At 52.0% G+C, this 122,195-nt stretch overlaps 4 protein-coding genes and 3 long non-coding RNA genes across 16 annotated transcripts; 2 read left to right on the top strand and 5 right to left on the bottom strand.

Annotated features, from left to right (window-relative positions):
- Positions 1 to 13,513: 13,513 nt before the first annotated feature.
- Positions 13,514 to 38,615, bottom strand: SLC45A3 (solute carrier family 45 member 3). 4 transcript variants are annotated; one of them, XM_064399125.1, is made up of 7 exons: positions 38,532 to 38,579; positions 38,073 to 38,138; positions 26,051 to 26,347; positions 21,812 to 22,195; positions 20,567 to 21,370; positions 16,163 to 16,428; positions 13,514 to 14,442 (listed from the first exon to the last, which is right to left on the bottom strand). In XM_064399125.1, exons 4-7 carry the CDS (start codon positions 21,957 to 21,959, stop codon positions 13,972 to 13,974), a joined length of 1,689 nt encoding a protein of 562 aa, XP_064255195.1. In that variant the 5' UTR covers positions 21,960 to 22,195; positions 26,051 to 26,347; positions 38,073 to 38,138; positions 38,532 to 38,579; the 3' UTR covers positions 13,514 to 13,971. The 4 variants fall into 4 exon arrangements, with proteins under 4 accessions (XP_064255195.1, XP_064255194.1, XP_064255197.1 ...); XM_064399124.1 differs by lacking the exon at positions 38,073 to 38,138 and having other exon boundaries at positions 38,532 to 38,615; XM_064399127.1 differs by lacking the exons at positions 38,073 to 38,138; positions 38,532 to 38,579 and adding an exon at positions 30,355 to 30,634.
- Positions 38,616 to 53,175: 14,560 nt separating this feature from the next.
- LOC135286137 (uncharacterized) lies at positions 53,176 to 57,647 on the bottom strand. Of its 2 annotated transcripts, none has more exons than XR_010350617.1 (2): positions 54,486 to 57,647; positions 53,176 to 54,450 (listed from the first exon to the last, which is right to left on the bottom strand). It is a non-coding gene; the product is annotated as an uncharacterized LOC135286137 (long non-coding RNA). The 2 variants fall into 2 exon arrangements; XR_010350616.1 differs by having other exon boundaries at positions 54,560 to 57,647.
- Positions 57,530 to 58,495, top strand: LOC135286139 (uncharacterized). Of its 2 annotated transcripts, none has more exons than XR_010350619.1 (2): positions 57,530 to 57,607; positions 58,270 to 58,495. It is a non-coding gene; the product is annotated as an uncharacterized LOC135286139 (long non-coding RNA). The 2 variants fall into 2 exon arrangements; XR_010350620.1 differs by having other exon boundaries at positions 57,586 to 57,640.
- LOC135286138 (uncharacterized) lies at positions 57,841 to 58,141 on the top strand. The gene is made up of 2 exons (XR_010350618.1): positions 57,841 to 57,943; positions 58,061 to 58,141. It is a non-coding gene; the product is annotated as an uncharacterized LOC135286138 (long non-coding RNA).
- A 409-nt stretch (positions 58,496 to 58,904) lies between the features above and the next one.
- NUCKS1 (nuclear casein kinase and cyclin dependent kinase substrate 1) lies at positions 58,905 to 73,721 on the bottom strand. 2 transcript variants are annotated; one of them, XM_064399132.1, is made up of 8 exons: positions 73,432 to 73,721; positions 65,297 to 65,346; positions 63,912 to 64,017; positions 62,031 to 62,086; positions 61,589 to 61,741; positions 61,207 to 61,359; positions 60,220 to 60,369; positions 58,905 to 59,580 (listed from the first exon to the last, which is right to left on the bottom strand). In XM_064399132.1, the coding sequence occupies exons 1-8, from the start codon at positions 73,446 to 73,448 to the stop codon at positions 59,381 to 59,383; spliced, it is 885 nt and encodes a 294-aa protein (XP_064255202.1). In that variant the 5' UTR covers positions 73,449 to 73,721; the 3' UTR covers positions 58,905 to 59,380. The 2 variants fall into 2 exon arrangements, with proteins under 2 accessions (XP_064255202.1, XP_064255203.1); XM_064399133.1 differs by having other exon boundaries at positions 60,220 to 60,366; positions 73,432 to 73,720.
- Positions 73,722 to 77,589: 3,868 nt separating this feature from the next.
- Positions 77,590 to 95,857, bottom strand: RAB29 (RAB29, member RAS oncogene family). Of its 2 annotated transcripts, XR_010350615.1 has the most exons (6): positions 95,698 to 95,857; positions 92,975 to 93,046; positions 90,601 to 90,782; positions 88,004 to 88,125; positions 84,772 to 84,995; positions 77,590 to 79,675 (listed from the first exon to the last, which is right to left on the bottom strand). XR_010350615.1 is itself a non-coding variant. In XM_064399134.1 (5 exons), the coding sequence occupies exons 1-5, from the start codon at positions 95,816 to 95,818 to the stop codon at positions 84,878 to 84,880; spliced, it is 615 nt and encodes a 204-aa protein (XP_064255204.1). In that variant the 5' UTR covers positions 95,819 to 95,857; the 3' UTR covers positions 77,590 to 84,877. The 2 variants fall into 2 exon arrangements, 1 of the variants encoding a protein (XP_064255204.1); XM_064399134.1 differs by having other exon boundaries at positions 77,590 to 84,995.
- A 2,816-nt stretch (positions 95,858 to 98,673) lies between these two features.
- Positions 98,674 to 119,081, bottom strand: SLC41A1 (solute carrier family 41 member 1). 3 transcript variants are annotated; one of them, XM_064398844.1, is made up of 11 exons: positions 118,982 to 119,081; positions 117,480 to 118,637; positions 113,132 to 113,239; positions 109,385 to 109,456; positions 108,459 to 108,603; positions 108,220 to 108,366; positions 107,408 to 107,555; positions 107,254 to 107,333; positions 105,281 to 105,415; positions 102,296 to 102,444; positions 98,674 to 101,049 (listed from the first exon to the last, which is right to left on the bottom strand). In XM_064398844.1, exons 2-11 carry the CDS (start codon positions 117,846 to 117,848, stop codon positions 100,864 to 100,866), a joined length of 1,539 nt encoding a protein of 512 aa, XP_064254914.1. In that variant the 5' UTR covers positions 117,849 to 118,637; positions 118,982 to 119,081; the 3' UTR covers positions 98,674 to 100,863. The 3 variants fall into 3 exon arrangements, with proteins under 3 accessions (XP_064254914.1, XP_064254913.1, XP_064254915.1); XM_064398843.1 differs by having other exon boundaries at positions 117,480 to 119,066; XM_064398845.1 differs by lacking the exons at positions 117,480 to 118,637; positions 118,982 to 119,081 and adding an exon at positions 115,271 to 116,038.
- Positions 119,082 to 122,195: the final 3,114 nt, after the last annotated feature.

The following is a 122,195-nucleotide window of genomic DNA, read 5'->3' as shown; positions in this document are numbered from 1 at the left end:
CTGCCATCCCAACTCCTGCCATCCCAACTCCTGCCATCCCTTCCTGCCATCCCTCCTGCCATCCCAACTCCTGCCATCCCTCCTGCCATCCCTTCCTGCCATCCCAACTCCTGCCATCCCTCCTGCCATCCCAACTCCTGCCATTCCCTCCTGCCATTCCCTCCTGCCATCCCTTCCTGCCATTCCCTCCTGCCATCCCTTCCTGCCATCCCTTTCTGCCATCCCTTCCTGCCATCCCTCCTGCCATCCCTCCTGCCATCCCAACTCCTGCCATCCCTTCCTGCCATCCCAACTCCTGCCATCCCAACTCCTGCCATCCCTTCCTGCCATCCCAACTCCTGCCATCCCAACTCCTGCCATTCCCTCCTGCCATCCCTCCTGCCATCCCAACTCCTGCCATTCCCTCCTGCCATTCCCTCCTGCCATCCCTTCCTCCCATCCCCACTCCTTCCCACTCCTCCCAATCCCACTCCCTCCCATTCCCCCTCCAGCCATTCCCCCTCCTCCAGCAGGGAATCCATGGCCAGCACAGGGCCCTGCTCCCTCTCAGCCCCCCTCAAAGGCCAGCTGATCCCCCAGTGACACTCCTGTCCCCTCTCGTGCCCCCCAGTGACACTCCTGTCCCCTCCCGAGCCCCCCAGTGACACTCCTGTCCCCTCCCGTGCCCCCCAGTGACACTGGTGTCCCCTCTCGTGCCCCCCAGTGACACTCCTGTCCCTCCCGTGCCCCCGGAGCTGCGGGCAGGGCGGGAGCAGCCCCGTCCCCGCTGCTGCCGCAGTCCCAGCTTCCAGCAGGAATATTTCTGTGCAGCTCCACCTCACTGGGGCAAGGCAGAGGGAATTCCCGACCCCCGGCAAGGCTTTGGAGCCACCCAGAGCCCCCAGAGGGAAGCAGGCGAGCCCCCAGCGGGCATTGCGCAGGAGATACGGAGCCAGGGTGGTTTATTTTATAAAAATATCTCCTCTGCCTTTGTGGCTGGCTGAAAGGGACGGCAAAGCAAACCAGGGCAGCTCCAAGTGCCAGCTCCCAGCGCTCCCACCCTGTCCTCCACAGCAGAGCCGCCCCAGGAGCAGCCTGGCCCCTCTGGAGAGCAGAGAAGGGCTTTGGATTGAGGATGGAACCCTGTGTTTGTATTTGCTGGGAATGCCTGGACAAAGGCACGAATGGTGAATCTGACTCCATGTTCTCAGAAAGCTAATGTGTTATTTTATGATCTATATTATATTAAAGAATACTATACTATTCTATACTGAAAAATAGAGAAAGGATGCTTACAGAAGGCTAAAAAGACAATAATGAAAACTCGTGACTCTTTCCAGAGTCTGACACAGCTTGGCCCCAATTGGCCAAAGAGTGAAAACAACTCATAGCAGACTCCAATGAAACAATCACCTGTGGGTAAACAATCCCCAAACACATCCCACATGAGCACACAGGAGAAGCAAATGAGACAAGAATTGTTTTCTTTTTCTCTGAGGCTTCTCAGCTTCCCAGGAGTAAAATCCTGGGCGAAGGGATTATTTCAGAGAATGTGAATGCCGCAGAACCCAAACCTTCTCACTCCAAACCCTGGAAGCTCTGCCAGCTCTGCCCTGCCTGCGGCGGGGAGCGAGGGGAGGCAGGACGGGGCAGGTCCGGGAGGAGCAGGAGGGCTGGGAGAGCGTCTGGAGCCAGGCAGAGCAAAGGGGGCAGATAAAAGCACGAGACGGGCGTGAGCCAGGCTGGCACGGGGCCTGGGCACGGGGGGAACTGAGCCAGGCTGGCACGGGGACTGGGCACGGAGAGAACTGAGCCAGGCTGGCACGGGGAGAACTGAGCCAGGCTGGCACGGGGACTGGGCACGGGGGGAACTGAGCCAGGCTGGCACGGGGACTGGGCACGGAGAGAAATGAGCCAGGCTGGCACAGGGACTGGGCACAGAGTGGCAAAGGGGGCACAGAGTGACCTGAGCCAGGCTGGCACAGGGACTGGGCACGGAGAGAAATGAGCCAGGCTGGCACGGGGGACCGGGCACAGAGTGGCAAAGGGGGCAATGAGCAACCTGAGCCAGGCTGGCACAGGGACCGGGCACAGAGCCCCACAGCAAAAGGGGCACGGAGTGAGCTCTGAGCCAGGCAAAGCCTTTGGAACAAAAGGCAGCCCAAAACAGGCTTGGGCAGAGCTGGCTGCTGGTCCTGCAGCATCACCCCAGCAGGGCTGTGCTGCTCCTGGCACCTGGCACAGCTGGCACATCTGTCATACTTCTCCAACTTCTGCTCTCCCACCCTTTCCAACCTCTGCTGTCCCAACCTGCCCTCCACAGGGCATTGAGAAGAGCTCAGCTGGTTTCCCTGCCGTGTTTTGGGCCCTCAGCTCCCCTCCCCAGAGCAGCTCAAGGGCAGCACGTGGCGCTGTGCCCTGCCAGGGCATCGGGGCATCAGCGGGAGGGCACGAGCCCAGCCCGGCTCAGAGCCTGCAGGCACGAAAAACCAGCCTGAGAGAGGCTGGCACAGCCACGTGGCAAGGGCAGCCGGCCCTGCCGCAGCTCCTGACGCGGAGCTGTGTTTGTACAAGCGCCTCCTTCCCTCCCAGATGTTTGCAAAAGCTCGGGGAGTTGGCACGGCAGCGAGGAGCTGGACTTTAATTAACCCCGAGGCAAACAGGAGGAGGACGTCAGCAGCCTGGAGCTGCTCTGCTGCCCTGGCAGGAGCTCCCAGCTCCTCCAGGCTCCTCACACGGCCGTGTGTCCCCTTGGAAATGTCCTTCTGGGGTGGAAAGGGCTTGGCTGGTGCTGCTTGCTGTTCTCCTGGTGGCTTTGAGGCTCCACAAAATCCATCTGCTGTCCCACTCGTGTTGTCAAACACCCAGAGGACACCACAGTGGCCAGGGCCAGCCAGGTGGGAAACCACCAGCACAAAAAACCCCGCAGATTTAGGGACAAAACAACCAAGCTGGAAAGTGTCCATATCTGCTGCAGCCCCTGCAGCTGCTGCACAGCACAGACCCCATCCATCCATCATCCATCCATGGATCCATCATCCATCCATCCATCCATCCATCATCCATCCATCCATCATCCATCCATCCATCCATCCATCCATCCATCCATCCATCCATCCATCTATCCATCATCCATCCATCATCCATCCATCCATCATCCATCCATGGATCCATCCATCCATCATCATCCATCCATCATCCATCCATCATCCATCCATCCATCATCCATCCACCCATCCATCATCCATCCATCCATCCATCCATCCATCCATCCATCCATCCATCTATCCATCATCCATCCATCATCCATCCATCCATCCATCATCCATCCACCCATCCATCATCCATCCATCCATCCATCCATCCATCCATCCATCCATCCATCATCCATCCATCCATCCATCCATCCATCCATCATCCATCCATCCATCATCCATCCATCCATCCATCCATCCATCCATCCATCCATCCATCCCCCATCCATCCATCCATCCATCCATCCATCCATCCATCCATCCATCCATCATCCATCCATCATCCATCCATCATCCATCCATCCATCATCCATCCATCCATCATCCATCCATCCATCCATCCATCATCCATCCATCCATCCATCATCCATCCATCCATCATCCATCCATCCATCATCCATCCATCCATCCATCCCCCATCCATCCATCCATCCATCATCCATCCATCATCCATCCATCATCCATCCATCATCCATCCATCCATCCATCATCCATCCATCCATGGATCCATCCATCCATCCATGGATCCATCATCCATCCATCATCCATCCATCCATCCATCCATCATCCATCCATCCATCATCCATCCATCATCCATCCATCCATCATCCATCCATCCATCATCCATCCATCCATCATCCATCCATCCATCCATCCATCCATCCATCCATCCATCCATCCATCCTTCCATCCCTGTTCCATCAGGGATGGAGGGACAGCACACAGGAATGGTTCCCACTGCCAGAGCACGGATAGATGGATTTGGGAAGGGATTCCTGGCTGTGAGGAAGATGAGGGGCTGGGATGGAATCCCCAGAGAATCCCTGGCTGCCCCTGAATCCCTGGAAGTGTCCAAGGAGCACCCTGGGATAGCGAGAGGTGTCCCTGCCCATGGGATGAGCTGTAAAGTCCCTCCCAACCCAAACCATTCTGGGATTCTGGGATTTTAAAACACCCAATTCCTGTTTTACAGCGTGACCCCAACGTTCCTACACACACCCCAAATCCACGCCATTCCATCACGTGTATTTCAGAGAGCAGGGCCAGAAACAACTTGGGAACATCATCACCCTGGAAAAGAGGCACAGCAAAGTCCCCTGTGTGCTCAGGAGTCGTTTCCCTGTCCTCAGCAGTGGGTTCTGCTCTGTTTGCCCGCCCTGGGCTGGCAGGGAGGAGCAGCAGGAATTAACTCCTGCTGTGCCTTGGTTTGCACAGCCAGGTTCTGCTCAGGAAGGCAGGAGCTCTTGGAACAAAGCTTCCCGCAGCCCGGCTGGGAGCAGCGGGGCAGGGGGGCCCCGCACGGCCCCGGGGCCGCCGGCAGAGGGGAAATTCGGACGTGGTTTGGGTCCAGCATGGTGCCGGGGGGCTGGAGCTGAGGGAGGACGGGCAGGTTCGGGCTCTGCAGGCTGATCAGCAGCTGGGCCAGCCGGACACCCCCGGGCTGTGCCGGGGTGGTGACGCTGTCCGTGGGGAGAGGCTGGAGCTGCAGGACAATGGGGATGCTGCCAGCAGCCAGCACACGGTCACCAACAGCCACCACACGGTCACCAACAGCCAGCACACGGTCACCAACAGCCACCACACGGTCACCAGCAGCCACCACACGGTCACCAGCAGCCAGCACCTGGTCACCAGCAGCCATGCCCTGGTCACTAACAGCCAGCACCTGGTCACCAGCAGCCATGCCCTGGTCACAAGGAGCCACCACTTGATCACCAGCAGCCAGCCCCTGGTCACCAGCAGCTGTCCCCGCAGCCTCTGGGACGTGTCCTGCTCCTGCCTCGTGTGCTCCGGGCTGTGTCCCAGGGCCGAGCTCAGCTCTGCTCTCCACCTTCCACTCCGCGGGGTGAGGATCTCCTGCCTCATCCCTGTGGGGCTCTGCCTCTCCCTGAGGAGCTCCTCGATCTCCTCCAGCGTGGGGGTGAGGTCCTGCGGGAGGCAGAAGTTGGGCAGCCTGAGCTGAGCCTGGCTGAGCTGGGCTTTGGCGGGCTCCTCCTTGGCCCTGGGCAGTGGGACAGGCTCGGTGTGGCTGGTGCCACCCCCCAGGACGTGCCCAGGGCCCTCGGGGTGGCCACACGTCCTGTCACCGCCGTGTCCTGGCAGAAGGGACGGTGCCATCCTGCACTGCAGGGCGCTGGCCAGGCTCTGGAGCAGGGGAGGGCCGGGCAGGGAGGGCAGCAGGTCCTGGCAGCTCACAGACACCATTTGGTGCCTCCCCACGCGCAGCTCTTGGCTCAGGGAGAGCTCAGCTGGGGAAGTCTTCGTTCATCTGCAAGGGAACCCAGCGAGGTTATTTCCAAAGGAGAAAACAAACACACAAACCTCAACCTTTTAACAAAACTGGGCCGTGCAGCGAAAAGAAAACAGCAGAACCTGGCAGCTGCCTGTGTTTTTAAAGAGTCTGCTGCTGAGAAAACACGGGCTGACCGTTTTCCTCCGCTGGCTGCCAGCAAAGAGGCAGAGTCCCCCCAGGAGCAAACTCCTCTGGGGAGTTTATGGAGGTGAAAATGCAGAAGCAGCCCTCCATCCCTCCCGTGCCACCCACACCAAGGGCAGCTCTGCGCAGGGGACGGCTCCTGATGAGCCCGGAGTTCAGTGATCCTGCAGAGGCTGCTGTGGGCAGGAGCACGCCCTGGCACACACAGGGCTGGTTGGGGCTGCCCACCTGCACAGGTAACACCGAGGCAGCCCCGGGCGCTGGGGATGCTCAGCCGTGCCAGGGGCACTGCAGTGCCCGGGCACGCCGAGCTCTGCCCGGGCAGGTCAGCCCACCTGGGCACAGCAGAGAGCGGCTCAGCCCGGCTGGAGCAAGGCAGGGCCTAAACAAAGGCAATTCTTTGAGTCTTGCTCCAAACAGAGTCAGAATTGCAATTAAAGCCACACTGGAGGTGTCCCCAGACTCCTCCTGATGGTGCCCTTGGCCTGTCTGCTGCACTCAAAATTTTTTTCCTTTCCTTTCCTTTCCTTTCCTTTCCTTTCCTTTCCTTTCCTTTCCTTTCCTTTCCTTTCCTTTCCTTTCCTCTCCTCTCCTCTCCTCTCCTCTCCTCTCCTCTCCTCTCCTCTCCTCTCCTCTCCTCTCCTCTCCTCTCCTCTCCTCTCCTCTCCTCTCCTCTCCTCTCCTCTCCTCTCCCTGTTTGTTGTAGTTTTTCCCCACTTCTTGAGCAATGTTTCAGCAAATGGGGCACTGGCAGAAGATTTCCTGGGGGAAGAAGCAGCAGGGCAGCCAAGGTTTGGCTTTTTCCTTTCCTTTTTCCTTTCCCTTTTTCTTTCCTTTCCTCCCCAGGTCACCTCCGGGTCCCCCGAGGACACAAACCCCGCGTTTGCAAACAGCTCAGACAGAGCTCAGCGTGTCCAGGGGGGAGCTGTGTGCTCAGGAGGTCTCTGTGACTGTCACAGACCCCAGGCCCTGCTGGGCTCGGGCTGGGAGGGAGGTGCCCAAGAACCCCCAGAGCAGCCACTGTCCCTGTCCCTGTGCTGCCCTGGAGCACCAAACCACCCCGGGCACAGGGGTCTGTTTGTGTCTAATGCAGAATTGGAGTTTCCAGGGAAAAAAAACCCAAAAAAACAAACAACCAAAACCAAAAACCAAAAAATAAAAAAAAAAAAAACCAAAAAAAAAACCCCAAAAAAACCAAAAACCAAAAAAAAAAAAAACCACCAAAAAAATACAAAAAAAAAAACTTCGTCCAAATCCCTCAGGAACTTTTCCCATGAGATTTCTGTGGAGCTGCAAACCAGTCAGGCCAGTCCTTGTTTATCAGCGCTCCTCAGGGTCCTGAGAGGGAATTTTGGAGCACTCTGGATGCCGTATAAATGCTCTTCTCCTTAGGAAAGGACCCCCGTGTGGTGCCAAAGCTGCCAGGAACAAGAAGCAGGGCACTCCCAGTGCCCAGCACAGCTCTGAGCAGCAAGTCGCAGTGAGCAGGGACTGTCACTGCTCACGCCAGGGCTGAGGAGGTGTTCAGGCCAATCTCAGCCTCCAGGCTTCACATCTTCCACCACGTGGAGTCCAAACCTGTGCTCTGCACAGCCTCTTCCAGGCAGCTCCACTCAGTTTTAGGATCTTTTGTCTTTTCTTCTCCATCTCCTCTTTTGCAGGGAAAGCCTCCCCCCTCTGGCTACCAAAGGCTCCTGTTCACCTCTCCCAGAGTGTCCCAAAACCTGATTTTCCAAGCAGCTCCTGCAGAGCACTTCAGGAATGTCCATCCTTCCAGCACGGCCCCAGGAGAGCTGAATTCAGCCAACGGGCACCTGTCACAGGTGTCACCCTGTCAACCCGCTTTGCAAAATGCCACCAGCGCTGTCACCCACCCCAAGGCCACCGCAGGGAAAGGAGCCCTGGCTCCGTCCCTCGCCGCAAGGGCAGCGCCGTTCCCGAGCCTCCCTTTGCATTTTGTGTTCCTGCAGTTTTCCCAAGCTGCGGGAACGCGCAGCCCGGGCACACGGAGAGCAGCGCTTGCCCAAGGTCAGCCAGCGAGCAGCGGGAGCTGGGGACGCCCCGAGGCTCACGGCTCCCCTCCGGGACCGAGCGACGACAACAAGCACCTGTAACCTCCGGAACCACCGGGCCGAGCAGAGCCGAGCCCTTGGGGACAAACCCCGGTCCCACGCGTGGCCGATGCCTCGGTGTGAAGCGGCACCAGGGACAAGCGAGGCTCCGGCTCCAGCGCCGGGGCGGGCTGGGCGCACCGAGCCCGGTGCTGCCGGTACCCCCTGCCCTGCCCTGCCCTGCCCTGCCCCGGTGTCCCGGGAGCGCTGCCGGGGGCACCCGCGCCCCTTACCCCGCTCCGCCGGGGGCTCCGAGCCCATTGGCACGGGACAGGCAGCCGGGAGGGACACCGGGGTGTCCATTGGCACGGGACAGGCAGCCGGGAGGGACACCGGGGTGTCCATTGGCACGGGACAGCCAGCCGGGAGGGACACCGGGGTGTCCATTGGCACGGGTCAGCCAGTCGGGAGCAGCACTGGGGTGTCCTGGTCCCGGACAGCCAGCCGGGAGGGGCACTGGGATGGCCCGGCAAGGAAAGCCAGCAGGGAGGGACACCGGGATATCCCGGCACGGGACAGCCAGCCGGGAGGGCAGCGGGGTGCCCTGGTCCGGGACAGGCAGCCGGGAGGGACACCGGGGTGTCCATTGGCACGGGACAGCCAGCCGGGAGGGGCACTGGGGTGCCCTGGCACGGGACAGCCAGCCGGGAGGGACACCGGGGTGTCCTGGCACGGGACAGCCCGCCGGGAGGGACACCGGGCTGTCCCAGCACCGGGAGGGCCCGGCCCGGTCCCCGCTGGAGCGGCTCCCGGAGGAGATCCCGCCGCTGGCTCCAGGCGCTGCTGGTTTGCACCGGGAGCGCTCCGGGAAAAGAGGGGAGTCCTGCAGGGCGGGGGGGGCCGCGGCAATCCGGGGGGATCCGGGTGAGCGGGGGGTTTGGATCCAGGGGTATCCAGGTGTGCGGCACGATTTAAATCCAGGGGGATCCAGGTGTGCGGGGGGGTTTGAACCCAAGCGGATCCAGGTGTGTGCAGGGGTTTTGGATCCAGGGTGGGGATTTTAAATGCAGGTGGATGCAGGTGTGAGGGGTGTTTTGAGTCCAGGGGGATCCAGGTGTGTGTGGGGCTTTGAATCCAGGGGGATCCAGATGTGCAGGGGGTTTTGAACCCACATGGATCTCAAGTGGGGATTCTAAGTCTAGGTGGATCCAGGTGTGAGGGGGATTTTGAGTCCAGGGGGATCCAGGTGTGTGGCAGGATTTAAATCCAGGTGGATGCAGGGCAGGGATTTTTTAAATCCATGTGGATCCAGGTGTGGGGGTTTTGAACCCAGCTGGATCCAGGTGTGGGGGGTTTGGGGCAGGGCTGCAGCGCTCGGATGCTGCTGGTGGGACAAGGAGTGAGGCGGGTCCTCGCCGTGGCTTTGGGGTCCCTGAGGGTGGCTTTGGGCTGAGCCGCACTGAGTTCCTCTGCTCAGGGAGAAACGTGAGATTTTGGGTCTGAACCTGGGCCTGGGGAAGGCTTTAAATTTATAAAAACCGAAACAAAATGAAAAAAAACCCTGAAGGTGCACAGAAAGGGTGACCCAGTCTGTCCCCGGGTGCTGCTGTGTCACTGCATGTCACTGACCCTGCGTCACAGCCACACATGTCACAGCCACACATGAGATAAGTATTGATAATAATTAATAAACTCATTTATGGCCGTGCCGGGGTTGGGAAGGTCTCGGCTCCTCAGAACCCTCAGGTACTCCCGGCTGCCGTGGTTCAGGCACGGAGGCTTTGTTGACACCGTGTCACCAAATCCTGGGGACAGTTTGTCCCGCACCTGGCGTAGCGAGCGGGATCGGAGCTTTTTGGGGGAAAAGGAGCGGCTGTGCGGCTCCACAGTGACACCGCGGGGACAGCGCTGCCACTCGGAGCCGGGACACCACCGGAGCCCTCCTGGCCACGCCCACCATGCCGATTCCCCGCCCACAAAACACTAACCCCGCCCACGTCCCCACCCCCATTCCGCCCCTTTGTCCCTGGCCACACCCTAACCCCCGCCCATTGACCACGCCCCATTTAAGCTCCACCCACACCCCACCCATTCACTGACCCCGCCCTCTGACCCTGCTCCGCCTGTCCCCATCCCAAAAGTGACACCCAGGCCACGCCCAGGCTCTCAGCCCCTCCCCTCATGCATTGGCCACACCCCAGCCATGTCCATCATTCACTGGCCACACCCCTAATCCCACCCCTCAATAATTGGCCACGCCCATACCATGTCCGTCATACTGTGGCCACACCCCCACACATCAGTCATTCATTGGCCACGCCCATGTACTGTGAGGTATCTTGGCCACGCCCACACGCTGTCAGTCATTCCTTGGCCACGCCCCCTCCCACACGGTGGTGGCGCCCCCCCGCGGCCAGCTCAGGCATTTTCCCCTTTTTCCACCTTTTATTTTTTCCCCCCTTTTTTTTTTCCATAAAAATTTATAATAAAAGCCTTCCTCTGGCGCCGTATACAAAATATTCACTCTAGCGAATAAATAAACCACGAACGTCTCGCGGGCAGGACGTGAGCTCAAAAAGGAAAACCAGCATCCATCCATCCATCCTTCCACCCATCCTTCCCTCCCCTTGGGAATTCACACAACAGTTTATCCCTCCTCCACGCTCCAAACTCGACAAAGGAAAGCTGAGGCACGATTCACCTGTGAGGGAGAGAAAAGCTCCTGCTCGCCAGCTCTGAGGAGCTCCTCCCCAAACCTGTGGCCAGACAGGAGCAAATCCCAGAGAAATTCTGTGGTGTATCAGGAACAGCAGGGAAGGGATGCTCCTGCCCAGACCAGAACATCCATTGCTGGTCCTGACACAGAAATTTTCTTAGTAGAAGCCAAAAAAAGCCTTTTCTTGGGAAGATTTCCCCGTCCTCCTGCTTCTTTGCCCTGATCTCCTGCTATAAGCCCCAGCTCTGCCCCTCTCTGAGTCTCTGTTTTTTCACCTGGGGGTTTGAAATGCAGAATTTGAGCCCTTTTCCCCCAAACCCCTTCACCTGAAATGCAGAATTTGAGCCCTTTTCCCCAAATTCCTTCACCTGAAATGAAGGATTTGAGCCCTTTTCCCCAAACCCCTTCACCTGAAATGCAGAATTTGAGCCCTTTTCCCACAAACCCCTCCACCTGAAATGCAGAATTTGAGCCCTTTTCCCCAAACCCCTTCACTTGAAATGCAGAATTTGAGCCCTTTCCCCCAAACTCCTCCACCTGAAGCTCGGTGTGGAAGCACTTTAGGCACTTAAATTATCAAAAGCATTTGAGCATCAGAGCAGCCTCTGTGCAGGGAAAGTTCCTCACATTTACATGAGAAATATTCAAAATTAAAGGGCTTTCCAGTCTTGGCTCAGGGGGGAATTTATTCCAGGACACCCCAGCTCTGGCAAGAGGATTTTGTCCCAAATCCTCCCTGCTGCAGCCTGCGGTGGACAGAGCTCAGGGTAGGAAGTGCAGAGCCCAAAACTGTTTCTGGAAGTGGTTAAGGCAGTGCCAAATGTGTCCCCAGAGCAGCTGCAAGTCAGCTCTGTGGGAAAGGGAGGCTGGCAGCCTTTAATTTGAGAAGAACTCAAACAAAAACAGTGACCCCTGACGGGAAAGGGACGATCCCAAACCTTTGAGGGCCCGGCTCAGACAGCAGGGGAGTCACCCAGCCAAGGGACAGGCTGACAAAACTCTGCCAAAATAGCAACGTTTCACCCCACAGCCCAACCTCCAAGCGCCTCTGGCTGCCCACACACCTCCACAAAAGAAATAAAGAGTCCCAAAGAGCTCGTTTGGGGCAGGCAGAGCTGGGCACTGCTGGGTTTGGGTGCTCCCAGCAAATCCAGCCTCTCCTCCTGGCCTGGGGTCGTTCCTGACTTGGGCCAGCTCCTCAGATTTGTCCCACTGGGAGTGGCACTGGGCAGGGGGACTCGGGCTCTGCTGCCAGGGGAAGGGACTGGGAGGTGGGAGACAGAGCAAGCTGGGCAGCCCCGGGGGAATGGGACAGGAAAAAAATAACTGGAGAAGGGTCAGGAGAACAGCCTGGACATCCCTGGGGAGATGGGAAAGGAGAACAGCCTGGAGATGGGTCAGGAAAACAACCTAGAGAGCCCTGGAGGGATGGATCAGGAAATCAACCTGGGCATTCCTGGAGAGATGGGACAGGAAAAGAAACTGGAGATGGGTCAGAAAACAGCCTAGGCAGCCCTGGAGGGATGGGACAGGGAAAAAAAATGGAGATAGGTCAGGAGAACAACCTGGACATCCCTGGAGGGATGGGAAAGGAGAACAGCCTCAAGAGAACAGCCTGGACAGCCCTGGAGGGATTGGACAGGAAAAAAACCTGGAGATGGGTCAGGAGAACAGCCTGGGCAGCCCTGGGGAGATGGGACAGAAACACAACCTGGGCATTCCTGGAGAGATGGGTCAGGAAAATAGCCTGGGCATCCCTGGGGAGATGGGAAAGGAGAACAGCCTCAAGAGAACAGCCTGGACAGCCCTGGAGGAATGGGACAGGAAAAGAGCTTGGAGGTGGGTCAGGAAAACAGCCTGGGCATCCCTGGGGAGGTGGGACAGAAACACAACCTGGAGATGGGTCAGGAGAAGAACCTGGACAGCCCTGGAGGGATGGGACAGGAGAACAAGCTGGACATTCCTGGAGGGATGGGAATGGAGAACAAGCTGGACATTCCTGGAGGGATGGGAATGGAGAACAAGCTGGACATTCCTGGAGGGATGGGTCAGGAGGTCCCTGGAGGGACCTTTGGGCCCTGGCCCAGGGCAGCAAGAGGTGCTTTGCCTCACTCTGACAGGGCTTTGCTCTGCCTCTGTGAGATTAAGGATTCCTGACTGGAAACAAAAGACATTTTCAGGGTGCCCAAGCAGCCACGGGCAGTGAGCAGCTCCAGGTGTGAGTTCAACTCCTCAGCAGCTCCCCCAGGCCTTCCAGGGGAGCTCCTCCTGCTCTGCCTCACTGGCACGGGCTGGGAACCCCTCTGGGGACTGGTTTCCCTGTGTGTGGCACCTTTTAGGGCCACGCCTGGAAGAGGCACAGCAGCCTGGATCCGTCAGGGGAGAGAAACAATGCAGGCACTGAGTGAGGAGAGACTGTGAAGAAAAATAAAAATAAAAAATAAAAGAAGTTCTCTCTATCTGATGCAAGCTGGTACAGAGGTAAAGGTTAGGTCACCTTTTGGAACTGGTCCTGATGGGATGTTCCTTGTTTTTCCCAAAACAAGGCACAGTAACTTTTCTCCTGGATGGTTTCGGATGGAGGTGGGGAAGGCCAGGAGGGCACTGGGGGTACACGTGGGCACCCCCTGGCACCACAGCCAAACCTTGGCTGCCCTGCTGCTTCTTCCCCCAGGAAATCTCTGCCAGTGCCCCATGTGCTGAAACATTGCTCAGGAAGTGGGGAAAAACTACAACAAACAGGGAGAGGAGAGGGAAAAGAGAAGGAAGGGAAAAAGGAAAGGAAAAAGGAAAAAGGAAAAAGGAAAAAGGAAAGAGGAGAGGAGAGGAGAGGAGAGGAGAGGAGAGGAGAGGAGAGGAGAGGAGAGGAGAGGAGAGGAGAGGAGAGGAGAGGAGAGGAGAGGAGAGGAGAGGAGAGGAGAGGAGAGGAGAGGAGAGGAGAGGAGAGGAGAGGAGAGGAGAGGAGAGGAGAGGAGAGGAGAGGAGAGGAGAGGAGAGGAGAGGAGAGGAGAGGAGAGGAGAGGAGAGGAGAGGAGAGGAAGAAGAAAAGGAAAAGGAAAAGGAAAAGGAAAAGGAAAAGGAAAAGGAAAAGGAAAAGGAAAAGGAAAAGGAAAAGGAAAAGGAAAAGGAAAAGGAAAAGGAAAAGGAAAAGGAAAAGGAAAAGGAAAAGGAAAAGGAAAAGGAGTGCTTGATCCCCTCCCTGTGCTGCTCCTGCTCAGAACATGACCCGTTACCACAGGGAAACCCAAAAAATTCCCTTTTCCCCCCCTGCAGGACCCCTTTGGTGCTGCTGTGCGTGCTTCCTTCTGCTGAAGGCACCTTTGGAGAGCACTTCAGGCCCTGAGGACAACGCCCCACAGCCTCTTATTTACACCTGAGATTAACCCCGTGCTGCCCCCAGCCCCACGCCCGGGGTGGCAGCACCAGCTTGGGGACAGCCAGTGCCACACGAGGCACCCCCGAGTGGCCCCGTGGGCACACACACACACACACACACACAGAGCTGGCTCTGGCACCCTCGCGGCTGCCCCGCTGTCACACGGAGCACTTGGCCACATCACCCTTGTCAAAGACAACTTTGGTTGCGAAGTAGATGGCGACCAGGCCGAGGCCAGCAGCTGACACCATGTAGGCCGTGACAGACTGGGTGAACTGCACGATGGAGCCCATGAAGAGCGAGGGCACCACCTGGGACAGGAGGAAGGCGCTGTCCAGGATGGCCAGGTCCAGGCAGATCCCCCGGGCAGGAGCCCCCAGCTCCGGCTCCCCCACCACGATCCGCAGGGAGACATCACAGGGGGAGCTGACACACAGGGCAGAGCTGGACACGGCTGCAGGGGAGGAGGAAGGTGAGGAAGAGGAGGAGGAGGAGGAGAAGAGGCTCCCAGCGTGGCCATTCTGATAAGACAGCTTCTGGCTGGAGAGCAGCCCCTTGGAGAAGGCTGGCTTCTTGTCCAGCAGAGCGGCGTCTTCCTCCTCTTTCCTCTTGAATTTATGGAGAAATACCTGTGGGAAATACCAGGGAGGTGGGTGAATTTATGAGAAATACCTGTGGGAAATACCAGGGAGGTGGGTGAATTTATGAGAAATACCTGTGGGAAATACCAGGGAGGTGGGTGAGGAAGGAGCTGGGACTCTGAAAGGTCAGTGAGGAAGGAGCTGGGAGTCTGGAGGTGAGTTAAGAAGGAGCTGGGAGTCTGAAAGTGACTGAGGAAGGAGCTGGGACTCTAAAAGGTCAGTGAGGAAGGAGTTTGGACTCTGAAAGGTTGGTGAGGAAGGAGCTGGCACTCTGGAGGTGACTGAGGAAGGAGCTGGGACTCTGAAGGTGACTGACGAAGGAGCTGGGACTCCGAGGGGGCCTTGTTTTTGTGCAGGAGAGCAAACCCAGAGCTCTGTGTGTGTTCAAGGGAGTGCCAGCCTGAGCCTGGCCCACGTGAGATGGGCTCTGGAGCCAGGCTGGCTCTTCCCCACTGGCACGGGATGCCAGGCAGCCCTGACTCACAGGGGAGCCCAGCCAAGGCTGGGCTGTGCTCAGCAGCCCAAAGCCAGCCTGGGGACAATTCCTGCTTTGTCCCCTCCTCACGGGGTGCCAAGGGACCTGCCCTGAGCCCACCCTGCAATCACCTGGGGCAGGGCAGGAGTGAAGGGCCAGGCTGCTGGCAGATCAGACACCCAGGGCAGGGCAAACAGCAACGTTGGGGTTTGTGGGGTGGGAGACTGGGAACCCACACCCAGAGCCCAGCGTGAGCAGCCCCTTCTCATCTGGGATGTTGAAAGTGCCACCAGCTGGGACACAGCAGTCCTGGGAACTCGGGGAAGGGCTCTTTTCTCAGCTCTGCACCAAACCTCAACCAAGCTGCTTCATCTGCCTGCCCAGACCCTCCTCACTCCAGCCAGGAAAAAAGAGGCAGAGGGAACCAAAATCTTTTCCTCCTCACCCTTTTTTTGCTCGCTCTGCTCACGCTGTGAGGTCTCTGGAGTGTTCCCACAGAGCATTTTCACAGCAGCAGAGCAGGGGCAGGAGAGACCAAAGGCAGCTGTGCCCTCCCTGCCTTTCCCTGCCAAGCCTTTGGCAAAGCCTGGGGAATGTGGCCTTCCCCTCCCCAGCCTGCGGAGTTTGGGTTTCACTCCATTGATAAAACATCCATGGGAGATCCCAGGCAAGCTGCAGCTCCTGCCAAGCTGAACATTCCCTCACCCCCTCCATTCTGACAGGACTCCTGGTGCCAATTGGGATGGGCTGCTCCGAAGGGTTCCTTCAATGGGAACATCTGGATGCCTGTGGGAACAACTCCCACTGGCTCCACGGCACAGCCAACCACTGCCCTTGGGATGAAAGAGCTGCTCTCAAACCACAAATTAATTCTGCATTTGCAGCACAAGAGGAACTCCCATTAATCCAGCCTGCAACTCGGGAACCTCCTAGGACTTCTCCACAAGGATAACATCTGTGGGACAGGGTTAGGAGCTTTTGTGCTGGTGTCACAAGTTTCACAAGGTTTCTTTATCTCGGAGCTAAGGGAATAGGAAGAGCTTGGGTTTTCATTTTACTGATCCTGGTGCTGTGGATGAAAACTGGAAAGCAGGTCCTGTGAGGGCTGAAAATCCTTGGGTTTTGTAGCTGGCAGAATTCACATGGGGATAACTAAACCAGACTGATTTCCCCTAAAACACAGGAAAACCAGAAAAATCTGCAGGGCCAGGCTGGCCTGGAGCAGACCCCCACCTGTTTGTCGTGGTGGTAGAGGGATGCCAGTGTGTAGGGCAGGATCTGCAGGGCAGAGAAGGTGAATCCAGTCAGGGCGGCGGAGATGGTGACCACGGTGACACTGTGGGACAGGCACATGACAAAGGCTGCCCCAGGGAAGAACACCACGCTGGCCAGGTACACTGCCCGCGTGCCAAAGTGCTTCACCAGCCGGTCCATGATTGTCGAGAAGAAGATGGAGGTGATGCACTGCAGGAAGAGGCCCAGGCTGCCCATGCGCACACCTGGGGGGAGAGGGGATGGCCACTGCCCTGGCTGCCCCGATTCACACAGCCAGGCACCCTTCTCCTGGCCCCAAAGCCCAAAAACATCATTCCCTGTGTCCCAAACCCCAAAAACATCCATATCTCAGTCCCAAATCCCAAAAACATCCTTCTCCTGGCCCCAAACCCCAAAAACATCCTTCTCTCAGTCCCAAACCCCAAAAACATCCTTCCCTCTGTCCCAAACCCCAAAAACATCCATATCTCAGTCCCAAATCCCAAAAACATCCTTCTCCTGGCCCCAAACCCCAAAAACATCCTTCTCTCAGTCCCAAACCCCAAAAACATCCTTATCTCAGTCCCAAACCCCAAAAACATCCATATCTCAGTCCCAAATCCCAAAAACATCCTTCTCCTGGCCCCAAACCCCAAAAACATCCTTCCCTCTGTCCCAAACCCCAAAAACATCCTTCCCTATCAGTCCCAAACCCCAAAAACATCCTCTCTTGGTCCCAAATCCCAAAATATTCTTCCTTCTCTGTCAGTCCTTCACCCCAAAAACATCCTTCCCTCTCAGTCCCAAACCCCAAAAACATCTTTCCCTCTCCATCAGTCCCAAACCCCAAAAACATCCTTCCCTTGGTCCCAAACCTCAAAACCTCTCCATCAGTGCTTAACCCCAAACCATCCCTCCCTCTCCATCAGTCCCAAACCCCAAAACATCCCTCCCTGTCAGTCCCAAACCCCAAAACATCTCTCCCTGTCAGTCCCAAACTCCAAAACACCCCTCTTTGTCAGTCCCAAGCCCCAAACCATCCCTCTCTGTCAGTCCCAGACCCCAAACCATCCCTCTCCATCAGTCCCAGACCCCAAACCGTCCCTCTCCATCAGTCCCAGACCCCAAACCGTCCCTCTCCATCAGTCCCAGACCCCAAACCATCCCTCTCCATCAGTCCCAGACCCCAAACCATCCCTCTCTGTCAGTCCCAAACCCCAAACCATCCCTCTCCATCAGTCCCAAACCCCAAACCATCCCTCTCCATCAGTCCCAGACCCCAAATCATCCCTCTCCATCAGTCCCAGACCCCAAACCATCCCTCTCTGTCAGTCCCAAACCCCAAACCATCCCTCTCCATCAGTCCCAAACCCCAAACCATCCCTCTCTGTCAGTCCCAAACCCCAAACCATCCCTCTCCATCAGTCCCAGACCCCAAACCGTCGCCCCCTCTGCCTCAGCCCCAAACTGCCAAGCAGAGAGCGAGGCCAGGGAGCCCAGGCAGGCTGGGCTGGCCCGGGGGGCAGAGCAGCAGCACCCCCAGACCCCAGGATGGCAGCAGGCACCCCCAGAGCCCCTCCCTGCCTCGTGGGCACCCCAGCCCGCCGTGGGAGCCCAGATGCCACGCAGCCTTTGGCAGGATGTCCCTGTTTGTCCCTTCCTCCTGCTCTTGCCCCAGGCCCTGTCACCTGCTGCTGACCCAGGATCCGTTGTTATCTGATGCCCAAGGCAGCAGCAGAACAAAGGCAAGGAGGAATTGTGCTGGAGCCAAGGTAAAGTACAGAACCTGCTCCCAGCTGCCGCATCCGGTGGCAATCCGGACCTTACCCTCTCACAAAGATCGCTCAGATTTCAGGGAATTAAAGCCATTAACTCTTTGGAGCAGGGATCATTACTCAACACATGTTTCTATGACAGGCAGCACAATGGAGGGCTGACCTGCTGGGAGCTAAACAGTGCAAGTGCTCAATAATAATTAAGCTGCCTCTAAGTTAAACAGACACCCAGCACAAAGGGGCAGTGTGCTGCAGGGCCCTCCGAGTGCAAAACCGCAGGAAGGTGCCTCCAGAATAAAATATTTGGATTAGGGAGACCAACAGAGTGGTTAGGGAGGGAGTCAAGGCTGTGGCACGACCAGCAGGCAGAATGGGCCAGCAGGCAACACCTGTGGGCAGGTGAAGGGCTGCTGGAGCAGTGTCCCAGCCTGGGGATGTGGCAGCTACAGGCTTGTGGGCAGCTCTGAGGCACTGGAGAGGGGCTGAGAGCTGGGAGAGCTGCTGGAGGGCTCCAGGAGCAGCTGGGAGGTGGGAATGTCCCAGCAGCACGGAGAGGAGCAGCAGCAAATCCCACCTCACTCCGATGGAGCACAACACCCTGCTCCCCAAGGATGGGAGCACCCTCAGCCCCCCCTGGGAAAGGAGGGCAGAGCACTGCCAGGAGGGGGCTGAGAGCTGGGAGAGCTGCTGGAGAACTCCAGGAGCAGCTGGGAGGTGGGATTCTCCCAGCAGCACAGAGGGGAGAAGCAGCAAATCCCACCTCATTCCTATGAACACAACACCCTGCTCCCCAAGGATGGGAGCACCTTCAGCCCTCGCTGGGAAAGGAGGGCAGAGCAGGGCCAGGAGCTCTCCAGCAGAGCCTGCAGACAGAGCCAGCCCCATCCTGCTCCCTGTGCAAACTTCCAGAGCCTTCTGGCACTCAGCAGCCCAGCCCCAGGCCAGGGCTGCCCTGCCAGATCCGTGCTGGAAGAACCAGGAGGTGTTTCCCAACTGTGTGCCCTGTGCCACGCTCTGGGAGCCATGGGAAAATGTTCTGTCCTCACCTAGCTGCAGAAAGCCAAGTTTGCTGTAGCTTTTTTTTGGTGTTATCAGCAGAGCTGTGCCCATCCCCAGCTCCCAGGAAACATTTCTACCCCAGGGAATGTGGCAGCAGCTCTCTGGCCACAGAGAGAGGCACAGCTTTCCCAAAAATTGTCCTGGGGAAGGCGGTGAGGAGATCAGAGAAAAGAGTGAGAAACAATTCTTATCTCCACTTGCTGCACCTGTTGTTGTGAACATGTAAAATGTGCTATGTGCTTTGTTTATCAAAGGGTGGTTTCTTAATTAGCCAATGGTGATGATGTTTGGATTGGAGGACCAATTATGTCCAGCTGTGTCTATAAAAGCAATGGGTTTCTTAATAATAGAATAATATGATAAGAGTAATAAAGTAATTGATCAGCCCTCTGTGAATCATAGAGTCAATGCTAATTATTAATTATTAATCACATATATATCCTCTGAACAGAGAGAGAGACACAGTTCTCCAAGGAAAATCCTGGGAAGCTGTGACAAGCTGTGGGAAAGTTAGAGGAAAGAATTAAAACAATTATTATCTCTCATTCTGTAACCATTGTTTATAGGTTCTCCAGAGTGTGCTATTCACAGCTCTCCAATGGGGTGAGAGGTTTTCACTTTGAGACCACTCAGGCCTCAACTTAGCAAGTCAGGCTATGAAAGTGACACCTTTTCCTGATAAACTCTTGTCCTGGATTGCCAAGCAGATTGGATTCTCTTTGCCATCTGGATGGCAGTTGTCTCCTGCTCAGGGGGCAGTTTTCCTTATCTCTTCCACACCCACTCCTCCCTTGGGGGCACATCTGCTGATAACAGGCTGTGGAATGTCCCTGCAGGGCTGATAAGAACTGCAGCATCCATGGGAGATGTGAGCCCAGAGGGAGGAGCCAAGCATTCCTACCTGGATAGAATCTGAGATTCTGGAGCACCAGCACACTGGATTCCCAGAGGAGCAGCAGCTGCCTCTTCCCCTGGATCTTCAGAGTAAGACTGCACCCTGCTACAGGATCCCTGCTCCAGCAGAACCACCCCTGACACTGCAGGAGGGCTGAGCCACAATTCCAATGGGACTGCTGCCAGCACCCTGACCCACAGGGTGTCAGGCTGTGCTCTGACTCTGTCAGTGATGTTTTGGTTTACTGCACTGTTTATTTTATATTTTTATTTTCTTCCCTGATAAAAAACTGTTATTCCTGCTCCCATATTTTTTTGCCTGAGAGCCCCTCAATTTCAAATGATAAATTATATCATATTATAATTATATAAAATATATTTATAAATTTATAAAATATATAATCTATTTATAACTGTTGAAAATATATAATCTATTTATAAATTTATAAAATATATAATCTATTTCTAAATTGTATAGAATTATAAATTATAGCAATTTGGAGGGAGGGGGTTTACATTTCCCATTTTAGGGGAGACTCCTGACTTCCTCAGCACACACCCGACTTTCCAAACCAAGACACCTGTTCTGTTTCACCTCCTGACTCCCCACTCTGAGGGCTGGAGCCTCTCCCTCCCTCCCTGACCCACTCCTCACCTTCATCGTAGTGCCGCCTGGCCTCGGTGCCCGGCTTGGCCCTGGGCACGCCGTGGTACAGCCCCTCCCCGACGAAATCCGTGTAGAACAGCATGAAGGTCATGAGCGCCATCCAGCTGCACAGCTCGGCCACGAAGAGGCGGCGGATGGCGCTGGGGACGCGGCAGCAGAGCCCGTGCAGCCGCGGGTTCAGCAGCAGGCACAGCTTCCCGGCGGCCTGCAGCGCCCGCCGGCCCTGCGCCACGCACGGCCCGCGCCGCCAGCAGCACACCGACACCGCCGGCGACGCCTCCTTGGGCACCGGGACATCGCCCTGCGCCGCCTCCTCCGTCACGAACAGCGTGGCCAGCACGCAGCCGAGGAAGATGAGGGCCAGCAGGGTGAAGAGGCAGCTCTGCTGGCCTCCCAGGTAGGGCGCCAGGAAGGCCCAGTCGATGGCGGGCAGCAGGTAGCCGATGCAGCCCCCCAGGCTGACCATGAAGGCGTACATGGAGAAGGCCTGGCGGCAGCTGTCGGGCTCCTGGAAGAGGTCGGAGAGCAGGGCCTCCAGCGGGGTGAAGCACACCTGGCCGCAGAAATCCAGCAGCCCGATGCCCACGATGAGGAAGGCGATCTCCAGAGGCCGGGGGTTGAGGGCACACAGGCTGGCCAGGCTGCTGGCGTGCGGGATGACGAAAAGGCTGAGCAGCACGCCCAGGCACAGCAGCCAGATGAAAGGTCTCCTGCGGCCGTAGCTGCTGTGCCAGTGGTCGCTGGCCGAGCCGATCAGGGGCACAAAAACCAGCCCCAGGACAGGGCCTATCCCTGGGAAAGAGACAGGGGCTGTCACAGGGACGCAGCTGGTGCCTGGGCACTCCTAAAAGGGATGTCTGGTCAGTTTGGGAGGGTTCAGTGGGTCACAGCCCCAGCAGGGATAACTCTCCCTGCTCTCACTCACCCCCCACCCTCCGGACTGCAAGGTTTAAAACAAAAAAAAAACACCTCAGAGAGGTGACAAAGCTGCCTACCCAAAACCACAGCTCACCAATGGGGTGAGAGGTTTTCACTTTGAGACCACTCAGGCCTCAACTTAGCTATGAAAGTGACACCTTTTCCTAATAAACTCTTGTCCTGGATTGCCACTGAATTGTGTTCTCAGGGTTTCTGAGTGAGAGTTTCTCCCCGCTCTCACTCACCCCCCACCCTCCAGACTGCAAGGTTTAGAACAAAAAAAAACCACCTCAGAGAGGTGACAAAGCTGCCTACCCAAAACCATGGTCATGAACTTCTCCTCCACGCCCACCTCCAGCAGCAGCGGCGGCACGTAGGTGATGCCAGCAGCCAGGCACACCTCCAGCCCGAAGGTCAGCGAGTTGACCAGCAGCAGCTGGGCCCTGCGGCTCTGGAAGGACATGCTGTCCTTGGCCCCCAGCCCTCAGTGGCACAGGGCTGTGTCCTGCCAGCTGCACAGCTCCCGGGGACGCCCCCCAGGCAAGGACTGGAGCTTCCCGTCCCGGGCTGCTGGGGAGATGCTGCTTCCCATTTCATCAACGGCAAGGAACCGTCTTTTCCTCTTCCTCTTCTTGTGGGATGTGCAGAGCCCAGCAGGGATCCCACCACAGGCTTCCCCTGCTGCTCACAGGCTGGGGTCTGTGGGGAGTTAAACACAGCGGGGAACTGGGTAAAACCAGGGGCACAGGGATGTGTCACTGCTGAAAGGGACAGTCCCCAACCCACCAGGCCAGGAGAGGTGGAAATATCAAAGTTCCATCCCTGACAGGTTTGTCCCCAAGGGATTGTGGGGTAAAACCAGGGGTACAGGGATGTGTCACCTCAGAAAGGGACAGTCCCCATCCCACCAGGCCAGGAGAGGTGGAAGGATGAAAGTTCCATCCCTGACAGGTTTGTTTCCAAGGGATTGTGGGGTAAAACCAGGGGTACACGGATGTGTCACCTCTGAAAGGGACAGTCCCCATCCTAATAGGCTGGGGAGGGGCCAGGAGAGGGGCAGGTAGAAGGATGAAAGTTCCATCCTGGCCAGGTTTGTCCCTAAGGGATTGTGGGGTAAAACCAGGGGTACACAGATGTGTCACCGCAGAAAGGGACAGTCCCCATCCCACCAGGATGGGGAGGGGCTGGGAGAGGTGGAGGGATGAAAGCTCCATCCCTGAAAAATTTATCTCCAAGGGATTGTGGGGTAAAACCAGGGGACACATGGATGTGTCACCGCAGAAAGGGACAGGCTGGGGAGGGTCTGGGAGAGGGGCAGGTGGAAGGATGAAAGCTCCATCCCTGCCAGGTTTGTCCCCAAGGTTTGTTTGTGACAGGTGAGACAGGGTTTGGGAAAACCCAATCCTGTTTTTTTTTGAGACAGGGTTTGGGAAAACCCAATCCTGCTCTCGAGGACTGATGACCTCTCTGTCCTTCTGGCCACCTCGTGGAGATGGCAGCCAGACAGAGGATTTGGGGTCTCCTCTTGCAGGGAAATCACTCACCCTAACCCTCCAAGGATCAGGGGTGTGCCTGCAGCCACACGGGCTCATCCCCAGAGGCCACCAGGGCCTGCCTGTGACCAGGACACCCCGTGCTGCTCCCAGGCTCCGGGGGAAGCCATTTCACCCAGATGCCACCTCCAGCCCGGGACGGGGCACGGAGAACAGTCGGTGCCTCCGTGGAGTTTCACAAACAAACCTGACCCACTTTAGCCTCATCTAACAGCAAATGGCAATTACCTTACTCATTAGACTGAGTCATTTATTTGCCCTGTAACTGCTCCCTTCTCCCCAGAGGCGAGAGGCCAGGGGATGGGGCCAGGGGCTGAGCAGCAGGGCACCAGGGAGCAGACGCCTCTCAGTCCCAAATGACAGAAACCCTCCAAGCTCCCCAGCACCCAGCCCAGCAGAATTTGCTAAAAACACCTGGGGGAGGTGGCCTGGTGAGACCAGTGCCCCCCGAGCCCTCCCTGCCCTCCATCACAGCACAGGTGTGTGCAGACAGGTACGGACCACAGAGTTTTGTCACTTTTCTCTCTCTCTGTGTCACCATCAGCTGATAACCCACGAGGGGAAGGCTGGCAGGGTGGGGGTGAGGCTCAGCCATCACTCCATCACTTCCTCACTGCAGGAAAGTGCCACTCCTGAGCTCACGAGCTGCCAGTGCCACTCAATAAATACGGATTATTCCCCTTTGGGGACCCTGCACTTCCCCTCAACTGTCACACAAGATCCCTCCTTTCAACAACCGCCTCGCCCAAGGTCGAACAGCAAACAAAGGGGGAACGGTTTTGCTTTAATCACCAGAGGCAGCTTCAAAGGAAGCCCGGGCTGGGCTGAGCATCCCTTCAGCCCAGGAAGCGCCGGGGGCAGCGCCCACCTTGCTCAGATGTGGGTTCCACACAGGATGTGTCAGCCCAGCTCGGTCAGGGGGCCCAGCTGGAGCCCAGCCCCGCGATGAGGAATTTCAGCTCCAGCAGCTCCCAGAGTCACAAGGAAAATTAACCAAGAGACTCAGACCTCAGGGGGGGATGGAATGTCCACTGCCTGCTGTGATCGGGGTCTGGAGAACTCAGGGAGGGGGAGCTACCCCAAAAGAAACCCCAAACACCCAGTGACAGATGCCTCAAAGATTAAAAGTTGCTTTCTTCCCTTTCACTGCTGTGGCAGAGCACTGGGGAGGCAGCAGGGGTCTGTGCATTGCCTGAGAATTCCAGTTGGGAGGCAGAGCTGGATTTCTTATCTGCAGGTAGGAACAGACCTCTCCTCCCCCTCCACACCCTCCCAGGGCTTCAAGGAGAAAATAAATCCCTGAAGCAATCAATAATCATGAACAGCCAGAGATGAGAAGTCTCAACTGCAATAAAGCCGTAGATAAAATTGCAGCAGATGAACTTTCCTGTTTGAGCTGAACTTCCTCCCAGTACCCATTCATTACTCTGTTCATTTCCCCCACAGAGCAGAGACAGGGAATTGTGCTGGGCAGGGGAATGTCCTGCACGGCTGATTTGTGAGGCAGGGGCTGGGGAAGGGAGGTTGGGAGGCTCGGGGAGCCAGGACTCACCTGCAGGTGCTCCCTGAGCCCAGCCCAGGCGCTCAGCAGAGGCTGCTGCAGGGTTTGCAGGGCAGCAGAGGTGGAACCCAGCACAGGTTTGGTTTCAGGGCCCTCCCTTTCTGCTGATAACAGTTATTGTCACCGTGCCACTCCTGTGCCCGGGCCCCTCGCTGAGCCTGAGCAAACACTGCTGGCACCCCCTGACAGGTGCTGCCCTGAGGAAACCCCAGCTCTGGGCTCACACCTGAATTTTGCCAAAAAAACCCCCTGATATTCACATTTATCACCCTCCTTTGCTGATCTGCTGGTGCTCCAGCAGGGATTTAGCACGTGGGGTTGGTATTTTGTTTTTAAAGGCAGCAAGATGTCCCTGCAGCTTTGCTGGCCCCGAGTGACAGCCCCAGCAGCAGCAGGACCAAACACCCTCTCCTCAAACCCCTGATCCAGTCCTTCCCAGGGGGGTTTATCCCCTGGATTGTGCTGCTCTGGTGTGGAAGGAGTCAGGAAAATCCATTCCCAGCTTGGAGATGCTGGTGGAACAGCAGGATTTCACTCACCCAGGGGAGCTGGCAGCACCCTGCCCATCCCAGAGGGGCTTGGGGACCTTCCCCAGCCCCACGGGGGCAGCTGGTGCAGGTGACACTGGCACTTCTCACCCTCCAGCCTCATTTCCCCAAATTCCCACAACAGGAACAGGGTTGGAGCACCTTGACAAGGACAACAGCAGTGCCCAAAAAGGGATTTTTTGAGGTTTCCAGCCCTCAGGAGCAGAAGGGAGCCACATGTGGGGCTGTCCCACAGCTGCTCCCAGAGCTGGCGTGCCATGGGACATCAGCTGCTGCTCTTCCTCCTCCCTCCCCAGGAGAGCCAAAGCATCTCAAATCCCTTTTTCTTTTAAAAACCCAAACCATCTCAAACCCACGGCTCTTTTAAAAAAACCCAAACCATCTCCAACCCACAGCTTTCTTGTAAAAAACCCAAACCATCTCCAAAGCCACGGCTCTCTTTTAAAAAACCCAAACCATCTCAAACCCACGGCTCTCTGCTTTGCTTTTAAAAAAAACAAACCACCTCCAAAGCCATGGTTTGCTTTTAAACCTTTCTGGTTTGCTTTTAAAGCTTGCAAACCCAATTTTTCCTGCCCTTTCCCTGCAGAGAAACAGCAGATCAACTCCCAGAGCTGCCTCACCTGGCAGCCAGGTAGGAGGGCGGGTCCAGGGCAGGAGCAAAGCTTTGCTGGACAAAGGCAGAGAGGGAGAAGCCAGGGAAGCTTTTAGGAAAAATCACCTGGAAAAGGTGGATGTGCAGGCAGAGATGGACACACACAAAGAAGCCTCTCCTCCTCCCAATCTCCTAAATCTTCCCAACACAGGGTCTTAGAGGGAATCACATCTCAGCAGTGCTTAGAGTGAAGAGGGAGGGCTGGTTGTTTTAAAAATAAAATGTAGGTGTACTTACCTGGCAGAGAAAAACTCATTTATTCCTGGAAGAATCCATGTCCTGCTACTCCATAATCTCTGCTGCTGGTGCAGAGGGACCAAGAGATGATGTTGGATGTGGCTGCAGGCTTTGATTTGTAGTGGTTGTGCACCTCCTCCACAGCTCAACAGACAGCAGTGACCAGACAGCAGGGAATTTGGTTCAGGGTGAGGATGCTGAGGCACTGGAATAGGTTTCCCAGAGAAAATGTGGCTGCTCCATCCCTGGAAGTGTCCAAGCCCAGGCTGCAGCAGCCAGGGATGGTGGAAGGTTTCCCTGCATGTGGCAAGGGGTGGAACAAAATGAGATTTAAGATCCCTTCCAACCCCCAAACCATTTGATTATTTGATTATTAATTATTCCTGACCTGCCAGGGCTGCCTCATTCCCTTAGGAAAGGAAATCCCTTGGCTGAGGTGGGGCTGCTCCAGCCCAGCAGTGCCCAGGTGATTCAGATCCTCACCCTCCCCGCCCATGAATGGCACCAGAGAGAGGGGCAGGCAAACAGCTCCCATTCACAGCCCCAGCGTGACATTCCCAACCTTCCGAGGGGCTCTTTATGAATTCCCTGAAGCCCTATGGAAGAAAGGGTGGCACAGAGCTCAAGGGGAGAGAGCTCAGAGCAGCCAGAGTCTTTCACAGCTATCAGTGTCCATTCAGCGCCGCTGAATGGGAAATGCACCATGGAGAATAGCTCTGGCAGGCTCCTGGAATGGAATGGAACACTCACCTGACCTCTCCTGACCCCCTCCCGGCCCTCCTCCCCTCCCAAATCTCCTTGACCCCATTCACAGCCCGGGGAGGGGAGAAGGGCGATTGATTTGGGCTCTCTGAATTAACCCCGCGTTTCCTTGGAGCCCCGGGGCTCCATGCTCAGGGAAAGAGCAGCAGCCTGGAAATCCCCTCAGGAGTTTGGGGTTCCCTCCCTCGACCCCAGGGCAGAGCCAGGGTCTGAGTCCATGGAGTCACAGAAGGGCTGTTCCTGTGACATCCCCAGCTTCCCCAGGGACACCCTTGGATTTGGGGGACAGTTCTCTCCTGCCTCGCTGGAACCTCTGCACCCCCCTACGAGGGATCCTGCTGCTCCCAGGGCCAAAATCCTGAGTCCTTCAGGGCACAGAGGGGTCCCTGGCACAGACACACAGCCGAGGGCACCTCCCACAGCCCAGAGGGAATGCTGGCAGCGTGGAGGAAGCTCTGTCCTGCCTGCCCTTCACCCTCAGAGCTCACCCTGCAGGGATGCTCTGACCCCATCCCAGAGCTCTGTCCCACAGCCTGCACCTCCTGGGGCACAGGAACTGCCCCTGCCAGGAGCCTTCCTCCCAGCAAAGAGCAGCCAGCTCCAGCCAGGCCTCCTCCTCCTCCTCCTCCCGTCCCAAACTGGAGCCCCCTGTGACTTGACGGGGTCAGCAGAGGCCAGGCTGACACTGGGGCAGCTCTCTGGGGGACAGGCGTGAGCCCAGGGCCATGGCAGGGCCAGCACGGGCAGCTTTGCCCCCGGGCATCCATGCCAGGAACACAGCCAGGAGCTGGGCACTGCTGGAGCTGGGAACAACGGGAGCTGGGCACTGCTGGAGCTGGGAACAACGGGAGCTGGGCACTGCTGGAACTGGGAACAACAGGAAACGGGAGCTGGGCACTGCTGGAGCTGGGAACAACGGGAGCTGGGAACAACTGGAGTTGGGCACTGCTGGAGCTGGGAACAATGGGAAATGGGAGCTGGGCACTGCTGGAGCTGGGCACTGCTGGAGCTGGGCACCCCCAGTCCTGCAGCCAGCAGGAGCCAGGGCTGCTGGGATGAGCCTCCCCTCACCAGGAGCACCCCAAAGGTGAGTTCAGGTCAGGGTGATGGGGTGAAAAGCCCAGCTCAGCTGCACAGGGATCTCCAGCCTGGGCTGGGATTTGTGCTGGTGCACAGCGGGGTCTGGCAGCGCTTTGCCCACTCAGGACTGGCATCTCCTCACCGAAGTTCATCAAGCAAAACCTCCTCAACACAGCCAAAAGCAGCAGCACTGCAGTCCCCGAGCCTCAGCCCTCGTGGTCACGCTCCCCTGAGCAGTGTCAGGTCTGCTGCAGCAGCTCCAGACCTCCAGACAAGCTTGGCTGGCTCCACAGCAGAGCCACAGCTTTGTTTTGCTGCTGCACGACCCGGGCTCTTGCTTTTATTCATGAGAGGAGCCCCCGTTCCGGAGCAGGAGGGGAAATGAGATGATCTGCTTCTGCTTTTCACTCATTTCTGCTGTTTAAAGACTGTGCCCATCACCCCTGGCACTTGATCCAAATCAACCTCTCCCCCGGGCCTTTCTTCTCTGCTTATTATTATTTTTTTTTTTTAAAGCAGAAGAATCAAAATGTAAATTCAACTGGAAAGGGGGAAAAAATAAGCCCCCTCCAGGTGCCCCCTTCTCCTCGGCGTGGGGACGGGCACAGATTATATCCAGCACCACATGACCAGGGCCTGTATTTATGTGTCAGAGTGTAAAACCCACCCTGCTGAGCTGCCTTTTCTCTGCCTGGGGCTGGGGGCTTCTGCTCTGCGTCTCCTCCAACAGCCCCACAAAGGGGATTAAGGAGAGCCCCTCAGCCCTGCAGAGTAATCCATCAAATTATCCCTTGTTGGCGTTGCTGTCCTCTTCAGGGGAAAAAGAAAAAAAAAAAAAAAAAAAAAAAAGAAAAAAGCCCTCCAAAAGCTTTTAAAGGCACTGAAATTACACTTGAGCCTGAAACACTCCACCCAGCTGCTGGAGCCCACAGCACAATGGGCTGGTTGTGAAGGGGACCCGGGAAGTGAGGAGCAAGGAAAAAGAGACAGACACTTAAAAAGGGCAGCGGCCTCCCCAGGGCTGCAACGCCAACAGGTGCTGCAGAGCCTGCAGCACATCCAGGGCCTGCAGCACACCCAGGGCCTGCAGCACACCCAGGGCCTGCAGCACACCCAGGGCTGCAGCACACCCAGGGCTGCAGCACACCCAGGGCCTGCAGCACACCCAGGGCCTGCAGCACACCCAGGGCCTGCAGCACACGCAGAGCCTGCAGCACACGCAGAGCCTGCAGCACACGCAGGGCCTGCAGCACACCCAGAGCCTGCAGCACATCCCCAGGGCTGCAGCACATCCCCAGGGCTGCAGCACATCCCCAGGGCTGCAGCACATCCCCAGGGCTGCAGCACATCCCCAGGGCCTGCAGCACATCCAGAGCCTGCAGCACATCCCCAGGGCTGCAGCACATCCCCAGGGCTGCAGCACATCCCCAGGGCCTGCAGCACATCCAGAGCCTGCAGCACACCCAGGGCCTGCAGCACACCCAGAGCCTGCAGCACATCCAGGGCCTGCAGCACATCCCCAGGGCTGCAGCACACCCAGGGCCTGCAGCACACCCAGAGCCTGCAGCACATCCAGAGCCTGCAGCACATCCAGAGCCTGCAGCACACCCAGGGCCTGCAGCACACCCAGGGCCTGCAGCACACCCAGGGCCTGCAGCACATCCAGAGCCTGCAGCACATCCAGAGCCTGCAGCACACCCAGGGCCTGCAGCACATCCAGAGCCTGCAGCACACCCAGAGCCTGCAGCACACCCAGAGCCTGCAGCACATCCCCAGAGCCTGCAGCACATCCCCAGAGCCTGCAGCACATCCCCAGGGCCTGCAGCACACCCAGAGCCTGCAGCACACCCAGGGCCTGCAGCACACCCAGAGCCTGCAGCACATCCCCAGAGCCTGCAGCACATCCCCAGGGCCTGCAGCACACCCAGAGCCTGCAGCACACCCAGAGCCTGCAGCACACCCAGAGCCTGCAGCACACCCAGCCCTGCAAGGCTGCCCGGGCACCCCAGCCGCCCACCGAGAGGGAATTTGGGGTGCTGGGATGGGTTTGCTGTGCCCTGATGGCCCCGTGGACACATCCTCAGCAGAGGTGAGGCTTGCAAAGGGCTGCATTTGTAAAGGAGAACCCAAATTGTTCCTGTCACCCCCTGTCCTCACTGTCCCCAGAGCCCTGGGACTGCACAGCCCCTCAAACCCCAGCAGGACTGTCCAGGACTCGGGGTACCTCCACCAGTGACCCCAAACCAAACCATACTCACCAAAACCCCGGGAACACCCAAAATCTGCTTTTTCTCCTCTGCAGCCCCCTGAAGTGCACAGGAGCTGCTGTGCTGCTCCTCAGCACCCCGCTTTGAGGGCTGAACCCTCCCTCTCCACCAGCCCTGCCCGAGCAAGCACGTGGGATTCCCTGGCTCTGCACGGCTGAAATCTTCTGGGGAAAATTCCCAGCAAAAAGTGCTTACCCCAACAAACTGGAGCTGGGAAAAGAGAAGAGCAAAGCAGTGCTGGTGGCACCCAGAGCACCCACAGGGCCAGCTCAGCACCGAGCACCCCGACACAAAACCCGAGTTAAAAAACCCCCAGTGCTGAGTGACAGCATTTCCCCATGTGTCACAGGGAGGGGACAGCAGCCCTCACTGCTCTGCTCTTGTGAGCCCTCCTCTCTGCTCACAGGGCTGGGAAAATGGGAAGTGAAACTGCAACTTCTCCTTTGCAGCTGGAGCAGAAGTGCTGAGGGGACATTGAGCCCTGGGCAGGCCGGCTCCGGCTCCTCGGGGCTTCCAGGAGCTCTGCCCCATCACTCTTTCCTGGCTTCATCTGGAGAACGACAGTCACGGGGCCGGAGGAGCCTCAGGAGTGGCTCTGGGGTGGAAAGGACAGCTCTGGTGGCTGAGCAAACCCAGGGGCCACAGCAAGGCCCCTGGACACGAGGCTGCAAATCCTGGGATGTGGAGCAGCTCCTGGTGGAGTTTTAGGGGGGATGAGGGGTGTCCCTGACCCCAAACTGTGCCCACACAGGGGTCAGATGCATTTCACCCCAGCAGGAGCCACCAGCACCCAAACTGAACCCCAAAACTGAACTCCAGCTTTTGCCAGGAGCCTGTCCCTCAGAAGAAAATGGGAACAACCCAAACTCCACACATCCTCCAGGCACACCATTCCAGAGCCCCTCTGGCTGCAAATTTTGGGAGCCTGACCTCGTGCTCTTCCTCACAGGAGGCACCTGGAGGCCTTCAGCAACCACAGGGTGCTTAGGCCACCCCTCCATGGCCATTTTCTGCCCCACAATCCTGGTTATTCGTGTCCCTGCCCGAGAAGCTGGATGCTAACAGACCCCTCTGACCTCCCCCGGCAGGTTGGGGGGTTTCTCCCTCTCTGTTTTCTGTCTGTAAAATGAGGTCATGGCTTTGAAGGAGACAAAAGAGCCTTTGCAGGGTGAGGAACAGCCCCGGGCCAGCTGGGAGAGCTGAGCCCCATCACTCACAGCCCAGGGACAGCCAGGCTGTGCCCAGAGCTCCAAACACCCCCCTGTTGTCCCTGGCATGGCAAGGGGCAGGGGGAACGTGCAGAAAGGAGGGAATGAAGCAAAACTCCCTAAATATTTTAAACTGGGAGCTGCTCTGAGCTCTCCTTGTCCCCACACTGAGTTTCACCCTCCCAGTCTGGCCATGGAGGGGAGTTTATGCCAATGGTCCAAGGGATTTTCTGTCACATCCTCTGCCAGAGGGGAAGGTGTGCAGGGAATAATGGGAATTTTCTGGGCTGTTTTAAGGGTAAAACCAACAGCTCAGAGCTGCAAAAAAAGCAGTTTCACGTGCCTGGGGTAGCAAAAGCTGCCCAGGCTCTGCCTGCACATCAACCCTGGGGGTTAATGAGGGCCTCAGATCGCTGCTGGAGCACAGGGAGGCTTCTCCTTATCGTGACACACCAGCCACGAGGCCTGGGCCTGAAAACTGCAGATTCCACAATTTTATTTTTGCCCGATAATTGCAAAGATAAGGAGCAATCAGATTTTTTTATTTTCTGAGGCAGATAAGTTTCACTGGAAGGTCTTGATGGAGAACTTGAGAAGCTTTTTCCTTTCCCCCCTTCTCACTATCACTTTAATGTGCCATGGACTCACAACATGCAGGGGTTTAACATTCACCAAAACAAACAGAGCAGTGAGGAATATGTGGAAGGGAAATTTTCCACTTTTTTTTTTTTTTTTTTTTAAAAAAAAACAAGGCTCAAAGCTGCCATTTCTACAGGAGGTGGATGGAGTGAGGCATTTTTACCACCCCCTCACTCCCCACCCAAACAGGAACCTCACTTCTATTTTAACTCCTGGAAAGAGCATCAGCCCTAAATAAATTAATAGCTTTTTACTAATTAGGCATGGGGTTCAAGTTCAAAGCTGCCTGGGTTTTGCAGAGCCCTGTGAGCAGGGCTGCTGAGGGGTTTTGGGCACAGGGCACAAGGGGAGCCCAAAAGAAAGAGCTCTGAGAGCTGAAATTTCTCTGTGTTTGCTGTTGAAAACAGGAATGGAAGTTTGTGCAGCAAACATTGAGCAGGATTTTCTCTTCATGCCAGGCTGCCTCTTGCCATTATTTGCTGGGGTAAAGTTCAGAGAGCCACAATTGAGGCCCAGAGATCTCTGATATTCCTGCAGCGTGCCCTGGGCACACGGCCAGGGCACCTGGGGCTGGCACCCAGCACCTGCCTGGGCCGGGCTGGCAGTGCCACCGGGCATCCAGAGGGACAGCCACACTCCCTGCCTTGCCCAAAGGGCTCATCTGTGGGATGTGGATTTGTAGAGAGCTCTCGGGACCTGACAGAAGGCCCACACAGTATGGATTTGTATGTAAACTTTATGGAATAGCATCTACAGCATGGTGTGGCAAAAAGCTGACAGGCCAAGAAATGCTTAGAGGGTTTTTTAATTAGGAAATTTTAACTTGTGATGGTGTGAATTAGAACACCTGTATTATCTCACCCTTCTCATAAGACTGAAAACTGAATAAAAGTTTTTAAAACACCATCTCTGGGTCAGGAAGGGCTGAATCCAACACCCATCCTCTGGGTCAGCCCTGGGATGGCTGGGAGGGTCTGGGCAGCACAGGCACGGCCTGCTTGGAGACCCCCAGATGAAAGAGCCCCTGTGGAATCACCTCCCCAACAGCACATCCTCCAGCCAGCATGGAGGCACCTCAAGCACTGGGGCTGCAGGAATCTCCCCTGAGACAACATCCATGGGCTAGAAAGATTTAATAGCTGGGAAGTGTCCGTCCTTCCTTCCCTCCAGCTACCCCCGTGCCATTCCTGCGCTCTCCTCTGGATTTGCACGCTCAGAGCCTCTCCAGCCCCTCTCTGCACCTTCCAGGCCCATGAACTGCTCACTGGGCCTTGGCCAGGCACAGCAGCCTTTTGTCCCTGTGCTGTTCCAGCTGCTCCTGCCACCCCAAGAGTTTGTCACCAGCGTTCCCAACGGGAATTGTCACCAGCACTCCCAATGGGAACTGTCACCAGCACTCCCAACGGGAATCATTTGTCACCAGCATTCCCAACAGGAATTGTTTGTCGCCAGCATTCCCAAATGCACAGGAATTGTCTGTCACCAGTGTCCCCAACAGGAACCGTTTGTCACCCACATTCCCAAGAGGAATGGTTTGTCACCTACATTCCCAAACACAGAGGAACCGTTTGTCACCAATGCTCCCAAACATACAGGAATCATTTGTCACATTCCCAACAGGAATCGTTTGAGACCAATGTTCCCAAAGGCACAGGAATGGTTTGTCACCCACATTCCCAACAGGAATTGTTTGTCACCCACATTCCCAAAGGCACAGGAATGGTTTGTCACCAATGTTCCCAAATGCACAGGAGCTGTTTATCACCCACATTCCCATCAGGAATCATTTGTCACCAACACTCCCAAATGCACAGGAATCATTTGTCACCTACATTCCCAACAGGAACCGTTTGTCACCAACATTACCAACAGGAATTGTTTGTCATCCACATTCCCAACAGGAATCGTTTGAGACCAATGTTCCCAAAGGCACAGGAACTGTCTGTCACCCACATTCCCAAAGGCACAGGAACTGTCTGTCACCCACATTCCCAAAGGCACAAGAATTGTTTGTCACCCACATTCCCAAAGGCACCTCTGCAGCCTGGCAGAGCAGTGGCCACACAAAGCCCTGCCCTGTCCCGAGCCGGTACCTGGCACCACAGCCCGCTGCCACTGTCCCCTCCTTGTCCCTTTGTGCTCCACTCGGGGTTTATGAGCCATGCCGACCGCCAGGGAAGCGCTCCCCCGTGACCACAACAATCCTTTATTCTCTGTGCACAGCTCCCAGGGCAGTTTGGGAATTTGTGCCAGAGCCCAGAGCGAGGTAGGCAGTGCTCCCAGGGAGAGCTGACGGGACACACCAGCTCTGGAGGTGACCAAAAACCACTCTGGGTATCAACTGCAGTGACCCCACAGCCCTGGGAGAGAGGGAGGACAGGAAAACACCCTGGAGCAGTGGCAGATCCAGCCCAGCGTTCCCAGACCCATGGAAAAGGCACAAAATCACCATCAGGGTAAAATCACTCACAAGGTCCAGCTAAAGTGGAAGGGTTTGGTCACACCCACCTCAAATCCCACCCAAGAGCCAGCTCTGCTCATTAATCCTAAATTAAGAACAGGGAATTGGGATGCAAATCAGCACCAGAGCTGAGGTCTGAGCCTCACCTCAGCCTCTTCATGCAGCAAGTCAGATCCCAGCAGGATTCACTCCTAATGTTTGGCAAGGAAAGTGTGATCCAGGGATTTTCTTGCATGCCCCATTTCACCCAAAGTCTCAAGCCATAAATCTAAAGCAGGATTTCGGTGCTGCCCACAACTCTGTGCACATTATCCCTGGAGCTGGCTCCAGCCTGCTCCGTGAGAACATTAATGTCTTCTGAGTGCTGACAACCTGCACGGATTTGAGTCACTGCACTCATTATATTTCTGTTTTTCCTGAAGTCCCAGCTCCTGCAGACAAACCACCACAGAGAACTCCAGCTCCCAACAAAACAAAGGGTTTTTTGGGGAAAAAAACCCCCAAAACAACTCCTTTGATTGAAGGGAAAAAGCTTTCACACCTCACAAACCAACCCCAGCGCCAGGCATTGTTTTATTTCCAAATAAACCTCATCACTTTGCCAGAGGCCATCCTTAAACCTCCCGAGTATTCCAGCCCTGGCCAGGATGAGAATTCATCTGCAAGCCACCAAAAGCTGGCTCTGAAATCCCCAGATCAACAACCCACAAGGCTTCCCTGGGTGAAGGACAGGGCCAGTCCTTGGGATGTGGACTAAGAGCATTTTCTTTTAGCTGAGAGGAGGAAAAAGGGTTCAGAGCAGCAAATCAGGCACCTGCTCCTTGCTGTGTGTGTTCCAGCCCCCAGACAAAGGAGCCTTTGGGACCACATTCCTCCTTATTTTGCCAGACAATATTCACGGGGGTCTGTTTCTCCTCTTCTGCAAGGCTGGCAAAATGTTAAGCAAATATTTGGGAACGGCGAGAGGAACTGACATTTTAGGATATGAAAACAAGGAGGAAGGGCACAAACTGGGGGGACCTCCAAGGAACAGCACACGGACAAACAGGGATGAAATGGTGGCCTCAGAGCCCCACTCTCAGCTTTGTTTTCTCAACAAGCAACCCCACAGCTCAGTGGGTTGGGCACATCAGCAACTTGTGCAGCTCCAGGACACAGGATCAGCCTCTTCCAGCAGCGAGGAGCAACAGCAGCCCAAGGAACAGCACAGGTTTCACACCATCAGTGAGAGATAACCAAACACTGGGGCACAGAACTGCTAAATTATCCTGTATTTTTCCTATATCCCTGTTCTTTTCTTTATGGTGAGTTGTGCAGATCCACACTTGACTGCCTTGCAGGGATGGTTTTAAAACTTCCCTGTGCTTCTGAAAAGCCAGGATTCCTCCCTGAGGGTCTCCATCCTCTTCCTCAGCTGAGCTGGGGGTCCTGCTCTCACATGGACAGGCTGGATGTCTGATCTTCAGCAATCAGAAACCAAGAAATCAGCACTGAGGAGAGCTGACAGCTGCTCACCAGCTTCTCATGACTCCCCTGCTCCACACTCAGCTTTAATCACGGGTTGAACCCGGCTGAGGGGTCACAAGACTTGCCAGGGTGGCTGTTTGGGCTGGGCTTTAGCTACCAGGAGCTGTCCTAGGCTGGCTGCCCACCATCAGCTGATGGAATTCTTTCCAAACAGAGGAAATCCAGCCCATTTTGGGTTCTGTATCCATCCCTGCTGCTCCTGACAAGGCTGCACACCTTCACTCCCTGCTGACCCCAAGCACCACCTCCCATCCCTCACTCCTTTCCCTCCTGGCTCCCTCGGAGCCTCAAATCCATCAAAAACCTCCCCAGATTTCACCCAGCCGAGCCAAGCTTTGCTTTGATGTTGCCTCATCCATGCTGAGGAGACACAACTCATTAAAGAGCACCCAAAGCAGCCCCCAGCAGCCACTCCTGGGGGACAAACACAAACTCAGAGCTCTGATTTTAAGGATTCCCACACTCTGGAAGGCTCAGCCATCCCCTCTGTGACAAAAGCACTGCAAACCTCCGAAGGGAGTAAATCACAGGAGGAAAACAGACCCTGAGCACAGCACCAAGGTGATTTTGTATTTTTATTTTTAAGAGCCTGCACTCCCAATGCCACCAAGAGGCACAAGAGCCCAGCCATCTCCCTGAGCTCCGTGCTGAGGCTTTGGCTGAAGAGAAAAGAGACGAAACTCAGGGAGAAAAAACCAAAACACCCCTCCTCCCCCTCCCCAGCACTGCCACTTGAGTGCTCCAGCGAAATAAACAGTTTGGGGAAAAGGTTACCAAGAGTTTATGCTAAACATCATTTCCTAGGGACTCTGGGGAAGATGAAGTAGACCCGGGGCTGAATTTTTTAACTCAGGGATCAGGCCGGTGATTCCAGCCTCTCCCAGCACAGACATGGCCAAAAATCTGCTGAAAAAAAAAACGGATTTTGCTCCTTTTTGCTGCTGGAGCACGTGGAGGCACCACAAGTGCTCCCAGGGGATGGTGCTGGTTCTGCTCAGCCACCACCCTCCAACCTGGGGGTTCACTGGGACCTCGAGGACACAGCACCCACAGAAGTCACCACAAAGTCCCTATTTGTACGGGAATATCCCCAAAGCAGCCACAGCAAGGAGAATTTCCTCCCTAAATCCAGGGATTTATATCCCCTGTAAAGCTCTTATTTAATTTGCTGTTAATTCTGGAGATTCTTTTTATCCATATCAAATTTCTAATCCTTTTTTTTTTTCACTCCCAAATCCCATCAGCCAAGCACTCTGGGCTTCCACGATGTTCTGTGGCAATAAAATCCAGAGTTTGAGGCACAGCCTGGAATCCCAGGGCTGGCAATCTGGCTCCAGTGCCACTCCCCACCACGGGAAGCAGCTCTGGACGATGCCAGAAAGTTCAGGCAGCATCAAATATTAAAAAAAAAAAAAAAGAAAAAAAAAGAAAAAAAAAAGAAAAAAAAAAGAAAATTGCAGGTGGGGTGAATAATAGAAAAGGTTTCAAGGCTGGTACATGTTTTTCAGGAGTGTCTGCATGACTTCAGTGCCCAGGTCATTTGGGTACTTTTGAAGTTCTTACTCATGTTCTATTTCTATAAATTCGGAGATATTCTCATGTTACACACATAAAGGCTGCTCTCCTGAATCACATCTACAACCAGAACAGGGCAAAAATGGGATTTTGAGCCTGGCCACTTTCTCTGGAGTCGAACAGGTCCAGGTGAGCAGCAGGAAAGCTGCTTCCCTTCCAATTCTATGTTTGTTTGTAACATAAAAATGGAAATGGAGCATCTTGCCAGGTCTGGCCATCACCAGCATAAAATTAATAAATTCATTTTAGTGCTTCTCCCTTCCTCCTAAAGCTGTCATCCGTGGGAAGACAGACGAGTCGGGTAGTTTATGTTTATCATAAACAACTCCAGCGCTTTACCACCACAACCTCGAGCGCTGCCGAAGCCAGGAATCCCTGGAATTATCCCCAGCACGGCATTTAGCGACGGCTCGAGGCAGCAGAGCCGGAGGGGAGGCACCGAACCCAAACAGCACCGGCGGCAATGAAAACTCCCCCAGCTCGGATTCCCGGGATTCACCGACCTGCCCCGCGATCCTCAGCGCTCCTGCGGGTCCATCCCGGGAATCCTGGAAGCGGCGCGGGGGAACCTGCCGGGATGCGGAGCTGGGGGAGCGCTCGGGAGGGCAGCGCAGCCTCCAGCCCCACCTGCGGCCGCTCCCGCTCCGCTTTATTTTTGTTTTCCCGCAGCAGCATCACCCCCGGAGCGCTTCCTCCTCCTCCTCCTCCCCCGGGCAGCGCCGCTGTCCCGGCCGGGCAGCGCTCGGTGCTGGCAGCGGCTGCAGGCGCGGACAGAGCCCCGAGAGCCGCGCGGTGCGCCCGGAACCCGCCGGGGACGGCAGCGGGAGCGCATCCCGGCACGACCAGCGGCATCCCGGGGCAGCCGCACCGCATCCCCGCCCGCGCATCCCCCCGGCCCGGCCCGGCCCGGCTCGGTTCGGTTCGGTCCAGCCCCGTGCCCCGTGCCCCGTGCCCGGCCGTACCTGCACACAGCCGCACTCGCCGCCGCCCGCGCCGCCGCCGCCGTTTAAACGCGCAGGTTGGGCCGCAGGGCGCATGCGCTGCCGCGGGCGGAGCCCCGGGCCGCCCCCCTCCCTGACCGCGGCCAGCTCCGAGCGACAGCGGGCCCGGTGCGCTGCGGGAACAACAGCCCCGGTTCCCGCAGCCCCGCGGAGACAACGGCCCCGATCCCGTAGTCCCGTCCCCGCACCCTGCGCCGGGATAACAGCCCCGTTCCCACAGTCCAAATCCCACATCTCTGAGGGCAAACCCCTCCGGTAGAGCAGCCCCGTTCCCCGCAGCCCTCTCTGTGAGAACAGCCCCATTCCCGCATCCTCAGCCCCGCAGACCCCACGGGAGAACAGCCCGGTTCCCTCAGTCCCGTTCCCTCAGCCCGGTTCCCTCAGCCCCGTTCCCTCAGTCCCGTTCCCTCAGCCCGGTTCCCTCAGCCCCGTTCCCTCAGCCCCGTTCCCTCAGCCCCGTTCCCTCAGCCCGGTTCCCTCAGCCCCATTCCCTCAGTCCCATTCCCTCAGCCCGGTTCCCTCAGCCCCGTTCCCTCAGCCCCGTTCCCTCAGCCCGGTTCCCTCAGCCCCGTTCCCTCAGCCCCATTCCCTCAGCCCCGTTCCCTCAGCCCCGTTCCCTCAGCCCGGTTCCCTCAGCCCCATTCCCTCAGTCCCATTCCCTCAGCCCCGTTCCCTCAGCCCCGTTCCCTCAGCCCGGTTCCCTCAGCCCCGTTCCCTCAGCCCCGTTCCCTCAGCCCGGTTCCCTCAGCCCCGTTCCCTCAGCCCCATTCCCTCAGTCCCGTTCCCTCAGCCCCGTTCCCTCAGCCCGGTTCCCTCAGCCCCGTTCCCTCAGCCCCGTTCCCTCAGCCCCGTTCCCTCAGCCCGGTTCCCTCAGCCCCATTCCCTCAGTCCCATTCCCTCAGCCCGGTTCCCTCAGCCCCATTCCCTCAGTCCCATTCCCTCAGCCCCGTTCCCTCAGCCCCGTTCCCTCAGTCTGGTTCCCTCAGTCCCGTTCCCCATTCCCCCACCGCTGCCATCAGCCCCACCAGCCCCACCCCACAGGACCCCCCACCCAAACACTTCACCTTTCTTTACAAAAATTCCCCTTTTCCCCCCTTCCTGCCGGAGCGCTGCCCGCAGCAGGAGCAGTTTCTGGGTTTGTTTGGGTTTTCTGAGCTGCTGGTTCCCTGCAAAGGCCTGCAGTGGATGCAAATAGGGCCCCTGCTACGGGAAGTTTGTGACCTGGCCCCGGACATTATTCATGGTGGATGAGTGCTTAAACCCACATGGCGTGTGAGGGAGAGGGACACAAAATATATACATTTATAACATTTATACAGAGAGAGATCTAGACATTGTATCAGCACCCAGCTTGAAAAACGGGCTAAACTGAGCCCTAAAGTGAGGAAAAATCAACATTCTGTTCATCCACACAGCCTTGGAGATGAGAGCCCTCCGCCAGAGCAGCCTCCCCTGAACATCTGCAGCAACAAGAATCTTATTTTGTGTGTGTGCGTGAACAGAACGAGAGGAAAAATGAGACAAGAATGCAGCTGAGGAAAGCAGCTGTTCCTAAATGAATGTTTGCGAGTGCTGGGACGAGTTCTTCAGCTGAAAACTTCAAAAAGTCATCAAAACCTCGTGCTATTTAAAGCTTTGGCCCTCTGCTTTGGGATGAATTCACGCAGCTCTGTGAGCTGCAGAAGCATTACAAAGATTCGTTATTTTTAATCTTCACAGGGTCCCTCCTTTGGAGCAACTTTGGAGCTCTCAAGGTCAAAAATCCCATTTCCACGTCACTTTTCAGCTTGGGTCAGCAGGATGGTGGTTTTTTCCCTGGAAACAGCTGTTCCCTCCCCGAGTTTGCTGGGAGGACTCGCCCTGCACAGAAAAAAGCAGAGGAGCACCTGCATTTGTCACTTGAGCTGATGAGAACTCTGCTCGCTGGGGTGGCTGATGAGGAGAAACGACACTGCTGTTTCCTGGGGGGAAAAAAGGCATTTTTGGCAGTCCAGACGCTGATAGGAACTCGGTAATAAAAACCCCAAACCCAACAAAAAAACACTGGAGAGCTGGGCTATGACTTCAGCTGGGAAAGGGCCAGAATCCAAATCTGGGTGGGGAGAGCTGCCCCTGTTTTTTAGTCAGAGAAGTTCACAAGCAATTAAACAGCTATTAGCGCTGGGGTTTTTATGTTTTGTTTTATTTTTTTTTTTTCTATTTTCCTCCCTCTTTAGCACTGGAGCAAATGAGTGTCCCAAGCTGGACTCCCAGACGTTGTGCCCACACAGAGCTGGGCGCTGCAGGGCTCAGTGGTCAGAGCAGCAGCCTGAATTTCAGCTTCCAGTCTTCTATTCCGGGCTCTGAGTCACTGGGGGATGTTGGTTGAGGCAGTTTGGAAGCAGAAATTACAGCCTGGACGCTCCTGGGTGTCCCTGAGAGGGTGGCACTGGCCAAGGGGGGGTGACAGCTCCGGGGTCATCTGCACCAGCACCAGGACGTGGGGAGGGAGGCCACAGAAAGCCTCATTTCCCCCAAAAATCACGAGATAAATGAGCATTTATTAGTTCATACCAGTAGAGAAGACTGAAATCTCTTACGCAGGATTTGCTGTGGATCACAGAATTATTTAGCTGGGAAAATTAGAATTATTTAGCTGGGAAAATTAGAATTATTTAGGTGGGAAAATTCCTCCAGGGTCACCAGATGCAAGCTGTGCCTAATCCCCAGCCCAGAGCACTCAGTGCCACATCCAGGAATTGCTGGGACACCCAGGGATGGGCACTCCAAACCTCCCTGGGCTGTTCCAAGGCCTGAGCACCCTTTCCATGAGGAAATTCCTGCTATGTCCAACCTCTGGGGCAGTTTCCCCTTGTCCTGTCCCTTTTTCCTGGGAGCAGAGCCTCCCCACCCCAGATTTCATCAAACTCTGGGGGTGACTTGTTGGTAAAGGAATCTTTATGGCAAAAATCCCTTGAAATTCCAGTGTTCCCCCGTGGAAAGCAGCCGTGGGCTGGAGCTGCAGCTCTGCTCTCCCTCTCCAGAGAGGAATTTTCACTCATTGTCACTCTCAGACCTTTATCTCCTCAGCTCCTGCTGTGCAGGACTGGCTCCACCAGGAACTCGGAGTGCAAGGAGCCCAAACAAGAGCCTGGCCTTGTTTACACCAATGGTGTAACTAGGTCCAGTCCTGGGCTTAAAAAGGGATGATTTTCTGAAGCAGGGCCAGAATTAGGCAGGACTGAGCCACCACGGGAATCTGCAAAGTGGAATTATTTATCAGGCAGAGGAAACACAGAGCCAACGGCCACCTCAGCTGCTGGTGCCTGATTAGATCCCAGCAGAGACCAGAGACCAGAGATCAGAGATGATCAAAAATCAGAGATCCCTGCTCTGATCTGGACCCAAGATCAGCCAAGCTGGGCTCGTGGCATGACCAGAATGTTGTCAGGGCTCAGGCAGCATCACACACGTGGCTGCCAGGTACCCACTGTCAATTCCCCGACTTCTGGGATCAGGCTGGGCCCTCCCTGGGGCTGCCCTGTCAGGGAGACCCTCCTGGGGTGGGTTTGTGTCAGGAAAGAGAGATGCACTGGATTTTTTTGGTCTTCAGGCTCTTGTTTATCATTATCTTATCTAGAGTGTTGCACGCTGTCCACACCAGGCTCAGTGCACTGGAAAAGCACCACAAAAACGGCCAACAGTCTCTGGTTACAAGTCTTTTACAGCTAAACTGTCCAATTAAGAACTGACACCTTGGTTATTTGCCCTTTTAACCCAATAACTGATCCCACAAAGCTCGCAATGCAGACTGTTCTGCCCAATTACAAAATGCCACCCAAACCCAAGAAGAAGAAGGAAGAAGCAGCATGAAGAAGAAACCCAGGACAGCACCCTGTGCCCTCCATCCTGCTTCCATCCACAACATACTGAAAATCCCAAAACCTCAATTTCTCACAAGTGACACACCTACACCACTCTCTAGAATCTATTTCACACTTTTGTGGGTTCCAGTCTATCTGAAGTCTGGGAAACTTTCTCCAGGAATGAGGGTCACAGTCAGTGCTGCCCTGGGGGTCAGGGCACCCCAGAGCAGACAGAGAAATATTCCCTGTGCCCTGGGTTTCCACACGTGGCAGAGAAAATGAGGATCCAGGGAGCAGGAGGAGCCCCAGCTTCACCCAGGATCAGCTGTGACAGCTCAGATTCTCCTGCAGCTCCACGGGGAGAATCCCCTCCACGTTTTTGTGGATTTTGTGGGTGCTCTGATTTGCTCTGGAAGCCCCAGCTCGGCCTGGGCTGTCTTTAAACCCATTTTGTGCCACGTCACAGAAAATGCAAGCCCTGACCTTGACTGCTGACTCAGAGCCCAAACCTCTCTGGAGGCAGAGCACAAACCCGAGCTCAGCACCCACCCAGGGAGCCTGGAGTGAGTATTTACCAAACTTTCAGATCCCAAGGTGGAAAAGTGATAGAGAAATGCCAAAACAACCCCACTTTGGGGGTGTGCAGTGCTGCTGCCTCGGGTACAAAGATGGGGATTCACATTTAGAAGGATCTCCCTGATGAGCTGATGGTTTAAAAACTTCTGTGCCAGTCAGGAGTGATGCTGGCCTTTGTTTAATTGTGCCTAAAGCACCTTTAAAAAGAGGAAAAAGCCACTGGAAGGAGCTGCAGCTGCTGCCAGCAGTTTGTAGCCGAGGTAGCCCGAGCCCTTCAGGGCTGCTCTTCTCTCTCTAAACAGGAAATGTATTTTTGTCTCAGCAGTGCGGGAGAAGCCACCAGGCTCCTCTGCTCAGAGCGTGGGGTGCCAAAAAGCAGCAGCTCAGCAGCCTGGGCAGGGCAGGGGGTGCCCAGAGCACCAGGGGAGCCAGGATCAGCTCCAGGGATCCAGGATCGGCTCCAGGGATCCTCCAGCCCATCCCAGGGACAGCCAGGGCAGGGCAGGGGATCCAGGATCGGCTCCAGGGATCCAGGATCAGCTCCAGGGATCCAGGATCAGCTCCAGGGATCCCCAGCCCATCCCAGGGACAGCCAGGGCAGGGCAGCAGCAGCTCCTGAGCAGCAAGAGCTGCCACAGCCGGAGAAGCTGGGCCAGGGGAGCTGCAGGAATTGCATTTTCCACGGCAGGAAGAGCTCAGGGAGGAATTTTGGGGCAGATTTTGGGTCCCTCCCCACCCAGCCCACCCTGGGTTCTGCGTTCCCCATGGGAGGTTCTGCTCCTGAAGGCTCCAAGGGTGGTTCTGCTGCCTCTCCAAGAGCAAAGCAAAGCTGCAACATCCCACAGCTCCCTCATCTTCCTCATCGTCACCCCCAGGTGCTTGGTGCTCCCTGGATGAGGCTGCAGGAGGACACTGGGTCAGCACTGTGCTCCTTCTATGCTGCATAACTTTTAACTCCCCAAAGTTATGGGGAGTTAAAATAATATTATAATTCATTAAATTCATTAAAATAATATTATAATATTTGGGTTGCAAGCATTTGGAGTTGTGGGTTCAATGAGGGTTTTCTCATTTAAAAAAAAAATATTTTTCTTTTTAAAAATACCCATGTTTTGGTTGTGGAGGAAAGCCTTGGAACCACAACTGGCCACAAACTGCCAAACCCAGGGAGCAATTTATTCATTTCTTTACTATCAGCTGGGAGCCTCAAGACATCACCAGCTCCAGGATTCTGAGGTTTACAAAGCTTCTCTGGAGCAGGGTCTGGTTCTGAGACATTTTCTCCTTTGGAGGGGTCACTCACTGGCCAAGCAAACAAAGCTGCAAAATCCTGCTCAGAGGGGAAGCTCCTGGTGCTGAATCCAGGCCTGAAATCTGCATTTCTGCTCTATTTACAGCGAGCAGGACAAACATTGCAGCGTCCCCCTGCTGCACCCGGGCTGCACTGCTGACCCTGCCTGTCCCTGTCCCCAGAGCCAGCTCCCTGCCTGTCCCCAGGGCCAGCTCCCTGCCTGTCCCTGTCCCCAGGGCCAGCTCCCTGCCTGTCCCCAGGGCCAGCTCCCTGCCTGTCCCCAAGGCCAGCCCCCTGCCTGTCCCTGTCCCCAGGGCCAGCTCCCTGTCTGTCCCCAGTGCCAGCTCCCTGCCTGTCCCTGTCCCCAATGCCAGCCCCCTGCCTGTCCCTGTCCCCAGAGCCAGCTCCCTGCCTGTCCCTGTCCCCAGGGCCAGCTCCCTGCCTGTCCCTGTCCCCAATGCCAGCCCCCTGCCTGTCCCTGTCCCCAGGGCCAGCTCCCTGTCTGTCCCCAGTGCCAGCTCCCTGCCTGTCCCTGTCCCCAATGCCAGCCCCCTGCCTGTCCCTGTCCCCAGAGCCAGCTCCCTGCCTGTCCCTGTCCCCAGTGCCAGCTCCCTGCCTGTCCCTGTCCCCAGGGCCAGCTCCCTGCCTGTCCCTGTCCCCAATGCCAGCTCCCTGCCTGTCCCTGTCCCCAGAGCCAGCTCCCTGCCTGTCCCCAGTGCCAGCTCCCTGCCTGTCCCTGTCCCCAGGGCCAGCTCCCTGCCTGTCCCTGTCCCCAATGCCAGCTCCCTGCCTGTCCCTGTCCCCAGGGCCAGCTCCCTGCCTGTCCCTGTCCCCAATGCCAGCTCCCTGCCTGTCCCTGTCCCCAGAGCCAGCTCCCTGCCTGTCCCTGTCCCCAGGGCCAGCTCCCTGCCTGTCCCTGTCCCCAGAGCCAGCACCCTGCCTGTCCCTGTCCCCAGAGCCAGCTCCCTGCCTGTCCCCAGAGCCAGCTCCCTGCCTGTCCCCTGTCCCCAAGGCCAGCACCCTGCCTGTCCCTGTCCCCAGAGCCAGCTCCCTGCCTGTCCCCAGAGCCAGCTCCTCACCTGGGGAGTTGTCCCCAAAGCTGTGACTGACCCAGAGCTCTGAAAGGTGTCCCCAGTGTCCCCAAAGCTGTGGCTCTCACTTGTCCCAGCACAGCCTCACGTGCTCTGCTCCCCATCAGGGGGACCCGGAGTTTTGAGGTGTCCCCAAAGTGGTGGCTGTCCCAGAGTTCTGAGAGGTGTCCCCAGAGCTGTGACCAACCCAGGGTCCTGAGAGGTGTCCCCAAAACTCTAGCTGTCACTTGTCCCAGCACAGCCTCACAAGGGGGACCCAGAGCTCTGAGAGGTGTCCCCAGAGCTGTGATTAACCCAGGGTTTGGGGAGGTGTCCCCAAAGCCGTGGCTGTCCCAAGGTCCTGAGAGGTGTCCCCAGAGCTCTGAGATGTCCCCAGAGCTCTGAGATGTCCCCAGAACTCTGAGGTGTCCCCAAAGCTGTGGCTGTCCCAAGGTCCTGAGAGGTGTCCCCAGAACTCTGAGGTGTCCCCAGAACTCTGAGAGGTGTCCCCAAAGCCATGACTGACCCAGAGCTCTGAGGTGTCCCCAGAGCTCTGAGGTGTCCCCAGAGCTCTGAGGTGTCCCCAGAGCTCTCAGGTGTCCCCAGAGCTCTGAGGTGTCCCCAGAGCCGTGGCTGTCCCGGCAGGGAGGGGTGGCATTGCCGTGTCTGTGCAAGCAGGAACCGGCAACCACAAGGCAGCAGGAACCCAAAGAGCCCCAGCCAGGGGAGGCTGGGGAGGGGCAGAATTCAGCCCCTCCCCTCCTTTCTCTGTTTGTGTCGCTGTCACCTCCGCTGTGACCCCGAGCTGCCCGTGGGTGCAAAGGAAGCCCAGTCCCAGTCCCAGTCCCAGTCCCAGTCCCAGTCCCAGTCCCAGCAGGGCAGGAGATCTCTGAACCCCCATCCCCAGCCAGCCTGGGGAGCTCCTGAACCCCCTGCACCCCAAGGACAGCCTGGGGACACGCAGGGGACACCTGGCACCACCCACAGAATCACAGAAACACAGAACACCAGGATGGGAGAAACCTTCAAGATCATCGAGTCCAGCCCAGCCCCAACACCTCAACTGCACCCTGGCCCCCAGTGCCACATCCAGGCTTTGTTAAACACCCCAGGGATGGTGACTGCACCACCTCCCCTGCAGCCATTCCAGAACTTCATCACCTTTCTGTAAAAAACTTTTCCCTGATATCCAGCCTGTATTTCCCTTGGTGCAGCTGCAGGCTGTGTGCTCTGGCTGTGTCAGTGCCTGCAGACAGAGCCCAGCCCCAGCTGAGCACAGGCACCTTGCAGGAGCTGTGCAGGGTGAGGAGGGCACCCCTGAGTCTGCTTTTCTCCAGGGGAGCACCCTCAGCTCCCTCAGGGTTTGTGTCCCAGCCCTTCTCCAGCCTCGCTGTCCCCTCTGGACACTCTCCAGGTTCTCAGTGTCCCTCCCAAGCTGAGGGGCCAGAATTGGACACAGCACTTGGACTGTGACCCCAGCAGGGCAGGGACAGGGCACAGTGACCTCCCTGCCCTGCTGGCACCATTCCTCACCCAGGCAGGAGCCACTGGCCTTCTTGGCCACCAGGGCACACTGCTGCCTCCTGTCCAGCTGCTGTCCCTCAGTGCCTTCAGGTCCCTTTCTGCCGGGCACCGTGCAGCCACTCTGTCCCCAGCCCAGAGCACTGCAGGGGCTGTTGTGCCCACGGGGTTATTTTGGCCCACGGGGTTATTTTGGCCCATGGGGTCATTGTGGCCAGGTGCCAGCTCCCTTCAGCCTCCTGCCCACTCACCAGTGATGCTCCCCAGGAGCCATCGGGCCATTAAATATAGAAATATATATTATGTTTTATATATTTATGTATAAATATCTATCTTCCCTTCCCTTCCCTTCCCTTCCCTTCCCTTCCCTTCCCTTCCCTTCCCTTCCCTTCCCTTCCCTTCCCTTCCCTTCCCTTCCCTTCCCTTCCCTTCCCTTCCCTTCCCTTCCCTTCCCTTCCCTTCCCTTCCCCTTTTCCCCTTTTCCCCTTTTCCCCTTTTCCCCTTTTCCCCTTTTCCCCTTTTCCCCTTTTCCCCTTTTCCCCTTTTCCCCTTTTCCCCTTTTCCCCCTTCTTTTCCCCTTTTTTCCCCTTTTTTTCCCCTTTTCCCCTTCCCTCCCGCACCCCCTCCAGTGGACATCCTGAGCTCCCTCACCCCCTCACTTTCCCAGCTCTGTGCAGATTTTGGGGCCAGTTTGAGCAAACAGCCCCAATTCCCCACTCCGTGCAAACCCCAACGAGAAAAGAACAATAAAATATTTACAGAAACCAGCCCAGTGCTATCTGCAGGAAAAGGCATTTCTGGTCAAACCAGTCGATCAGGAAGGATTCTGTGCAACTGCCGAGGATTAAAATGTTGCCTTTTCTTGGCTCTTTTATTCCGGGGCTGGTGTTTGCTGCAGGTAAACAGCACAGCCCTGTTCATGGGCCACACTGCAAAGATTTCCCAGGCCGTTTGTTCTGCAGGCAGGAGGTGACGGCAGAGCAGGGACACCCCAGCCCTGCTCCTTTCCAGAGGCTTGGGAAATAAAATCAAATTATCGTGGAATAAAATTATTATTATGGAATGAAATCCATCAGTTGTATACAATCCATTGGTTGGATAAAATCCATTGATTGGATAAAATCCATTGATTGGATAATATCCACCAATCGGATAATATCCACCAATTGGATAAAATCCATCATCAGTTGGATAAAATCCATCAATTGGATAAAATCCATCATCAGTTGGATAAAATCCATCATCAGTTGGATAATATCCACCAATTGGATAAAATCCATCATCAGTTGGATAATATCCACCAATTGGATAAAATCCATCATCAGTTGGATGAAATCCATATTTTTTGGATAAAATCCATATTTTTTGGATAAAATCCATATTTTTTGGAGGAGCTGAGGTGCTGGAGGTGGAGGATGAGGCCATCCACATGTCTGCCCTGAGAGGGATCCCTTACATCCTTAATTCTAGTTCATTAATTAAAATAAAGGGTCAGCAAAAGAATAATAAGAGTTTCCCATTAAATCTCACAGTGACAGAGCAGGGCAAAAATGATTTTAGGGTTTTTTCTCATTTGCTCATCACCATCCCAGGTTTCTGTGTTCCCTTCTCTCCCTTTCATCTCCCTCAAAGTTCTTTTCCTTCCTGTCACATCCTTGGTGTGTGGGGAAAAGGAGATTCAGGAGTGAGAACGAGGATTTGCACCCAAGGAGATTTTCTTTTCCCGCTGGCACCTTGCTGTCCAAAAGGAGGAAATGGGGGAAATGTTTTAAAGCCACTTAAGTGGTTTTGTTTGAGGTGGAAAACCAGTTTAATGGGAGTGAAAGAACTGAGTCACTTCCAAATGCGAGGCCTGCTCTGCCTCGGAGAAATGTGTTACTTATTAATTCAAAATTAATTCAAAATTAACGGGCTGAGCTGCTCCTGGGAACAGAAGCTGCTTCAAACCCGGTGTCACAACCAGCAGTGAAGCGAAATTAAGGGAAAGAAATAATAAAATAGGGCCAGGTTTAGGGGAAAAGAAATGACAGCTTAGTGTGGTAAATTGGATTATAGACAAATCGTTCCTTCACTCATTTCTCAGGAAGCGAAGCAGAAACACCACAAGCTCTCACACTCAGAAAACCATCCAGCTTTAAAAAAAACACCGGAATTCTTGAAAAAGAAAAAAAATAAAATATCAGTACTGGCTTGATGTTGAGAGGAGGCAAAGAGAAGTTCTCAGGCTTAAAGCGCTGCCATTAATCACAATTATCTGAGCAGGGCTTAACGAGCAGAGCCCTGTGGTCGGGGGGGCTCTTGGTAATGAAACCCCAAAATCTTCTGCCAGGGCCCAGAGCTGAGCTGGGAACCTGCGGAGAAAAGAGAGGGGGCACAGGAAACGTGGGGTGCAGGAGCTGTTCTCTGCCCCGACAGAAACCTGGGGGGGAAGAGATAATTCCATACAATCCCAGGTAATTCCAATGAAATCCCAGGTAATTCCAATGAAATTACAGGTAATTCCAATACAATCCCAGGTAATTCCAATACAATCCCAGGTAATTCCAATGAAATTCCAGGTAATTCCAATGAAATTCCAGGTAATTCCAATACAATCCCAGGTAATTCCAGTACAATCCCAGGTAATTCCAATACAATCCCAGGTAATTCCAATGCAATCCCAGGTAATTCCATACAATCCCAGGTAATTCCAATGAAATTCCAGACAATTCCAATAAAACCCAGACAATTCAAATAAAATCCCAGACAATTCAAATAAAATAACAAATAATTCGCATAAAATCCCAGACAATTCCAACAAAATCCCAGATAATTCCAATAAAATCCCTGATAATTCCAATAAAATCCCAGACAATTCCAATAAAATTCCAGATAATTCCAATGAAATCCCAGGTAATTCCAATAAAATCCCAGATAATTCCAATAAAATCCCAGATAATTCCAATAAAATCCTAGATAATTCAAATGAAATCCCAGGTAATTCAAATAAAATCCCAGAAAATTCCAGTAAAATCCCAGACAATTCCAGTAAAATCACAGACAATTCCAACAAAATCCCAGACAATTCCAATAAAATTACAGATAATATAAATAAAATCCCAGACAATTACAATAAAATTCCAGATAATTCCAATAAAATCCTAGATAATTCAAATAAAATCCCAGACAATTCAACAAAATCCCAGGTAATTCCAATAAAATCCCAGATGATTCCAATAAAATCCTAGATAATTCCAATAAAATCCCAGATAATTTAAATAAAATAATAGATGATTCCAATAAAATCCCAGCAATTCCAAAAAAATCCCAGGTAATTCCAATAAAATCCCAGCTCCTCGTGGGGATCCAGGAGCCCCCAGCGCAAGCGAAGGCAATTCTCGTGTCTGGAAAGCAGAATTCCACTTTTGGAGGGCCAGGGAAATATTCTGGAGCAGGAGAGGCCCTGGGCAGCTGCACACGGGGGGGAACTGCAGAGAACGTTCTGGAACCGGGGGGTGACCGAGCTGAACCCGAGCTGAACCCGAGCTGAACCCGAGCTGAACCCGAGCTGAACCCGAGCTGAACCCGAGCTAAACCCGAGCTGAACCCGAGCTGAACCCGAGCTAAACCCGAGCTGAACCCGAGCTAAACCCGAGCTGAACCCGAGCTCAACCCAAGCTAAACCCGAGCTGAACCCGAGCTCAACCCAAGCTGAACCCGAGCTAAACCCGAGCTGAACCCGAGCTGAACCCGAGCTGAACCCGAGCTGAACCCGAGCTGAACCCGAGCTGAACCCGAGCTCAACCCAAGCTAAACCCGAGCTAAACCCGAGCTGAACCCGAGCTGAACCCGAGCTGAACCCGAGCTGAACCCGAGCTAAACCCGAGCTGAACCCGAGCTGAACCCGAGCTGAACCCGAGCTGAACCCGAGCTAAACCCGAGCTGAACCCGAGCTAAACCCGAGCTGAACCCGAGCTAAACCCGAGCTGAACCCGAGCTGAACCCGAGCTAAAACTGAGCTAAACCCGAGCTGAACCCGAGCTGAACCCGAGCTAAAACTGAGCTAAACCCGAGCTGAACCCGAGCTGAACCCGAGCTAAACCCGAGCTGAACCCGAGCTGAACCCGAGCTAAACCCGAGCTGAACCCGAGCTGAACCCGAGCTGAACCCGAGCAAACCGCTCACTGCAGAGTGCCAGCGGCGCTCCCACGCCAGAGCCGGGGCACGTCCCGGGCACCCCGGGGCACCGGCAGTGCCAGGGGCCAGCCCGGAGCTCCAGATGGCACCAAACCGGCAGCAAACAGGAATGAGCCCGGGATGGGCCCGGGCACTGCCGGCTGTGCCAGAGGAGGTGCCAGCTGTGCCACAGGCAGTGCCAGCTGTGCCCCAGGGGGTGCCAGCTGTGCCACAGGAGGTGCCAGCTGTGCCACAGGAGGTGCCAGCTGTGCCAGAGGCAGTGCCAGCTGTGCCACAGGGGGTGCCAGCTGTGCCACAGGAGGTGCCAGCTGTGCCACAGGCAGTGCCAGCTGTGCCACAGGGGGTGCCAGCTGTGCCACAGGAGGTGCCAGCTGTGCCAGAGGCAGTGCCAGCTGTGCCACAGGGGGTGCCAGCTGTGCCACAGGAGGTGCCAGCTGTGCCAGAGGCAGTGCCAGCTGTGCCACAGGCAGTGCCAGCTGTGCCAGAGGCAGTGCCAGCTGTGCCAGAGGCAGTGCCAGCTGTGCCACAGGCAGTGCCAGCTGTGCCAGAGGCAGTGCCAGCTGTGTCCCAGGAGGTGCCCGGCGCTGCTTTGGGGTGGAATTCCAGTGGTTTTCACCCCATTCCAGATGTTTTCACCCCATTCCAGAGGTCTTCATCCCATTCCAGGTTTTTCCCCTTTCCAGAGGATTTTATCCCATCCCAGAGGAATTTTATCCCGAGGATTTTATCCCGTTCTTGAGGGTTTTTTATCCCATTCCAGAGATTTTCTATCCCATCCCAGAGGGTTTTATCCCATTCCTGAGGGGTTTTATCCCATGCCGGGGGTTTACATCTCATTCCAGAGGTTTTTAAGCCCATTCCAGAGGTGGTTTTTTATCCCATTCCAGAGGTTTTCCCCCCATTGCAGAGGTTTTTATCCCATTCCAGGTTTTTTATCCCATTCCAGAGGTTTTTTTATCCAATTCCAGGTTTTTCATCCCATTCCAGAGGTGGTTTTAGCCTATTCCAGAGGTTTTTATCCCATCCCAGAGGTTTTCACCCCATTCCTGATATTTTTTTATCCCATTCCTGAGACTTTTTTATCCCATCCCAGAGGTTTTCACCCTATTCCAGAGTGGTTTTATCCCACTCCAGAGGTTTTCATCCCATTCCAAGGTGTTTTTATCCCATTCCAGGGTGTTTTTATCCCATTCCAGAGGTTTTCATCCCATTCCAAAGTGTTTTTATCCCATTCCAAGGTGTTTTTATCCCATTCCAGAGGTTTTCATCCCATTCCAAAGTGTTTTTATCCCATTCCAAGGTGTTTTTATCCCATTCCAAGGTGGTTTTATCCCATTCCAAGGTGGTTTTATCCCATTCCAGAGGTTTTCATCCCATTCCAAGGTGTTTTTATCCCATTCCAGAGTGGTCTTATCCCATTCCAAGGTGTTTTTATCCCATTTCAGAGTGGTTTTATCCCATTCCAAGGTGTTTTTATCCCATTCCAGAGGTTTTCATCCCATTCCAGAGTGTTTTTATCCCATTCCAGAGGTTCCAGCTCGCCCTGCCAGCGCCCCCTGCTGGCACAGCGCGGGCACGGCCGCGCATCAAAATTGGCAAAAATCGGGAAAATCCAAAATCAGGAAAATGCAAAATCAGGAAAACCGAAGGAATCCACTCCAGGGGATTTGGAAGAAGGAGAAATTCCCTGAGCACCCGGGCCAAGCCCTGCCCGTGGCTGCCATGACAACAGCTAAAAGTGATTTATCCCAAATTCCCGAAGTTTTCCATTAGAAGTTTCCCTGTGCTGGGAGGCAGCAGGGGAAGCCCTGGGGGGGAAGGTGCCACCCCAGGGCTCTGTCCCTCCTCTCATCTCTCCCTCAGATTGGTTTTGGACTTTAAAATCTCAATTTTTAACTCCAGGAGGAGCCTGGGGAAAGCAAAATTTTCTGGATTATTTCATTCTTCCCTTTCAGTCCTCAAGTAATGATGGCAAAGTCACAGCTGGCCCAAAGCTGGCTGCTCCTCCTCAGAGAATTCCAAGGAATTCACCCCAAAACCCTCGGAAATCCTGGAAAATGAAAACTTTCACCTCTCACAGGATGATCCCCCTTGGAGCAGCAGAAAAAGAAATGACACCAGTCGTGTTCATGGGTTATAAAAGCCCTTTTATAAAGCCATTTTTAAACAAAACCAAAAAGTTTACAAAAGAAAATAAAAGATACAGAAGAATGAGTTGCTTAATATATTCCAAAAAGGAGAAAAATAAAAGAGGGGACACAATTCCAACATGCTGAACAATAAAGGGTTCATTTTTGTCCTCGTGGTTCTTTTTTTTAATACAAAATACAAGCGAAGGATACACATACTTAAAACAGAGCTCAGGAGCAGGTATGCAGTCCCAGGAACCCTTTTTCAATCAAAGCAAAGCAGGGGGTTTGTTATTTTTTTTGTTTTTCTTTCTTTGCAGGTACATACAGAGACTCGGAATATGTCAAATTAATTAGCACAAAAGACCATCACACAATTCTACCAATGAATGTTTGCAGCTAGAAACTCACGAACATGGTCAGCGGTCATGTTCACTTCAACCCCTTAAAAAAACCCAAAAAAAAAGTGTTTGTTTTGTTGTTTTAATCTTAAATAAAGCATTAATGTTACATTCAGACTGAACTCCTAGTACCATGCTAGATCTCGGTGTTGTCACGAGTTCCCAACCCCACAGCGATGACTCTTTGCAGCTGCCCCTTCTTCCTGCTTTGGAAATTAAACCCAAAAAAAATTAATAATAAAAACTAAAAAAGGACAGGGAGGGGAACTGCAAAGAGCCTGATTATTTTTATTGATTTTTTTTCTTCCAAAAGCTCAGCAGGGGATTGCAGAAACTCAAGACAAAATATTCCTTGCATACCAGAAACGCTGCCCGTCTCCTCCTCCAGCCTCACACTGCTCACTCAGGGTTTGCTGTGACACGATGGCAAACAACGACAAAAAAATCACCTAGCTCTTATTTACAATTAATTTCTTCTTGCAGGAAGGGGAGAGGGGGGAAAAAAAGAAAGAAAAAAGAAAGTCAAACCTCACAAATGCTGAGAACACAAAGGGAATGGGATGGCAGACGCTCCCGCACTCACACACCGAAGATTTTGGGTTGGTTTTTTGTTTTTTTTTTTACACACATTTAAGTCTGGCTTAAGCTGATCTCAGGATCTCCACCCACCCTCCTCCCCCCCATCCCAAAATATATATATAAAAAACCCTGGCCCCACTGTACAGAGCGTTTGCACACGGGTGCTTTGCAGTCACACTGAGCGTGCTGGGCACGGCCGGGCTGGCACGGGGCAGGGGCAGCGCCTGCCAGGGCTGGGCTGGGCTGGCATGGCCAGCACCTGCCAGGGCTGGCACAGGGGCACGGCCAGCACCTGCCAGGGCTGGGCTGGGCTGGCATGGCCAGCGCCTGCCAGGGCTGGGCTGGCACGGGGCACGGCCAGCACCTGCCAGGGCCAGGCTGGCACGGGACATGGCCAGCACCTGCCAGGGCCGGGCTGGGCTGGCACAGGGGCACAGGGCACTGGCAGCACCTGCCAGGGCCGGGCTGCCCCCACCAGCTCCAGGGGCTGCCAGCAGAGCTCCACACAAACACATCCAGCTGCTCACGCGTGGGCTGTGTCAGAGCTGGGCCGGGCTTGGGGAGCTCTCCCTGCTCTGAGGGGCTCAAAAAAGCCCCCAAATCCTCCTGCACAGCCAGAGGCAGGTGCTGGTGCTGCTCCTGTTCCAGCAGCACCGGCATTCAACCTCCTGAAGCTGCAGGGGAATCTCCAGGCTCTGCTTGCTCAGGGACAGAACTCACTGATCACTCCAGGCACAGATGTGACCCCACCCCAAACTCACACGTCCTGAACGCCACCAAGCACTGGGACTGTCCCCCAAAACTGCTCCATTTCCCCTGCAGGAGATGAAGGAATTCTCCATCAAACATCAAAACTCCTGGGTCACTCTGAGCTTTTAGGAACCGTGTGTTCAACGCTAGGATCTGTTAGAAAAATAAACACTTCACCAACAAAGGACAGAAAAGCAAAGCACCAGTTTGGTTTTTCTTTTTCTACAGCTCCAGAAGCTTCCAGCATGGTGCAGATTCCTCCCTCCCTCCCTCCCCTGGCTGCCTCAGTGGCTCTTGTACCTTTGTGACCATCACTGGAGGGAATATTTAAAAAAAAAGGGGAAAAAAGGAAAAAAAAAGGAAAAAAACCCCCAGGAATTCCAGGTATTTGCACTGGCCTGGAGCTGCCTCTCTCCCCTCACTCTCTGCCTTTAAAAAGTGAAAATTGGTTAAAAGCTCCTCAGCTGCCCCATTTTTAGCCCCTCCTGCCCCCACTGACTCAGCACAGTTGTCGCTGACCCCCCTGGAACTGAAGCAGAGCACCCTCAGCACAAAAGCCCAGCTGGAAATGCAGATTTTGAGGGATTTTGCCAAGTTCAAGGCAGGACGCTGGCAGAAACCAGAGGTGCTGCTGTGGAGTCAGGGACAGGAGGGAAGCTGTGAAATTTGAAAAGCAAGGCTGACTGAATTTTGGAATAAATCCGTTTTACCTCTCTGCAAAGCTCCAGGGCTACAGAATCTTTGCAAAGCCTCCTCCTCCTGTGAATGAAACTTTCTGCTCCACACAAATCTCCTGGTGCTCCTAAAAACAGGGATTTTCCCAGCTTTCCTTCCAGAATGTTTGATACAAATGAATTCCAATGGGCATTGAAAAAGGTGAAGTCTGCTGCTGCTGCTGAAAAATGATGTTAAAATAAAGATATTCAAAAGAATAGGAATATTCACTTTGATAATTTGCTCCTGTCTGTAAAAATGTGACACTGCTGAATTTCTAACAGGGCTCAGTGTTTGTACCAATGAACAGGTTTGAAAAAGTTACAAAATGCTGCAAATCTGAGATTTTCATGGTGTTTTTCACTCAGAAAAAGCATCAGGCAGCCCCAACCCACCAGAAATGAACTTGGGAGAAAGAATTTATTCTGTGAAACAAAGGGCCAAAGGTGCCAGGACACAACAACCCAAAAACTGAACTGGCAGAACAGAAAAAGCATTTTCACAGCCTTAACTCTTCTTAGGAAAAAAATAAACGAAGCAACCAAAAATGGATTTGAGGTGAGAGTCACAAAATCCACTTGAGGTGTGGCAGGGGAGAACCAGAGCCCCTGGAACCCCCTGGGCCTGAACTGAAAGCAAACCCTAAGAAGCCAATGGAAAACAGCCCTGGGAACCAGAGATTTATGGGTTTTATTTTCTATGGGTTTTATTTTCTATGGGTTTTATTTTTTATGGGTTTTATTTTTTAAATGTGGCTGTTTATTCTCCCAGAATTACCCAAGAGGTTGAGGGAATTTCTGCTCTCCCAGCAATTCCAGCAGGTGGAAGAGCTGTGGGAGAGGAGAGGGAATTAAATAAATTTCCTTTTTCAAGATTGAGATTTCCCTGCAGCCTGATGCTGTTCTGGAAAAAAAAAAATATATATATAAAAAAAATCAAACCATTGTAAAAAAATAGATTTACAATGAAACATCATCATCTTTATTGTAACTGCAACAGTAGTTCCATGAGAGTCAAGAACGTTCGAGAACTTCAATTTTTGTAAGGTAAAGGAATTTACCAGCCTCAAAAAACCCAGGGAATCCCACAGGACGAGCACTCAGCTGCTGCAGGAATATTCCATCCCCACCTGAACTGCACTCAGGGTCCTTCCTGACCACTTCTAGTGTATCACCTCTGGGAACTCTCCAAAATCCCCACCAGGACTGAAAACCTGCTGCCACCAGAAATCCCAAATCAGGAGTTAGCTGCCTTAGGTCACCTTCGAGAGGCTGGGTACAAAATGGGCAGTTCTGGGACAAAAAAAGAAAAAGCAAAAAAACCAGGAAGGGTGCAAAGCTCGTCAGCTGGAAGGGAAGGTGAGCAACAGACACAAGCACAGAGGGCTGAAGGGAAAAATGGAAATAAAAATGGCAGGTCCAGTTTTCGGTGTTTCCACCAACAAATGTGGCAGAAAAGTGTCTGAGGGTGTGGAAACCGAGGTTTGTGGGGTTTCATGAAGTTCAGAAAATAAAAATATTAAGGAAAGGATTTGGCTGCTTGGATAAAAGCAGAGGAGAATGGCAGCAGAGCTGGAGTGCCCTGCTGGGCAGGGACAGCCCCGGGAGGGGATCCCACAGACCCCACAGGGACAGGGGAGGGGATCCCACAGATCCTACAGGGACAGGGGAGGGGATCCCACAGATCCTACAGGGACAGGGGAGCTGATCCCACAGATCCCACAGGGACAGGGGAGGGGATCCCACAGACCCCACAGGGACAGCCCATGGAGGGGAGCCCACAGACCCCACAGGGAGAGGGGAGCTGATCCCACAAATCCCAGAAACAGGGTGGGAACAGATCCCACAGACAGGGGTGAGGAGAAAACCCCACAGGCAGGAGGGGACCCCACAGGAGGGCTGGGGAGCTGATCCCACACATCCCACAGGAGGGGTGGGGAGCAGATCCCACAGGCAGGAGGGGAGCTGATCCCACAGATCCTACAGGCAGGAGGGGAGCTGATCCCACAGATCCTACAGGCAGGAGGGGGAGCTGACCCCACAGACACTACAGGAAGAGTGAGGAGCTGATCCCACAGATCCTACAGGAGGGGTGGGGAGCAGATCCTACAGGAAGCATGGGGAGCTGATCCTAAAGGCAGAAGGGGAGCTGACTCCACAGGAAGGGTGAGGAGCTGATCCCACACATCCCACAGGAGGGGTGGGGAGCTGATCCCTCAGACCCCACAGGAAGAGCAAGGAGCTGATCCCACAGGAGGGATGGGGAGCTGATCCTATAGACACCACAGAAGGGGTGGGGAGCTGATCCCACAGATCCTACGGGCAGGAGGGGAGCTGACCCCACAGACCCCACAGGAAGGGTGGGGAGCTGACCCCACAGGAGGGATGGGGAGCTGACCCCACAGACCCCACAGGAAGGGCGAGGAGCTGATCCCACAGGCAGGAGGGGAGCTGACCCCACAGACCCCACAGAAGGGGTGGGGAGCTGACCCCACAGATCCCTCAGACCCCACAGGAAAGGCAAGGAGCTGATCTCACAGGCAGAAGGGGAGCTGACCCCACAGGAAGGGCGAGGAGCTGATCCCACAGGAGGGATGGGGAGCTGACCCCACAGACCCCACAGGAAGGATGGGGAGCTGATCTCACAGGCAGGAGGGGAGCTGACCCCACAGACCCCACAGGAGCAGGGCGGGCACAGGGAAGTGCCCCCTGTGCCCCCGTGCCCGGGCTCCTGGAGCCTGGCTGGGAGCACCCAGGGCTGACTCAGGGGACCTCAGTGCCCAGAGCACCCCAGCTCACACCCACAAAGGGACACCCCTCACCCCAAAAGCTGAACAACTTCATTTGACATTATCTGTTCACCTGTTTGGTTTTTCCTCGGAAAAATCTGTAATAAAAACATTTTCCACCATACCCAATGGAAAGCAGTTTTAAAAATGGTTTTGCAATTTCTCTTCCCTGTTCTGCCCCTCTACAGAAGGGATAAAAGAAGGGTGAGTGGAAATGGGAAGGCTGCAGGTTGAATAACATCTGAGTTTCTCTGGAATGGGCTGCAATTTGCCTACAGCAGAACAGTTTCTATCCAGCAGAGACAAAAGATCTCCCATCCTGACTGAAGGGTCTTTGCTAAACCAAAGCCACTGGAGCATCTCCGAGTTTCTTGATTGCTTTCCATGCAAAACGTGCCTGAATCCAAGGAACACAGGATTCCTCCCCGTGTTCCATCCTCCTCCACTGGAATTACATCAACTACATTTCTGCTGAGAGTGAACTCGTCTCAAAGTCTGTTAAAGCAGAAGTTCATTATTTTTTTCCCATATATTCCAAATACAGAATAATAGTTTTAAACAGCTCTTACCAGCACTGGGAAAAATCTATTCTACTTAAGGATTTGTAAGTATGGTTTCCACAGATCAGTCTCAAACCTTATTGCTTCACAACTGCAGTATCCCTTGAAAAAAAAATGAAATATTGAATGGTCTGTTAATTTGTCTCAAATGGCTTTTCAGATTTGGCAGGGGAGGGAGAACGGAATGGCCAACAGAGAACATTGACTTCAAAATATTACTGTAGAAGGGTTTCCTCTTATTAAAAAAGAATACACTGTATTAAACAGCTGAAAGTAAAGACAGCATTCAAAGCCCATGAGTCAAGCCACAGCCAAAACCGTGTTCTACCCCTAAGTATTGTTTTCTTTTCCTTTTTCTTTTTTTTTTCCTCTTTTTTTTTTTTAAACAAAGATTTTCCTCAACTGCCATTTTAATCTTCACCAGAGGGTGCTTCATCTTCAGATCCCTCATCCCCTGACTTTTCTGGTGGAGGGCTGGCTGATTTTTTCTTTTCTGGGGGACTTTCAGGCTCTTCATCCTCTTCTTTGGGGGATGGGGTCTTTTCTTTTGTTGCCTTGGAAGCTGTGGGGCGACCTGCCTTCCCTTTGCCTTTCACTGGGCTGGGGGTCACTGGAAAAAGAAAAACCTTGTAAAACTCAGCAGCAGCAGCAAGGGCAGAAAAACTCACAGTAAATGGGATTTCAAGTCATCCAGCAGCACTCTGACCATACCCACAGTGGTTCTGGCACTAATTAGCAAAGCTGAAGTGAAGAGCAATCTAATGAGGTTTAAAAGCTGCTTAATTGCAGGTCCTGGCTAATTGCTGGATGTGACACCATGAAGGGCCACAGCTCTTGTCAGAGCAGAGCACACACTGCTGTTATCATCTGAAACTTCCTGCAGAAATGCATCCAGTTTTCCTCTGGCTCACATGTCCCCACCCTGACAACATCACAAAGTCCCAAACACAGCCACAAATTGTTGTTGTTTGGCTGTGAGACACAGAAAACCAGAATGCAGCACCTCAGCAGAGAATGTTTTCAATACCATGAGTTTTTACCATCAAGACACAGATCCCAAATCAAGCCCTACAGGAAGAATTAAAGCCAACTCATTATTCCACACTGCTGCTTTAAATCATTTTAAATTAAAGCATTTGGGCCCTTCAACATTTTTGTGGATTGTCTGTGACCCCAAGATTTCAACCAAGGCTCTGCAGCAAAAAGAAAATCTGGGTTTTAAACTGAGGAACTCTCCTTGCACACTCACCTGTAGCCTTTAGCCTGGGCTTGGGCATTTTCTTTTCTTTCCTCTCTGGCTTGGATTTCTTGGAGACCTTCTTATTTTTCTTTTTTGAACTGCCATAGTCACTGTCATCATCATCTTCCATGAGGAAGTCTTCATCACTTCCTGAATCTGCTGGAAGCATAAGGAAATTTCAGTTTTTTGGGGAAAAAAAAAAAAAAAGGAAGGAAAAGATAGAGCTGAGATCTGCCAGTGAAATTGTGGACACAGACTGAGACTTTGTGGGCTTCCATTTATCTGCTGTGCTAAAATCTGACTGGGTTCTTACATCAGCAATGCCACAGGGACAGCAAAAAGAAGTTTACAATTATGCTGTAGGGCTTACAAAGAAATAGATCTCAGGAAAACACACACTCACACCTCTGGGGGAGAAATAAAAATTTTTATCTTCAAGGAAAAGGCACCAAGGTAAAGTTTCTTGTCTCACAGATTCTTCAAGATTGAACTCTTCAGGAATTTAAGGTTTTCCTAAAATCTGTCATTGAAGTTAAAAACTTTTCACTGCATAAATTCCAGATCAGTTCTGAAGCACTGGCTTATCTCCCCCTGTACATGACTTTATCTTATCCCTGTACATGACCAACCTAGCATGCAGGAACAGTAAGTGGTGCAAACCCATGACAGATTCCAATTTTCAAGTTACAGGAAGTTGCCACAGCCACATCGGTATAATTTAAGTACTTGATGACTTAAAAATCTCATTCTGGATAAAAACTGCAGGAAGGGATCAGCAGATCTACCACTTGTGAAGATAAATTTTGTGGGACACACACACACACAGACACCTTTGCTGCAAACTGGGAGCACAATTCCAGCTGGGAAAGCCCAACTTGGACAGACACGCAGTGAAAATGAAGTTACTCAGGAGCACAACTTCCATCCTGTGTCCCAGCCAAAAAGCAAACCGTGGGGTTTTTTTTGCTGTCCCTTTTTCCAATCCCATTTACTCACTCTCCTGGAACTGTGCCTCATCATCCTCCTGCTCCTCCTCCTCACTGCCCACATCATCCATGAGCATCTCCCTCTGTTTGGAGGCTGCCTTGGACGCCGCCTGCCGCTGCTGACGAACATTTTTGTGATCTTCCTTCTCATCCTCGCTGTCCTCTGCAGAGAAAGGCCCCAAACTGTGCTGAGCACAGGGCACAGAGCTCCTGCCACGAGGCAGCACGTGGGCAGGACAGGGCAGGGCATTTTTCAGGGGTTAAAACACCCACTGAGTTACTGGGGGGACAGTTCAACCTCATCAACACCCTCCTTACTCACCCAACAAAGATCCTCTGCAGTATTTTCACTGAAAAATAACCTTTTTTTTCATCTTTATTTTTCTTTTTACCTGCAGGCCTTTTCCTGGATTTGGAGGCTGCTCTCTTGTTCTTGTCTGGTTTAGCTTTCTTTCCTTTTTTGCTTTTCTGAGAGCTCTCGTAGTCGCTGTCGGCTTTGCCGTCGTCAGCTCCCACGTCATCATCCTCACTGCCAAAATCTTCATCTGCAAGGAAAAGGCACCAAGATGAAGTTTCTTGGATCATTCTGGATAAAAGATGTAGGGAAGGGATCAACACATCTATCCAATTCTGAAGACAAATTTTATAGGATCATCACATTACACCAAAAAACCCCAACACCATTATCCCAAACCGGGATGGGAAATAACAGCAGCAGAGGCAACATATGGCTTAAAATAAATCAGAATAATTTAATTTCTGCCTCAAATCCTACTCCTGCAGCTCTCACAGGTGTGAGCAGACATGATTTAAAGATACAATGCTGTCAGTTACCTGCTGAGTGTGAATCATCTTTCTTAGTCTTCACATCTTTGTCTTCTGAATCCTCACTGCAAATGAGAGCAGGGTAAGGTCTGAGTGCTTGCCTCAACTTTGACTTCAGACACTCTTGTGTGGAAAATAACAACTGTTAAAGAGCAAACTGAGGTCCAGGATGAGAATTTTCACTTTTCCTGGACATACTTCAGATTACTCAGCAGTCTGTGGAGTTATCATGGTTGGAAGATAAAGCTCAAAGTGTGAATCCCAGAAAAACTCAAACCAGGCAGGAAATGATGAGACTGAGGTGAAGCCTGCACTTCCCTCTCAAACCAACCCACAACCCACATGGCCTCCCCTTTAGTTACAACTCTGATGGTCTAGATGCAGTCTATAAATGAAATCAGGGTTTATCCTGGATAGATTTTAAGTCAGCACTTGTCTTTATGTCATTGTTCAGATTCCATTCTGTGCATCTTCCTTTTACTGGCCCAAGCTTTCTCAAATGATTTTATCATTAGGAAAATAAAAGACATCTTGGGGTGACAGAGCAAGAACCAGCTGGCAGAACCTCAAGAACCCTCAGAACCAGCATCCCTGAAGCTGAGCTCTGTCATAAAACCCAAAAAATTATTTCAAAAGTCTCATGGCAATCATTGGGGGACTGCAAAATGGAAATTCTACAGGAAAATTTCACTTTCAGTAGGGCAGCACTGAGGCTGCTGGAGGAACTCAGCTCCCAAACCGAGCTGTGTGTTTACAGATTACCCAAGATGAGGAACAAAGAGCCAAAAAACTCCCAGATGTCCCTGCCCTCAGTGCCACCCACCCCTGGCACCACAGGATGCTCTGAGAGGATGCAGAATGGGGGGCACCCTGTCCTGCCTCACCTGGGGATGCAGCAGCTGCCAATCCTGGTGCCCAAATCCCTTTCCCTGCCACTCCAGCAGCCTCTGGAGCAGTGCTGATCTATCTAAAATCAAGTTTACGTTTCCCTCTTGGGCATCTCTGATGTTTACAGATTACCCAAGATGAGGAACAAAGAGCCACAACACTCCCAGATGTCCCTGCCCTCAGTGCCACCCACCCCTGGCACCACAGGATGCTCTGAGAGGCTGAAGAATGGGGGCACCCTGTCCTGCCTCACCTGGGGATGCAGCAGCTGCCAATCCTGGTGCCCAAATCCCCTTCCCTGCCACTCCAGCAGCCTCTGGAGCAGTGCTGATCCATCTAAAATCAAGTTTACGTTGCCCTCCTGGGCATCTCTAACTGATGTTTACAGGTTATCCAGAATGAGGAACAAAGAGCCACAACACTCCCAGATGTCCCTGCCCTCAGTGCCACCCACCCCTGGCACCACAGGGATGCTCTGAGAGGCTGCAGAACAGGGGCAGGAGCTGCACCTTGTCCTGCCTCACCTGGGGATGAGCAGCTGCCAATCCTGGTGCCCAAATCCCCTTCCCTGCCACTCCAGCTGCCTCTGGAGCAGTGCTGATCCATCTAAAATCAAGTTTACGTTGCCCTCCTGGGCATCTCTAACTAATGTTTACAGAATGAGGAACAAAGAGCCACAAAACTCCCAGATGTCCCTGTCCCCAGTGCCACCCACCCCTGGCAGCACAGGATGCTCTGAGAGGCTGCAGAACAGGGGCAGGAGCTGCACCTTGTCCTGCCTCACCTGGGGATGGGCAGCTGCCAATCCTGGTGCCCAAATCCCCTTCCCTGCCTCTGGAGGCTGGAGCACTGCTGACAGTTTCACACAAGATTTCTGCCTCACCATCTCAGCCCTGACTGAGCTCCAGTCCCACTGGAATTCCACCCCCCTGGAAGATCTGCTCCCCATGCAGGACAAAGCTCTGAGAAATGTTCCAAGGGAGGCAAAGCTGCTTTTCTCACCTGTCCTCCTGAGAATTCTTCCCAGATCTCCTCTTGTTTTTAGCCTCCCGGGGAGACGAGCGGATTTTCTTGGAGGGGGGACCCGAATCTCTTCCATAATCATCATCTGGACAGGAGAGCACAGCACAAAAGGGGCTGGGTCAAACTCACCCCACCACTCCAACTGAGCATTTCATGCACAGCAAAAAGAAAAACTCCATAAAGCTTCAACAAAACTCTGGTGGAAGCAAAGTCCTTGTTCAAATCTGAGCTTTTCTTCTGCCAACAGCACCATGGAAATGTTCTGTACAGCCAAGTCTCACCCAGGGAAACAGCACCAAACCTCACCAGAGCATTCATTTTGCATTTGGTTACTTTAGAAAGCCATTACCAATTACCACCCATATGGATTTCTGCAGGATCCCACAGCACACACTGGTATTTACTGTCCTGGGATGGAGGAAGATGCCGTGGATCCAGCAGAACTCCTTACAGCTCTTACACAGCACCTCATTTCATAAATAAAACCACTGTAATTAAGAATTATGCATATTTGCATCATTTTAATTATCAGTGCAACCTTAGCATTGAGTTTACCTTCCAAGAACTCAAAACAGTCCAGGAATTTTCTGTTAATTCACACAGATTTCATTTGAGAAATGAGATCCAGAAATGTTAATTCACTGAGATCACATCATTTCCAAATGTGATCCAGCACTATTCTGTTAATTCACACAGATGATATTATTTTAGAGATGGGATCCAGAATTTTAATTCAGAGATCACATTATTTCCAAATGTGATCCAGCAATATTTTGTTAATTCACACAGATGATATTATTTTAGAAATGGGATCCAGAATTTTAATTCAGAAACGACATTTTAACCAAATGTGATCCAGCACTATTCTGTTAATTCACACAGATGATATTATTTTAGAGATGGGATCCAGCATTTTAATTCAGAAATGACATTTTTACCAAATGTGATCCAGCACTATTTTGTTAATTCACACAAATGATATTTTTTTAGCTGCCATCCCCCCCAAATGCCTGATAATGTGGGCTCAACTGGAGCCATAAAATAAATGGAAAACATCTTTTCCTGTGGAAAAAAGTGGCATCAAGGAGCCTCTGCCCCAGAACAGAACACAGAGCAAGGAAGGAATTGCTGCCAACAGCCTCCAGGCACTACAACAATACCAGCATTAAATAATAAGATTTCTATCACCATTGTTTGTTTCATACAAAACATATGAGAATGATTATATTCTCAAATACTTATTAACAGTTCAGGCTGTGAAGAACAGCAACTCCTTGGAATTGGAGTTGAAGATGTGATTAGAAGCAGAACAATTAATATGCATGGCAATAACGAGGAGATTAAGGAAAAAAAAAATCATTTACCAGCATCATCTGATTCCTGAAACTGGGAGTAATCCACCACCTTCCTGTTCCTGTCAAAAAGCAGGAGACAAAAATTAGGAATTCATCCCTTCAGGGCCACTAAAGCTTGAAGGAAGTGCCACATCCCCATTTCCAGTGCTGCAGCTGCAGCCCAAAAACACCCCAGAAAACCTGGCTACTTCAGCCACCTGCACCTCTGCAGTCAGAAATGGACACAAAGTACAAACCAGCATTTTCCCGAGGAGATTTTAGAATAATCTGGGTTGCAGCCTCACCATGTCAATGTTCTTTTTGGTAAATACAAAAAAATTATAAATCAAACTTTATTTTAGAGTGCTCCTTTTGGAGTTCCTGCTCCTCACAGCTCACCTGTGTCACACCTTCTCCCCCAATTTTTATTTTCCTCTTTTTAAAGCACCTGAAGCTCCCTGGGGTTTCCAGGAGCTTTTTCTGAATGAGTTACACTGACCTGGAAGTCAACAAAATCAAATCTGCTTCTTGAACTTCCTGCAGCCCCTGAAATGGAACTGTTGGTTGTTTTATCAGCACCTTGTCCAGCAAACCCAGCTGCTTTTCTGACAAAGGTATCAAATCCCAGCTTTTTTATTGAAAACAAATCAATTCCCAGCTGTTTTTTGGATAAAAGTATCAAATCCCAACTCTTTTTATTGACAAGATATCAATTCCCAGCTCTTTTTACTGATAAAATATCAAATCCCAGCTCTTTTATTGATAAAGTATCAAATCCCAGCTGTTTTTTATTGACAAGATATCAATTCCCAGCTGTTTTATTGACAAGGTATCAAAGCCTAGCTGATTTATTGATAAAGTATCAAATCCCAACTCTTTTTATTGATAAAGCATCAAATCCCAACGTTTTTTTATTGCCAAGATATCAAATCCCAACTATTTTTATTGATAAAGTATCAAATCCCAGCTGTTTTTATTGACAAGATATCAATTCCCAGCTCTTTTATTGATTAAGTATCAAATCCCAGCTGCTTTATTGATAAGGTATCAAATCCCAACTCTTTTTATGGATAGGATATCAAATCCCAACTCTTTTATTGAAAAGATGTCCATTCCCAGCTGTTTTTTGGCTAAAAGTATCAAATCCCAATTGTTTTTTTATTGACAAGATATCAATTCCCAGCTCTTTTATTGATAAAGCATCAAATCCCAGCTCTTTTTATTGACAAGATATCAATTCCCAGCTCTTTTATTGATAAAGCATCAAATCCCAGTTCTTTTATTGACAAGGTATCAATTCCCAGCTCTTTTATTGATAAAGTATCAATTCCCAGTTCTTTTATTGACAAGATATCAATTCCCAGTTCTTTTATTGACAAGATATCAATTCCCAGTTCTTTTATTGACAAGATATCAATTCCCAGCTCTTTTATTGATAAAGTACCAATTCCCAGCTCTTTTATTGATAAAGTATCAAATCCCAGCTGTTTTTATTGACAAGATATCAATTCCCAGCTCTTTTATTGATAAAATATCAATTCCCAGCTCTTTTATTGATAAAGTATCAAATCCCAGCTGTTTTTATTGACAAGATATCAATTCCCAGCTCTTTTATTGACAAGATATCAGTTCCCAGCTCTTTTATTGATAACTGCCCGATAAAACAGTGACCAAAGGAAACCAAGGCAGCCAATAAAATTACATAAAATCCATTAAATTTCAGCTGTAATTCCTCAAATTCAGACCCCTGGAAGGGCTGGGAACACAGAATTCCCAGAGCCCCTTTCCCAGCCCAGAGCCAAGGGGATAAATTGGATTTTGCAGCAATCCCCACAGAGCTCAGTTCTCCAGTGGGAACTCCACCCAGCACAGGGATCCTTCCTCATCCTCATCATCCTCCCCTTCTCCTGCTCTCAGTTCACACTGAGCTGCATTCACTGTCAATTAATTCATTATCATTAATTAATTGCTGATAAACCCAGTCAGTTCAAAGACACCCCAAAGCCAGCAGTGCTGATCCACCTAAAATCAAGTTTAAGTTGCTCTCCTGAGCAGCTCTAACTCATGGCTTCAGAAGGATAAAGGAGCAAAACTGGTTTTATTTCAACACAAATCTCTTAAAGAAATTAAAAAACCAAAAAAATGAAACCAATCTCTTAAAAAAAACACCCCAAAAATGCAAATGAAAGGAAGATTGGTACAGGTAAATCAAGTTTAAGTTGCCCTCCTGAGCATCTCCAACTCATGGCTTGCAGAAGGATGAAGGAGCAAAAGTGGTTTTGTTCCAACCTAAACATCTTTAAGAGGTTTAAAACCCCAAAAATTAAACCAATCACTCAAAAAACACCCCAAAAATACAAAAAAAAAGACAAATGAAGACAAGATTGGTACAGGTAAATCAAGTTTAAGTTGCCCTCCTGAGCATCTCTAACTGATGGCTTGCAGAAGGATAAAGGAGCAAAATTAGTTTAATTTCAACCTAAACATTTTCAAGAAATTTTAAAATCAAAAAATGAAACCAATCTCTCAAAAAACACCCCAAAAATACAAATGAAAGGAAGATTGGTACAGGTAAATCAAGTTTAAGTTGCCTTCCTGAGCACCTCTAACTGATGGCTTGCAGAAGGATAAAGGAGTAAAACTGGTTTTATTTCAACCCAAACATCTTAAAGAAATTAAAAAACAAAAAAAATGAAACCAATCCCTTAAAAAACATCCCAAAAATGCAAATGAAAGGAAGATTTGTATGGATAAATCAAGCTTGTCCTCCTGAGCACCTTGAACTCGTGGCTTACAGAAGGATGAAGGAGCAAAACTGGTTTTATTTTAACCTAAACCTCTTAAAAAACTAAAAAATTAAACCAATCCCTTAAAAAAACACCCCCAAAACACCAAAAAAGACAAATGAAAGGAAGACAAGATTTGTACAGGTAACTAAAATTTCATTTTCTCTCCTGTACAAGCACCTGTAACTCGTGGCTTACAGAAGGACGCAGGAGCAAAACTCTTTATTTCAACCCAAACTTCTTCAACTAAAACCCCAAAAAATGAAACCAATCCCTCAAAAACCACCCCAAAAATACAAAAAAAAGCCAAATGAAGACAAGATTTGTAGATGTTGAAGCCCACCCGTGCTTTGGAGAGGAACAAAGCCCAGCAGCACCAGGCACTGCTCAGGCTGAGCGTGGGAAATTCCAATTTAGGGACCCAATCACCAGGAGATTTGAAGGGGATGGCACTGCTGAGTGTGATTTAAAATATAAATATAAATTTAAAGGGGATGGGCACTGTTGAGTGTGATTTAAAATATAAATATAAATTTGAAGGGGATGGGCAGAGTTCAGGGTGGGTTAAAATATAAATTTGAAGGGGATGGGCACTGTTGAGTGTGATTTAAAATATAAATATAAATTTGAAGGGGATGGGCATTGTTCAGTGTGATTTAAAATATAAATTTGAAGGGGATGGGCACTGTTGAGTGTGATTTAAAATATAAATATAAATTTGAAGGGGATGGGCATTGATCAGGGTGGGTTAAAATTTAAATTTGAAGGCGATGGGCACTGTTAAGTGTGATTTAAAATATAAATTTAAATTTAAGGGGATGGGCATTGTTCAGAGGGTTTGAAATATAAATTAAATCTGAAGGTAACTTCCTTGCTGATCCAGATTAACACAAAGTGTGCACATAAAAGTTCAGGGATAAGTTTTTAGTAACAGCTGTCAGTGCAATAATTGGAACAAACAGGAGCTCCTCACATGTTGGGATGGAAGCACTCAGTGAAGTCACTCTCAGCAATTTAACTGAAACGCACAGAAATTCCTGCAGCCTGCACTTGCTGCCTGCCAAAGCGCGATTTTGGAATTATGGAAAGCAACACCAACGTGTCAAAGGATCACTAAATGCCCATAAAACTGAGAAAAAATGTCATCCTCATACCTCATCCTCAATTTAGTCCCTGAACATTCAGTTTTTAAATCAACATCAGCACAGCCCTACAATCAGACAGAAAAAATTTGGGGTTTTTTAAGAGAATGCAGAGATGAAATGCAAAATCAAGATGTCAAAGGATCACTAAATGCCCATAAAACTGAGAAAAAAAGTCATCCTCATATCACAACTTCAGTTCAGTCCTTAAACCCTCAGTTTTTAAATCAACATCAGCACAGCCCCACAATCAGACAGAAAGTTTTGGGGTTTTTTAAGAGAATGACGTGTTGATTTTGCATTTCATCTGTGCAAAGGATCACTAACTGCCCATAAAACTGAGAAAAAAAAGTCGTCATCATACCTCATCCTCAATTTAGTCCCTGAACTTTCAGTTTTTAAATCAACATCAGCACAGCCCCACAATCAGACAAAGTTTTGGGGTTTTTTTTAAGGGAATGCACAGATTCCCAGATATTTGTAAGGGCATTAAAGTCCACATTTTAATAAAATCCCACAATGTATAATCCTGCAAAGCCATGCTAAAAGGAATCTCCAAAATTCCAGGCACTGAAGAGAATGTTTAGGTCAAACCCACCCACCCACCCTCAATCCAGCAAGGAGATTCAATGGTTATTGAGGTTTTTTTGTGTTTTTTTCAGCACAGCCTTGATTGAAGCAATGTAACCAAAAATCTGAAGGAAGCTCCAGCCCCTGCTGACCCTCAGGTTTCACCTCCAGGGAAAGGTGGGACCAATCTCATCACAAATATTGCCACTAAAAGCACTTTTGGGTAGATTTTTTATACACAGAAACCACCAATTCCAGCCAGAAGCGTTTCCTGCAAAGCAAATCTGCACTGCTGGATCTGGGCTCTCCGTGCACACGGATTGCAAATCACCACCAGAAGGTGGCACAGGGCACTGGTGCCAGGCAGGGACCCAGGGAGGTCACTTTGGGGCTCACTGGGCACAGACGGGAGCCAGGACTCAGCCCTGAGGGTCCCGGTGCAGAGCTCAGAGCCGGCTCTGGCCTCGCTCCCCTGCAGCTTCTCAGCATATTCAGGATCCACACAACAATTCACTGATTTCTGCAGCAGTTCTGTGCTCTTTCTCTATTTGATTTTAACTAGAATTGAGATTTTATTACAGACATGATGCAGAGAAGAGGGAAACCAAACCCAAACACCAGCTCACCCCCCACCCTGGCATTCTGAATTTCCTTGTACCCCCACCTTATTTCTGGTTTTCAGACTGAAAGAGAGCAAGAATCACCTTTTTATTCCTCAGCTCTGGAGCACACAGCATCACTCAGCTCTATTAAGTGCCAGTCCCCAAGGAACTTGCCTGCAATCCCACAGAACTTTTCCACAATCACAATTATTTCTACTTTACATTGCCCAGTGACAACACAAGTTACATTTAATAGTAAAATAAAATCTCACCCTTCCACTGCAGTGCCCACAGCAGGCTGGGATTCAAATCCAGAAAAATGAAAGATGCAAAGCCTTGAAGCACTGAGATAAATTCATAACTGGCTTTAAGCTTCAAATGAATGACCAAAAACCCCTGGGATTTCCAGCCCTGCCCACAACATCTCAATTCACAAAGCCTGCAGAAGACCAGCAAGTAAAAGTGAGCAGTGAGAAAAAGCAGAAGAAAAGCTGCACCAGAAGTCAAAATTCTGACTTTAAACACATTAACTGATGCTGTATATATAAAAAATAGTGGCTCCAAGTATTGAATTTCATTTTATTTTATCCCTAGAAGCAGCCCCAGCTCTCTGCAGAACTTCAGGAGAGTTACACAAGAGATGCAGAAGTTCAGTGATTTCAGGTTCCTTCAGTTTTCACTCCTTGCCTTTTTCTGGAGCACTGAAAGCCCATCATTACCCACGCAGGAGAAATGGAACTGTGCAGGAAGCACCTGGCTCTCAGTGCCAGCCACACAGAGCTGTAAACACCACACTTTATTACTACTTAATTTTAAATAACTGGCATTAACAGCCACACTCAGCCTCAGGTCAATTTTCTCAACAAGTGGAGTAAAAACTTGGGATATGGGACGGATTTTATGAAGCTCACTGCTTTAGGTGCACACATATTCACCAGAAACCAGCAGCCAACACCAATAAATTCACAGAACACTGACTGGAGCAAAACTCTCCCACCACCACATCTCTGATGAAGAACCTTGCACCAGGCTTCCATTTACCAAAAACCAAAGACAGGCAGACAAAACTTCATTCCAGCATTAACTTCTGAATGGACTGAAACCTAGAGGCAGGGTTTTCTGGCTAGCAGATCAATATAACACAGCAGGCACTGAATATTTACCTTTTTCCCCTGGGAGGGCTGTAAAACCCAGGGAGATAAGGGACTGCTGCATCTCTCCTGCCCCGCGCCAGGCTCTGGGCTCTGACAACCTGCTGGACTTTGGTGTTTCATTTTCCTGCAGAGCTGAGAGCAGGCACAGCTCTCACAACACTCCAGGACTGGACAGAGGTGTTTTATTTTAATTATTCATTTTAAACCTTTGCAAAAACACTTAATTCCAGCAAGCTCAGAGGCTCTATTTTTAAAGACCTTTCCCGACCTGGAGGAAATCTCTAACACTGAAGTGTCCCCTCAGGCAGCAGAGTCACATCAGCACTAATTTGGGCAGCTCACCCAGCACTCAGCCACTCCCACACCCAGCAAAGCACTCCTGGGCTCCGTTTATGTTTTAAATTCTGCATTATCAGAGATGTTACTTAAATACAAATGCAAATGCTGTCACCTCTAAATGTGCAGATGCATCATGGTCACAATTAATTTGTGCCTATTATTAAGTTAGCTAAAATACTCAACATCCACAGCCCAGCCCAGGCTCACTGGGATAAAACTCCAACTGGGACTAAAACTCCAACTGGGACTAAAACTCCAACTGGGACTAAAACTCCAACTGGGACTAAAACTCCAACCAGTCCCTTGAGAATGAAGGAATTCCAACAACACCGTGGGAAACCTCACACCTTTGCTATAAAGACACCTTAAATCACGAGTTCCCTCTTTTGCCACCTCCTTGGTAAAGCTTAGAGACCCAAGGGAGTCCCAGAATGTCCTGAGCTGGAATGGACTCACTGGGATCACCCAGTGCCACAGACACCCCAAAACCCCACCCTGGGCACAGACACCCCAAAAATCCCTGCAGAGACAGCCCAAAACCCCACCCAGGGCAGAGACAGCCCAAAATCCCTGCAGAGACACCCCAAAACCCCACCCTGGGCACAGACACCCCAAAATCCCTGCAGAGACACCCCAAAATCCCATCCAGTGCCACAGACACCCCAAAACCCCATCCTGGGCACAAACACCCCAAAATCCCTGCAGAGACACCCCAAAACCCCACCCTGGGCACAGACACCCCAAAACCCCTGCAGAGACACCCCAAAACCCCACCCTGGGCACCCCTGGCAGCACTGCCCGAACTCCCCCGCAGCTCTACGGCTGTGCCCATCCCCGGGGGAGCCTGAGCAGCGCCCAGCACCCTCAGGGAGACGAAACACCCCAAACATTTCCCCAGACACCCACGGCGAGCACAGCTCCAGCCCTTCCCTCGGGCACCACCTCCGCGGCACCACCGCGCTCCATCCCACCCCTCCGAGCCCACCAAACCCAACCCCAGCCCCACCTGGCAGAGCCCGGCCCCACCTGGCACAGCCCGGCCACCGAGGGCTCGGAAGCGGAAAGCACCGGGGCTGGAGCGGCGGCGGGGCGAGCCCGGGGCGCGCAGCCCGCGGCCGGCCGGGCGGAGCGGGCCGTGCGGCGGCGCCGCTCGCTGCGAGGGGGCGGCTCCCGGCGGCTCCTCCCCTCCGCGTGCTTCCCCATGCACAGCCCCCGTGCCCCGGACCCTCGCCGGATGGCACCGCGTCCCCTCCCCCGGCGGCCCGGCCCGGCCCCGCCGCGCTGAGGGGGCCGCGGATGGCGGCCGGAGCGGCGCCCGCCCCGCGCCAACTGGGTCACGGCGGCGGAAAATAAATAAATAAATAAATAAATAAATGAAGAAATAATAATCCCCTTTCTGCCCGTTACAAAATGCGGGACGGCGGCCGCCCCGCTGGGCCCGCTGCGAAACGCGGCGTGGATGGCGGCGGCCCGGCCGGGCTCGCGGGGAGAAACAAGGGGAAATAGAGGAGAAATCGGCGCGGCCCGCCCCGAGCGCGGCCTGCCCCGCGCGGCGGCGCCGCCGGGACTCACCTGACGGGCCGCGACATGGCGCCGGCGCTGCGGGCCGCGCGCGGCTGGCCGCGGGGCGAACGGGGACGCGGAGGCCGCCGGCGCCGCGGAGGCCGCCCGGAGCGAGCGGGAGCGCTGGGCCCAGCGCCTCAGGCCGCGCCTGCGGAGCCGCCGCTCCCCCGTCAGGCGCCGCCGCCGCCGCTGCCGCCGCTCCCCGCTGCCGATCCCGCTGGCGCTCCCTGCTCCCGGCGGCGGCCCCGCTGTCGGTGCCGGTCGCGCTCCCGCCGCTCCCCCCCGCAAAATGGTCGCGCTCGCCCCGCCGAGAGGATGCGAGCGGGGGGGCGGCGCCGCCGACCCCGCCGGCCACGCCCCCCTCGGCAGCCGATTGGTTACAACCCGCGAGGCGCCGCGCCCCATTGGCTCGTTCGAACCATCACGGCGCGCAGGGCCCGCCCCCTGTCCCCGCGGGGAGGGCGGGCAGCGCGGCCCGCACGCGGCGGAGCGCCGGCGGCAGATTCGCCACGCGCTCCCGGTGCCGCCGCGGCCGCTCCGCGCCCTGTCCCGCCGCTCCCGCCGCGCCCGCCGCGCCCCCCCGTCACCGGCGGCACGCCGGAATTTTTTCCCGTTTCTCCGGGAATTTTTCGTGGCGCTGCGGCGCCTCAAGGCCCGAGCCGCAGATTCGCCGCGCGGGCCCGGCGCGGTTTTGGAGGGAAAAGGCGGCCCCGGGCGCGCGTCCCCAGTAATTAATTTTTATTAATAAAAGATGCAAAAATTCGGTGGCAGCGGCGGGTTCTGACCCCAGCACTGATGTCACCGATGCCACTTCTCCCTGTGCGAGTCAGCAGTTAAGTACAGGCACAATTCATGCCAAGTCCAATGAAGATTTTGGATTTTTTTGCGCTTTGAACTCGTCAGAAATCCCAAAATTGACTCATTTTGGTGAGGAAAGGCGATGCTTTAATCATGGAAAAATTAAATTATTCCACAGCCATTAAAATGCAGCTTCTCCCTTTTGCTGTGCGTTTTGGTCGTTGGAGCTTCATCCCTCCATTTTAATAAAAATAGCATTTAAATCCTATTTTTATAATTTTTTTATATTTTTGATGCTAATTTTTATATTGGGAACTGTGAGAAGATGGTTTAATGACACAAATATGATCAGATTTAGAGGAGAAATGATATTTTGGGGTTTTTTCACCAGCAGCATTTCCCCTGTGCTGGCCAACACAACTCATGCACAACCCACTGAAGAAATTTGATTTTTTACACTTTAAATTCCCTCCAAACCCCAAAAATCCCTCATTTTAGTGCGAAAAAATACATGAAAAACCATGAAAAAATTAAAAATATTCCATAATCATTAAAATGCAGCTTCTCCCTTTTGCTGTGCACTTTGGGCTTTGGATGTCCATGCCTCATTTTAATAAAAATTGCATTTAAATCTTATTTTTACACAGCGAGAAGATGGTTTGGTGATACAAAAATTAGCAGATTTATAGGAGAAAATCCAATTTTTGGATAATTTCGGTTCATTTCATCAACCCCGCATGATTTTATTGGAATTCCTTTGGAATTGTGGCCGTTTTTCCTGAAAAAAAAGGCCCAAAATAGAAAATTCCACACCAAGGAATTCCTCGCTGCCAACACGGAACTCGACCCCAGCGAGGCGCCCAAAATTTGCATTTTTATGTAGCCCAATAAAAATGAATAATTGAGGATCTTTCAGCTGGGTTCGTTTGGGTTCTGGTGTTTTAAATCTTATTTTCATGGTTTTTTTAGGAGGGGTTTGTTGGGGTTTTTTTTTGGGGTGTATTTGGAATTTTTGGGGGTTTTTTGGGGTGCGTTTGAGTTTTTTGGGTGTGTATTTGGGATTTTTTTTTGGTGTATTTTGGTTTTTTTGGGTGTGTATTTGGGATTTTTTTGGTGTATTTTGGTTTTTTTGGGTGTGTATTTGGGATTTTTTTTTGGTGTATTTTGGTTTTTTTGGGTGTTTATTTGGGTTTTTTTTTGGTGCATATTTGGTTTTTTTGGGGTGTGTATTTAGGGTTTTCTGAGTGTGTATTTGGGTTTTTTGAGTGTTTATTAGGGATGTATTTGGGTTTTTTTGGGTGTTTATTCAGGTTTTTTGGGTGTTTATTTGGGGAGTTTTTTTGGGTAAATATTTCATTTTTTTGGGGTGTGTATTTAGGGTTTTCTGGGTGTGTATTTGGGGTTTTGGGGTGTTTATTTGGGGTTTTTTTGGGGTGTGTATTTGGATTTTTTTTCTTTTTTTGCTTTGGGGTTTTTTGGGGGTTGTTTTGGGGGTTGGTTTTTGTTTTGGTTTGGTTTTTTTCGTTTGGTTTGTTTGGGGGTTTTTTGGGGGGTTTTTTTGGGGTGTATTTGGAATTTTTGGGGTTTTTTTGGGGTGTATTTGAGTTTTTTGGGTGTGTATTTGGGATTTTTTTGGTGTATTTTGGTTTTTTGGGTGTTTATTTAGGGTTTTTTTTTGAGTGTGTATTTTGGGGTTTTGAGTGTGTTTTTGGATTTTTTTTCTTTTTTGTTTTGGGGTTTTTTTGGGGTTGTTTTTGGTTTGGTTTGGTTTTTTTCGTTTGGTTTGTTTGGGGGTTTTTTTGGGGGGTTTTTTGTGTGTATTTGTGATTTTGGGGTGTGTATTCGGGATTTTTTGGGTGCATATTTGGTTTTTTTGGGGTGTGTATTTGGGTTTTTTTGAGTGTGTACTTGGGTTTTTTGAGTGTTTATTAGGGATGTATTTGGGTGTGTATTTGGATTTTTTTGGGTGTTTATTTGGGGAGTTTTTTTTGGGTACATATTTGGTTTTTTTGGGGTGTGTATTTAGGGTTTTCTGGGTGTGTATTTGGGGTTTTGGGGTGTTTATTTGGGGTTTTTTTGGGGGTGTGTATTTGGATTTTTTTTTTTCTTTTTTTGCTTTGGGGTTTTTTGGGGGTTGTTTTGGGGGTTGGTTTTTGTTTTGGTTTGGTTTTTTTCGTTTGGTTTGTTTGGGGGTTTTTTGGGGGGTTTTTTTTGGGGTGTATTTGGAATTTTTGGGGTTTTTTTGGGGTGTATTTGAGTTTTTTGGGTGTGTATTTGGGATTTTTTTGGTGTATTTTGGTTTTTTGGGTGTTTATTTAGGGGTTTTTTTTGAGTGTGTATTTTGGGGTTTTGAGTGTGTTTTTGGATTTTTTTTCTTTTTTGTTTTGGGGTTTTTTTTGGGGTTGTTTTTGGTTTGGTTTGGTTTTTTTCGTTTGGTTTGTTTGGGGGTTTTTTTGGGGGGTTTTTTTTGGGTGTGTATTTGTGATTTTGGGGTGTGTATTTGGGTTTTTTGGTGCGCATTTGGGACTTTTTTGGGTTTTTTTATTTGGGGTTTTTTTGGGTGCATATTTATTTTTTTTGGGGTGTGTATTTGGGTTTTTTACGTGTCTATTTGGGTTTTTTGAGTGTGTACTTGGGTTTTTTGAGTGTTTATTAGGGATGTATTTGGGTGTTTATTTGGGGTTTTTTGGGTGTTTATTTGGGGGGTTTTTTTGGGTACATATTTGGTTTTTTTGGGGTGTGTATTTAGGGTTTTCTGAGTGTGTATTTGGGGTTTTGGGGTGTTTATTTCATTTTTTTTTGGGTGTGTATTTGGATTTTTTGAATGTGTATTTGGATTTCTTTTTTTGCTTTGGGGTTTTTGGGGGTTGTTGTTGGGTTTGGTTTTTGTTTTGTTCTGCTTTTTTGTCATTTGGTTTGTTTGGAGGGTTTTGTTGGGGTTTTTTTGTGTGCATTTGGGTTTTTTGGGGTTTGGATTTGGGGTTTTTTGGGTGCATATTTGAGGTTTTTTGGGTGTGCATTTGGTTGTGTATTTGAGTTTTTTTGAGTGTGTATTTGAGTTTTTTTTAATCTGTATTTGGGTTTTTTGGGTCTGTATTTGGGATTTTTTTTCTATTTTTTTTTCTTTTTTGTTTTGGAGTGTTTTTTTCTTTCCTTCCTTTTTTTTTTGTTTGTTTCTTTGGGGTTCTGTTGGTTTTTTGGGGGTTTTTTTTTGTTTGTTTTTTGGGCTATTTCAGAGGAATTTATTTTCCTGGCAACGCAGGGCACTTCACACCGCGTATTTTATACATTTTTATTGTTTTTATTCCTAATTTCAACTTGTAAACTCATTTCTTGGCACTGCTGAGACACCAAAACAACACCCACAGCCAGCAGTGCCCAGTTTTTATTCCAAACGCTGCCCCAGTGACATTGATGTGCATTAAAAATCCATTTTTTCCCTCTTTACACACCCATAATACTGAATTTCACAACGGCCAGCACCCTGCCTCTAAAATACTTCAGTGGAACAGCAAGAAATTTTAAAAAATGCTTTTAAGCTTAAAAAAAAAGCAATAAAAATTTTAAAAAAAACCAAAATAAAAGCTGAATTTTGATATTTTTGACTTCTTGAGGCTGCAGTAAAATCCTGCAGCTTGTGAAGAAACCAAGGCACAAAATCCTGGAAATTCGTGGGGTTTTGGGTTAAAAATTGAAATTCCAGGAAGGAAAAAGGAGGAGGAAACGGAACAGTCACACAGAGGGCAGGGAGTGAGCGCAGGGAGGAGAAAATTCCTTTTTTGCTCAAAAATGTCCCAAAATCCCTGGAAATTCTGAGGCAGAATAAAGATAATTTCTGATTCCTGTTTGGAAAATTCAGGTTTTTACCCACCTGCATCAAAAAAGTTCAATGAAGCCATTTTTTGGTTTTCCCCTTTCAGGGGAAATAGTAATTTTTAAAATAATTTTGGGTTTAAAATTTTTTAATACAATAATAATTTCTTAATAATTTTAAAATAATTTTAAAATATTACAAATAATTTTAAAAATAATTCTGGGGTTTAAAAATTTTTACTCTAATAATAATTGTTAATAATATTTTCAATAATTCTGGATTTTACATTTTAATATATAATAATAATTTTAATAATAACTTTCAATAAGTCTGGGTTTAAAACTTTTAAAATATAATGATAATTTTTAAAAGAATATTTCTTAATAATTCTGGGTTTAAAATTTTTAAATACGATAATAATGTCTTAATAATAATTTTAAAAAATAATTCTGGGGTTTAAAAATTTTTACTCTAATAATAATTGTTAATAATATTTTCAATAATTCTGGATTTTACATTTTAAAATATAATAGTTTTTATAATAACTCAATAATTCTGGGTTTAAAAATTTTCAAATATGATAATTTAAAAAAGAATATTTCTTAATAATTCTGGGTTTAAATTTTTCAATGTAATGATAATTTTTAAATAATAATTTTTAAAAAATAATTCTGTGTTTTAAAATTTTTAAATATAATAATATTTATTTAATAATAATTTTTTAAATAGTTCTGGGTTTAAAAATTTTCACATGATAATTTTTAAAATAATATTTTTTAATAATTTTGGGTTGAAATTTTTAAGATATAATGATAATTTTGATAATAATTTTTTAGCAATCCTGGGTTTAAAAATTTTAAAATACAATCATTTAAAAATCATTTAAAATTTTTAAAACAATCATTTAAAAATCATGTTGGGTTTTAAAAAGCAGAATTATTTCAGCTGGGCACAGCCCCTGCTCCTCCCTGGTTTAATCCAGGGGCATTTTTGGGCTTTATTTGGATTTTTTCTGCCAACCCCCAGAGCTGCCCAGGGAATTCCTTTTCCTCTCAGGTTGGGGCTCACACCCAGCTCAATAAACGACTTTTCCTTTTGTGCAGCTTCTGGGGGGTTTATTTGACATTTTTTCACGTTTTATTTGACATTTTTTCACGTTTTATTTGACATTTTTTCACGTTTTATTTGACATTTTTTCACGTTTTCTTTGACATTTTTTCACGTTTTCTTTGACATTTTTTCACATTTTCACACTGTTACCCAACAGTAAATGTGGAAAAATAACTCCCCAAGTTATTTGGGACTGCAAACCCAAGGGCAGCACAGACATGCTCTGAAATAGATTTAAAAATTAGATTTTTTTTTTTGTTTAAAAATAAGATTTTATCCAAAGAAATGTCCAGTTTTATCCTGATGATCCAAATTTACAGGAGAAATTCCAATTTTAGGGTAATTTGAGGTCGTTTCAAGCTCTGCTTGAGCTCCATTGGATGGAGCAGGAATTGGGAATTTTCTGGATTTTCCACCTCTGAGGAGAGCTCTTGGCTGAAACATTTCAAGTGCAAAAATCAATAAATAACACCTGGATCTTAGGGGGTTTTGTGACAGCTCCTTCAAAAAATGAGGCACTTCCCTGGTGTTCTAGAAAAAAACAGAAATATTTATAGGATTAAATATTTACAGGATTAAAAACCATTTTTTAATTTTTTTTTCTTTTTTTTTTTTTTAAGAAAATGAAGTAAAATTCATCAAGGCACTTCCATTTTGCTGCTAACCAGCTCTCCCTGGGTGCAGAAAATTGTAATTTTAAGCACCTATAACCCCAAATTTGGCAATATTTGCACAGCCCAGGTATTTCAGCTTTGCATCAAAAACTGCAGCACAAATAATTCCAAATTTCTTGACCCTCACTGTTTAGTTTTAAATTCTTTTCAGCTGCAGAGAATGAAAATTCAGATTTTTTTAGTGAAGGTAAAAAATATAAAATCCCTCTATGCAAGACAGGCAGGAGGAATAATTTACCTAATTCAGCAGGAAGCAGGACACGACAATTTCCAGCCCTGTTTCCCAATTAAGGAGGTAAAAAAAACCAATTTTTCAAGGTTTTGTGATGAAATCCAAACCCAAAACGTGAGCAGGGTGATTGTGTTCCACCAGGAAATCATGGAACAGCAAATCCAGAATTAAACCCACAAAACTCCAGCTTTTAAGTCTGAATTCCCTAAAAATTCTCAATTTGTACCATTTTTTTTGGCCAGAACTTCTCTCCACCACCAGTATCTGGGGGAAAGTGGCTCCAGAGGGAAAATGGGAATTAAACCTTCAAAACTCCATCCCTGAAAAGAGGGAATTCCCTAAAAATTCCCTCAGTTTGTACCAATTTTTTGTCCAGAACTGCTCTCCACCACCCAGCCCTGGGATGTGCAGGGGGAAAGTTACACCAGAGGGAAATGGGAATTAAACCCATAAAACTCCAGCTCTGAAAAGTGTGAATTCCCCAAAAATTCTCAATTTGTACCAATTTTTAGGCCAGAACTGCTCTCCACCACCAATAACTGGGGGAAAGAGGCACCAGAGGGAAAATGGGAATTAAACCCTCAAAACTCCATCCCTGAAAAGTGTGAATTCCCCAAAAATTCTCAATTTGTACCAATTTTTAGGGCAGAACTGCTCTCCACCACCACTAACTGGGGGAAGGAGGCCCCAGAGGGAAATGGGGAGTGGTTCCTTCCTTTCCTTTCATCCCACAAACTCTTTTTTCCCTCCTCCTCCTCCCCTTCCCCACCCCACTAAAACAGCAGGGGGTTTTTAGGGAGCTGTTTCCTCCCCAGAATCCCCCCTGGCTGCGGGAGGATGTGGGGAAGGCAATTGAGCAGCACTTGCCAAAAGCACTTTGGGCTGGCCCAGAAGTGCCAAGGGCCCTTGTGGGGCCACAAAAGGGGTTTACAGCCCCCTCCTCCCCTGCCCAGAAAGGGGCAGCAGGAAATCCTGACCAGATTTTGGGATCCCTGCTCCACAGGGAGAACCCAAATCGTGAGGATTGTGCTGGTCCAGGAAGGGCAGAGCAATTCCTGACCAGATTGTGGGGTCTCTGCTGCTCAGGGAAGTGAGGGTTGTGCTGGTCCAGGAAGGGAAGGAGAAAATCCTGACCGAATTTTGGGATCCCTGCTTCCCAGGGAGAACCCAAATAGTGAGGATTGTGAATAGTGAGGGTTGTTCTGTTCCAGGAAGGGCAGAGCAATTCCTGACCAAATTTTGGGATCCCTGCTCCACAGGGAAGTGAGGATTGTGCCGGTCCAAGAAGGGCAGGAGCACCCCCTGACCAAATTTTGGGATCCCTGCTCACAGGGATTGAGGACTGTGCTGGTCCAGGAAGGGCAGAGCAGTTCCTGACAAAATTTTGGGGTCTCTGCTCCACAGAGGACTGGGGCTTGTGCTGCTCCAGGAAGGGCAGGAGAAAATCCTGACCAAATTTTGGGATCCCTGCTCCACAGGGGTTGAGGTTTGTTCTGTTCCAGGAAGGGCAGAGCAATTCCTGACCAAATTTTGGGGTCTGCTCACAGGGAGAGCCCAAATAGTGAGGGTTGTGCTAGTCCAGGAAGGGCAGAGCAACTCCTGACTGAATTCTGGGGTCTCTGCTCCACAGAGATTGAGGTTTGTGCTGGTCTAGGAAGGGCAGGAGAAACTCTTGACCAAATTTTGGGGTCTCTGCTGCACAAGCAGATCCCAGGGGAATGAGGATTGTGCTGGTCCAGGAAAGGCAGGAGAAAATCCTGAACAAATTTTGGGATCCCTGCTTCCCAGGGAAAACCCAAATAGTGAGGATTGTGAATAGTGAGGGTTGTTCTCTTCCAGGAAGGGCAGAGCAACTCCTGACCAAATTTTGGGATCCCTGCTCCACAGGGAAGTGAGGATTGTTCTGGTCCAAGAAGGACAGGAGCACCCCCTGACCAAATTTTGGGGTCTCTGCTCACAGGGAGAACCCAAATAGTGAGGATTGTGCTGGTCCAGGAAGGGCAGGAGAAAATCCTGACCAAATTTTGGGATCCCTGCTCACAGGGGTTGAGGACTGTGCTGGTCCAGGAAGGGCAAAGCAATTCCTGACCAAATTTTGGGGTCTCTGCTCCCAGGGAGAGCCCAGGGGAGTGGGAGTTTTGCGGGTCCAGGAAGAGCAGGAGCAACCCCCGACCAAATTTTGGGGTCTCTGCTCCACAAGCAGATCCCAGGAGAGTGAGGGTTGTGCTGGTCCAGGAAGGGCAAAGCAGTTCCTGAAAATTTTGGGGTCTCTGCTCCACAGAGGAGTGGGGGTTGTGCTGGTCCAGAAAGGGCAGGAGAAAATCCTGACCAAATTCTGGGGTCTCTGCTCCACAGGGAGAGCCCAAATAGTGAGGATTGTGAATAGTGAGGGTTGTTCTGATCCAGGAAGGGCAGAGCAATTCCTGACCAGCTTCTGGGGTCTCTGCTACTCAGGGAGGACACAGCAACTCCTGACTAAATTTCGGGGTCTCTGCTCATAGAGGAGTGAGGGTTGTGCTGGTCCAGGAAGGGCAGGAGAAAATCCTGACCAAATTTTGGGATCCCTGCTCAACAGGGAAGTGAGGATTGTGCTGGTCCAAGAAGGGCAGGAGAAAATCTTGACCAAATTTTGGGATCTCTGCTCCACAAGCAGAGGCCAGGGGAGTGAGGTTTGTTCTGTTCCAGGAAGGGCAGAGCAATTCCTGACCAAATTTTGGGGTCTGCTCACAGGGAGAGCTCAAATAGTGAGGGTTGTGCTAGTCCAGGAAGGGCAGAGCAACTCCTGACCGAATTTTGGGGTCTCTGCTCCACAGAGGTTGAGGTTTGTGCTGGTCTAGGAAGGGCAGGAGAAACTCTTGACCAAATTTTGGGGTCTCTGCTGCACAAGCAGATCCCAGGGGAATGAGGATTGTGCTGGTCCAGGAAAGGCAGGAGAAAATCCTGAACAAATTTTGGGATCCCTGCTTCCCAGGGAGAACCCAAATAGTGAAGGTTGTGAATAGTGAGGGTTGTGCTGGTCCAGGAAGGGCAGAGCAATTCCTGACCAAATTTTGGGATCCCTGCTCACAGGGATTGAGGATTGTGCTGGTCCAGGAAGGGCAGAGCAGTTCCTGACAAAATTTTGGGGTCTCTGCTCCACAGAGGAGTGGGGCTTGTGCTGCTCCAGGAAGGGCAGGAGAAAATCCTGACCAAATTTTGGGGTCTCTGCTCTACAGAGGAGTGAGGGTTGTGCTGGTCCAAGACGGGCAGAGCAATTCCTGACCAAATTCTGGGGTCTCTGCTCACAAAGGTTGAGGATTGTGCTGGTCTAGGAAGGGCAGGAGCAGCTCCTGACCAAATTTTGGGATCCCTGCTCCACAGGGAAGTGAGGGTTGTGCTGGTCCAGGAAGAGCAGGAGAACCTCCTGATCAAATTTTGGGATCCCTGCTCCACAGGGAGAACCCAAATCGTGAGGATTGTGCTGGTCCAAGAAGGGCAGAGCAATTCCTGACCAAATTTTGGGGTCTTTGCACCACAGGGAAAACAAAAATAGTGAGGATTGTGCTGGTCTAGGAAGGGCAGGAGAAAATTCTGACCAAATTTTGGGATCCCTGCTCCACAGGGAAGTGAGGGTTGTTCTGTTCCAGGAAGGGCAGAGCAGTTCCTGACCGAATTTTGGGGTCTCTGCTCCCAGGGCAGGGGGGTTGTGCTGCCCCAGGCCCCAGCTCCCCCCAGAATTGCACAGTGCACGTCCAGCTCCTCATCCTCAGCAGCTTTGGGGCACTGCTCTCCCTCCAGGACACAGACCCAGGAGGAGCAGGGAGGGAGGAAACTGCTGCAGTGTCCCCAAAAGGGAGCGGGTAAAGGTGCAGAAAATTTAAAAATCCCTCTGGCAGCCCAGGGCAGCACTGCCACAGGGGGAAGTGCTCAACATTTAAAAAAAATAATTCAATATAATCCAAGGCACTGCTTGGACATGGATTGTGCTCCATCAGAGCAGCAGGGAAAATGAGGAATATTCCTAATGAGGAATATCCCAAATTAGGAATATTGCAAATGAGGAACATTCCCAAATAAGGAACGTTCCCAAATGAGGAATATCCCAAATGAGGAACATTCCAAATGAGGAATATCCCAAATGAGGAACATTCCCAAATGAGGAATATCTCAAATAAGGAACATTCCCAAATGAGGAATATCCCAAATGAGGAATATTCTCAATGAGGAATATTCCAAATGAGGAATATTCTCAATGAGGAATATTCCAAATGAGGAACATTCTCAATGAGGAATATTCCAAATGAGGAACATTCCAAATGAGGAATACTTTCAAATGAGGAACATTCCCAAATGAGGAATATCCCAAATAAGGAATATTCCCAAATGAGGAACATTCCAAATGAGGTATACTCCCAAATGAGCAACATTCCAAATGAGGAATATTCTCAATGAGGAACATTCCTAATGAGGAATATCCCAAATGAGGAACATTCCCAAATAAGGAACATTCCCAAATGAGGAACAACATTCCAAATGAGGAATATTCTCAATGAGGAACATCCCAAATGAGGAACATCCCGAATGAGGAACATCCCAAATGAGGAACATCCCAAACGAGGAATATCCCAAACGAGGAACATTCCCACTCCTCCTCCTCCACCCCTCCCTCCCAGTCACTGCAGCAGGGCTCTGCTGAGCAAACAGCCCCTGAAAAGTTCAAAATCACAGGAAAAACCCCAAACCAGGGACAGCTCGGGGCAAGGTGACCACGATGAGGATGGTGAGGATGAGGATGAGGATGACGAGGATGAGGATGGTGAGGAGCCCAGGGCGCGGAGTGCAGCGGCTTCAGCAGCAGGCCCAGCCTGGAGCAGAGCTCTCCTGGATGCTGATGTAATCCCCCGAGCCAGCAGAGCAGGAGCTGCCACCCCCCGTGCACGAGGACATCATCTTCTCTATCAGAACCCTGGGGAAAAACAGTCCTGAGCTTCAGCTGGGGCTTTTTTTGGGTATTGTTTTAACCAGCAGCACTGGGCAGTGCAGAAAATAAATAAAAAATAAAAATCAAAGCTCAGAAGTGTTGGAAATGGATTTACAGAGAGTTGGGCAGTGCAGAAAAGAAATAAAAAATTAAAAAAAGCAAAGCTCAGAAGTGCAGGACATGGATTTGCAGAGAGTTGGGCAGTGCAGAAAAGAAGTAAAAAATAAAAATAGCAAAGCTCAGAAGTGCAGGACATGGATTTGCAGAGAGTTGGGCAGTGCAGAAAAGAAATAAAAAAAAAGCAAAGCTCAGAAGTCTTGGAAATAGATTTGTAGAGGGTTTGGCAATGCAGAAAATAAACAAAAAATTTAAAAACAGAAAAACAACAAAAAAACAAAGCTCAGAAGTGCAGGAGATAGATTTGTAGAGAGTTGGGCAGTGCAGAGAATAAATAAAAAATTAAAAAAGCAAATCTCAGAAGTGTTGGAAATAGAGTTGTAGAGAGTTGGGCAGTGCAGAGAATAAATAAAAAACAAAAAGTAAAGCTCAGAAGTGCAGGAGATGGATTTGCACAGAGGTCTCAGGGCCTACAGCATGGTGTAGCAAAAAGCTGACAGGCCAAGAAACACTTCGAGTGTTTTGTAATTAAGAAATTGTTAACTTCTAATTGTAATAACATGAATTATAACCCCTGTATTGTCTCATCCTTCTCATGAGACTAAAAATAATTATATTAAAAACCTCTCTTTGACAAAAGAGCTGGAAAAATGACTTTATACATTGAAATATTGCACAGCTCCTCCAGGGGGAAAATAGTCTCTTTTGAAAAACACTTTTCATGAGAGGCTTCATGTGAGCCTGGAGCACCCTGGACACAGAGACTACAGAGGAACAAGCTGCAGAGTTTTACCCCTGCCCATGAAGGCTCAGGAAATAAACAACTGGGAGCCTTTTGGTTATTGGAATCAAAATTTTTTAAACTTTTAAATAATTAAATGTATTTAAATTATTTAAAATTACATTTAAATTAAATTTATTTTATTTATTTTTTAAAGTTTTTTATTTTAAATTATATTTATTTAATTATTTTTATTTAAATAAAAGTTATTTAAATAAAATGCCTCTCAGTTGCCCTATCCCTAAGCCAGAAAAGAGCACTGTCCCACACAGAAGGACATAAAGTGCAGGAAATGAGTAAAAAATCAGGTTAAGGAATGGGACAGAACTGGCAGCTGGATTTGGGCAGGGACACCTCCAACTGTGCCAGGCTGCTCCAGCCCTGCCCAGCCCACACACACAAACACACAGAGACACACATAAAACATACAAAAACACACACAGAAACACACAAACACATACAGAGAAACACACAAACCCACAAAAACCCACAAAAACCTCACAGAGAAACACACAAAACCACACAGAGACACACAGAGAAACACACACAAAACCAAACACACACAAAAACCATACAAACCCACAGAAACACACAAAACACACAGAGAAATACACAAAAACTTACAGAGAAACACATAAAAACCATAGAAAGCCACAGAGAAACACACAAAACCACAAAGAGAAATACACAAAACACACACAAACACAGAGAGACACAAAACACACAGAAACACACAAAACTATACAAACCCACAGAGAAACACAAAAAAAAACCACACAGAGAAACACACAAACTACACAAAAGCCACACAAACCCACACAGAAACACACAAAAACACAGAGAAATACACAAAAACCATACAAACCCACAGAGAAACACACAGAGAAATACACAGAGAAACACACAAACCCACAGAGACACAAAACACACAGAAACACACAGAGAAATACACAAACCCACACAGAATAAACACACAAAAACCATACAAACCCACAGAGAAACACAAAAAAAACCACACAGAAAAACACAAAAACTACAGAAAAACCACACAAACCCACAAAGAGATACACAAAAACCATATAAATCCACACAGAAACACACAGAAACCATATAAACCCACACAGAAACACACAGAAACACACAAAAGCACACGGAATAAACACACAAAAACCATACAAACCCATAGAGGCACACAAAAAGCCATACAGAGAAACACAGAAAAACACACAGAAACCATGCAAACCCACACAGAAACATAGAAAACCGCACAGAAACACACAAAACCCATGCAAACCCACACAAAACCACACAGAACCACACAAAACCCATGCAAACCCACACAAAACCACACAGAAACACACAAAACCCATGCAAATCCACACAAAACCACACAGAAACACACAAAACCCATGCAAATCCACACAAAACCACACAGAAACACACAAAACCCATGCAAACCCACACAGAAACACACAAAACCACACAGAACCACACAAAACCCATGCAAACCCACACAAAACCACACAGAAACACACAAAAACCATGCAAACCCACACAAAACCCATGCAAATCCACACAAAAACACACAGAAACACACAAAACCACACAGAAACACACAAAAACCATGCAAACCCACACAAAACCACACAGAAACACACAAAAACCACGCAAATCCACACAAAACCACACAGAATAAACACACATAAACTATACAAACCCACACAAACCCACACAAAACCACACAGAAGCACACAAAAACCACAGAAACCCACACAAAACCGATGCAAATCCACACAAAACCACACAAAACCACACAGAAACACACAAAAACCACGCAAATCCACACAAAACCACACAGAATAAACACACATAAACTATACAAACCCACACAAAACCACACAGAAACACACAAAACCCACACAAACCCACACAAAACCACACAGAATAAACACACAAAACCCATGCAAACCCCCACAAAACCCCACAGAAGCACACAAAAACCCCAGAAACGCCCAGAGCCCGGGCAGTGCCAGGCCTGCAGGGCAGCCCCGGCTGCTCCGGGGCACCCGTGGGGCAGCAGCAGCTCTGCTCCTACCTCATGGCCTCGTGGACGTTCTTGTTCTCCTTCACAGACGTCTCCACCCAGCCTGCAAACCCGTTTTCCTTGCTGAAGCGATCGATCTCGTCCCGGGTCACGGCCCACGGGGACAGGTCACACTGCAGGGCACAAACGGGGCATTTCAGGGGCATTTCAGGGGCATTTCAGGGGCATTTCAGGGGCATTTCAGGGGCATTTCAGGGGCACGGGGCCCAGCATGGCTCTGGGTGGTTTGGGTTTAAAACCAGCCATGGGCAGGGACATCTCCTCTGTGCCAGGCTGCTCCGGCCCGGCCTGGGCACTGCCAGGGAAGGGGATTCTCTGGGAGTTCCAGGGAAGGATTTATTCCCAATACCCCATTAAACCAGCACAGGGAATCATGGAATGTTTGGGGTGGAAGGGATCAGCAGCTCCATGGAATATTTGGGGTGGAAGGAATCAGCTCCACACTTTTCTCCATCCCAGGCTGCTCCAGCCTGACCTGGGCACTCCCATGGATGGGGATTCCTTGGGAATTCCAGGGAAGGATTTATCTCCAATACCCCATCCAAACTAGCACAGGGAATCATGGAATGTTTGGGGTGGAAGGAATCAGCAGCTCCACACTTTTCTCCATCCCAGGCTGCTCCAGCCTGGCCTGGGCACTGCCAGGGGATGGGGCAGCCAGGGATTCTTTGGATCATCAGTGCCAGGGCCTCCCCACCCTCCCAGGGAGGAATTTCTCCCAATTTTGGAGCTGGGAAAGCCATCAGTGCTGTGGGAGGCAGCCCAGCCCTCCCAGCCCTCCCGGGTCTCGGGGCAAGGCTCTCCCTGGGGTGTTGCAAGCAGCAATTTCTCCATCTGCTATCTCAGGCACCGACACACCTCAGGCAAGCACGCCTGGAATGGAGCTCCAGGCTCGTCCCCCGTCCCAAATCTGCCCAGCAGCCAGCAGAGGTGGCACAGGGGAGGTGGCACCACGGTGGCATGATGGACACGGGGCAGAGGCTGGCCCTGAGCTCTCCAGGTGTCCCTGGTCCTTTGAGGAAAAGTTGCTGTCTCAAAAGAGAATCTCAGGATCCATGAGGTGGGAAAATTCCTGTGGGATCATCGAGTCCAGGCTGTGCCCATCCCCACCCTGAGCACTCAGGGACACCTCCAGGTGACACCTCCAGGGATGGGCACTGCAAACCCACAGAGAAACACACAAAAACCATAGAAACCCACACATAAACACACAGAGAAACACACAAAAAACACACAAACCCACAGAGAAACACACAAAACCACAAAAACCCCCACAGAACCACACAAACATACAGAGAAGCACCTAGAAATACAGAGAACACACGGAAACCATTCAAACCCACAGAGAAACACAAAAAACACACACAAACCCACAGAGAAACACACAGAAAACGTAGAAACACACAGAGAAACACACAGAAAACAGAGAAACACACAAAAAACATACAAACCCAAAGAAACATACAAAAACCATAGAAACCCCCACAGAACCACACAAACCCACAGAGAAACACACAGAAAACGTAGAAACACACAGAAAAACACACAGAAAACAGAGAAACACACAAAAAACATACAAACCCACAGAGAAACACACAAAACATGCACAGAAACAGAGAGAATACACACACACACACAGAGAAACACATAAAAACCAGAGAAACCCACAGAGAAACACACAAACACACAAAGAAAACATAGAAACCCACAGAGAAACACACGAAAACATAGAAACACACAGAGAAACCCACAGAAAACAGAGAAACACACAAGAAACATACAAACCCACAGAGAAACACACAAAAAACATACAAACCCACAGAGAAACACACAAAAAACCCACAGAGAAACCCACAGAAAACAGAGAAACACACAGAAAACACACAAACACACAGAGAAACATGCAAAAACCATAGAAACCCACACAGAACCACACAAACCCACAGAGAAACACACAGAAAACATAGAAACACACAGAGAAACACACAAAAAACATACAAACCCACAGAGAAACACACAAAACATGCACAGAAACAGAGAGAATACACACACACACACAGAAACACATAAAAACCAGAGAAACCCACAGAGAAACACACAAACACACAAAGAAAACATAGAAACCCACAGAGAAACACACGAAAACATAGAAACACACAGAGAAACCCACAGAAAACAGAGAAACACACAAGAAACATACAAACCCACAGAGAAACACACAAAAAACATACAAACCCACAGAGAAACACACAGAGAAACACAGAGAAACACACAAAAACCATAGAAACCCACATATAAACACACAGAGAAACACACAAAAAACATACAAACCCACAGAGAAACACATAGAAAACAGAGAAACACACAGAAAACACACAAACCCACAGAGAAACACACAAAACACACAAAACCCCCCACGAAAACAACACAAACGCCGAGAAATACAGAGAACACACAGAAACCATTCAAACCCACAGAGAAACACACAAAAACCATACAAACCCACACATAAACACACAGAGAAACACACAAAACACACAAAAACCCCCCCAGAACCCCCCAAAGCCCCGGGCGGGCGGGCTGCCCACCTTGTTGGCCAGCAGCAGGCAGGGCACGGCGCTCCCGTCCGGCAGCACCACTTTGCTGTCCAGGTCCTGCTTCCACTTGTGGCTGTTGCTGAAGGTGCTGGCGTTGGTGACATCAAACATGATGACACAGGCTGAGGCCTCCCTGTAGTACAGGCGGGTCATGGACGTGAAGCGTTCCTGCCCTTCGGGGTCAGAAGCAGAGGAAAAAGCCAGCCAGGGGTGTTGTTTTGGGGTTGGAGCAGGTGGAGGGGGTGTTTAGGGGGTGGGTTTGCAGCTGGCTGTTAAGGATTTGTGGTTAGTGGGGGGATTTTGGGGTGTGTGATGGCCAGGGGTGGCTGGGCTGGGTAGGGGTCAGGTCGCAGAATCAGGAAAAACCCACGGAGAAACATAGAAAAACACAAAATAACTATACAAACCCAAAGAGAAACACACAAAACCAGAGAGAAACACACAAAAACAGAGAGAAACCCACAGGGAAACACACACAGAAACACAAAAAAACCCCCATACAAACACACAAACCCATAAACACACAAACCCATAAACACACAAAAACCCCCACAGAAACATACAAAAACCATATAAACCCATGGAGAAACACACAAAATACACAGAAAAAACCATACAAACCCACAGAGAAACACACTAAATACACACAAAACACCCACAGAAACACACATAACCCATACAAACCCGTAGAGAAACACATAAAATACACAGAAACACATACAATACACACAAACCCACAGAGAAACACACAAAATACACACAGAAACCCACAGGTGCACAGAGAAACACACAAACCCACACAGAAACACACAAAAAACACACAAACCCATAGAGAAACACATAAAATACACAGAAACACATACAATACATACAAACCCACAGAGAAACACACAAAACACACAAAAACCCAGAGAGAAACACACGAAATACACAGAGAAACACACAAAACACACACAATCCCACAGAGAAACAGAAAATACACAGAGAAACACACAAAATACACAGAAACCCACAGAGAAACACACAAAATACACACAAACCCAGAGAGAAGCACACAAAAACCACACAAACCCAGAGAGAAACACACAAAATACACACAATCCCACAGAGAAACACAGATAAACACACAAAATACACACAAACCCACACAGAAACACACAAAAAACACAGAGAAACACACAAAATACACACAAACCCACAGAGAAACACAAAATACACACAAACCCAGAGAGAAACACACAACATACAGAAAAAAACACACAAAATACATACAAACCCATAGAGAAACACACAAAACCCACAGAGAAACACACAAAACCCACACAAAACTCCCAGAGAAACACACAAAGCACACGCCAGGTTTGTTTGGGGTTGAAAGGCACCACAGATCCCCCGTGGGCACACTGTGCCAGCGTGCCCCAGGGCTCTGGGACACCCCCAGGCACGGGGCAGCCCCAATAGTGGCATTTTCCCCCGGTGCCCCAGAGCCCCCGAGCGTCCCTGGGCACCACGGGGCCAGCTCTGCCTCGCACACCTCCAGCTCCTTTTTGGGGCCAGAAGCAAAAGCAGCTTCTTGCTGCCTGCTCACCCTGCCAACTTCTCCTTCCTGATGCCATTTTTAGGATCCCGGGCAGCCCAGAGGAAACCACAGCCCTGTTTTCCTCCCTCCAGAGGGGCCATTTTAGAGATGCTGCTGCCCAGAGCTCTCCTGGTGCCAGGGAATTTGGGAAATTCACTCCCGGAGCCCCTTTTTTCTTCATATTTTTCCTTTCCTGCTTCTGAGAGAGGAAATTTCCTTTTCACCGCCTATTTTTATTATGGTTTGTTGTTCTTTCCTGCTCCTGGGACAGGAGCTACTTGTTCCTCTCCAGCTTTTATAATTCTGTCCCTCAGAGTGTGTCTCGTGCCAGAAATTTGGATTTTAACCCAAAATTTGGAGCTGAGCAGTCTCATATCCAGCCAGTTCCACGCTCCCTCTGCTCTGGCCCTGGAGCAGAGAGGAAAGGCTCAGCAGGAATTACTGTGTGCATTCCTCACAGGTGGATTTTTAATTAAATATTTAAATTACTGCAGCAGGCTGGAGGCAGCAAAGCAGAGCAGCCCTGCCCCTGGAATCCACAGGCACCTGGGATTCATTTTTGGAGAAGGAAATGGGAGAAAAAGGAAGAGGGAAGGGAAGGGAAGGGAAGGGAAGGGAAGGGAAGGGAAGGGAAGGGAAGGGAAGGGAAGGGAAGGGAAGGGAAGGGAAGGGAAGGGAAGGGAAGGGAAGGGAAGGGAAGGGAAGGGAAGGGAAAAGAAGAGGAAGAGGAAAAAGAAGGCAAAAAAGACCAAAACACTGAGAACATGAAAAAAACCTTCCAAATACCTGCAATGTCCCAGAGCTGCAGCCGAACCGTCTCCGACTCCGACCACTGCACCACCTTCAGAGCAAAATCCACTGGGGGATTCCCAAAAGAGCAGGAAGGAGAGCTGCTCAGGGCCGTCCTGCACCTGGGGGCTGCTCCTGCACAGCCTCTCCCCCCCCTGCCAGAGCCCCAGCCCAGCCCCAGCCACGGGGCCACCCCAAATCCTGCACCAGGGCCACCAGCCAAGCACAGCTCCAGGCTGGATGGGGCTTGGAGCAACCTGGGGTGGGAAAAAGTGTCCCTGTTTATGGGGTCAGAGGAGTTGTGAGGTCCTTTCCAAGCTGAATCACCCCATATTGACCTGGCACAGGGAAAGGTGTCCCTGTTCATGGGGTCAGAGGAGTTTGTGAGGTCCTTTCCAAGCTGAATCACCCCATATTGACCTGGCACAGGGAAAGGTGTCCCTGTTTGTGGGGTCAGAGGAGCTGTGAGGTCCTTTCCAAGCTGAATCACCCCATATTAACCTGGGATGGGGAAAGGTGTCCCTGTTCATGGGGTGAAAGGAGCCCTGAGGTCCCTCAAGCTGAATCACCCCACGTTAACCTGGCACAGGGAAAGGTGTCCCTATTTGTGGGTCAGAGGAGCTGTGAGGTCCTTTCCAAGCTGAATCACCCCACATTGACCTGGGATGGGGAAAGGTGTCCCTGTTCATGGGGTCAGAGGAGTTTGTGAGGTCCTTTCCAAGCTGAATCACCCCATATTAACCTGGCACAGGGAAAGGTGTCCCTGTTCATGGGGTGAAAGGAGCCCTGAGGTCCCTCAAGCTGAATCACCCCATGTTTGCTGCCAGCAGAGAGTCAAAAGGGGAAGCCCTGTGCTGTTCTCACATCCTGATGTGTCAGGCTTTCAACCTGGCAGCCAGACCTAGCTGGGCTGCAAGTGACCCAAACCAGGAACAGAGCACACAAAGAAAAGTCCCAGGAGCCAGGCTGCAGCACTTGCTGCTGGAGGGACCCGGGCACGGCCCAGAGCTCTGTGCCTCTGCAGTTTCCAGCTCTGACCCATCCCCTCTAGGCCAGCAATAAGAAGATTTGAACAGCCCTGCTCAGCACCCCCAGTTTGGGGTTCTTGGGGGGATTTCCTGGGTAAACCCTTGGCAGCTCCTGCTCCTTGCAGGTTGTTCATTCACACAAAGAACCAAAATCCTGCTCAGCCCCATTCCCTCCTCCCAGAGCTGCCCAAGAGCTGCTGACCCCTCAGCAGCGAGGCCAGGCTGTTTAACTAAAGCCAAACCAGCGTGGCTGCTGGTTTTACTGGGATGAGCTGATCCTATAGCCTCAGATTATCCATTTTGCAGCTCCTGGGGGGCTATTCCAGGGGCTGGGAGAAGGATGGGGCACCCCAAATGAGCCAGGCAGAAGCTCCTGGGGGCTCAGGGCTGTTTAATTAATGCCAAACCAGTGCTGCTGCTGGTTTTACTGGGATGAGCTGATCCTATAACCTCAGCTGATCCATCTTACAGCTCCTGTGGGGCTATTCCAGGGGGTAGGGGCACCCCAAATGAGCCGGGCAGAGGGACAGAATCCCCGGGGGGCTCAGGGAAAAGGGTCTGGCAGTGAATACCCCACAAACCACCGATGATACGCGGCTGCTCCCACCCCAAACTCCCAACCCCACAGCCCGGGGAGGACGGGGGGAGTTCCCTGGGGATGAGGGGCGTAGTGCCAGACCCTGGGAACCCCTTGGGAACCCCTGGAAACCCCCAGGGAACCCCTGGAAACCACCGAGAACCCCCTGGGAACCCCTCAGTAACCCACGAGACCCTCCGGTAACACCCAGGAACCCCCTGGGAACACCCCGAGAACCCCGGGAGCCCCCGAGAACCCCCGGGGGACCCCAGGCAACCCCCCAGGAACCCCAGGGGACCCCGGTAAGACCCAGGGGACCCCCCGGTAACCTCAGAGAATCCCCGGTACCCCCCGGGAATGCCCCCCTGGTAAACCCCCAAGAACTCCTGATAACCCCCGGAACCCCCCGGTACCCCCGAGAACACCCCGGTACCCCTCGATTAACCCCCCGGTAACCCCCAGGAAACCCTGGTAACCCCTCTGAAACCCCCTGGTAGCCCCCGAGAACCCCCAGGGAACCCCCCGGGAATCTCCTGGTACCCCCAGGGAACCCTCCGGTAACCCCTCGGTAACACCCGAGAACCCCCCGGTACCCCCGGTACCACCCGGTACCCCCCGGTAGCGCCCCGGTAACCCCCGGTACCACCCGGTACCCCCCCGCAGCCCCGGTACCCCCCGTAGCCCCGGTAGCCCCGGTACCCCCCGGTACCCCTGGTTCCCCCGGTATCCCCGCAGCCCCGGTACCCCCCGGTACCTCCCGGTACCCCTGGTTCCCCCGGTTTCCCCGGTATCCCCGGTATCCCCGCAGCCCCGGTACCCCCCGGTACCACCCGGTACCCCCGGTACTCCCCGCAGCTCCGGTACCCCCGTTACCCCCGGTTCCCCCGGTTCCCCCCGGTACCCTCGGCAGCTCCCGAGAACCCCCCGGTAGCGCCCCGGTACCCCCCGTTACCACCCGGTACCCCCCGGTTTCCCCCGTACCCCCCGTTACCCCCCGTAGCCCCGGCAGCCCCGGTACCCCCCGGTACCCCTGGTTCCCCCGATTCCCCCGTAGCCCCGGTATCCCCCGGTATCCCCCGGTACCCCCCGGTATCCCCGGTACCCGGCAGGCTCACCCCCCACGGTGGATTTGTAGTGCCGGTTGAAGCTGTCGTTGGCGTAGCGCTGCACCAGCGAGGTCTTGCCCACCGTGGCGTCGCCCACCACCAGCACCTTGAACATCCGATCCTGCCCCATCCCGGCCCGGCCCGGCCCCGCTCGGTCATGTGCGCCTGGGCCGGGGCAGCGCCCGCGCCCCGGGGCTGCCGGGAGCTGTAGTGCGCTGCCTTCCGCCGGCGCCGGCCCGCCGTGGCCGGAGACGGAGCTGCGCGATCCCCGGGAGCGGGTCCTGAGCCTGCACCCCCAGATCCTCCTGTGTGCACCCCCAGATCCTGCTCTGTGCACCCCCAGACTCTGATCCTGCGCCCCAGATCCTGATCCTGCACCCCCAGATCCTGATCCTGCGCCCCCAGACCCTGCCCTGCGCCCCCCCAGATCCTGATCCTGCACGCCCAGACCCAGAGCTGCACGTCCCCCGGGAGCAGATCCTGATCCTGCACCCCCAGATCCTCCTGTGTGCACCCCCAGATCCTGATCCTGCACCCCCAGACCCAGAGCTGCACATCCCCTGGGAGCAGATCCTGCTCTGTGCACCCCCAGATCCTGATCCTGAACCCCCAGACCCTGCCCTGTGCACCCCCAGACCCTGATCCTGCACCCCCAGATCCTGATGTGTGCACCCCCAGATCCTGATCCTGCACCCCCAGACCCTGCTCTGTGCACCCCCAGACCTGCACATCCCCTGGGAGCAGATCCTGCTCTGTGCACCCCCAGATCCTGATCCTGCGCCCCCAGATCCTGCCCTGTGCACCCCCCGACCCAGAGCTGCACATCCCCTGGGAGCAGATCCTGCTCCATGCACCCCCAGATCCTGATCCTGGGCCCCCAGATCCTCCTGTGTGCACCCCCAGATCCTGATCCTGCACCCCCAGATCCTGATCCTGCGCCCCCAGACCCTGCTGTGTGTGCCCCCAGATCCTGATCCTGCACATCCCCTGGGAGCAGACCCTGCCCTGTGCGCCCCCAGATCCTGCTGTGTGCACCCCCAGACCCAGAGCTGCACATCCCCTGGGAGCAGATCCTGCTGTGTGCACCCCCAGATCCTGATCCTGCACCCCCAGACCCTGCCCTGTGCCCCCCCCAGATCCTGATCCTGCACATCCCCTGGGAGCAGATTCCGATCCTGCACCCCCAGACCCTGCCCTGTGCACCCCCAGACCCAGAGCTGCACGTCCCCCGGGAGCAGATCCTGATGTGTGCACCCCCAGATCCTGATCCTGCACCCCAGATCCTGATCCTGCGCCCCCAGACCCTGCTCTGTGCACCTCCTGTGTCAGCAGATCCTGCTCTGTGTGCCCCCAGATCCTGCTCTGTGCACCTCCTGTGTCAGCAGATCCTGCTCTGTGTGCCCCCAGACCCAGCCCTGCACATCCTCTGTATCCTCAGACTTTGCTCTGTGCACCCCCAGCCCCATGCACCCCTGTTCCCCCAGATCCTGATGCTGCACCCCCAGACCCAACTCTGCACATCCCCCTGGCAGCAGACCCTGCTCTGTGCACCCCCATATCCTGCTGTGCACAGCCCCTGTATCCCCAAATCCAGCCCCCTGCACCCCCAGCCATGTGCGCCCCCAGCCCCTGCTCTGTGCGCCCCCAGACCCTGCTCTGTGCTTCCCCAGATCCTGATCCTGCACCCCCAGATCCTGCTCTGTGTGCCCCCAGACCCAGCCCTGCACATCCCCTGTAAACCCAGATCCAGCCCTCTGTACCCCAGGCCTGTGCACCCCCAGATTCAGCTCATGCACCCCCAAATCGAGCCCCATACACTCTCAAACTCTCCCCCGGACCTTGCTCTGTGCACCCCCAGCCCCATGCACCCCTGCACCCCCAGATCCTGCTCTGTGTGCCCCCAGACCCAGCCCTGCACATCCCCTGTATCCCCAGATCCAGCCTCTGTACCCCCAGCCCTGTGTGCACCCCCAAATCCAGCCCTGCACATCCCCTGTGTCCCCAGACCTTGCTCTGTGCACCCCCAGCCCCATGCACCCCTGTATCCCCAGATCCTGACCCTGCACCCCCAGACCCAGCCCTGCACATCCCCTGTACCCCCAGATCCAGCCCCCTCCCCCCCAGCCCCATGCACCCCCAGATTCAGCCCCATACACCCCCAAACTTTGCCGTGCACATCCCCTGCACCCCCAGATCCAGCGCCCTGTTCCCCTAGATCCTGATCCTGCACCCCCAGACCCAGCCCTGCACATCCCCTGTACCCCCAGATCCAGCCCCTGCACCCCATGCCCACTCTCCCCTGCCCCCCTGCACCCCAGGCCATGCTCCCTGCACCCCACAAACACCTCTCCCATCAGGTTTTCATTTTTAAACAAGGCTCCCTTATTGCTGGGATTTCTCCAAGGTCTTAAACCCCAGCTGCTTCTTTCTGCACCTCCTGCTCCTTCCCCCAAGGAGGAAATGCCAACAGAACCCCCAGCCCCAGCAGAGAAGGAGAAGTGCCCCAGCACCCCAATATTCACCCTAATATTCACAATATTCACCCCAATATTCACCCCAGTGTGAGAAGCCAGCAGGGCTGGGGGGCTGCTCCCCAAACCCAAGGCTGTGTTTTGGGATTCTGCACCACAGCCCTGCTCTGGGGGCACAGCCCTGCAGGAAACACCAATTCCTGCAATTCCAGGGGTTTTTCTGCACCCCAGAAGGGGCAGAATCCTTTTTTCCCCACGAAATCAGCAGGAACAGGCAGAGGCCACGTGGCAGGAGGGCCTGGATCCTGAACCAGCACCTGGATTCCTGCTGGGAGCCCCCAGGAGCTGCCAGGACCTGGCCAAGGGCACCTGGCACTCACACTAATCCCAGCTTGCTTCATGCCCAGCAGTTTATTTGATTTTCGTAACTCTCCTATCAAAAGGGAGCTCAAATAAGCCTCAAAACTTGAAAGGGGCCTTCAACCTGATGGAAAAAACCCCACCAGAGTCCACATAAATAAATGTCATCTTTATTTAACCAAATATAATTTATCCATTAGGTCGACATCTGTCAGTTATAGGAACTATAAATAATTAAGACAGTCTTTTTCCTTTGATAAAAGAGTAAACCAGGATTTTCATCTGCAGGCAGCTGTAGAGCAGGCATGCATTGGAGTGCAACCAGTGGGAAGAGGCTTGTTTCTGGGTTTTTTCCACCAATATTCCTCAGTTTTAAATTAAATTCTTCCCTGACCATTCCCCAAGCACACCTCCGACCATATTTAATGTACAGACCCCCCCAGCCCCACCACCCCCAACCATGAGGGGCACATTCCTCCCCCAGGGAATCTTTTCCTGGGGGATAACTGGTGATGTGACAGCAGAAAGGCCAGCAGAGCTTTTCTTTATATCCACAAAAGCTGTAGTGTTAATGGAAGGAAATCTTGCATTTCATCCTCAGCATCAGGCAGAGAAATCAGGTGAGCAGCTGAGAATATTCCAGAAAATATTCCAGAAAACATCCAGGACTCCCTGGGCTGAGAGCTCAGCACAGCAGGGACAGGCTGGGTTTTGTGGTTGGGTTTTTCCCTTTGAGCGCAGCTTTGGCCAAAGGAGAGCTGAGAAATGTCACCAGAGGGGACAGAGGAGGATCAGAGCTGCTCCCACACGGGACACGGAGCACAGGAGGAGGGGGACTCAGCCTGATGCTGGATTAGCGAGGGGAAAAAGGGGGAAATCACCTCAAAAACACACCACCTGCTCTTCTGAGGAGCAGCCAGCCCTGCCTCCTGCTCACCTCCAGCAGCAGGGAAGGGTTTGCAGAGCTGCAGAGAGGGCAGGAGCAGCCCTGGATTTGCAGAATTCCATCCTGACCCTCCTTCCCAACAGCATCATGTGCAGCCAGGCCCAGCTCTGCTCCCAGCTCCCGGCCTGGCACAGCGAGCCTGGACTAACTTTGGTCTCGGTTTGCCCCTCTGGGTGCACCAGCCGTGGGTGTTCTGCCCCCCAGCACGGCCTAAGGGGAAGAGCAGGAATTCCCTGAGGGGAGCAGCACAAAAAGCAGGAGGGGAAGCAGCAGAGCAGGGAATCCTGCACTCCCAGGGCCTCCCAGCTGGGCTGAGCCCCAGCCCCAGATTTTACACAAGGCCAGGAGGTTCCTGTTCCTGCTCCAGAGCCAGGCCTCCTGTGATCCTGCATTTCTGCTTTCCAGCCAGCAGAGAAATCCCAAGGACGTCCTTCTCTAACAGACACCAGGAGCAAAATGCTCCTGCCCCGCTGGGAGCACCCCAGGCTTGGCTGGGTGGCTTTTCCTGCCTGCAAGGGGCCCCTCAGCAGCCAGAAGGAAAGCTGGGCACAAAACCCGGGGGCTGTTTGTCCATCCAGCCCTCTGGAACGCCAGCTGCACCGAGCAGAGCCAGGGAAATGGAGCAGCACCAGGAGGGCTCCAGCAGGGCCTGCAGACATCCCTGGGATGGTGATGGTGATGATGGTGATGATGGTGATGGGTGGGGAGAGCTCCCAGCCCCTCTGGGCGAGGCTCAGAGCAGCTGAGCTCAGCTCACTAAGGCAGAGCCTTGCAGCCTGGGGTGGGTGGCAAAAGGGAGCCGAGGTGGCAGCAGAGCCCAGAATGGAATTGGGGTCCCAAATGAGCTCACCTGCGTTCCTGGGGTGAACACGGGAGCCTTCCTCACCATCCTCCTCACCCCCCTCACAGACACACCCCATTTTTGGGTGAGGGCCCAGGCTGGAGCTTCAGAGAGCCAAGGCAGGGGCACGCTGTGCCCTGAGCTGGGCTGGAAGGGGCCAGCTCAGCTGGACAAGCCTGAGCTCCTCCTGCAGGGTTTAAAACGCTTATGAAGCGAAAAAAGCAGCACTTCAACCTGGAGGGAGGGGCAGGGGGGGCTCCCTGCAGGATCTGACTGAGCAGGAACTTCTCTGGAACCTTGGTTCACACATAACTGCTACGAAAATTGCACTTAGTGATTGTCTCGTTACACTTTTTCTTGGTTTGTTTGTCCTTCCCAAAACTAGGTAGATTCTTCTGTACAAACTCGGCTTGAAATATAAACCAGGTAAAATTCCCATTGAAAATAATGAGAATCCAGTATCAAAGGTGAAATCTTCCAGGGGGGCGGCAGGAGGGGGAAGCAAAGAAACAACAAATGGAAGGAGGAGAGCTGTGGGAAGGGAGGAGCAGGGAGATTTAATCCCCAACGTCGGAGTCCCGGTCACCGATGAGCCAGAGCACGTGGAAGCTGAGGGCCAGCAGCCCTGTCCCAATCAAGTCCCCCAGGGCTGTCAGGTAGGGGATGGAGAAGTTGTCGGGGTCCAGGTGCCTGCCCCACATCCAGTGCACCATCCAGTCAGCAATGTAGAGCAGGATCAGCACCTGCAAGAGCCACGGCAGCACAGCCTGAGCCCTGCAGCCCCACAGCAGCACAGGCACCCCTGGGGAACAACAACCCCATGGGCACAACAGCCCCACAGCAGCACAGGCACCCCTGGGGAACAACCCCATGGGCACAACAGCCCCACAGCAGCACAGGCACCCCTGGGGAACAACAACCCCATGGGCACAACAGCCCCACAGCACTCTGCCAGCCCCAGGGAGCACAACCACCCCAGGGACACAACAACCCCATGGGAACAACAGCCCCAGGGGAACAACCACCCCACAGCAGCTCTGCCTGGCCCAGGGAGCACAGCCCCAGGAGCACAACAACCCCACAGCCACAATAACCTCACAGGCACAACAACCCCCTGGGAACAACAACCCCAAGGGCACAGCCCCATGGGCACAACAACCCCAGGGGAAAAACAACTCTACAGGAACAACAGTCCCATGGGAACAATAACTCCAGGGGAACAACAACTCCATGGGAACAACAGCCCCACAGGCACAACAACCCCACAGGCACAATAACTCTGGGGGAACAACCACCCCACGAGCACAACCATCCCATGGGCACAAACATCCCACGGGAACAACAACCCCATGGGAACAACCCCACAGACACAACAGCCCCCTGGGAACAACAACACCATGGGAACAACCACCTCATGGCCACAACAACCTCATGGCCACAACAACCCTACAGGCACAACCATCCCCTGGCAACAACAGCCCCACAAACAGAACAACCCCACAGCCACGATAACTCCATGGGCCAAACAACCCCGTGGACACAACCACCCCACGGGACAGAAAAACCCCGTGGGCACAACAGAATCTGCAGTGGATGCTCTCCAGCCTTTGGTTTTGGGTGTCCCTCAGTGCCCTGTGGGCCCCCCCAGCTCCAGGCTGTGCCAGGGCAAAGGGCAGCACAGGGCACACATTCCCTGCAGAATTCCACATCCTCCTTCCATCACCAGGCCTTTTCAAATTGCCAGATCACACCCAGGACAAAAACACTTTGGCTATCAAAAGGACTCAGAAGGCAGACTGTAAGCTCCCCAAGAATGGCAGGATGGAAGAATTGTGAGCACAGGTGTCCACAAGGAGATGCTGAGGGATGCCTGTGCCCATCTCTGGGAAGGGACAGGGTCTCTGGGCAGGGACAGGGTCTCTGCCTCTCCCCAGTGCAGGTGCCACCCGTGTCCCCTGAGCCAGCCAGCCCCCCGGGGTCCCAGCTCACCTGGAGCAGCGCTGCAGTCATGTAGAACACGATGAAGATGAGGGTGAGCGTGGTGTGTCCCCCCTGCATGGAGTGGATGGTGTAGAGGAACACCAGGTGCCCGGGCACCACCAGCAGGAAGAGCACGCGGGCAGAGCGCGAGTTCACGTCTGCAAAGGGGACAGCAGGCCTGGCTCACACCCTGCAGTGCCCAGAACCAGTTGGGCAGGGCTTGGGAGCAAGCTGGGCTAGGGGAAGGTGCCCTGCCCATGGCAGGGGGGCACTGGGTGAGACTGAAGGTCCCCTCCCACCCAAACCTCTCTGTGACTCCATGACCCAAGGCTGGCAGGGGTTTTGGGGGGTCTGTGCAGGGCCAGGAGCTGCACTGGATGATCCTGTGGGTCCCTTCTGAAATGGGGGGTTAGAAATTTAACTCCAATTTTGGATTTTTTGTTTAGTCTTTTAACTTGTGTACTCACCTACAGAGGGAGAACAAAGAAGACTCAAAACTACTCAGAAAACAATACTAAAGAGAGATAAAAAGAGGCCCCCACTAACCTTGAAACTAAAACAAACAAAAACTAAATCTGAACTATAAACACCACATTACAACTACGTGACTAAAAAACTGCACAGGCCCATGAAATTAATAACCAGTTTAATGCACATGCATATGTCTTTTATGCATATGCAACAGGTTAGAAGATAAAGTACACTCAAGAATTTTCAGAAGAGCACATGTTCTTAAGGAGCACGTGTCCAGCATTGAAATAAATCACACCAACTTTACAACTTTTACAAGTTGTGGAGGTTTTTTTCCCATTGTCCTAGATTGCAAAGCAATGTGTGTGTTCCATCCCCATCTGTCAGAGGTGGGCACTTATCTTCTGTTCATTGGGCAATTTGCTTTATATCCTCCCTCCAGGAGATCTCTGCTGTTAATGGGTTGTTAATTATTAATTATCTTCTGTCCATGGCCACTGAGTGTCCCTGCATGGCTGATCCAATTCCAGCATCCCATGGGGAGCTGCTCCGCCCAGGGGAGGAGCCAAGCATTCCTACCTGGATATAATCTGAGGTTTGGGACACCAGCACAGCCTCTGCCCCCCGCATTCCCAGAGGAGCAGCTTTCTCCCGCCCCGCATTCCCAGAGGAGCAGCTTTCTCCCGCCCCGCATTCCCAGAGGAGCAGCTTTCTCCTGCCCTGCATTCCCACGGGAGCAGCTTTCTCCCACCCCGCATTCCCAGAGGAGCAGCTTTCTCCCGCCCCGCATTCCCACGGGAGCAGCTTTCTCCTGCCCCGCATTCCCAGAGGAGCAGCTTTCTGCTGCCCCGCATTCCCACAGGAGCAGCTTTCTCCTGCCCCGCATTCCCACAGGAGCAGCTTTCTCCTGCCCCGCATTCCCACAGGAGCAGCTTTCTCCTGCCCCGCATTCCCACAGGAGCAGCTTTCTCCTGCCCCGCATTCCCACGGGAGCAGCTTTCTGCCGCCCCGCATTCCCACGGGAGCAGCTTTCTGCTGCCCCGCATTCCCACAGGAGCAGCTTTCTCCTGCCCCGCATTCCCAGAGGAGCAGCTTTCTCCTGCCCCGCATTCCCAGAGGAGCAGCTTTCTCCTGCCCCGCATTCCCAGAGGAGCAGCTTTCTCCTGCCCCGCATTCCCACAGGAGCAGCTTTCTCCTGCCCCGCATTCCCACAGGAGCAGCTTTCTCCTGCCCCGCATTCCCAGAGGAGCAGCTTTCTCCTGCCCCGCATTCCCACAGGAGCAGCTTTCTCCTGCCCCGCATTCCCAGAGGAGCAGCTTTCTGCTGCCCTGCATTCCCAGAGGAGCAGCTTTCTCCTGCCCCGCATTCCCAGAGGAGCAGCTTTCTCCTGCCCTACAATTCCCACAGGAGCAGCTTTCTCCTGCCCTGCATTCCCTGAGGAGCAGCTTTCTGCTGCCCTGCATTCCCTGAGGAGCAGCTTTCTCCTGCCCCGCATTCCCACAGGAGCAGCTTTCTCCTGCCCCGCATTCCCACAGGAGCAGCTTTCTCCTGCCCTGCATTCCCAGAGGAGCAGCTTTCTGCTGCCCTGCATTCCCAGAGGAGCAGCTTTCTCCTGCCCTGCATTCCCTGAGGAGCAGCTTTCTTCTGCCCCGCATTCCCACAGGAGCAGCTTTCTCCTGCCCTGCATTCCCACAGGAGCAGCTTTCTCCTGCCCTGCATTCCCAGAGGACACCAGGCCCATCCCAGCAGCGCTGGAGCTCCAGAGGAAAACTCCCCCCTTGTGCAGGATCCCTGCTGCAGCAGAAGCACAGCTGGCACTGCAGGAGGGCTGAGCCACCCCGGGATGGGGCTGTGCCACCCCCTGACCCACAGGGGCAGCTCCTAAACTGACTCTGGCTGTGGCTTTTTGTTGATGTTTGTACTATTACATTTGTATTTTTTTTAGTTTTCCTAATAACTGTTATTCCTGCTCCCATATCTTTACCTGAAAGCCCCTTAATTTCAAATTTATAATAATTTGGAGAGAGGGGGTTTGCATTTCCCATTTCAGGGGAGGCTCCTGCCTCCCTTAGCAGAACCTGGCTGTGCAAAGCAAGGCACCCCAGGCTCACCTTCTGGATTTTGGGCTGCTCCTCTTCTGACTCTGGCAGGGTTTTGTTTTCTTTTTTTGCACTACTGCATTTGTATTTTAATTTTCCCACTAAAGAACTGTTATGCCTACTCCCATACCTTTGCCTGAGAGCCCCTTAATTTCAAATTTATAACAATTCAGAGGGAGGGGGTTTACATTTCCCATTTCAGGAGGGTCTCCTGCCTCCCTTAGCACAACCTGTCTGTTCCAACCCAGCCATCCACAAAGCCCCTTCCAGCTCAGGACACCCCACACCCCCAGCAGAGCCCTGGGTGGGGCAGGGCCGCCCCAGCCTGACCCCGAGCAGGGCTGGGCCCCCTTTGCCGTGCCACGGCTGCAGCCCCCGGCCCAGGGAGCCCAGCTGGCAGCAAGCCCTGCCCCGAGGGCTGTACCTGAGCTGAAGAAGGTGCTGCAGGGGCTGGGGCACTTGCGAGGGGCTGTCCCAGGGCTGTCTCCTGGCTCCCCGCTCATGTGCAGGTAGGTGGAGATGCGGCTGGCCTGCACGGCCACCAGGTTGCCACCCACACCTGTGGAAGAGGATTTGCAGCAGCTGCTGTGAGCCAGACAAGTTTGAGAAGAGGGTCTGGGAGAGTTTCCCACCAAGGTTGTTGGCATAGAAATCAAGAAAGAAAGAATAAGGGAAAAGAAGGGGAAAGAAGAAGGGGGAGGAAAAAGAATAAGAGAAAAGAAGAAGGGGGGGAAAAGAAGGAGGGGAGAAAAAGAATAAGAGAAAAGAAGGGGGGAAAGAAGGGGGAGGAAAAAGAAGGGGAAGGAAAAAGAAGGGAGAGGAAAAAGAATAAGAGAAAAGAAGGAGGGGGGGGAAAGAAGAAGGGGGGAAAAGAAGAAAGGGGGGGAAAGAAGAAAGAGGGGGGGGGAAAGAAGAAAGAGGGGGGGAAAAGAAGAAAGAGGGGGGGAAAAGAAGAAAGAGGGGGGGAAAAGAAGAAAGAGGGGGGAAAAGGAAGAAAGAGGGGGGGAAAGAAGAAAGAGGGGGGAAAAGGAAGAAAGAGGGGGGGGGAAAAGAAGAAAGGGGGGGAAAAAGAAGAAAGATGGGGGGAAAAAGAAGAAAGGGGGGGGGAAAGAAGAAAGAGGGGGGAGAAAGAAACCTGCAACTGCCTATTCCAATGAGCACTTTATTTATCCTTCCTGACCAGTGAGTAAAGTGTAAATTTAGGAGTTTTGTAAGAATGTATAAAAAGCATGCATGCTAGAATAGATCTGGGTTTGAAGCCTTCTGAGAATGGAGTGCTGCTTTCTATTGTGACCGTGTCAAGTCCAACACGCAGCTGCAGGGCACAAACAGCACCAGGGGATGGCCCAGACACCTCCAGGAGCTGCTCCCAGCAGGTCTGCAAGTGCCAGGTGCTGGAGTTCTGTAGGACAGCCTGGTTCTGACCCCAATTCTACTTTGGCAGGATGTGAGGAGCTGGGACAAAGCTGTGGCTTTTCCCTTCAGGCCCCTGAGTAAAACTGAAGCAGTTCTGTTACTGCAGCTTGGGGTGGAAGAAAAATGATGAGTCAGGCACCAAAGCACACACAGGAAGTTCAAAACTATTATTTTTCACATGAAACTGTGAAAGCCACCAGCACAGGATGCACTGGCTGAGAATTAACTCCACCTACTGCAAAAAAAAAAAAATTAAAATGATCTTTCCTGGTTCTTCAGGCAAAAAGGAAGTGAAAACTTTACACCAGAACCAGTCAGATTTCCTGACTCCAAGGCACAAATACAAATCTTTGTGCTGCCAGGTGCCACAAGACAAATGTTTTAGAAGATGGGGGTGTTCCACCAGACAGGAGGAATGAGGAAATGAAGAAGTCCACGGAAATGTGGATTTTTAGGGAATATCCTCCCAGGCCTGTCACCTGAAAAAGTGGCATATCTGTGTGCCCCAAAAGAGAATTACTGCCCTGAAATCCCAGACAATCCCAGTTTGCCATGAGCTAAGAGTGACAGGGTGGCACAGGGGAGCCAAACCTGTGAGCCCCAAAACAGAATGAGTGTCCTGAAATCCCAGACAATCCCAGTTTGCCAAGAGCAAAGGGTGACATGGTGGCACAGTGGCAGCCAGACCTGCATGTCCCAGAGGAGAATGACTGTCCTGAAATCCCAGACAATCCCAGTTTGTCAAGAGCAAGGAGTGGGTCTCTTGGGTGGGGCAAAGGGTGGCACGGGAGCAGCCAGACCTGTGTGCCTATGGTTCCCCAAAAGAGAATTACTGCCCTAAAATCCCAGACAATCCCAGTTTGCCAAGAGCAAAGGGTGACAGGGTGGCACAGGGTGTACCCCAGAGGAGAACGAGTGTCCTGAAGTCCCAGACAACCCCAGTGTGCCACGAGCTGCAGCCCAGGGCAGGGCAGGACTCACCGTTGATGACTGGGGTGAACACTGCCATCCCAGCAAAGTTGGGGTCCGACACCGTCCTGTCCAAAATGAGCCCCCCGACGCTGCAGGGGGAGAGGGGAGGTCAGTGCTGGGACAACCCTGGGGGCTCTGGGGACAGGGCCAGGGCCAGGCCCACCTGCTGATGGCCATGGCGATGATGACAGGCTCCCAGCCCGAGTAGAGCACCTCCCTGGTGGCAGAATTCCTCCTGGCAATGATGATCCAGATGGGCAGCAGCGACAGGAAGAAGGCGCACACCAAGGGGTTCACGTAGGCTTTGCTCTCTGGGCAGGGGGGACAAGGAGAAAAAGAGGCAGAAAAATCAAGGCCACGTCCCTCAGGAGCTCCAGGAGGAGCAGGGAAAGTGCAGATGTGGTGGTTCTCTGTCACAGCTGCAGCCTGTAAAACACTGGGATGTGTTTACCAGCAGGTCTCAGGGAGATCTCTGCAATTCCAGCTCTCATCCCCCCTGCCCACTCCTGGGCAGGATCTCCCAGTGCTGCTTCCTTCACCCCTGGATGAACCTGGCTCAGTCCCAGCCCCGTGTCCCCGGGAAGGAAGGAGGAGGAGGAGGAGGAGGAGGAGGAGGAGGGAGGAGGAGGAAGGAGGAGGAAACTGGGAGCCTGCAGCTGCAGCCCTGCCCTGAGGATCCCCAGCTGGAGCTGAGAGCTCAGCAGATGGAATCCAAATCTGCCTTCTGGCACTGCTGCAGCCCCAGCCAAGCCCCTGGAAGGGGCCAGCCTCTCCCTGAGCACCTCAGTGGAGAGGAGGAGGACAAGGCAGAGAGAGCCTCCATCCCCTCCCCTAACCTGAACTAAGCCCAACTGAGGGAGCTCCAGAGCAGGAACCCCACAGAGCCCAAGGAAGGCGATTCCAGAGGAAGAGGGTGAAATGAGAGGGAGCCACAGCAAGGCCCAGGCAGAGACTGAGCCTTTGGCTGCTCCTCACCCAGCTCCTTGTACAAGCCCCAGCTGATCCCTGAGAGCAGGGCCAGGGTGATGAGGTCCCCCAGGCTGGCAGCGATCGGCGTGGCCACGTTGTCAGGATTGATCCCCATCTTCCTGGAGCCAATGATCACCCCAATCATAATCATGCCTGCAAACAGAAAGAGGCCAAAAAAACCAGGATTAAGGCAAGGGGAGGTTAATATTTCAGGAGGAGGTGCACAGCAGAGGGGGGGCTCTCACCCAGGACCAGGGAGGCAATGAAGGCAGTGGCCACGCTGCTGGCACACAGCAGCACAGCGTGGTCTATGCTGAAGTGCCCGTCTGGGATCCACCCAAACACCACGGCTGCAATCGAGGCCAGGAAGCCAACCACGGTGGCCTGGACCTGGAAATGGAAAGCACAGGGTCACCAAGGCACCAGGACAGTCCCAGGGAGAGCTGGAGCACATCCAGAGGGGGCAGTGAGGCTGGAGAGGGGCTGGGAACACAAAAACCTTCTGAGGAACCCCTGAGGGAGCTGGGGGGGCTCAGCCTGGAGAAAAGGAGACTCAGGGGTGAACTTATCACTGCACAGCTCCTGCAAGGTGCCTGTGCTCAGCTGGGGCTGGGCTCTGTCTGCAGGCACTGACACAGCCAGAGCACACAGCCTGCAGCTGCACCAAGGGAAATTCAGGCTGGATATCAGGGAAAAGTTTTTTACAGAAAGGTGATAAAGTTCTGGAATGGCTGCCCGGGGAGATGGTGCAGTCACCATCCCTGGTGTGTTTAACAAAGCCTGGATGTGGCACTGGGGGCCAGGGTGCAGTTGAGGTGTTGGGGCTGGGCTGGACTCGATGATCTTGGAGGTCTCTTCCAAGTGCCCATGGCCAGCTTGGAGCAGCCTGGGATGGTGGAAGGTGTTGCTGTTTCCATGAGAAATGGATGAGATTTAAGGTCCCCTCCAACCCAAACCATTCCATGACTTTATTCTAAGATTCCAAGAGGGAAACCCCACCCAGGGGGATCAGAATCCAGCATGGCAACACCCAGTCCAACCTGCAGGACCACCTCCTCCCCATCAGACACAGAATACTGGCAGCAAACAGCAAATCCCAGGACTTTAAACCTCCCACACTTGCCAGAGCTGGCCTTGCCCAGCTGCCAATATTCCCCTTCCCTCTGCTCACCTGTATCAGAGCCATGTTCCCTGTAATCATCTTCCAGAGCTCTTTGGGTGTATCCATTTGGCCAATATTAGCCTGTAAGAGGAAATCAGACACCATCACAGCCTGGCAGCCCTTCACACCTGTAACAGCCAAATTCCTGCCTGCCAGGAGCAGGGGGGGACCTCACACCCTCAGCTCTTACAGGAGAATAACTCAGCAAAAAAGGGAGTGTGGAGGGGAATCAACACCAACAAAAAATCCAAAAATTCTGGTGCCACCAACCAAAAATCTGATGGGAATGCTGCAAAACCAACGAGATCTCTGCGTGCCCCTGCAGCACACACTGCATTGTCCATCCTGGCTGGGGCCCAGCTGGGTCAGGCTGCCCCAGGCAGGGCTGCAGAGCCCCGGGTCAGCCCCCAGAGCAGCAGCACAGCTGGCAGCAAAGCCTCCTGCTCCTGGGACAAGCTGAGCAAACAAGGCTGGAGCCACCCGGGGACACGGGGAGGAGCGGGCAGCCCTGGCACAGGGGGCACCTGGCACCAGGAGAGGCTGAGCAGGATAGAAAATAACCCAGTAAATATCACTGTGGGGGGCACCAAGCAGGACCAGGAGGTGGAAGTTGCTTTAACTCCTGGTGCAGGATCCTAAATAAGTCAGAGGAATCGCTGCAGGGCATGCACTCTGCTGTCCCTGCCACCTCCAGGGTCTTTATGGGAAGAATGGGTGAGTTTGCACCCAATTTGCATCATTAGCAGCTGATGAACTCAGGAAACAAGGGAGAGGCTCAAACACTGGAGTGGGGAGTGCACGTTGGAAGTGCATTTTAAAGGAATGCATTTTGAATTTTCAAGGAGTTAGAGATGGGACCTCTGGGTTTTTTAGATGATGGGATTTATTTTTCTCATCTTCTACTCCAACAGGAAGGGTGAGTTCAGCTCACATCTTCACTGCATGGCTCAGAAGGTCTCAAGACCTTTATTTACAAGACCTCTTAAGGATTTATTGACTAATAAAACACTGCCAACAAGGATATTTATGTTTTTGACCCAATCTTTAAATATTTACTCTTATGGACTCATGCTACAGTGTGAGCTTTCTTAGCTAACCATGCTACACACCCAAACCTACAGCACTGCATCCCAAACTTCTTCAAACTTGTGCACAACAGCACAGCAGCAATTTCCTCCTCTCAGGTGGAAAAGAAAACAAGAAATCCAGAAATCGTTGATTAATTAATGCCCCTGCTCTCCTTGCTGGATGTGCTTTACTGAGATGCTCCCACCTCTGCAGCAAATCATTCTGGGCACAGAGGAGGAAGGAATGGGGGAAAAATCCCAAAAAGTTGACTGGAGCAGCACACCCAGCACAGGAATTCGAGCTCCATATGAAGCCTGACCTTAAAATTCCAGCCCCATGGCAATTAGGCTGGGATTAGCATAACCTCTCTGTATCCCTTAATCCTTTAACTAATGGGGCAGCTTTGCCTCTTAATTGTGAAAGGAATTTCTGAGGTGCCTTAAGGCAGCACTAATTAGAAACCCAAAGCCTGAGAAAGCTCCAGGCTGTGGGGAGAGCTGGGGCATTGGATTTGTGGGACGAAGGAAGGAGTGAAAAATCTGACTCCATGCTCTCAGAAGGCTAATTTATTATTTTATTATACTATATTATATTAAAGAATGCTATACTATTCTATACTAAAGAATACATGAAGGAATGATAAATCTGACTCTGTTTTCAGAAGGCTAATTTATTAATATACTGTATTATATTAAATAATACTATACTGATCTATACTAAAGAACACAAAAAAGGTATTTACAGAAGATTAAAAATAAAGATAATAATAAAAACTCGTGACTCCTTCCAGAGTCTGACACAGCTTGGCCCTGACTGGCCAAGGAGTCAAAACAATTCATATGAAACTACTGAAACAGTAATATTTTTTATTTAGTATTATATTAAAGAATATTTAATATTATATTAAATAATATTTAATATTATATTAAAGAATACTATACTGAACTATATTAAGGAATACAAAAAAGATATTTACAGAAGGTTAAAAAGATCCTAATAAAAACTCATGAATCTTTTCAGAGTCTGATACAGCTTGGCCCAAATCAGTCAATGAGTCAAAACAACTCACATGAAACCATCACCTGTTGGATAAACAATCCCCAAACACACCCTAAAGCAGTAAAACACAGAAAAAGCAATGAAATATTGTTCTCCTTTTCCTCTGAAGCTTCTCAGCTTCTTAGAAGAAAAATCTTAAACAAGGAGATGTTTTGGAAAATACGAATGCAACACTTGGGACCCACCAGGGGAGACCCACACGGGGGTGTGTCTGTCCCCACACGGGGGTGTGTCTGTCCCCACACGGGGGTGTGGCTGTCCCCACACACACGGGGGACCAGAGATGCCCCTGTGCCAGCAGGAGCAGGCACGGGGAGGCTCCTGGATGGTCCTGCAGCCTCGCTGCCCCCTGGTTCCATGATTTGAAGGAGGGGAGGCAGAGGCCAAAGCCTCCGGGGTCAGCCTGGGGACAGCAGCAGGACAGGACCCTGTGCTGGTGTCCCCCTGCAGCCACCAGGGCAGAAGGGGCACAGTTCTGCATTCCTGACCTGCCACAGCCTGGCTCCTGTGCCAGAGCTGCCCCTGCCAGCCCCAGCAGGGACACACGAGTGCCAGCAGTGCCCCTGTGCCAGGCACTGCCCCCCAGCAGCCAGGGCCAGGAGGGACAAGGCCCCCGTGGCCAGGACAGCAAGGATGCAAGGATCCCAACCATGGGGAGGGAGCCAAACAAAGGGAATTGTTTGTTTGTTTGATTGTTTCCCAGAGAGAAGGGGGGAACAAAGCCCAGCCTCTGTCCCTGCAGGCTGGCCCAGCAGCTCTGTCCCCCCAGAGCCCGGGGAGGAGAGGAGAGGGACAGGAGAGGGACAGGAGAGGGACAGGAGAGGGACAGGAGAGGGACAGGAGAGGGACAGGAGCTGCCAGAGACGCAGAGAGAACCCTGAGCAGCCCTGCTGTGCCTTCTCCTGCAGCAAGGGCAGGGCTCAGAGGAAGGGAATGAGCCCAGCAGAATCTGGCTGTGGGATTTGTCTCACTGGCAGCCTCACAACTGGGTACAACTGGGTATTGGCCACTCCTTGTGGCACTGGCACACCCACCAAACAGGGCACAAAGGGTTTGTCTGGGCTACAGCTGGTTAAACTCATGGTGCTGCAGCCTGCTGACTTGGCTAAAGCAACAATAACTCATTTTTGGTTGCTCTACAGGCATATCTGCATGGCAAAAGCAAGTAAATAAAACTAACAAGTGCTAGTAGATCATTTGATTCAAGCCCACATTTGATTAAACCCTATATTTGATTAAACCCTGTATTTGATTCAGCCCCACATGGGATTCAGCCCCATGGCCAGAGTGAATTCCAGCAGGACGAGCACCCAGCTGGGAGCTGCATCCCCTGCCAGCTCCCCTCTGCTCCCAGCTGTGCCCAGGCCCCCTCCTGCCAGCCTGCCCTGGTGACACTCCTGTGCCCAGTTCCTGCTGGAGCAGCTGGATGACCCAGCTGCCAGCCCCAAAGCTCCAGGACCATTAACCCTTCAAACCCCATCAGCCAGCAGGGTGTAAAACCTGCCCAGCAGCTGAGCCCCAGGCTCTGGTGTCACTCCCATGGGGAAATTTGGGAATTTTACCCCCCTAAACACACACAGCCCCTCCCAAAGCAGGTGCCCTGTCCCTCCCCAGCTCCTGGGCACTCACAGCTGTGGACAGGCGGGATGCCAGGGTCATCTCCAGGTTCCCCTTCAGCCCCAGCAGAGCAGGAACCAAGATGAACACCTCGGTGACGTGCTTGAAGACATCCCAGTGCTGCAAGAGTAAAACACATCCAATAAAACCAGCACATCTCACCAGAGCTCAATTAATAATAAAAGCAGCACATCTCACCAGAACACATCCAATGAAACCAGCAAATCTCACCAAAGCACACCAAATAAAACCAGCAAATCTCACCAAGCACATTCAATAATAAAACCAGCAAATCTCACCAAGCACATCCAATAAAACCTGCACATCTCAGCTGGGTGATGCCAGCCTTTGCTCTGGGCCCAGTGCCACCCCCTCACTGTCACCTCTGGCACCTGGCACTGCCCTCCCTGCTGCCACACTGGGAATTCCGCAGTGGGAATCTTCCCACTTGTGACATTTGCAGCAGTGACCACAGGCTGAGAAAACAGCCCTGAGCCAGCAACTTTCAGTGAGAAATCCCCCAGAGAGTCCCCAGTGACAAAATGTTTACACACCCAGAGGCCAAAACAGGGAAAGATGGAGAGGCTTTGCCCAATACTTGCAGTTTTTGGCAGATTTGAGTGCTGGAGTTTGGTCAGCCGAGAGCTTTTGCTGTGTCTTGCAAATATATATATATATATATAAAAATTGTGTATATATATTTAAACTGTATATGGATAAAATTGTATATATATATAAATTATGTGTGTGTATATAGATATAGAAATTGTATATATAAAATTGTATATATATAACAGAATTATATACATTATGGAATTAGATCTATTCTATATATTATTATAATAATATATTATATAGTATAATAGTATTATATATAATTGCAAGACACAGCAAAGGCTCTCAGCAATAATAATAATAAAATAATAATAATAAAATAAATAAATAAATAAATAATAATAATAATAATAATAATAATAATAATAGTAGTAATTTGATCCAAACCCCAGCCCACTGAGGCCACCTTTCCCTTCTACCTCTGTTAACTCGGGCATTTCCTAACTCCTTCCTAACTCCTCTGCCTCTCCAGCTGCCCCGGGGAGAGGGACAGAGGCAGCCACAGTATTTAGAAAATAAACCAAAGAGCAATTTCGGGGTAGGCAGCCTTTTAGGGGAGCAGTGAAAACACAAAAACCAGTCCAAACCCCCTCAGAGGCACATTTACAAACACCCCTGGGAGCCACCCAAACCTCACTGCCCTGCCTTTATTGCCAAAACCTCTCCTGCTCCCCACCCTGCCCGGAGCACACAGAGCACAGGGATGGCAGCTGGGGATGTGCTGGATGTCCCTCTGCACTTCCTGCCTGCAAGTGTCACCTGTGCAAATATATATATATCTAGTCCAATATATATAATATATTATATATGTGTAATATAATATATATTGTCTAATATAATATATGTCTAACATATATAATAGATGTAGTCTAATAGATATAATATATAGTATAATATATGTATATATATAATATATATTGTCTAATATATATAATATATATAGCCTAATAGATATAATATATTATATTACATGTCTAATGTAATATATGTCTAATATATAATATATATAGTCCAATATATATAATTTATTATATGTCTAATATAATACACAGTCTAATATATATCATATGACATATGTCTAATATACTATATATATCTAATATATAATATATGTATAATATATTCTATCTATAGTCTAATATACATAATATATTATATATGTATAATATATTTTATCTATAGTCTAATATACATAATATATTATATATGTCTAATATATGCCCAAGATTTATAAGCTATATAGTCTAATATATATAATATATTATATGTCTAATATTATATATATAATATATATAATATATATAATATATAATATATATATTATATATATTATATAATTAATGTCCAAGATACAGAATATATACAGGCTAATATATATTATATAATATATGTCTAATATAATATACATCTAATATATATATATATATATATAGTCTAATATATATAATATTAGCTCTAGGAGAGGGCTGCTCCTGGAGAAAGGCAGAAAAGGCATCTTTGGGGAAGGAAAAGGAGATTTCCTGCAAGGAGCAGGACCTGTGGGGTCCTGGCAGCTTTCTGCACTGAAATGTTACAAAGCACTGGGAGCCTGTGGGGCTGCAGGGAACAAAGCTCCTGTGGAGAGGAGTGACCACAGCATGGGTCCATGGGACAGACAGAGCCAGGCTGCTGGGGAAGGCAGGGAAAAGAAAAACCAAACTAAAAATGGTCCAAAAAATTAAATAAAAACTAGAAAAGGCCAAAAAAAAAACCCTAAAAAAGGCCAAAGCACCCCTCCAACAACCTAAAAAAAAGGCCAAAAAATCCCACAAAATCTAAAACAGGCCAAAACCTCCTCCAAGAAAAACTAGAAAAGGCAAAAATAACTAAAAAAAAAAAAACCAACAACCTAAAAAAGGCAAAAAAAGCTCCAAAAAAAGCCAAAACAAAAACCCCGCCAAAACTTTAAAAAGGCAAAAAAAACTCTAAGAAAGGCAAAAAAACCCCCTAAAACAGGCAAAAAATCCCTCAAAAAATGGAAAAAAAAATACAAAACTGAAAAAGGCAAAGAAAATCCCCCACCAAAACCTAGAAAAGAGAAAAAATAAGAAAAACAAAAACCAAACCCCCCCCAAAAAAGCCAAACTAAAAAAGGCCAAAGGAAAAAAAAAAGATGGGGGGGGAAAAAGAGGGAAAGAAGAGGAAATAAGAATTTCAGTTCAGGCCATGGAGGCGTTACAATCCCTGGAAGAACCCTTCTGAGAAGCACAGAAATACAGAAATAAACTGGTTTTAGGGAGGCCAGCACAGCAGGACGTGCCAGGAGCCCACGCAGCGCTGAGGGCTGAGCTGGACCTGGCCCTGCTGCAGGTTCTGGAAGAATCCTCCCTTTTGGTTTGATCCCAAGGCTGGAGGGAGCTGCAGCTGCTGGCAGCACAGCCTGAGCTGCCGTGGGACGCAGGAATTACAAAGTTTTTCTTCCTAAAGGCCACAGGAATCAGGGCAGGAGATGAGGGCTGAGCCCTGCCTGGCCACAAGGGCTCTCTGCCCGCTCCAGGAAAAACTTCAGCTTGGGCTCAAATCATTCGGGGAACTTCCACAAGAGCCAGGCAGGGACCTTGTGAGGGGAAAACATGCTTGAAACGTTCTTATTTTTCAGAAAATTATTCCAGTAAAGCTGTCCCGGATTAATTTCCCCCGTCCAGCCTTTCCTGTCTGGAGTCACCTCCCAGCCGTCCGGGCAGGTCCCACCAGGAGAGGCCACAGGGATGGGCAGAGCTCACAGGCACGCAGGGGAACGGCTGCTCGGGCAGGACAGCACGAGGAGGGGCTGCTGGCCACCCGCAAACCCCAAAAAAGCCCCTCTGCCCTCCTGGCACCGGGCTGCTCCAGCTGCCAGCGCTGACACCGGAGCCGCTCCCTGCCCACAGCACCGGGCCTTGTTTACCCAGCCCAGCACACCCAGCAGCTCCAAGCCGAGAATTTTTTGGTTGCCCACAGCTCCCAAATGGCCGTGTCCCTGTGTCCCCATCCCAAAGCTGTGGATGAGGCCAGTTTTGTGCCTCAGGGTGGGAGGCTGTGCCCAGCCCGGCCTTCAGGGCGCAGGAGAAGCTGCCAGGCACGCCCGGTGGGAGCAGCACAGGAGCCCCAGCCTGCAAAGGCGGCGTTCCCCCATGGAAACACAACCAGGCTGGCACATTCCCACAGGGAACACCTTGGTTTCCATCCAGGGGTAACTGCCAGCTCCCTGCTGGCCTTTCCTCCACAGCCCTGCCAGGGGAACACTCCTGTCATCCCCGGGTGCCCCCAGGGCACAGGGAAGAGGTGCAGGAAGCTCTGGAATGAGCCACACGGAGAGAAAACATCAATCTGGCTGGCAGGAGCCTGGGACAGCACTGCGAGCACCTGAGGTGGGCAAGAGACATGAGGAGCCAGTCCCCAGGGCTGGGGTGTCACCAGGCAGCAGCAGGGATGGGATTTGTCCCCCTGTGCTCTCAGCCCCCAGGCTGCACCTTCTCCTCTGAGCCAGTGCCCTCTCCTTCCTTCATTTCTGACACCTCTAGGAGGTGTAAGCTTTGTAAATTAGGCTCAGAATTTAAATTAACTGAGCTTAATTTACAAAGCCAGGGCTGGGACAAGGTGCTGCAGGGCTCCCCATCTCCCCCTCCCCACCCAGCACACCAAGTGAAAACTGTTTTCCCCCCCTGAAGCATCCATGGCTGCAGCCAGCCGTGCTGTGAGCGTGCCAGGGGAGCAGCAGCCCTACCTGCACGATGTCCAGCACCATGCCAGCAGCGACCGTGCCAAAGCCCGCCAGCAGGAAGGGGAACAGCACCTGCAGCCCGATGGAAAACGAGGTCTCCTTGAGGGGCGAGGGGGGCTCGGGCCCCCGGTCCGTGCTGGTGTCATCGCTCTCGTTGCTCTGGCTGCCGTTTTCCAGCAGGGCATCCTCCTCCCTCACCCCCTTGGCGTTGGCACGGGACTCCAGCACCACCACTTCCACCCCGGTGCCGTCGGGCCGCAGGAAATCCGCGGGCTGCCCACAGCCCGGGCTGCCCAGGCAGTCCCCGGGCACCACGGGCAGCACGGCCCCGTTGGCCTGGGGGCTCTCCTTGTGCTCCAGCGTGGAAGTCATGCTGCAGGACACGCTCCTCTGACCCTTGGCTCGGTGGGCCTACAGCCAGCAGCTGCTCCAGGAGGGATCTTCTGCCAGCAGCTTATCCACACGGCCTTCCCAGCATCCAGGGGTGAGCTGTGCCAGCCCTGCTCGCCCGCCCGGGAGTGCAGAGCCTGCTCCTGCAGCAGAGATCCCCATCCAGCAGCGCCGGGGACAGGGACAGGGGCACGGGGGGCACGGCAGGAGCTGGGCAGGGCAGCGATTCCCGGTGGCTCTGCTCCTCTCCAGCGCCGGGTGCTGCGGCAGCGGCCCCGGCAGGATCCCAGCTCTGCTCCCGAGAGCTCTTAGCGCATCTTCTCCCAGGGTTCTTCCAGCAGATGGGATGGGGCAGAGGGAAAAGCAGATGAAGTGAGGGAAAACCAGATGAACTGAAGGACGCAGAAGCTTAAAGGAACACGGAAGGAGAGCACTGGCTTTTAGACATGATCCCACTCAGGCTCTTCTGGCTGCCAGGGCTTTGCCACTTCCTCCAGCGGCACCGTCCCTCTGCAGAACTCCAGGCTGAAGGCTCCTGCGGGCTTTCCGCCAGAACAGCCAGCGATTCCAGCAGGCTCGAGTGTCACTGCCGCCCTCCTCCTCCTCCCCAGCAGAATTTCTCCCCGGCAGCACGAGGCGAGCGCGGTTCTTACTCGCAGTAACAGCAGCTCGCACCGAAGGTTACTCACGGCGCTGGGCAGGCTGCCGGCTGGGGGCTGGCATTTGGACAGCCTGGCATCCGACGTGGCTTTCCAAGAACTCGCCCGTCACCTGAAACACACGGGAGGAAAGCCGATATTCCGGGGGGTCCCGCGGCAGCCCGCATCAGCGGCTCGGTCCGTTTCCTCTCCCCCGGCTGCTCTCCCGCACCGCCAGCGGCTGAGCCGGGGGCTGGAGGGGCACAGCCGCCCCCGGGAAGGGGCACCCGGGAGGGACCCGCAGGGCGATCCCCGCGGCCGGGGCTCCTCCCGCCTCCCGCTGCCGCAGAGCCGCCAGCTCCGGAGCGGATCCCCGCGGGGATGCGCGCAGCGGAGCGGAGCGGGGCTGCCGCCCGGCCGGTGCCCACGGTACCGCCGGCCGTGTCCCCGCGGAGCCGCTGCCGCGCGGTGCGGTACCGTGTCCCCGCGGTGCCGGTTCCGCCCGGTGCCGCTCGCTCCGCTCCCGCTGCGCACCCGCGGCTCCCCCGCCGCCCCGCGCTCTGCCCCGCCGGGCCCCGCCCCGCGCCGCCCTGACATCACCGCCGGCCAATGGCGGCCGCGCCCGCCCCGCCGCGCCGCGCTCCCATTGGCCCGGCCCGCGTGGCGTCACGTCTGGCCCCGCCCCCGGCGCGGAGAGCGTCCCTGGTGCGATAGGCCACGCCCCTTTGGCGGCGCGGGGGCGGGGCTTGTGGTCACGTACGGCTGAGCCCGCGCCGGGCGGGAGCGGTCAGTCTGTCCGTCTGTCCGTCCGTCCGTCCTGCTGCCCTTCCATCCGCTCTGCCGTCCATCCATCCATCCATCCATCCATCCATCCATCCATCCATCCATCCATCCATCCATCCATCCATCCATCCTTCTGTCTGTCCATCTGTCCATCCATCCCTCCATGCCTCCATCCATCCATTGATTCCATTCATGGATTCCATCATCCATCCATCTGTCCGTCCATCCATCCATCCCATCCATGGATTCCATCATCCATCCATCCATCCATCCATCCATCATCCATCCATCCATCCGTCCATCCGTCCATCCATCCATCATCCTTCCATCACCCATCCATCCATCCATGGATTCCATCCATCCATCCATCCATCCATCCGTCCATCCATCCATCCATCATCCATCCATCCATCCATCCATCCCTCCATCCATCATCCATCCATCCATCCATCCATCCATCCATCCATCCCTCCATCACCCATCCATCCCTCCCTCCACCCATGGATTCCATCCCTCCACCCCTCCATCCCTCATCCCTCCCCCCTGGCTTTCCCTGCTCTCACCTGGGCTGTCGGGGATCCCTCGTTGTGCCCCCTGGGGACAGGGAGCTCACAGGTGCCCGGCGATGCCACCCAGGGGTGCTGCCCCCCCGGAGGGGCACACGGCAGGGTGAAGGTGCTCAGTGGCACCTCTGGGTTTCAGCCCTCGGCCAGGCTGAGGCAGCTCTGAACAGAAGGTCACCAATATTGTCACGTACTCTGCCTCTGTTTATGCCAAATTCTCCCACAACAAATAAATAAAGAGCACAAAAACTCCTGCTACAGAGGTCAGGCCCTTGTTGCTCTGTAGAATTCTGTGTTCCTGAATGAACCAGCTCCTCTGATTCATGCTTTCCTTTTATTTCCCTTTTTTTTTTATTTGTCATGAGTGGAAATTGTGAGCAGTTGATTTCCTTCCTGCCTTTCCTTTCCTCCCAGGACACAGCCAGCAGCGAGCTGTTACTCAGGGTGGTGCTGTGAGCCCAGCTCCAGGCCCTGCAGACACTCTGGGCCAACGAGGGTGGCTGGGACACTGAAGGTGTGGGGATGGGGAGGGCACATTCCCACATGATTCCCACATGGATTCAGCCCTCACCCCTTCAGCAAACAGCAGCACTGGGCAGGGATCCATTGTGCCCAAGCTCTGGGCTCTGCTGCTCCATCCCGAGCTGGGCACAGCGGGTGCTCTCCTGAAGATCTGGTGCTTCTGGGGAAGAGGAGGACAGAACTGTGGAGCAGAACAGGACAGGTTACAGACAGCAGCACTGACAGGACAAGGGACAAGGGCTTTGAACTGCCAGAGGGCAGGGCTGGATGGGATTTGGGCAGGAATTCCTCCCTGTGAGGGTGGGCAGGCCCTGGCACAGGGTGCCCAGAGCAGCTGGGGCTGCCCCTGGAGCCCTGGCAGTGCCCAAGGCCAGGCTGGACAGGGCTGGAGCAGCCTGGGACAGTGGAAGGTGTCCCTGTCCATTGCAGGGGGAGAACAGACGAGTGTAAAGTCCCTTCCAACCCAAACCATCCTGGGATTCTGGGATTTCAAGGGATGGGGAGCTTTGGGGTCATTTCACTCATTCTCAGGACCTCCAGCAAAGAAACCTGACGGAAAACTTGAGACATCCAGAGCCACAACTCCAGCCACAGCCAACTTCCATGCTCCAGCTGGGACTGGAGCTCCAAACCCTGCCTCCAGCCCAGCCTCCACTCTCCTTTGTCCCAACAAACCTGGCTGCAAGGCTCTGCTTCCACCTTCATCCTTCCTTCCTGACTGGGAAAATCCATCCCTCCCCCGGGATGGAGCCTCCATCCTTCCCTCAGCTCCCCAAAAACAACGTGCACCCAAAGGTGACCTCACTGCTCCCCAGCTGCAGGCTCAGGAAGTGGAAGTGTGGGGACAAAAGCTGAGACAAGAAAACAGAAATAGATAAAACCCCCACCAGCGAGGCTGAGATCAAAAAAGCAGAGGATGAAAGGGCAGGAAATTGGGTTTCCAATTGCAGGGAGCAGGTAGCAAAGGCAACAAAAATGTTTGGAAAGGAAGGAGTTGAGCGCTGAGCTGTGCTGGATGGTGGAATGTCTGGTGGAATGTGGTGCCCGTGTGTTTTACAGCAGCCACGTGATTGTGGCACTGCTGAGCTGCCCAGCTCTCAGGAATGGCCTCAGGAGAATCCAGCAGGATAAAAGGGTTTGGCCAAAGTCACTCCAAAAATCCTGACAGAGGAGGGCCAGTGCCCTGAGAGGTGCCTTTGCTCCCTGTCCTGGCTCCAGTACTGCCCCTCACAGCCCAAATCCCAAATGGAGCCCCAGCTGCTGCTCAGCAGGGATCCCGAGGGAACTGCCCTCTGAATTCCTTGCAAGCAGCAATGTCAGCAGGAAAACAAACCTGAGCAGGTTTTGCAGCAGGACTTGTCCCCTCAGATGTCACCGCAGGGCACAGGCAGCTCACCAGGGCAGGACACAACGTCAGCAGCTGGCCCTGAGCTGGGGCAGGAGTGCAGCTCCAGGAAGTCCTGTTTTGCCAGCCTGGAAGCAAACAAACTCATCTCCATCCTTTTTTCCAAGGTCCCAGCTGTGTTCCTGTGTCCCCCACGTGCTGGCCTGTGTGACAAACACAGGGCAGCCCCTGCAGGTCCCTCCCTGGGGCTGGTGGCCACGTGAGAGCACCTGGGCCTGGCTTTCCTGTGTTCCACAAGGTCAGCGGATCCGGTGGGCAGCAGGGACAGGGACACCTGCCACGGAGCCACTGGGGATGGGCCTCACATGGCAGCTTTGTTCCAGTTATGGGCTGGGAGGGAATTCATTCATGGTCAGAATTAGGCTGAAGAAAACACTGATACCACAAGGCTGGCCAGACCAGAGACTGATGATAAAAA

The sequence above is a fragment of the Passer domesticus genome, chromosome 25, assembly GCF_036417665.1.
Source record: "Passer domesticus isolate bPasDom1 chromosome 25, bPasDom1.hap1, whole genome shotgun sequence".
In the NCBI taxonomy this organism is placed as follows: domain Eukaryota; kingdom Metazoa; phylum Chordata; class Aves; order Passeriformes; family Passeridae; genus Passer; species Passer domesticus.
Note: the sequence above shows the minus strand (reverse complement) of the source record. Positions and strands in the feature narration are given on the sequence as shown.

What these genes read in the sequence shown, in the direction of transcription:
- NUCKS1 (XM_064399132.1), bottom strand. An exon ending in TGAGGCACAGTTCCAGGAGA is followed by an intron (nt 60,370 to 61,206) that starts GTGAGTAAATGG and finishes TTATGCTTCCAG; the next exon opens with CAGATTCAGGAAGTGATGAA. An exon ending in GCCCAGGCTAAAGGCTACAG is followed by an intron (nt 59,581 to 60,219) that starts GTGAGTGTGCAA and finishes TTCTTTTTCCAG; the next exon opens with TGACCCCCAGCCCAGTGAAA.
- SLC45A3 (XM_064399124.1), bottom strand. Translation starts at nt 21,959, where the DNA reads ATGTCCTTCCAGAGCCGCAGGGCCCAGCTGCTGCTGGTCAACTCGCTG. An exon ending in GTTCATGACCATGGTTTTGG is followed by an intron (nt 21,371 to 21,811) that starts GTAGGCAGCTTT and finishes TCTCTTTCCCAG; the next exon opens with GGATAGGCCCTGTCCTGGGG. An exon ending in TCTACCACCACGACAAACAG is followed by an intron (nt 14,443 to 16,162) that starts GTGGGGGTCTGC and finishes TATTTCCCACAG; the next exon opens with GTATTTCTCCATAAATTCAA.
- RAB29 (XM_064399134.1), bottom strand. Translation starts at nt 95,818, where the DNA reads ATGGGGCAGGATCGGATGTTCAAGGTGCTGGTGGTGGGCGACGCCACG. An exon ending in GCAGCTCTGGGACATTGCAG is followed by an intron (nt 90,783 to 92,974) that starts GTATTTGGAAGG and finishes CTGACCCCGAAG; the next exon opens with GGCAGGAACGCTTCACGTCC. An exon ending in GCCTGCTGCTGGCCAACAAG is followed by an intron (nt 88,126 to 90,600) that starts GTGGGCAGCCCG and finishes TGTGCCCTGCAG; the next exon opens with TGTGACCTGTCCCCGTGGGC.
- SLC41A1 (XM_064398844.1), bottom strand. Translation starts at nt 117,848, where the DNA reads ATGACTTCCACGCTGGAGCACAAGGAGAGCCCCCAGGCCAACGGGGCC. An exon ending in GGGCTTGTACAAGGAGCTGG is followed by an intron (nt 107,556 to 108,219) that starts GTGAGGAGCAGC and finishes CCCCCTGCCCAG; the next exon opens with AGAGCAAAGCCTACGTGAAC. An exon ending in CAGCACCTTCTTCAGCTCAG is followed by an intron (nt 102,445 to 105,280) that starts GTACAGCCCTCG and finishes TCCCCTTTGCAG; the next exon opens with ACGTGAACTCGCGCTCTGCC.